Consider the following 140,984-nt stretch of genomic DNA (forward strand, 5'->3'; position numbering starts at 1 on the left):
ATATTCTTGAGTTCTCTTTCTGCTAGTTCATTATTACTGTATAGAAATGCAATTGAGTTTTGTAAGTCGATCCTACCTGGCAACTTTGCTGTAGTTTTTGATTATTTCTAAAAGATTTCTGGTGAATTCTTTAGGGTATCCTTGTAAGAATAAGAGAAGAAAACAGAGATACAGAAACACAGGGAGAATAGAGCTGTGTACAAATGGAGGCAGAGATTAGACTAATGCTGCCACAAACCCAGGAACTACTGAGACTACCAGCAGATTACAGAGGCAGGAAGGACTCTTTCATAGGTCCTTTGGAGTCAGTATTGCCCTACTAACATGTGGATTTCAGACTTCTGGCCACTAGAACTGTGTGAATACATATTTATTGATTTAAGCCGTACAGTTCATGCTAATTTTTTACAGTAGCCCTGGGAAACTAATACAACCATTATTTAGAAGTTATAAAGTAATTGTTCTATTTAACATAAGTACATGATAAGTCATTCTTTTCCCATCCAGAAAGAGTAGGTTTTCCTTTCTGTGGTTTCCATCGAACATGTTTTCAATTGAGAGGTCAGCTGAAGAGAATCTGTTTCTCTCATCATCTACAGTTGTGTCTCCTTGTAGACAGTGTAGACTCTACAATAGGTAGAGTTGAGAAAAATTATGAGTGAATTAAATTTCTAAAAATGGGACCTTATTATAGATGCTCTATAAGGATAAAAAACTTGAGTGAAACTTGTGGTCAATAACTCTCTACCTTATTGCTAAGTCATTGTTTTCTCATCCTAGCCATAGGAATATTTCAGAGATAGCTCCCAACTCTTACAGGGTACCTCAAACTCTTTGGTAAGAGAGAATAATAAAAAACTAAGTGTACATTCATTAATTTTTTTGTCTTGCACAGAAATTGACTGATTTTAGAACAAAAACATATCACAAGTCTCAACCTATATTTTTACTTTGAAAGCACTAAAATTTTATTTTGGGGGCTGGCCCAGTGGTGTAGTGATTAACTTTGCCTTCTCTGCTTTGACAGCTCAGAGTTCACACGTTCGGATCCCAGGCGCAGGCCTACACAATGCTCATCAACCATGCTGTGGCAGTTTCCCACATACAACATAGGGGAAGAGGGGCAGAGATGTTAGCTCAGGGCTACTCTTCCTCATGAAAAAAAATTATTATCTACTGTAAACATTGTATTATCTGAGCAGGTAAAAGGGCAAAGGTTAGTACAGCCTTGCAATTAACTGTACATTAAAATTCCCTCTGTATGTGTTCACACAGAACTAGGACTACTTCAGAGGGCTTCATGACCTGGAAAATTCACATGGGATAATTCAGTTGTCTAGTAATATATTTTCTCAGGAAAAATCAGGTTAAAATAAACTTCAAAGCCCCTTCAGATCAAGAGAAACTAAAGCTTAAATGTCAGGTTTAGAAGGAGAAAAAATTGTGTTTAAAATAAGTCATTACAAGATAGTATTAGTAATAAAAATTCAACTGAGTAAATTTAAAGATTAAATTGGCTTTATGAAATGATTCATAAATTGGGAATCTTCCCATCTAACAACAGAAATGAGCTCCATCAAGCTGCAGAAAAGAAAAAGTTTTCTTTTTCTGTGGAAAAAAGAATGGTTTATCTTAGACAAAGGTCATTCCCATTAATGACTCAGCCAATCCCAGACCCCAGTATGGCCTAAAAATAACTCAAAGATGTCCACTATGTCACAGCATACACCTGACTCAGACTAGGAAGCTTGCAAGAGGAGGTACGGCATGGCTTCTTCTTGAATCTTTCTTCACATATTTTTCCACTCCTACTGACCTACTTACTATGCTGCCTCTGGCTACTACAGGGTGGGTAGGAGAGGAGGAGAAGAAGGAAGGGAAAAAAAGCCTTTATTTATGTGGACTTGCAATCTGGTTTTGTAGCCGATGCACAAAAGCCAGATCTTTCTCTTGCTGGACGCTCTGTGGTCTTTTTCACAAATCCACCCTCCTTTGGGAACTTGATGCTTTTCACTTTCTGCTGTCAGGATGCAATCTCCTGGTGGCCCCCTGCCACTCTACTCCTGGCTGGCTCCTCTCACAGGCTCCTTCTGCCTGGATCCACTCTCCTAGAGAGGCAGTCTTCTGGAGAGGGGTCCCTTTTTAGTGCCTTGACTGTACCCATTAGAAATCCACACACATTGCCAAGCCAAAAGTTCAAACTTTAAGCCACTCACACAGCAAACTTCTCTTTCCTCTCTGCCTGCACAGAAAGTGCCAGCCTTCAGACTTTGGGCATATCCTAGCAAATGTCAGTCAGCAGTCTGGGTACCCTCCGAATTCTAGGCGTCCTTTGCCTGGATTTTCTATAGACTTTCACACGAAGTTCTACTCTGGTCTTATAGCTAAAGATAGATGATGTGTTCCTACCTCTGAATGAGCATTCAAAGGAGAGTTGGGAGTAGAGGTAAAATCTACCCACCACTCTCCAAAAAATGCTCACTGTTCAGATTCTCTGATCAACCCTCAGCCCTCCTCACATACTCAGTAAGTTAGTGACAGATAAATGCCTATATGACTTGCTGTTTTGTCATGCCTGCTGATTGTCATTGTCAGTCATAGGATTGCAACCTAAAAATATGAAATATCTCATTTGCTCTCATGTTACAGCAGATTAAGGGGTGAATCATGCTGTCAGCATTTTCTGAGAATATTGGAAAGAGAAAAACCTACCAATGCAGTGATAAATATTTGGCACTTCAAGAGGCACTTTTACTTAATTGCACAAGCAAAAACTCAATTCTACAAATAATATACTGGATCCTCCAACCCAGAACAGAATGGAATGGATCAAAAACATGGTTTAGTCATTCAGAAGAGCAGTATAGTGACACTCTGATGGACTTCTATAACAAAAGGACTTGCCACATTTGTTAAAACTGTCTAATGTATGTATTGGAGAACATGTGGAGAAAAGGGAACTTTCAAACACTGCTGGTGGGAATGCAAACTGGTGCAGTCACTATGGAAAATACTATAGAGATTTCTCAAAAAATTAAAAACTTGTGACTCAAATCATACAGTATTTGTCTTTCTCTGAAATATCATAGTATCCAGCTATTCCATTGCTAGGTATTTATCCAAAGAACATGAAATAAATAATTCAAAACAATGTATGCACCCCTATCTTCATCACAGCATTATTCACAATAGCCAAGAATAGAAGCAACCCAGTGCCCATCAGCAGATTAATGGATAAAGAATATGTGGTTTATGTATATATATATATTGTATACGTATATATAGCATACATATATAGTATACATATATATATGTATACATATTGTATACAATGGAACACTACTTAGCAATAAAAGAACACAAAATTGTGCCATTTTCAACAACATGGATTGACCTTCTGGGTATTTTGTTAAGTGAAATCAGTCAGACAGAGAAAGACTACTGTGTGATTTCAGTCACATGTGGAAGATACACAAACAAACACATACATAAGGAGAACAGATTATGGAGTACCAGAGGAAAAGGGGGTGGAGGAGGGTAAAAGGAGTAGAGAAGCATATATGTGTGGTGACAGATAAAAAGTAGACTATTGGGGAGGAGGGAAGTCAAGATGGTGGCGAAGGCAGACTCTGAACTCACCTCCTCCTCCCACGGACAGAGCCAATTTACAACTACAGGTGGAAAAATTACCCCTGAGACTGAACTGAAAACTGGATAAGAGGAACTCCTGCAACAAAGAACAATACTAATTGAGGTTAAAGATGCAGAAACTCCCTTCTGGAGAGAAAAACCTCAGCTTCACAAGCCGCAGTGCCTCACGGCTGCCCAGGAGCATTGCACAGGTACGCAGCCCTCCCTGGAGGCGCAGGGCCCTGAGCCGGGGAGCGCCCCCACTGGGGGCATATTGTGGACCCAGCACAATCAGGGCAAGTGGCATAATATCTGACTTTGTCTGCTACTAAAACATTGGGGAGTAGCCCCAGAAAAGCAGGTTCACAAAGAAATTAAAACTGGCTCTTAAAGAGCCCACGAGCAAACTCACCCATTTCAGAAAGCAACCTAAAATCACCAGAAAGAAAAGTACACAGTGCTTTGGTGAAAAGAGACTCACCTAATAGGCCCTCAGTGCATCTCAGTGAGGGGTGAGACCTCTCCAGGGACTGGGACAGTGGTGGTGGCCATTGTTGTGGCCTGGTGTGGGCGTGCTGACACAGACGCCATTGGAGTTCTCCCTGAGGCCTGCTAGCCCAGGTCTGCCCCACCCACTGGAGCGCCGATTTAATCCAGCTCAGCCAGGGCAGGCAGCTCACCCTAGAGACTGGCCCCACCCAACAACAAGCCCTCAGGCAACTCGTGGGCCTGCATAGATTGGTGACTGGATTCTTTGCTGCCTGGCAACTGAGCTGACTTCAGCAGAGCAGGGCATGCACAAGGAGCGGGTGGAGAGTGTGGATTGGTGATGGAGTGTGTGGGGCTCCCATGGTGGAGAGACTGGGTCTGCTTCGGGTGGTCGGGGCACACACACGGGGCAGGACTGTGTAGACTGTGTGTGTGGACCTGAGGGAGGTACGGCTTGTCAGCTGCAGACTTGTGCTTCTCAAAGACCCACATAAGGGGTTTGCCCCACCTTCCAAACCCTGAAGCAATTGGGTGCTCCTGTGCCTGAGGTCATCCCCACCCAGCTGCAATCCTCAGAGCGCTGACAAGAGACCTGAAGGCTGGAGGCTTACAACAATTGTAAGGCCCTGAGCCTAACAACCTGCCACACTGGGGGCCTACTCACTTAAAAGAAATACTACAACACAAATGTGGTATTAGAACTTGCAGACAACTGTGCTGGGGCTGCCCACACTTGATAAAGAGACTGAAGGGCTCACAACAACTACAAGCAGCTGAGCATTACAACAGCTGGCCAGGAGCATAACTCGGCCTCCCTGGGCGCCAACAGGGAGAACGAACTGGCCACAACAGAAGGACACATGTAGCCCACAGAGGGGTCACCCCTGGCACATTGAGAACTGAGGGAAGCACACTGCAGGCCTCCTAAGCCATCACTTACATAAGGTCACTTATCCAAGAGCAGGAGACGTAGCAGACCAACCTAATATGTAGACACAAGCACAGGGAAAGAGGCAAAATGAGGAGGCAAAGGAATACATTCCAAGTAAGGGAACAGGACAAAACCCCAGAAAAGGAACTAAGTGAAACAGAAATGAGCAACCTACCTGACAGAGTTCAAACAAAGAGTGTTAAGGATGCTCACTGATCTGGGGAGAAGAATAGAAGAACTCAGTGAGAATGTCAACAAAGAAATGGAAGATATAAAAAAGAAGCAATCAGAAATGAAGAATACGATACTGGAAATGAAAAATTCACTAGAGGGACTCCAAAGCAGAGTAGAGGATACAGAAGAACGGATCTGTGAGCTGGACAAAAGACTAGAAGAAATTACCCAAGCTGAACAGGTAAAAGAGAAAAGAATTAAAAAGAGTGAGGACAGTCTAAGGGACGTCTGGGACAACATCAAGTGCACTAACATCCGTGTTATAGGTGTCCCGGAAGGAGAAGAGCGAGACAAAGGGGCAGAGAATCTATTTCAAGAAATAATAGATGAAAACTTCCCTGACCTAAGGAAGGAAACAGACATCCAGGTACAGGAAGCACAGAGAGCCCCAAACAAGATAAACCCAAAGAGGCCCACACCAAAACACATCATAATCAAAATGTCTAGAATTAAAGATAAAGAGAGAATCCTAAAAGCCGCAAGAGAAGTCAAGTTACATACAAAGGAAACCCCATAAGGCTATCAGCTGACTTCTAGGCAGAAACCTTACAGGCTAGAAGAGAGTGGCACGATATATTTAAAGTGCTAAAAGGAAAAAACTTACAGCCAACAAATACTCTACCCAGCAAGGTTATCATTCAAAATGGAAGGAGAGATCAAAAATTTCCCAGACAAGCAAAAATTAAAGGAGTTTGTCAACAAGAAACCAGTGTCACAAAAAATGTTAAAGGGACTGATTTAAGGGGAAAAGAGAAGATCACAAATAGGAAAAATTATCTATTTCCATGATAAGAACGTAATGGATACAAATGCACAAAAAAGAGGTTAGATATGATATCAAAAACATAAAAGGAGGGAGGAGGGGACTTAAAGAGTAGAGCTTTCAGACAGAGGTCAAACTAAAGAGACCATCAATTCTGTATAGAAGAAGAAAGGAACAGAGAAGGACTACTAAAACATTGAGGAAAAAAAAGAAGTTAAAAAATGGCAGTAAGTACATATTTATCAATAGCTACTTTAAACATCAATGGACTAAATGCTCCAATTAAAAGGCATAGGGTGGCTGAATGGATAAAAAAACAAGACCCATATATATGCTGCATACCAGAGACACACTTCAGACCTAAAGACACTCTCAAACTGAAAGTGAAGGGATGGAAAAAGATACTCCACACAAATGGCAATGAAAAGAAAGCTGGGGTAACAGTACTCATATCAGACAAAATAGACTTTAAACAAAAACTGTAAAAAGAGATAAGGGCATTACATAATGATCAAGGGAACAATCAAACAAGAGGATATAACACTTGTAAATATCTACACACCTAATGTAGGTGCACCTAAATATATAAATCAATTATTAACAGACATAAAAACAGAAATTGACAGTAACACAATAGTAGTAGGGGACTTTAACACTCCACTTACACCAACGGATAGATCATCCAAACAGAAGATTAATAAGGAAACATTGGCCTTATGTGACACCCTAGAACAGATGGACCTAGTAGATATATACAGAGCATTCCATCCAAAAACTGAAGAATACACGTTGTTTTCAAATGCACATGGAACATTCTCCAGGATTGATAACATATTAGGCCACAAAACAAGTCTCCATAAATTTAAGAAGGTTGAAATAATACCAAGCATCTTTTCTGACCACAACAGTATGAAACTAGAAATCAACTATAGGAAGAAAATCAGAAAAGCCACAAATATGTGGAGATTAAACAAAATGCTACTGAACAATGACTGGGTCAATGAAGAAATCAAAGAAGAAATCAAAAAATACCTAAAGACAAATGAAAATGAAAATATGACAGCCAGAATTTTTGGGATACAGCAAAAGCGGATCTAAGAGGGAAGTTTATAGCAATACAGGCCTATCTCAACAAACAAGAAAAATCTCAAATAAACAATCTAACAATGCACCTAAAGGAACTGGAAAAAGAAGAACAAACAAAGCCCAAAATCAGTAGAAGAAGGGAAATCATAAAAATCAGAGCCGAAATAAATGAAATAGACGCCAAAAAACAATAGAAAAAATTAATAAAACCAAGAGCTGGTTCTCTGAAAAGATCAACAAAATTGACAAACCTTTAGCTAGCCTCACAAAGAATAAAAGAGAGAAGGCACAAATAAGTAAAATCAGAAATGAAAGAGGAGAAATTACAACAGACAATTCAGAAATACGAAAGATTTTATGAGAATACTATGAAAAGCTAGGCCAACCAATTCGACAATCTGGAAGTAATGGATATTCTTAGAATCATACAACCTTCCAAAACTGGATCACGAAGAAGTAGAGAATTTGAATAGAAAAATCACCAGTAAGGAGATCGAAACAATAATCAAAAGCCTCCCCAAAAATAAAAATCCAGGACCAGACAGCTTCCCTGGTGAATTCTACCAAACATTCAAAGACTTAATACCTTTCCTTCTCAAACTCTTCCAAAAAACTGAGGAGGGGGGGAAGCTTCGTATCTCATTCTACTAAGCCAACATTACCCTGATACAAAAGCCAGACAAGGACTACACAAAAAAGAAAACTACAGGCCAATATCACTGATGAATATCGATGCAAAAATCCTCAACAAAACACTAGCAAATCTCATACAATACGTCAAAACGATTATACACCATGATCAAGTGGGATTTATTCCAGGTATGCAGGGATGGTTTAACATTCTCAAATCAATCAACGTGATACACCACATTAATAAAATGAAGAATAAAAATCACATGGTCATCTCAATAGATGCAGAGAAAGCATTTGACAAGATACAGCATCCATTTACGATAAAAACTCTGAATAAAATGGGTATAGAAGGAAAGTACCTCAACATAATAAAGACCATATATGACAAACCCACAGCTAATATCATCCTCAATGGTGAAAAACTGAAAGCTATCCCTCTAAGAACACGAACCAGACAAGGATGCCCACTCTCACCACTCCTACCTAACATAGCACTGGAAGTCCTAGCCAGAGCAATCAGGCAAGAGAAAGAAATAAAAGGGATCCAAATTGGAAAGGAAGAAGTGAAACTGTCACTATTTGCAGATGACATGATTTTATATATAGAAAACCCTAAAGAATCCACCAGAAAACTTTTAGAAGTAATAAACAAATATGGTAAAGTTGCAGGATAAAAAATCAACATACAAAAATCAGTTGCATTTCTTTACACTAACAATGAAGTAGCAGAAAGCGAAATTAAGAATACCATCCCATTTATAATAGCAACAAAAAGAATAAAATACCTAGGAATAAACTTAACCATAGAGGTAAAAGATCTGTACACCGAAAACTATAAAACATTGCTGAAAGAAATTGAAAAAGACACAAAGAAATAGAAAGATATTCCGTGCTCTTGGATTGGAAAAATTAACATAGTTAAGATGTCCATACTTCCTAAAGCAATCTATAGATTCAATGCAATCCTTGTCAAAGTTCCAGCAACGTTTTTCACAGAAATAGAACAAAGAATCCTAAAATTTATATGGAACAACAAAAGACCCCGAATACCTAAAGGAATCCTAAGAAAAAAGAACAAAGCTGGAGGTATCACACTCCCTGATTTCAAAATATACTACAAAGCTATAGTAACCACAACAGCATGGTATTGGCACAAAAACAGACACACAGATCAATGGAATAGAATCAAAAGCCCAGAAATAAACCCACACATTTATGGACAGCTAATCTTTGACAAAGGAGTCAAGAACATACAATGGAGAAAAGAAACCTCTTCAACAAATTGTGTTGGGAAAACTGGACAGCCACATGCAACAAAATGAAAGTAGACCCTTATCTTACACCATACACAAAAATTAACTCCAAATAGATTAAAGAGTTGAATGTAAGACCTGAAACTATGAAACTTCTAGAAGAAAATATAGGAAGTACACTCTTCGACATCAGTGTTAGCAACATATTTTCAAGCACCATGTCTGACTGGGCAAGAGAAACAATACAAAAAATAAACAAATGGGACTACATCAAACTAAAAAGCTTCTGCACAGCAAAGCAAACCATCAACAAAATGAAAAGACAACCTAACAATTGGGAGAAGATATTTGCAAACCATACATCTGATAAGGGCTTAATCTCCAAAATATATAAAGAACTCATGCATCTCAACAACAAAAATACTACCAACCCAATTAAAAAATGGGCAAAAGACCTGAACAGACATTTCTCCAAAGAAGATATACAGATGGCCAACAGACACATGAAACATGTTCAAAATCATTAACTATCAGGGAAATGCAATTCAAAACTACAATGAGATCACCTCTCGCCCATCAGAATGGCTATAATTAACAAGACAGGAAACAATATGTGTTGGAGAGGATGTGGAGAGAAGGGAACTTTCATACACTGCTGGTGGGAGTGCAAACTGGTGCAGCCACTATTGAAAACAGTATGGAGATTCCTCAAAAAATCAAGGATAGAACTACTATATGATCCAGCTATTCCACTGCTGGGTATTTATCCAAAGAACTTGAAAACATCAATGCTTAAAGATACATGCACCCCAGTGTTCATTGCAGCATTATTCACAATAGCCAAGACTTGGAAGCAACCTAAGTGCCCATCAAGGGACGAATGGATAAAGAAGATATGGTATATATACACAATGGAATACTACTCAGCCATAAGAAACGATGAAATCCAGCCATTTGTGACAACATGGACGGACATTTCAGGTATTATGCAAAGCAAAATAAGTCAGAGGGAGAAGGTCAAATACCGTATGATTTCCTTCATTAAGTAGTAGATAATAACAACAATAAACAAAAACATAGAAACAGAGATTGGATTGGTGGTCAGCAGAGGGGAAGGGGGGAGGGGGGAGGGCGAAAGGGATAATTCGGCACATGTTTGTGGTGATGGGTTGTAACCAGTATTTGGGTGGTAAACATGATGTAATCTATGCAGAAATAGAAGTATAATGATGTACACCTGAAATTTATACAATGTTATAAACCAATGTTACTGCAATAAATAAAAAATTAAAAAAATAAATAAAAAATAAAAAAATAAAACAAAAAAAATGTAGACTATTGGTAGTGAACATGATGCAGTATATACAGAAACTGAAATATAATAATATACACCTGAAATTTACACAATGTTATAAGCCAACATGATCTCAATAAAAGATTTTTTTTAATTATCTCTTTATTATTATCCCTAATACAAGATAGCGCATCAGGAAAATACGGTCACGTGCCACACATGCTACATAACGACATTTCAGTCAACAACAGGCTGCATGTGAGACAGTGGTCCCATAAAACTAGTACCATGTAGCCTAGGTACGCAGTATGTTATACCATCTAGGTTTGTGTAAATATATTCTATGGTGTCCATACAATGACAAAATTGCCTAACAACACATTTCTCAGAACTAATCACTGTCGTTAATCAACGCACAACTTTAGTAAATGTTGTATAATTAGTTCTGAAATGGACGGAGTGAGGGAGGGAGGGAGGGCTGGGTGAATGGATGGATGGATGGCTGGATGGATGGATAACAAGAAAACCCTGAGTCAAACATCCTGAGTTCCTTAGTCAACTTTATGAAGAGTTCTTATCATGTCCTTAAAAAGAAGTGACTGGAAATAGTAACAGAACTCCACAGTACATTCTTTGGAGTTTTTGGTAAATATTTATTTATCTTAATATTAAAACAGATGTAGTTCTGTTTCCACAGCACAGTTTGATTTCTCAGCTAATTCTTCTGTTAACTTCGCAAAGTCTCAGGTTAAAGAATCCTTCTGGCTATCCAATAAATTGATATATGAATTGAACAATCCTATCTGGCAGTTGAAATCAAGATAGCTAGACCCAGACTGTGGGCAAAACCAAGTTAACAGCCCTTGTGTATTTCATCTCTACCAGTTCAATTCTGTTTGTTTTTCCTAGTACAGGGCCATCTCTGTCAGTATTTGTGCCTGGAGGTCATCACACCATCCACAGTGAGTGCTAAATCATTTATCAAGAAAAGAACACTAAGAACAAAAATAGTGGTTTCAAGTGAAACTTGATTGCTCTTAGCCTCAAGCAATGGTTTTTCATCTAATGATAAGGAATTTCTTTCTCTTTCTGTTGAGTGAAAATTTTATTTCCTCTTGCAACACATAGTATCATATTTATTGATCTACTGCAAAGTCAGGATGCTCTGAACTTCTCTTCATTTATCCATGTCTTTTGATTTTTAAGTGAGATATTAGGTGTAAGTCTCTTACTCATACCCTAAAATGATGAGCTCCCCACTCCTCCCACCCAAGCAGTAACTCAGTTAATAAAATTTAAAGTCTGTTACCTTATTAAGATACTGTCCTATTTTCAGGCTATGTCTGGTGTGTGTGTGGGGGGGTGGGTGGGTGTGTGTGTGTGTGTTTAGTTCTAAAAGGGCTCATGGTCTAAGGTAGGAAACAGAGTGATAAGCTAATAATTGCTTTTATCCAAATAACTTCTGTTAAAGGAAAATTTGCCCAGGCCTTTGGGAAAGTGACTGCTGCATGCCCTGAGCATGATAGTCTTTGAAAGTCATGTTTCCATCTTTATGAGTCAAAATAGAAGAATAAACAGTCACAGGGGAGACTCTACAATCTTTTGTTAACCAATCAGAACTTCATAGAAATCTTCCTGCTATAGTTGTCTCTCTGTGTAATAACCCACTCCAAATCTAGAGGCTTAAACCAATACTACTTATTTTTTCTCATGATTGTCTGACTGGCCTCCAGTGACTGGTCTCAATTGGATGGTTCTTCTGCTCCATTTGGCGTTTGCTGAAGTCACTCCCTCATCTGTATTCAGCTGGCAACAGGGTTGAACTGGAAGTTTCAGAAGGCTTCACTTACATTTGGTGCCTAACTGCTTTTCCACATGAACTCTTCACATGATTTTCTTGGACCCGTTCAGAGCACAACAAACTTCTTAAATGGCAACTGGCTTCCAAGAGGGAGGAAGCCAAAATAGCCATTCATCTAAGTCTTGGTCTCAGAAATCCTAGAAAGGTACTTCCTCTACATTCTACTGGTTAAAGCAAGTCATACAAGTAGTCCAGATCCTAGGGACGGAAGTTGGAAATAGACTCAACTCCTTGATGAACGTAGCAGCATGCACATACAGGGGAGGATAGGAGTTGATGGAGACCACATTTGAAAACTACCACTTTCTAATATGGAATAGATTCCTCTTTGCCTAAGTTTGACAAGCTACACCACTAACAATAATTTCAATACTATGTGACAGGTTATATATAGAGGTAAATCTTGTTATCATGTTGTCAGGAAGGAGAAAATAATCAGCACTATCTTTGGAAGGCTGCATTTGGAAATTCTTCACAAATATGGTAATCTTGAAGCCTTTGAGCTTTAGCAGAGGTATTTAGAGTACCTACTGAGCTTCTTTCTATAGTGAAAATTTTCAGAGAATAAGAGCTGAGATCTCTGTATTAGTCAGGGTAGGTTAACTATTGCAGCAAACAGCTCCCAAATCTCAGAAGAGTCACACTTGAAAGGTTTATTTCTCATACATATTACAGTTCAGTGTAGCTCAACAGGTAGACTCCACTCCACACAGTAATGCAAGGACACGGGTCCTTCATCTAATGGCTCTACCATAGCTGAGGGGCTTGAAATCTTTCACTAGAAGATCTGCATTAGGCTATCCCTCAAAGAAAGAAAGAGGGTTTGGAGAACTGCATGGATGAAGAGTATTTATGAGCCAGGCCTGGAAATGATGGATGCATTAGCCTTCTCCAAAGAAACAGAACTAATTACTTTGCCTTTCTCAACTAAGCTTAATCATTTCTAGCTTTTTATTAAAAGTGAGAGATGTGTTACTTTTCCTTTTTCCATATCAGCAATAAGTCTGTTTCACAATCTTGTCCTTCATGTGTTCACTGGAGTAGCACTTTCAATTTCCTTCAAGAATTTTTCCATTGCATTCACAGCTTGGCTAACTGTTTGGCATAAGAGGCCTAGTTTTTCGGCCTATGTTGGTTTTAGACATGTCTTCCCTACTAAGCTTAATCATTTCTAGCTCTTGATTAAAAGTGAGAAAGGTGTGACTCTTCCTTTCTCTTGAAAACTTAAAGGCAATTGTAGGGTGATTAATTGGCCTAATTTTAATATTGTTTTGTCTCACAAAATAGGAAGGCCCAAGGAAAGGGAAAAAGATGAGGAAATGGTCCGTCGTAGAGCAACCAGAACACACAGAACATTGGTTGATTAAGTTCACCATCTTATATGGGTGCGGTCATGGTGCCCCAAAACAATTACAATAGTAACATCAAAAATCACTGATCACACTAACAAATATAATAATAATGAAAAACTTTGAAATATTACAAGAATTACCAAAGTGTGACACAGAGAGATATAGTGAGCAAATGTTGTTGGAAAATGGTGCCAATAGAATTGCTCAATGCAGGTTGCCACAAACTTTCAATTTGTAGAAAAATACAATATCTGCAAAGTCAATAAAGTAAATCTCAATAAAATGAGATATGCCTATATTGTGAATTGTGCTACCATGACCACTGGCATATAAGTATCAAGTATCTGTTTGAGTCACTGTTTTCAATTCTACTGGATATTATATTAGTCAGAGAGCTCCAGAGAAACATTTACTTATTATAAGATATTTGTGAAAAATTGACTCATCTGATTATGGAGGCTGACAAATCCCAAGATCTGAAGCTCACTGGAGACCCAGAAGAGTCAATGAAATAGTTCCAGTATGAGTCCAAAGGCCCTAGAACTAGGATACATGTTCCTATCCAAAAGCTGGCAGTCTTGAGACCCAAGAAGAGCTGATATTCCAGTTCATGTCCAAAATCCAGAAAAGACCAATGTCCCAGATCAAGGAGTCAGACAGCAGGAGTTCCCTCTTACTTAGGCTTTTGTTCTATTCAGATCTTCAACTGATTGGATGAGGCCCAGCCACCTGGGAAGGACAATCTGCTTTACTCAGTCTATGGATTCAAACATTAATCTCATACAGAAACTCCTCACAGACACATTTAGAATAATGTTTGACCAAATGTCTGAATATTCTATGTCCCAGTCAAGTTGATACATGAAAATAACTATCATAGATACATACTCGTAGAATTGCTGAATCACAGGTTAATTCTATTTTTAAGTTTTAGGAAAAACTTCCACATGCTTTTCCACAATGCCTGAATGACTTTACATCCTCACCTGCAATGCACAACAGTTCTAATTCCTCCATATCCTCACCAATATTTGCTATTTTCTAGGGTTTGTAAAAATAATAGCCACCCTAATGGATGTAAACTGTATCTCATTATGTATTTTATTTGAATTTCCACGCTGAAAATTATTTTGAACACCTTTTCATGTGCTTTTGTCTATTTGTATATCTTCTTTGGAGAAAAGTATATTCATTTTTTGCTCATCTTTTTATTGTTGAGTTGTTGTTCTTTATACATTCTAGATATCAATCCCTTATCAGATATGACTTGCAATATTTTTTCTTCCTGGAGGTTGTCTTTTTTTTTTTTTTTTTCGTGAGGAGATCAGCCCTGTGCTAACATATGCCAATCCTTCTCTTTTTTTGCTGAGGAAGACTGGCTGGCCCTGGGCTAACGTCCACGCCCATCTTTCTCGACTTTTTTATATGATACGCTGCCACAGCATGGCTTGCCAAGCAGTGCATTGCTGCACACCCAGGATCCAAACCGGCTAACCCCGGGCCGCCACAGCGGAGCGCGTGCATTTAACTGCTTGCACCACCGGGCAGGCCCTGTCTTTTCTCTTTTTTGATAGTGTTCTTTAGTGCACAAAAGTTTCTAACTTTGTTGAAGTCCATTTATCTATTTTTCTTTTGTTGTTCATAATTATAGCATAATATCTAAGAGTTTACTGCTGACAGTAAGGTCATAAAAATTACCCCAATGTTTTCTTCTAAAAGTCCTATGGTATTAGCTCTTATATATTTCTTTGATCCACTCTGAGTTAGTTTTTGTATATGATGTGAAGTTGAAGTCTAACAATTTTCTTTGCATGTGGAAGTCCAGTTGTCTGAGTTAAGATGGTATTTTAGTAAAGTTTCTGAATGAGAAAAGAATAATTGTTAACAGTGGTTGATACTATGACAGAAAATAATTCTCTGGAGATTTGAATCAGGAGGAACTTTGTTTTAACTATGTTCATATTGCAAATTCCAGACAGTCAGCAAATGCAGCACATAGTTCATAATGACATTTGAAACTTCAAATATTGGCATTCTCTGTTCTTTTATTCTCTCCAAAACCTATTGCTTCTAATATTTGCCTTGAGAATTATGTAGTAAAAGACAAGATAAACTCATTGATCCCCATTTGCAAGATATTAGTTTCAAAACTAACCCATCTATAATTATAGTAAATAGAATTTACAAATCATACGTTGAGAAGAGTTTACTATCCAGAACATCTAGAGAAATTCTACAACTTAACAACAAAAAATAAATCACTCAATTAAAAAAATGGGCAAAGAACATGAATAGACATTTCTCCAAAGAAACACTGATGATGAATAAGCATATGAAATGATGCTCATCATCACAGCATATTACCATGAAATACAAATGAACACTACAATAAGATATCACCTAACACTCATTAGGATGGGTAATATAAAAAAAGAAAGATGTATTGGAGAGGATGTGAAGAAATTGGAACACTTCTGCACTATTGGTGGGAATGTAAAATGGTATAGCTGCTATAGAAAAGAGTTGATAGTTCCTCAAAATGTTAAACATAGAATTATCATATGATCCAGTAATTCCACCTCTAGGTATGTACCCCGAAGAATTGAAAGCCAGGTCTCAAAGAGGTATTGGTACACCAATGTCCATATCAGCATTATTTACAATAGACAAAAGGTGGAAACATCCCAAGTTGTTCATCTAGTGAGAGATAAATGGATAAACAAAATGTAGTGTATATATATATATACTGTATATATATATACACACAATAGAATATGAGTCAGGCATAAAAACGAATAAAATTCTGATATGTGCTATAACATCGATGGACCTTAAAAACTTTATGCTAACTGAAAAAATTCAGATACAAAATGACAAATATTGTATGACTCTACTCATACGCAGTACCTAGAAAAGGCCAATTTATATAGAGAAAGTAGGTTAGAAATAACCAAGGTATGGGGGAGAAAGGAATCAGGATTTATTGTTTAACTGGTACGGAGTTTATGTTAGGAATACTAAAAAGTTTTGAGTATAGATAACAGTGATAGTTACACAACTTTGTGAACCTATTTAATGCTACTGATTTGTATACTTTGAAACAGCTAAAACAATAAATACATTACATATATTTTATTCAATAAAAACACAAAAAAAGGAATAAATAGAATGATTTTTGGTGCCTATGTTTTTGCAGGGTATATATTCTAACAAGATTGGTGGGACTGGGAGAGGGGCAAAAATTGAAGAAGCTGAACTTCAAAATACCAAACTAAAACATTTCCTTCAGGTCCATGATTCTGGGATTTTCTTTCTCACACATTAATTTGCAAGGATAAACACTGCAGGTCCTATTTTTCTAAGCCTTGATCTATTATTTTTGAAAACCCATCTATCACCAGAAGTTGTCAGGGTGTTCTTACTGCCTTCAACATCATGTTTTTGGAAATGAGATATACAATTTATCAAGCCAAAAAAGAACTACTTGGGTATCTGCCATATGGTCAGACCACGGACTGGCAAACTATGGTCTGTCGGCCAAATCCAGCCCCTTACCTCTGTTTGTGTGGCCCGCAGACATTGCTAGAGCAGGCTGGCATTGTGAGTCAAGAGACCAGCCAGGGTATCACCCTACTCACCAATTCCCACTCTATACCTGGAATCTGACCAATAGCCACTGCTCAGGGCCTATACTTGTCACCACTTACACACTGAGGTCTCTGCTTTTTGCAACTGATGGGCAAAGAGCAGCCCAGGAGCCTCCAGCCAAGTTGAGATGGCTTGGCTCTTCAGGAGGAAAGAGGAGTGTGCTGGGACCTGGAGGTCACTGAGGCAGAGAGTGAAACTGATCAGGGCAGCATTCCTCTCCCCCTTCACCCTACTTCACTTCTCAACAATCCTATCCCACCCCTGTTCAATCTAGCACCAGGCTCCAACCCTAGGTACAGTCACTCGTGTAAGGTCAGGGTCTCTGCTCTGAGAAGCCACCAGCCAATGGGTGAAAGCAGCCCTCACAGCGGCTAATCCCAACTTGGATTTGTGATAGTTAATCCACAAAACTGATTCCTAAAAATAGACTAGCAAACATCATAATGTAAAAAGTAATTCAAAATTACTTATAAAAACCTTATAAAACTTATAAAACAAAAAAACTTGTAAAACCTGAATATATGAGTATGTTAGTTTCCTATGGCTATTGTAATGAATTGCCATCAATTTAGTGGCTTAAAACAACAGAAATTTATTATCTGTATTATCTGAAGTTCAGGAAATCTAAATAGCGTTTAGGCACTAAAACCAAGGTATTGGCCAAGCTATATTATTTCTGGAGGTTCTAGGAAAGAATCCATTCCTTGTCTCTTTCACCTTCTGGAAGCTGCCTAAATTCCTCGTCTCCTGGTCCTATATCATTCCAACTGCGCTTCCAACACACATCTACTACTACAGATTCTGATTCTCCTTCTTCCTTCTTATAAGAACACTTGTGACAACATTGTGTCCACCTGGATAATCTATGATAATTTCCCATCTCAAGATCCTTAACTTAATCACATCTCCGAAGTCCTTTTGGCCATGTAGGGTAACATATTCACAGGTTCCAGGGATTAAGACATGGTCATCTTGGACAGGGGTGGGGGTGCAATTGTTGTGTCTACCACAGTACAGAAATTCTGATGAAACACATATCTCACCCTAAAGTATTATAATGATGTTAGATCATAAGAAGAGAACTCTCCAGTTCTATCATTTTTAAGATAGTGATTCAAATCAATCATCTTATATATGAATTTACTAAAGAGATCTAATGAATATGGAGGTCAGGGTGCATGTACATCAGAGTCAAAGTCAAGGGCAGCCAAGAGAATATATGTGAAATCCAGACTGAGAGATCAGAATAAAGGAGTCAGCTCACCTCTGATAAAGCAAGGAGTAAAGAGATTTTCAAGGGCCATTTAGTTGAAAAGCAGAGACTGCCTGGCTCTCTGGACAGGATATGGGCATCCTAAAGATAGGCTGCTACACTGACCAATGACTAAAAAGAGCTGATAGATAAATACCCTAGACTCTTGTCCCTTTTTGGAGTGATATCTCACATTTTTGAGCATTCATGCAGGACCACGTTTGGTAGTAAACAAGTTCACATGGATAAATGGATTATTATCATCTATTATAGATGAGAAACTTGGAGACATTAATTTACTTGCTCAAGATTACACAGCTAGGAAGTAGCAGAGCCCATACTCCCAACCAGGTCCATTCTTTCCCAAAGTTTAAATGCTTCAATATTTTGTTTTCAGCTAGCTTTGTCTCTATAAAAATGATGGCTAAGTAGGATATAATCCTAGTTTAGGTAACAGCTAAGGCAGCTCTCTTGGCAAGATAATTCTCAATCTTGCCATCTCAGTCCCTTTGCCCCAAAGGGGTAAGACTAGAGTTAAACAAAGGAGTACACTAATACTAGTCAAGTGATGGATTTAAGCAAGCATATATTTTTATATTTGAGTTATTCCATCTGAAGAATGAAAATTCAAGGTGACTCTCTTTTGGCTAGCATAGAAGTACAATGGAAAGGAAATCTGCCATCTTGAGCACGGAAGGAGGTGGGATGGAGCTAGGTCCTTGAAGGCAGGGAGAGAGAAAAGGAAGATAAACAAGAGAGATTTGCCTTCTGGCCCAGAGCAACTAGAGGGAACACAAAAGAAATATTTGCACTGGCTTTTGTCTTACTGGTGAGCCTTAATGAAAAATGAGTTCTTCCAGGTACAAGATGGGGCTACATGAACATTTGTGGACATTCCAGGGTGTAACGGCAGATACCTGTCAACACAGCTCTGCACTGGCAGCTGCGATGTAGGGTCCAAGAGATTTGTTAATAATATGAAGTATGCATAGTATTTCTTCTTTTTATAAAATATAAATTAGTATATTTATTCCTGCAATGTCGTACCCCAACATTTTGCCTCCTTGAATCCCCAAGAAAGGAGTCAAGTTGCAAAGAGTATCCTGAGATTTGCCCACAAATGCAGTCTACCTGTGGGAGTGTCTGTGCCAGTGAATTTCAGCCATCTTGGATGTCATAGCTGAAAAAACTTCTGAACTACCTCTCCAAAGATTATAACGCTCTTTCTATCTACAACTATACTTTTATAGTTGTATACTTCAGATATGGCTAACAGATGCATCTTTTTGATATTTTTCTAGTAGTAAATAGAAACACTTAAAGTTACTACATTTAAAAGAGATAAAAAGTCTATTAACCAAATCCACAAATCATGAAATTTAATCTTATTTCTATTCTCTTTCAATATTGAACACCAAAAGAACTTTCCAGTCAGTGGGGCATTTTTTCCTTCGATGTGACTTGCCCAGCAAAGTCATGGCCATGGATTTCTTGAGTCTGCTAAATTTCCTTGCAGGTTCAGTTTTATCAAAGATACACCAGGCCATGTAGAGTCTTCAGATTCAACTTTCATGACACGGAGTGTTTTATGTGACGTCTTACACAACGGCGAACAGATCTCTTTTGCAGAAATGTTGTATGTCTTAAAAATACTCGGCCAGGATTATTTTTCTGATATGTTCTAAAAGATCACAGCTAAAGAAAAGGTTTTCAGCATTTCTGTGTTCTTCAAAAATACATAATAATTACCATCAGTCTCAAGATACTAGAACTGACACTGAAGAAAGATGATGGAGACATAGCTCCTTGATCCTGAGAAGCTCGTAGATTTGCCCAAGAAAGCCAATATAAGTTTTTTACCTTCAGAATTCCTCCTTTAGGAATCAATACTTCATATTATCTCTGAGCTGATGAAATAAAATAGAACCACAAGTTGCCACATGTGCTTTGGAACTTAAAATTAAGCTACTATGTAAAGCAAGGCCTGCTTTTGTTAACTCTTAGAGTCAAACTTGAATGTCACAGTGCAGATTTGAATCCATTATGAGCTCACACAGTGCCACTCATCCTGGAAGCAGCATGTGCTTTGCACTTAGTCTCTAGGTCGAGTAATTGCAAAAACAAAACCAAAATCAGATGATGTGGTTTCAGCCAACAATAGCCCCTTCTCAGAGGCTATAATCACTGTTTATACTTTCCCTTGTCAGTCTGCGGGAGTGCCCCTCTCTGCTTTTCTTCTCCAGTTGGCAGCTGGTGCTGTGAACTTTTGGTTGAAACAAACATTCTTTCCTGGGGCATAAATGTCTGTCCCTTCGCTCTAGGTGACCACTGCACAGCCTGGAATTAAGTATGTCTTGGTGCAGTTTTCAGATTGGGAATGGCAATGCGTTGGAGGGGGAAGCTCTGAAAGGGGTAAAAATACGGCTGGATTCTTTCACTCCTGTGCCACACTGAGGTGTCCCTTTCCCTTAATGATCCTTGACTGGCAATGCCTCTCTGTGTTTCATCTCAGGGAGAATTTGGAGCTCATATTACAATATGACTTCTGGGACTTTGAAGTCAGCTGCAGGGGCAGAAGCACTGTGGTGATTAGAGAGCCAGCCCTCTCTGGGGAGCGGGATGGTTGCACAGTTGAATAGGAAATGCAGTTAAAAAGGAGCTCCTGGGCTGAAATCCAAGCAAAGTGTGGTTTTGGCCCCAAGCAGAAGAGGGCTCATTTAATCATACAAGAATGTTCATCCCTACGAGGGACTTGATTCAGAAAAACCCAAAACTTCAAAAAACAGAACAAAATGAAACCACAAAAACCCTCTGACTTGCCAGCACAGCAAAGAAATGCAGAGATTCTAATAACTTCAGTGCTGCCCATGTGAAATTAACTTAGCTGAGTCTCAGGATTCTGGTGAGAACCTTTAACCTTTTTGCTTCCCTGGAATCTTCATATTTCCCCAACAGCCCATGGACTTTTACTTTTTCTCTTCACTTTGCATGTGAACTCCACCTTTCTTCCCAGAGCTGGCTGATTTTCCAGAGGCAAGGCCTGTTCCAGGTGTATGTGTATGTGTTTTCTTCTGTTTTAGGAAACTTACCTCCATCAAAACTTATGTCTTCTTTCCTATTACCTCAGGCCATTGGTTCTCAAACTTGAGCTGTATCCCAACACCTGGAAGGTTGTTAAAATGTAGAGGGATTGGCCCCATTCTGGAATTTCTGATTCACTAGTTTCAGGATAGGCAGAAACTTGTATTTATAACAAATTGCCAGGTGATTCTCATACTGCTGGTCCGGGAACTACACTTCGAGAACCACTGGCTTAAGCCAAGCAACTTACTATGAGCTCAAGTTGGTTGTAGTGTCATAGGAAATTGAAGTCACCAAGATGTGCTAAGTTTGACCTCCAGTCAGAACACCTCCCAGCTGTATTAACTTGGGCAAGTCCTTGTAACTCAGAGGTTTTAAGTCTTGACAGCATTAAGAGTCACTGGTAACCTATTGTAACGTTTATACCAGACCCCATGCAAGATTCACATTAAATCTGACTTGTTCATTGCCCTCTCAGGCTTTTAACTGCATCTTGTTGAAAGGAAACATCGAGGCCACAAAAGGTTTTCTCCTTGAGTTTACTAACTAGACTTATTTCTACATTAACACCATGCCAGAGAGATGTTAACACACCTCAAAGTGCTGTAGGGGCCAAGGTTTACAGTGTCTGAAAATAAAAAAGTTGCATACATTCTTGTGTTTCATGAACACTTGCTTGAAATTTCAACCTAATCAATAGTTCAGTATCCATGTACCTTTATGTTTTCTGATTTCCAGACCAATATAAAGCTACAGAGAAATGCAATTTTCTACCAAGCGATTTCTTTCCCAAAGATTCTCCATTAATTTGGAATCAGTGAAAAGTTTTTTTTTTCTTTTTTGACATCTCAAGTGATCTGGGTTTTTGTTTTGTTTTTGTTTTGTTGATGTAAGAGGAGTTGGCAAGAAATGCAATTGGTTGGCCAATTTGTATTTATGTTTGAGGGTCTTATATTTAAATTAAAGTGTACTATTCCCTTTAACAACACAAAATTAATTTCCAGTTAAAGCTGCTAAAAAAGCTTCACAATATAGGAAGATAATATCTCCCACTTGCATGGTCACTTTACATTCCAGGCACTTTACAGTGATTGTCTCCTTTAACTGTTGCAGCCATGTTGCTGGGTTTACAGCAATAAAAAGTGCACTCTACAGAGATAGGAAACCTAGGCTCATAGAGGTTTGATATTTTTTCAATATTTAAATTCCTATGAGATAACAGTTCTGTTCACTCTTAGAGTATCATTAGATCATGAAACTTTCCAAGCATGGCTTCAAATACTGCTGACACATCAATGGCTTTGTTTATGTCTCCAACTCTAATGAATCCTCTGAACTTTGGACTTTAATGTCCAACAGAAATCTGTAATGAAGCATTTCCAAAATAGAGCTCCTCACCTCATCTAGTCCATCTCAGCAAATGTTAACTTGGTTGTACACTTTTATATCCAGTCTATAAGCAAATCCTATGAGTTCTGGTTTGGAAATATATCCAGAATTCAAGAATTTCTCTCGTGCAAGCCCCCATCATTGCCCATCTATCTGCATTAGCCTCCTAGCCCTCCTGTCAGCTTCCAGTCTTGCTATACAATAGCCAAAACAGTTTTTATACAAGACAATTAATATCACTCCTCTAAATTCTAGGTCTTTACCTGGCCCCACAAAACCCTGAACTCTCCCCTCAAGGAAAATCAACTTCAAATCCTTATTTGTAAACACCACATTTCACCACCATACCTGTAGCCACTTACCCCTGACTGAGCCATCAGCTGTCCAGGCCCTTCTCCACCCTCAGAACATTTGCACTTACTGTCCCTTATGCTTCAAATACCCATATCCTCTGATTGGCTCCCTCCCCTAAACTGAGGGGCACCTCTTATGGCCCATATTAAATACCAATTCTTCCAGGTCAAGAATACATGGTCATTCTTTGAGCTATTTTTTCCTAAAATTTTCTGTAAGGTTAAAAGTTTTCAAATAAATAAATAAGCTTCTCCAATGCTATTTTCCATTGTGAAACGGCAAACTAGGAAACTCCAACCCCTCATTCCCCATCAGAGACACTGAGTTAACAACATTACACAGACCAGAATATCTTTGTAAGAATTCTAGAGGCTAGTTGAGTATCTACAGCACTTAAACCTAAGTAAACCAAGAAGAGATTCCAACAAAAGACAAAGAAAATTTCATAGAGTTTTGTGCACAAGTCCACACCTCTCTCCCTTTTCTACGTAGCATGGCACAACTAAAAGGAAACCGCCCATACTCCCAGGACTCCTTCCTTAGGTTATAATTAAAAAGTGGACCATGAATCCAACATTCTGGATTGCCTGGGAGCTTCCCAAAGAAAAGTTTCTGTTTTGCCTAACTCAAAACACTAATGAGACAAGTAGCATAGTTTGGAAGCCGCTATAATCAGAGGTGAACACTGAGGCACATTAGAGCTGCAGTTTCACAGGCAGATGCAAGAGGGAGCAAGGGATTACAAGCTTCTGAGAAGAGGCAAAGGCAAGCTGTTTAGATTTTTTGAGAAAGTTTAAACATACACATAAGCCTAGACAAGGCACATCCATAAAGGTTTGAGAGTTCCTAGAACTAGAAAGTTCCTAGCTGGGCTGATTGGTGAAGGTCTTCCTAGCATGAAACCAGTCCATGAAGTCTAGGAGAGGTCATTGGCTTTTAAAATGCCCATATCTCAACAAAAGATTACAAGGCTTACAAGAAACAGGGAAACATGATCCAATAAAGGAAAAAAAATAAAACTCCAGAAATCAACACTAAAAAAAACACAAATCTATAAGCTGCTTGACACAAAATTTTTTTAATTGTCATAAAGATGGTCAATTAGCTCATAGAGAACCACAGTTTTAAAAAATCAGTAAAATGATGCATAAGCAAAATGAGAATAACAAGAAAGAAATAGGAATTACAAAGAAGAAACAGAAATTCTGGAGCTAAAAAATATAATAACTGAATTGAAAAATTCACTGGTAGATTTGATAAGGCAGAAGAAAAAAATCAGCAAACTTGAATACAGTCATTTGAAATCATTGTCAGATGAGCAAAAAGAAAAAGAATGAAGAAAAGTGAATAGAGCCTAAGGAACTTATGGGACACCATCAATCAGATCCAAATACACTTATGGACATCCCAGAAAGAGAAGAAAGAGAGAAGGAGCAGAGACCTTAACTTGAGGAAATAATGACTAAACAACTCCCAAATCGGAGGGGAAAAAAGTGGACATACAAATCGAAGAAGAGCACAAACTCTTCTTAATGAAGTTGGATGAAGCCAAAGAGACCACCCCAAGACACAATATAATCAAACTGTCAAGTTCAAGATAAAAAGAGAATCTTTAAAACAACAAGAGACAACATGGATGGAAATTGAGGGTATTATGCAAAGTGAAATAAGTCAGAGGGAGAAGGTCATATACCATATGATTTCCTTCATTAAGTAGTAGATAACAACAACAATAAACAAACACATAGAGACAGAGATTGGATTGGTGGTTACTAGAGGGGAAGGAGGTAGGGAGGAGAGCGAAAGGGATAATTCGGCACATGTGTGTGGTGATGGATTGTAATTAGTATTTGGGTGGTGAACATAATGTAATCTATGCAGAAATAGAAGTATAATGATGCACACCTGAAATTTATAGAATGTTATAAACCAATGTTAGTGCAATAAACAAAAATAAATAAATAAATAAAACAAGAGAAAATCAATTCATCACATACAAGGAAGCTTCTATAAGATTATCAGAGGACTCTTCAGCAGAAACTTTGCAGGCCAAAAGACAGCAAGATGATATAGTCAAGGTGCTGAAAGAAAACAACTACAAACCCAAAATAGTAAATCTAGAAAAGAATCCTTCAAAACTGGCAAAAGTAAGTCCTTCCCTATCAATAGTTGATTACACATAAATAGGCTGAAAGTGAAAGATTGAAAAAATATATATATTGCAAATACAACAAAAGAGTGGGAATGCCTTATATTAATATCAGACAAAAAAGATGAGACAAAAAAGGACATTATCAATAACCAAGGACAGTATCAATAACCAAGAAGATATAACAATTATACATATTTAAGCACAAAACATCAGAATTCCTAAATATAACTTTGACAGAATTAAAACACAATACTGGTAGTAACTTCAATAATCTGCATTCAATACTGGACAGAATAACCAGGCAGAAGGCCAATAATGAAACAGAGGATATGAACAACACTCTAGACCAAATGTAGCTAACAAACATACAAAATATTCTATCCAACAACAGCAGTATATACATTTGTATCAAGTACATATGGAAATTCTCCAGGATAGAGCACATATTAGTCACAAAACAGTTCTTAACAAATAGAAAATGATTGAAATTATGCAAAATATCTTTTCTAATCACAACGGAAAAAAACTAGAAATCAATAGGAAAAGATAAACTGGAAAATGGACAAATAAGTGGACATTCTTAAACAACCAATAGATCAAAGAAGTCACCTAGAAAATTAGAAAATAACTTGACACAAATGAAATAAAATACAACATACCTAAACTTTATGGGATGCAGTGAAACAGCTGTATAAGATTTATAGCTGTAAAAATGTACATTAAAAAAGAAGAGAGATGTCATCAACAAGCTAACTTTACACATCAACGTACTATAAAAAGAAGGACAAACTAAACCCAAAGCTAAGAAAAGAAAGAAACTGATTAGAGCAGATATAAATGAAATAGAGACTAGAAAAACAATAGAAAAAAATCAATAAAACTGTGTTGGTTTTTTGAAGTGATCAACAAAATGGACAAAACCTACGAGAGATTAAGAGAAAAAGAGAAGATTCAAATATGCAAAATTAAAAATAAAAAAAACAAAGCAGGCCACAGAAATAAAAAGAATTATAAGAGAAAACTGCAAATAAGTGTACACCAACAAATTGCATTACCTAGGAACAACGAATAAATTACTGGGAACACGTAACCTACCAGGACTGAATCATGAAGAAAAAAAGTCTGAACAAATCAAACTAGTAAGGAGACTCATTCAGTAATCAAAAATGTCCCAAGAAAGAAAAGACAAAGACAAGATTGCTTCACTGAAGAATTCAACCAAACATTTAAAGAAGAATTAATTCAAGTCCTCCTCAAGGTCTTCCAAAAAGATAAAAATTGAAAAGGAAACACTAACTCCTTCTATAAGCCAGTATTACTCTGATCCTAAAGCCAGATAAAGATATAATAAGAAAAGAAAATTATAGACCAATGTCCCTCAAGAATATTGCACTGATAGACATTCAATGCAATCCCTATTAAAATCCCAATGTACACCTGAAATTTTTACAATGTCATAAACCAATGTTTCTGCAATAAACAAAAAATTAAAAAAATAAATTAAAAAAAAATCCCAATGACATACTTTGCAGAAATAGAAGTAATCATAAAATTCATATTGAATATCTAGGTGCTGCAAATAGTCAAAAGAATTTGCAAAAGAAGGACTAAGTTGGAGGGCTTCACACTTCCTAACTTCAAAACTTATTACAAAGCTACAGGAATCAGAACAGTGTGGTACTGGCATAAAGACAAACATAAAGAACAGTGGAAGAGAACACAGAGTACAGAAACGAACCTTCATACCTATGATCAAATCATCTTCAACAGGCTGTCAAGAACCTCTTAATGTGGAAAGGACAGTCTCTTCAACAAATGATTTTGAAAAATCTGAATATTTGCATGCAAAAGAATGTAGTTAAACCTTTATCTTATACCATAACAAGAATTAATTCAAAATAAATTAAAGACCTAAAATTTAAGATCCAAAACTACAAGACTCCTAATGGAAAACATAAGAGGAAAATTTTATGATTGGATATGGCAATGATTTCTTGGATATGATACAAAAAGCACAGGCAACAAAAACAAAAATAGACAAATGGCATTATATAAACCTAAAAACTTGTTCATCAAAGTACACAATCAATAGAGTGGAAAGTCAACCTACAGAATGAGAGAAAACTTTTGCAAGTCACATATATGATAAGGGGTTAATACCCACAATATATAAAAACCCCCTACAAGTAAACAACAACAAACAACCCTACTAAGAAATGTGCAAAGGATTTAAATAGATATTTCTCCAATGTGATATATAAATGATCAACAAGTATATGAAAATATGCTTAACATCACTAATCATCACAGAAATGCAAATCCAAACCACAGCCATTAGGATGGCTACTGTGAAAAAACAGAAAATAGCAAATGTTGGTGAGGATATGAAGAAACTGGAACCCTTGTGCACTACTGGTGGGATTATAAAATGAGGTAACTACTATAGAAAATAATATTACAGTTTCTCAAAATATTAAAAATAGAACTATAATATGGTAATTCATATCATATGGTAAGTAGCAATTCTTCTGGATATATATCCAAAAGAATTGAATGTAGTATTGACAGAGATATTTGCTCATGTTCATAACAGCATTATGCATAATAGGCAAGAGGTGGAGGAAACACAAATGTCCATCAATGGATGAATGCATACATAAAATATGGTACATACATACAATGGAATATTATTCAGCCTTTAAAAAGAATGAAGTCCTGTCGCATGCTACAACAAGGATGAACTTTTAGGACATTATTCTAGGCGAAATAAGCCACTCACAAAAAGACAACTTCTGTATTCTATTGATTCTATTGATATGAGGTTCTTAGAGTAACCAAATCATAGAAATAGAAAGTAGAATGATGGGGCAGAAAGTAGGGGCTGAGAAGAGAGGAAATGGAGAGTTGTTATTATATAGGTATAGTGTTTCAACTGAGTGAGACAAAAATGTTTGAGACCTGTGAATATACTTACAATATACAACAATGTGAAAATACCTAACATCATAGAACTCTACATTCAAAAATAATTACAATAACAAATTTTTATTTTTTTACCACAATATAGATATAGATATATAGACACATACATAGATACATACATAGATAGGATAAGGCATGACTCAAACCCTTGTAGTTTCCAAAGTAAGATCTAGAAAATTTTCTATTGAAATAATGAAGAAGGTTACATCATGCCCAAGCTGTCCTCCCCAGCCTCTGTACACAGGGCAGCCACACAAATGCCTCAGGGACAGTGGTCCTATTCCATTCTTGGAAATTTATCTCACTAGCCCGAATTTTTATTTGGCCATCACTTGCCAAGCTAAGAACAAGGGATTTTAAAGCTGATCAAAATGACATCACAGTATTGCATGACAGTATTAAAAATGGGCCATTTGCTTCAGCAATCACCAGAATCAGGTTTCAAAGCATTCCACCAGATATAAACATGTTATGAAATTGGTATCTCTTCCATTTATAACATGCTATTGAGGATTCTGTGCTTGTTTTGTTCACTTTTTATTATTATATTGAGGTCATAACAGTTTATAACATTGTAAAATTTCAGGTGTACGTTATTAGTTGTCAGTTGTCAGTCACCATATATATGTGCCCCTTTACCCCTTATGCCCACCAATCAACCCCCTTGCCCTTTGTTAACCACTAATCTGTTCTTTGTGTCCATGTGTTTGTTTCTATTCCACATAGCAGTGAAATCATGTGGTGTTCATCTCTTTCTGTCTGACTTATTGCACTTAACACCATACTCTCAAAGTCCATCCATGTTGTTGTAAATGGGACAATTTTGTCTTTTTTATGGCTGAGTAGTATTCCATTGTACATACGTACCACATCTTTATCCGTTCATCAGTCAATGGGGACGTGGGTTCCTTCCACATCTTGGCTATTGTGAATAATGCTGCAATGAACATACAGGAGCATAAGTCTCTTTGAATTGTTGATTTGAAGTTCTTTGGATAGATACCCAGTAGTGGGATAGCTGGATTATATAGTGTTTCTAATTTAAATTTTTTGAGAACTCTCCATAATGTTTTCCATAGTGGTGGTAGCAGTTTACCTTCCCACTTTCCATCAGCAGCATATGAGTGTTCTCTTTCCTTCACACCCTCTCCAACATTTTATTTTTTTGTCTTGGTAATTATAGCCATTCTAACAGTTGTAAGGTGATATCTCACTGTAGTTTTCATTTGCATTTCCCTACTGATTAGTGATGCTGAAAATCTTTTCATGTGCCTGTTGGCCATTTTTCTTCTTTGGAAAAATCTCTGTTCATATACTCTGCCCATTTTTTGATGGTGTTTCATTTTGTTATTGTTGAGTTTTGTGAGTTCTTTATATACTGTGGAAATTGATGGATATATGATCTGCAAATATTTTCTCTCATTGGTGGATTGTCTTTTGATTTTTTTCCTAGTTTCCTTTGTCTTACAGAAGCTCTTTAGTGATGTAGTCCCATTTGTTTATTTTTTCTTTTGTTCTCTTGCCTGTGTAGACATAATATTCAAAAAGATGCTTCTAGGACAGATGTCAAAGAGTATATTGCATGTATATTCTTCTAGGTGTTTTATGGTTTCAGTTCTTTCTGTTTCAGTTTCAGTTCTCATTCAAGTCTTAAACCATTTTGAGTTAATTTTTGTGAATAGCAAAAGATAATGGTCTACTTTAATTCTTTTGCATGTGACTGTCCAGTTTTCCCAACACCATGTATTGAAGAGACTTTCCTGTTTCCATTCTATATTCTTGGCTCCTTTGTCAAAGATTAGCTGTCCATAAAAGTGTGGGATTATTTCTGGGCTTTCAATTCTGTTCCACTGATGTGTGTGTTTCTTTTTGTACCAGTACCATTCTGTTTTGATTACTATAGGTTTGTACTATATTTTGAAGTCAAGATTGTTGACTGGCTTTGTTCTTCTTTCTCAGAATTGCTTTAGCTATTCAGAATCTTTTGTTGTACCATATAAATTTTAGGGTTCTTTGTTCTATTTCCATGAAAAATGTCATTGGGATTCTGATTGGGATTGCAATGATTCTGTAGATTGCTTTAGGTAATATGAACATTTTAACTTTGTTTATTTTTCCAGTACACGGGCATGGAATATCCTTCCAGTTCTTTACATCATAATTCATTTCATTCAATAATGTCTCATAGTTTTCAGTGTATGTGTCTTCCACCCCCTTGGTTGAATTTATTCCTAGATATTTTATTCTTTTTGTCATGACTGTAAATGGTATTGTATTCCTGAGTTCTCTTTCTATATGTTCATTAATAGAGTATACAAATGCAACTGATTTTTGTAAGCCGATTTTGTACCCTGCAACTTTGCTGTGGTTGTTGATTATTTCTAACAGTTTTCTGGTGGATTCTTTAGGGCTTTCTGTATAAAGAATCATGTCTTCTGCAAATAGCTAGGGTTTCACTTCTTCCTTGCAAATTATGATACCCTTTATTTCTTTTTCTCACCTAATTTCTCTGGCCTAAACCTCCAGTACTACGCTGAATAAGAGTGGAGAGAGTGGGCATCCATGTCTTGTTCCTGTACTCAGAGGTATGGCTTTCAGTTTTTCCCTGTTGACTATGATGTTGGCTGTATTTGTCATACATGGCCTTAATTATGTTGAGATACTTTCCTTTTATACCCATTTTATTGATAGTTTTATCATAAATGGATGTTGTATCTTGTCAAATGCTTTCTCTGCAACTATTGAGACAACCACCTGATTTTTATTCCTAATTTTGTTAATGTGGTGTATCACACTGAATGATTTGTGGATATTGAACCATCCATGTGTTCCTCGTATAAATCACACTTGATCTTGGTGTATGATCCTTTTAATGTTATTGCTATATTTTGTTTGCCAATATTTTGTTGAGGATTTTTGTATCTACGTGCATCAGCAATATTGGCCTATAATTTTCCTTCTTTGTGTCATCCTTGTCTGGCTTTGGTATCAGGATGATGATGGCCTCATTGATGAGTTAAGAAGTGTTCCGTCTTCTTTAATTTTTTGGAATAGTTTGAGAAGGATAGGTATTAAATCTTCTTTAATTCTTAGTAGAATTCTCCAGAGAAGCCATCTGGTCCTGGACTTTTATTTTTTGGGAGGTTTTTCATTACTGTTTCAATCTCTTTACTTGTGAATAGAGATCTATTCAGATTCTCTATCTCTTCTTGATTCAGTTCTGGGAGAATGCAGGTGTCTAAGAATATATTCATTTCTTCTTGTTGTCCAATTTGTTGCCATATCGTTTTTCATATTATTCTCTTATAATCCTTCATATCTCTCTGGTATCTGTTGTAATTTCTCCTCTTTCATTTTTGATACTATTTATTTGAGCTTCTCTCTTTGTTTCTTAGTGACTCTGGTTAAGGGTTTGTCAATTTTGTTTATCCTTTCAAAGAACCAACTCTTAGTTTCATTGATCCCCTCTACTGTTATTTTGGTTTCAATTTCATTTATTTCTGCTCAATTTTTTATTATCTGCCTCCTTCTGCTGACTTTGGGCTTTGTTTGTTAGGCGTAATTTAAGATTACTTGAGATTTTTCTTGTTTGTATAGTTGGGCTTGTATTGCTATGAATTTCCTTTGTAGGACCACTTTTACTGCATCTCAGATGAGTTGGTATGGTGTATTCTCACTTTAATTTGTCTCCAGATATTTTTTCATTTCTCCTTTAATTTCTTCATGGATCCATTTGTTACTCAGTTGCATATTTGTCACTTCTCAAGATTTTTTCTTGTACTTGATTTCTGGTTTCATAGCATTATGGTCAGGAAAGAGGCTTGATATGATTTCAATCTTCTTAAATTTATTGAGGCTTGTCTTGTTTCCCAATATACGGTCTATCTTTGAGAATGTTCCCTGTGCACTTGAGGAGAATGTGTATTCTGCTGTTTTGATGGAGTGTTCTACATTTATCTATTAAGTCTTTTGGTCTAGCCTTTCATTTAATTCCATTATTTCCTTATTGGCTTTCTGTCTTGATGAATTGTCCACTGATGTAAGTGGAGTGTTGAGATCCCCTACTATTATTATGTTGCTGTTAATTTCTCCATTTAGATCTGTTAATAGTTGCTTTAAGTACTTCAGTGCTCCTGTGTTAGGTGCATATATATTTATAAGTGTTATGTCCTGTTGGTGCAGTGCCCCTTTTATCATTATACACAGCCCCTCTTTGTCTCTCATTGCCTACTTGAAGTCTACTTTGTCTGGTATAAGTATGGCAACACCTGCTTTCTTTTGTTTGTCATTAACTTGGAGCATCCTCTCCCATCCCTTCACTCTGAGCCTGTGTTTGTCTTTAGAACTAAAATTTGTTTCCTGGAGGCAGCATATTGTTGGGTCTTACTATTTAATCCATCCAGTCTCTCTGTGTCTTTTGATTGGTGAATTCAATCCATTTACATTTAGAGTGATTATTGATATATGAGAGCTTAATACTGCCATTTTCTCTCTTGTTTTCCAGTTGTTCTGTATATCTCTTGTTACTCATCTCATCTCATGTATTTCTGACTGCCAGTTCAGTTTTGTGACTGTCTATAATGGTTTTCTCATTGTTCTCTTTATTTGTCATTTGCATCTCTGTTCTAATTTTTGGTTTAGTGGTTACTATTTTTTGTTTTGTATAATAGATCTCGTAGATGAGATAGTCCATTTTCTGACAGCTTATCTCCTTAGTCTAAGGAGATAAGTCCATCCCTTTCCTCTTCCAACTAAGTTATTATTGTCACAACTTATTCAATTTTCTATTGTGAGTCTGAGGTTAAAATGAAGTGATTATATTTCTTTTTGATGCTTTCCTTCAATTTGTCTTTAATGTTATAATTAACTTTTTGCTAATCTGTTCTGACAGGGAGCTGCAATTTTCTGATTTTGTCTACTTATTTCCTTGCTCAAGGTTTTGTAAACTGTTTCTTTTTTTGTCAGGTATGAGGGCCTTCTTGATCATTTCTTGTAGAGGGAGTCTTGTGGCAATGAACTCCCTCAGCTTTTGTTTATCTGGGAAAAGTTTTTATTTATACATGCTATCAGTAGGACAGTTTTGCTGGATAGAGTATTCTTGGCTGAAAGTTTTTATCTTTCAGTATTTTGAATATACCATTCCATTCTCTCCTAGCCTATGAGATTTATGCTGAGAAATCCACTGAAATCCTATTGGGGGTTCCTTCGTGGTTTATTTTCTTCTACCTTGCTGCCTTTAATATTTTTTCTTTGTTGTTGACTTCTCCCAGTTTCACTAATATATGCCTTGGAGAAGGTCTTTTTACATTGACGTAATTAGGAGTTCTATTAGCTTCATTTACTTATAAATCTATCTCCTGCCCCAGGTTTGGGAAATTCTCAGCTAGTATTTCTATGAACAAGCTCTCTGCTCCTTTCTTCCTGCCTTCTCCATCTGGACTACCTATAACCCTTATGATACCTAATATCTATAACCCTCAATTTCCTAATTGAGTCAGATATTTCTCCAAGAATTTTCATTTCTTTTTAGTCTTAGTTCTCTCTCCTTGTCCACCTGAAGCATTTCTATATTTCCATCCACTATATTACTAATTCTGTCCTCCATAACATCAGCTCTACATTTTAAGAATTTCAGATTTTTTTATCTCATTCATTGTGTTCTTCATTCATTATCTCATTCATTTCCAACATTTCTGCTTTTTTTTTTTTTTTAATAATTTTGATCCCTTTGGGAAGAATTCCCTCTGCTCATTAATTTTATTCCTGAAATCATTGAACTGTCTTTCTGAGTGATAACTATTTTGAATTCTCTGTCACTTAGATTCAAAATTTCTGTGACTTCAGGATTGGTTTCTTGATACTTGTCATTTTCCTTCTGGTCTGGAATGTTAATATATTTCTTCATGCTATTTCATAGGGTGAACCTTGTCCATCTCATAGTGGTAGTATCTAGTCACAAATTCCACCTGCAACCTCTGGAGGAGTTTTTTTTTTTTTTTTTTTTTTTGAGCTTGTTGTGACCTCTGTCTGTTGTGCCTATCTGCTGGAATTTGTACTGATAGGGCTTTCTGCATCTGGCCACCACTGCTTCACACACATAAGTGTAGGTGCTCTGGTGGTGATACCCTGCCCTTGACAATCTGTCCAGCTGATGTTCCAGGCAAGATGGAGGGGATGGGTGCCCTCTTTGCCACCCATGCTCTCCCTCTGCACTCACTGGCTGCCTACCTTTTATGGTCAGCTTTGTGAAGATGGCCCCACAGTGGCTTAGCCACCTCACTGTGGTACATTCCTGCAGGCTGAGGAGCAACTCTGGGAGGGAAGCATTACAGAAGAGGGCTACCTTTTCCCTTTTCTCCTCTCAGAGTCACGTGCCAACCACTGTGGAAGGTCCTGCACCCTAGATTGCTACAACTGGGTAGAAGTAGGAGATCCACTAACTTCCTTCCACTGCCTCCTGGGGAGTCTGGCACACCCGCCTTAGATTCAAAATTTCTGTGACTTCAGGATTGGTTTCTTGATACTTGTCGTTTGCTGCATGGCTGCAATGAATCTCTCAGACTTCTATTGTGTTGTGTGAATGTCCTCTGTAGGTTCATGAATGTTGTTTTCATTGTATCTCAGGGGGGATGGTCTAGGAGAACAGCTCACTCTGCCATGATGCTGAAATCACTCTGCTTGTCTTATTTTTACAAATAGAGTTCAACCATTTAACTTTGAATAAGGTTCCAACATTTATAAGTTTACACAGAGCGTCTTTAAAAAAAATCCACATTGCTATTTGGTTGTTCCAACACAAATGCAAATAAATCTCATAAAAGTTGCACGTAGGCTCATTCCTAGCACACCTTGGATAGCAAATAAACAGCCATTACTGTGCCTGTGAAGATGGAGTCTTGTAATGTTCCTCAAGTTAGATATATAGGCTTCCCCTTATGTAAATCATTTTGAAGGTTATAAGCTGAGTCTGATGAAACACTGCCCAAGTGAAACATACATAATTTTAGGCATAATATTCCAATTATGTAATTCAATACCTCTCTTCTTTAGGGTTCTCCTCTTTTACATCTCAGCATCTGATAAGGAATAGTGAACATAATTTGCATATGTTGATAATTTAAATTAAATAATTCTCACATAAGTGAAATAAATTGCTGAAAATTTTTGAGCTTCTGTAACTTATTAGGCCAAAATTATATCTATTTACATTTCTTCTCCTTTGTAAGTTCTTTTGGAAGTAATGAATAGGGAATTCTAATGTTGTCTGGTTGTAAGCAATAGTAAACATTGAATATTGAATGGTTTACTTTTAGTACATTTACTTTTCCTTAAAAGCCACATACATATGTGCTTTCCCAGGGGATGTGCTAAAAAGCGCTTAGAAGAAATTTGCATTTCATTTTTAATATATCCTTTATTGGTGTCCTTTAACACATTTCCTTAGTAATAAAGAAAGCAAGAAATAGGATTACATACCTCATTAGAGAACTTCTTTTTCACAATAAATTTAAATTTTTTACATTAATCCAGAAAAAAATCAGAGAAGTTATACAAATGTCTAAAACCTGGAAAAGTAAACACATTATTTTTAGAAATGTTTATTTCACCTCCACATCCCAGTTCTACTCATCTCGCCTTTCAGAGCCCCAGATAAAGTGGATGAAGTTCTACAACTGGATATAGCAAATACGTTCAGAATCCCTACCCAAGTACTTTTACAAGAAAGTATAATAAAGCTCAGCAGCATGTTCCCCAACACTCCCAACAGACATCTCTACGCTAAGCACTGGGGAGAAGGACACAACTCCCCTTGGTGACGTTGGCCCAGAGTAAACTGTCCCCTTATCCTTCCATGGCCTCAGCTGGAGGCGGAGGCAATTCTGTGGTTTCAGTAACCTCTGGCTGTATGCTCACTGTTTGTGTTCCCTTCTGAAGTTCCCTGTTGCAGCTAAAAGGGAGTTATATAAATCCAGCTTATGACTAATACTCTTTTGGGAGGCCCTACAGGAATAAGAGGGGAAACACATGAAGCAACCTTTAAGACTTTTTAGGATTTCAAGTCCAGAGAATCCAGCTTCACTTGCACATTTTCCATGGAAATTCCAATAACAACTAATATTAGGATCTGTTACTCAATATTTATGTGCTGGAAAAGAGACAACAAATTTCATTATAATTATAGGACCAAAGATTAAACTCGTTACTGTTGACAGGATATTTCCACATGGAAGTGGCAGTTTTACACTATTCTTGAGGGACCAATTAATTACAGAAACAAATTTTCCATAGTCTGTCAGCATGATCTGACTTTTTTTAACATATATTTTCTCCAATCAACTAGAAGTTTTATAGAAACACATTTGTAGCTAACTTTTTAGCCAAAATGAAAATTTTTATTGGGGCAAAGACTCCAGGAATTATGGATTCTGATTAGGAGTTCTATGCCAAATCTGGGAGAAGGAGTGGGGGGCTTTAAGATTATAAGAAGAATGTCCAGAGGAGTTCAGCAAGAGAGAGAGAGTAAAGAAGACGGGAAGGACAATGACACAATGATGGCATCCAACACAGCAGACAATATTCCCCTCCCAAGGACCAATCCCCTTTCCTTATTAAGAGAATCTAAATTTCATTCAGAGACTAATATGCGTAGCTAAAAATGTTCCTTCTCAGACTCATGTGCAGCTAGGTGGCACCATATGACCAAATTCTAGCCAATGGACGTAGCTTAGCATCTCTGGGAAAGCTTTGCTGTCCTGATATAGACATTGCTCCTCATTACTCACCTCTTCCTCCCTTCTTCCACTCAGAAAGTAGATATGATACCTGCAGGTTCAGTAACTATCTTGTGACGATAAGGCAATAAGACAAAGGACAAAGAGTAAAGATGGTGGGAAAAAAAAATATCAAAAGAGTATGGATCCTTGGTGACATTAGAGACAGTCCATAGTACCACCCCTAGGTTTCTTATTCACCTCTTCACTGTCTGTCGGGTTTTCTCTTACTCACAACCAAATGCAAACCTAACTGATACATCAAAATCCAATGATAAATAGAGAGGGACAAAAACTAAAAAATGAGCAAGTGGGATAATTTGTATTCACACTTTCCACAGTAGACCTAAAAAATAGCTAATTCCTTCCCAAAGAAAAGCCAGAAGTCCTGGCTAAAAGAACAAATGTATCATTAAATTCAATACAAAGATGCCCAATGGTCAAACTGGCTGTCTACAATTTAACTCTGTCCTTCTGTGCTTTGATTGGTAGTAAGGAAGTTCATGCTTTTACATTAAAGCTGGACATTTTGCATCCCACAAAGAAGAGGATGGAAGACATTTAGAATCAATTTGATATTTATCTTGCAATCCCTTTGGAGGAGTTCCCACTGAAAACTCAAATGATGCACCCTCTCTGCAGCTGTTTTTAATAAGATCTGAGAGGAATAACAGGTAGTAACACTGGGTAGCCTGTTTTTACTCTTGTATACACTATTTGGAAATTGAAGCACATTTACGACCAGCTAGCAACATATAGGATACAGCCCATGGAAAGTGCTGGACTGATCAATATTTAAGAATGCCCAGGCAACAGCAATAGATAAAAAGAAGCAAATGAAATGGGGATGCAAATCAACGATCAGGTGTGTATATCCTAAAAATAAGGATGAAAGCCTTTGTATGGGAGGAAATGCACTGCAGCACTAAATGCTCCAAGAGTCATCATGTAGTCCCATGACACTGGACTTATATAGAAAAGTGATTCTTCACATGCACCATAGAGGGTACTCCTGAAATTGGTTCAGAAACTCATAAATGGGCAAAATAATAGGCTGAAAACAGGAGCTAGAAATGGGATGGTCATGAGTATAAGCACTGGCATATTTGCAACTTTCCCTCTGTTCAAATTTAATTTCTTATTTGTTTTCAACAAAATAAATGCAAATGTGATTCAATAACATAGCAGCAAAACTTTAGGAACTAATATAAAGGGATATTTATACCCAGACACCCCTTTGCCGTTTGGACTCAAAGCTTCATGCCTGTTCCTAAATTGCAAATATCAACCTTGAGCTGGTGGGGGAAACTGTTCAGCATTTGTGTTCCATGTCCTTCTACAAACCACATTATTTACATTCATCCACATGTCCCCTTAGCAGTTAATATACTCATTAAGAAACACAGTTTAAACACATAAGAGGTTAAAGCTACAAAATGACTGTTCATTGATGTGTATTTAAATAAGGAAAGGCTCATCCTTTTTCGCCTCCTATCAAACAAAGCTTTGTTTCTGCTGTCCCCAGCACATGATTATTCCCTTGGATAATAGCATTTCATTTGTTTATTTCCTTTAAAGTGACCCAGCTTTGTGTTTTTTCAAAATAATTGCACCTTTGATTCTAATTAAACAGGATGGATTCAGGGTCCTGGTTTGCCATCTGAGCCATATGTGTCAGAACATCCTTTTTCATGATGATGCCAAGAGTTTCCTGGAAAAGAAACAAAATAAAGAAAAGAGGTCAGGTATCCCTGACCCATGCTTGTCCCTAAAACCCAGTGCCTTTTTATACCTGGGTACACAGAGACAACATTTCCCCGCCTCCACACCTGGTTGGGTGGGGCAACTGAGTGAGCTCTGGCCGGTAGTGTGTGAGTGGAGTTCACAGATGCCCCTCCCAGGTCACCAGCACGTTTCCTCACACTCTCTCCTCATCTGCCAGCCAGAGGCAGAGGAGCCAGTGAAGGACTCCATGGTCACAGAGGATTGACGCAGAGGCCACCAGATTCAAAGACCTGGGTCCTTGAATGACAATGTGGTGCAGAGCCCACACCTGCTGTCACACACACTGGATGTGACAGGAGAGAAATATCAATCTTTATTATATTGGACCACTTAAATTGCAAGGTTGTTTACTGCAGCAATAAGCATACAATGACTAATACACACTCTTAAATTTTAAGACTGGCCAATTACTTAATGAAGGAAATCATACGGTATTTGACCTTCTCCCTCTGACTTATTTCACTTTGCATTATACCCTCAATGTCCATCCATGTTGTCACAAATGGCTGGATTTCGTCGTTTCTTATGGCTGAGTAGTATTCCATTGTGTATATATACCACAGCTTCTTTATCCATTCGTCCCTTGATGGGCACTTAGGTTGCTTCCAAGTCTTGGCTATCGTGAATAAGGCTGCAATGAACACAGGGGTGCATGTACCTTTGCAAATTGGTGTTTTCAAGTTCTTTGGATAAATACCCAACAGTGGAATAGCTGGATCATATGGTAGATAATAACAACAATAAACAAACACATAGGGACAGAGATTGGATTGGTGGTTACCAGAGGGGAAGGGGGGAGGGAGGAGGGTGAAAGGGATAATTGGGTACATGTGTGTGGTGATGGGTTGTAATTAGTATTTTGGTGGTGAACATGATGTAGTCCATGCAGAAATAGAAGTACAATGATGTACACCTGAAATTTTTACAATGTTATAAACCAATGTTACTGCAATAAACAAAAAATTAAAAAAAAAAAAAAAAAAAAAAAAAAAAAACAGGCCAATTAGAAAAGAGTTTAAGAAAATCAATGTGAAAACTTGAGCAAGCCACAGACCTCCAAATATAAGTATTTTAAGTGTAAGGAAATTTAAACATAAGAAAAATTGGTTCTGTTTTTATTTCTATTTTACTGAAAGAGTGAGGTTGGACATTCACCACTGACATATGTGTACATTGCCTTTTCTTCCAATATTCTATGTCTTTCAACTTATAAAAACAAAGCCATTTAGAGTCACTTACATATGGCTATCTAGATTGTACATCGTACAAATTCAGGCAGCATACTTCACAAATACTACAATGTAAATAGTGTCCCTGCATTATGCAGTACACACTTGCACAATCATCCATGATAGCCTTGTTAGCAGGTGGATTTCCTGCTAAATCTGGCTGGATTTCCCAGATTCTTGTTCACCTTCACAAAGGCCTTTGTGAGCAAACACAAGCAAGAAAGTTTTAAGCAGGAGTTTATCAGCAAAGCAAAAGTACACTCCAAGAGAGGGAGCGGGCAGGCTCAAGGTGAGCGACTGTGCTGAGGTTTGGGTGGCTTGTGGATTACATAGGTCTGTTCATTTGTGAAGAGGGGGAAAAGAAGGGGTCTGAAGGGGTCCTACCCAATCGGCTTGTTGTCCCCTCGTCCACGTCGGGAGGGGGAGTTTTTCTCCTTGGATGGTCCTTGGTGGATTGTCATGGCTTCTATCCCCCACAACAGGGGTCAAAACCGCAATGTAAATTTATTATGATTTCAGTATAATGAGGGTGAAGTCATGGCGCAGCAGGTAGAAACTAGCTATGTGCATGTTGGGCTACAAAACAGCATGTTGTGGGTGTTGACAGGTGCCATCCAAGGAGGCTTCTTTTTTGGTTTGTTAGCTTTTATCCCTTCCCCTGCTCATGTCTGACTTACTACCTGCCTACAACAGCCTTTTTTTACTCTTTCTTTTATTAGTTAAATGACTACCTGCTTTACCAAATCATGTTCTCTGAAGTAAATGGAAAGTTTGAAGGAAAATGTGCCTAACTTCTTTGGCAATAAAAATTTTCAGAGCCAAATAAGTTTACAAAATACTGCCCACTACATTTCTTTTCACATGCAAATAAAAGAGAATGGAGAAGCAAATTGTAATACTGTATAGCTATTCAAATGACAAGTTTCTCTACATTTATATAAAATGATAATATAAGAAAAATCAGAAAATAAAGACATAAATACAGTAGCATTTATTTAATTAAAACCAAATTACTCAAACTCTTATTAAATATGAAGAGAGAAAACAAGTAGCAAAAGTCCTATATAGCGTTTAATAAACAGTACTGGGCGTATCCCTTTATCCATAATTTAAAACTTAGATCCCTTTCTTACTCCATATACTAAAACAATGTGTAGGTAGCTATACACAGATTACAAAGAAATAAAAACATCCCTTTCACAATGACCAAAAAAAATTGAATCTGACACAATTTAAGTGGCAGGTAAATTTGATTAGATTCTCTTTACCTAAAAAGTAGGCAAAGCAAATAATTTAAAAGTAAAAATTCCTTAGCACTTGTAGACAAGAGCAAAAAACACAGCTCTAAATACCTGTATATTTTACTGAATTTCTTCTATGCATGCATATTTAATTCCAGTAGAAAACTAGCCTAAAACAAATAAAACTATACAAGTCAATTACATCTGGATGCCCATTAGTGAAACTGTCAAAGCAGAATTCTGACTTCTTTTTAAAAACCTAGAGTAAATGATTTATTTCTTGCATTAGTTTCCTCATTTATCACACTAGAGGATATAGTAAATACTTCTCCATGCCACAGAAACATCCTTAGGAAAGAGGATAAGAGAAAAGGGACCTTGATCCACATGCCAAACAGAAAGAATAATGACAATCTGGATTACAAAATATTGAAAGAAAATTTCACAAAAAAAAAAACTGGGAGAAACTCTTGATAAATTGTAGGAAGCAGGATAGACTTAGGATATCAGCATTTGAATACCCCAATGTAATAATTAGGTCAATGCTTATTAATGGATAGTAATAATTATCAATGACAAAAATTATCAATGGATGCTAAAACCGCTAGGTAAATGGGTCCTGGAAAACAGAAAAGTCACACTGTCTCAAAGAATTACTCCATTATGTACAAAAAGAACAAGGTCTCTTTACACAAAAAGGCTCTCATCAAGTGAAGGAATCTATTATCAAGGAAGTCAGATAAGTTGATGTTATGACACCATCTACTCGTAACATTGCCAAAAACTACTTAAACTAAATTGAACCATGAGAAAGCAGTCAGACAAATTCAAAATGTGAGACGGTGGCCTGAACTTTTCACAAACACGCAACAAAAATCTATGTCATGAAAAACAAACCAAAAAAATGCAGGGAGATGTTCTAGACAAAAGACTAAAGAGGCAAAACAACCAAATGTCATGCATAAACCTTAACAGAATTCAGCATTAAATTTGAATATGTTCTGAATATTGGATGATATTTTGGGTTAATTTTATGTAATTAAGGCATGGTGGATATATTTTTAGAAGTACTATTCTTAGAAGATGTACACTGAAATATTTAGAGATAAATTATCCTGATATCTGAAATTTATGTATAAATAATCCAGAAAAAAAGAAAAAGAAAAATAAATGTGGAGAAATGTTAACAGGTGAATCCAGGTCAGGGTATATGAGGGTGTTCATGGACTCACTGTTTCAAACTTTATTATAAATTTAGAAAACATCAAATTAAAAAAATTTGCGATAGGGTAGATTCCTATATGGAGTGGACTGATGGGGGAGAAGGACAGAGGCAGGAATCGTTTTTCATACTTTTTAGGACTAATTAACTTTAACCACATTCATGTATTACTTTAAATAACTTTCTAAAATTAATCAAAACACAGTACTATTTAATGATGCTTCATAAAACAAGATGTTGTTATAGTAAAACTGCCAAATTTATTTTGCCCTTCAATTTTCTTTGCATTAAACATTCAAAATAAAACTATCATTTCCAATGCTTCCCTTTCTATGCCATGTAAAATTTTAAAATTTGCAACAAGACAAATACAACAGAATTAAATAAATCAAGCTTGTTCCAAAAGTGTTTGTTAAAATCTTGAAACAAGACACATAGAGAGAGAAAAAAACTATATTACTGTACTTCCTGGTGAGAAACTCTTGGTTCTCTCTGGGAAAAATCCTCTGTGAGAAAGAACATGGCTCTAGTCTTGCCACAAAGGAATATTGCTTAGCTCATTTGGCAGCTCCTAGAAACACTTTATTCCCTCCTGTCTTAGCTGCATGGGGACCAACCACCATAGCAAGACCCCACTGTATTCTTTCAACTAGAGGTGAAAATTTTCTCAAGGGTCTTATGACCAAAATCCTTGCCAAATCACTGGGCTTCTATAGTTGCAGAGGCTTCCTGGGGCCCCTGCCTGTTTAGAGTCACTGTTTTGTCTTGGCAGCTATAGATAGATGAGGAAAAGAGCAGCCCAAACTGCCAGAGCTGAGGCATGTCAGAGGTTTAGAGAACCAAATAAGGAAAAATGTTTCCTTCTGGGGTCATATAAATTTCATTCTAGCTATGATGATCCTAATTAATTTCAAGGGAACATTGATACAAGGAGAAGCAACTTTGTCAATGAGAGGGGCCACTATTTTAGGGCAACTGGGAGCCCCCAATGGGTCCCCCTCCTGTGCAGTAGCAGTTAAATGTGTCCCAACCTGGCTCTCTAAGACTCCCTCTATCCCTCCACACCCCAGGAAGGCTTTACTTAGGATTTTTCCACCTCAGAACTAGTAAAATTTGCAGCTCGAACATTCTTTGTTTTAAGGGGACTGTCCTGTGCATTACAGGATGTTTAGCAACATTTCAGGCCACTTCTCAATAGACGATAGAACCACTACCACCACCCACACCTGTGTCAACAAAAACTACATGTACATATTGCCAAAGGCCTGCTGTATATGAGAAACAGAGTTGCTCCAAGTTGAGAACCACTGCCAAGACTAAAAGTACTAAAATGTTTCCAAACCAGTTGGTTTACAGTCACTGAGACAGATATCCTAGAACGTCCTCTGCTATTTTGGAACCCCCACCCCTGCCCCAAGGGTCTCCCCAGAGTCCACAACTAATGTCTGACACCAAATTTTGAACACTTTCAGTATTATTCCCAGCAGGGAGCTTTCCAAAAAGACTGAGCCACTATAAGTGAAACATAGAAATCCCATTACCTAGCCCCACAGGTCTCAGTGTTTTATTGAACAGGTATTCTAAAATGCAGGAATTCCAGATACTAAAGACAGACAAACACACTAGAAGAAATCTACAGACTAATATATCTTATCAGCATGGATGTAAATATTCTCAATAAAATACTAGTAAACTGAAATCAGCAGCATATTAAAAGAATTATAGACCATGACAAAGTGGAATTTATTCCTAGAATGAAAGAATGCTTCAACATATAAAAATCAATCAATATAATACACCACATTAACAGAATGAAGAGGAACAAAAACACACTATCATCTCAATTAATGCATAAAACGTATTTGATGAAATTCAATACCCTTTCACAACAAAAATACTCAAAAGCCAGGATGAAAGGAAAATACCTCAACATAAAAAAGTCCTATAGGAAAAACCCACAGCAAACATCATATTATATGGGGAAAGACTCAAAGTTTTCCTCTAAGTTTAGAAGTAAGACAAAGGTGCCCACTTTTGCCGCTTTTATTCAACAATACAAGAAGTTCTATCCAGAGCAATTAGGCAAGAAAAAGAAATAAAAGACATCTACGTTGGAAAGGAACAAAATTATGTCTGTTCACAGATGATATAATCTTATATGTAGAAAACACTAAAGATACCAGAAAAGAATTGTTAGAGCAAACAAATGCATTGAGCATAATAGCAAGATACAAAGTCAACACATAAAAATCAGTTGCATTTCTCTACACTGGAAATGAACAATCTAAAATGAAAATTACAAAAACAATTTCATTCACATTAGCATCAAAAGGATAAAATACTAGAAACTAACTTAACCACAGAGGTGGAAGTCTTGCACAATAGTTATACAGTATGAACAAATGGAATTTATTCCTGAAACGCAAGAAATACTTTTTTCCAGTATGCAGACTAGAAAACATTACTAAAAGAAATTAAATAGGACATAAGTAAATATAAAGAGATCACATGTTTTGGATTGGAAGATTTAATATTCTTAAGATGTCAATACTACCAAAACAATCTACAGGTTCAAAGCAATCTCTATCAAAAATGCCAATGACATTTTTTTCCAGAAATAGAAAAACTCATCCTGAAATTCATATGGAATCTCAAGTGACCCAGAATAACCAAAACAATCTTGAAAAAGAACAATAAAGAGGGAAAACTCACACTCTCTGATTTCAAAACTTTCTACAAAGCTACAGAAATCAACACAGTTTAGTACTAGCATAAAGGCAGACTTATAAGCTAATGGAACGGAATAGAAAGTCCAGAAATAAACTCTCAGATGTATGGTCAAATAATATTCACAAGGGTGCCAAGATCATTCAATGAGGAAAGACAGACTTTTCCACAAGTGGTGCTAGGAAAACCAGATATATACATTCTAAAGAATGTAGGTGGATCTTCACCTCACTATATACAAAAATTCTAAAAATGAGTCAAATGCCTAAATGTAAGCCCTAAAACTATAAAAGTGGACTGAATGAAAGGAATTCACTATTTTGGAATTTTGTGAAGTGATCAGGTACTTAAAAACAATCAGGGAAGTACTTGATGAAGGAAGGAACTACTGATTCTTTGTAAGTAAGCAGTGTGTGAAAATCAGCTACCAGCCCTCATTCATTAATCCAACCTCATGTATGGGCATAACAGCCTACGTTCCTGGAGCAGGTGGCTGGAGCCAGGGGAAAAAATGAGAATGCTTTGTACTCCAAAAATGTGAGGATGTGCATTTTGGTTGGTCTGGCAGTGCCCTGAGGGACTTGTGCAGACCCTCGCCTTTGTGTTAGCCCTCTCTGCCATGGAGGTGTCCCTTGGTGGCATCAAACAGAAGATTTAAAGAGACAGGACATTTTCATTGTTCCCTTTTCAAAACCAGATATTTTAGAAAATCCTTGTCACGTCACTGGCTGACTGTGGAGATAACGGAACAGCAAACTTAGTGACCACACAAAATAAGAAATACACGCTGTAACAATAGTTTGAAAAAGTTACAAATGGATGATTTTAGTGTTCACAAGCAAAAATCAGTAATCCCTGAGAAGGAAAATCAGATCTCCAGAGACATCACATTAAAGTACACAGAATGTTCACAAAGAAAGGAATATATGGCCCACTCATAAGGAAAAAAATGTTTGACAGAAATAATCAGCATATAGGAAGCCCAAACCTTGTAATTACTAGTCAAAACTACTGAGTAAACTGTCTTAAATATGCTTAATAAACTAAAGCAACTAGACAAAAACTAAAGGAAATCAGAAAAATGATATAAGAACAAAATGACAATACGAATAAAAACAAAAACCTATAAAAAAGAAACCAAATAGGGGCCAGCCCCATGGCATAGCGGTTAAGTGTGTGCGCTCCACTGCTGGTGGCCTGGGTTCAGATCCCGGACACGCCCCAATGCATCGCTTGTCAGGCCATGCTGTGGCAGCATCCACAACATATAAAAAAAGTAGAAGAAGATGGGCACGGATGTCAGCCAAAGCCAGTCTTCATGAGCAAAAAAAAGAGGAAGATCGGCATGAATGTTAGCTCAGGGCTGATCTTCCTCACAAAAAAAAGATGGAACCAGATAGATATTTTGAAGCTGAAAAGTAGAATAACTGAAATAAAAAATCACTAGAAGAATTCAAGAGCAGGTTTAAGTAGTCAGAAGACAGAATCAATGAACTTAAAGATAAGGCTATTGAAATTACAAATCTGAACAGCAGAAATAAAAAGAATGGGAAGAAAATGAACAGAGTCTCAGAGATCTGTGAGATACCATTAAGTATACTGATATACACAGAGGGAAAAGAGATAGGAAGAAATAATGGCCAAAAACTTCCAAAATCTGATAAGAGACTTGAATATACACAACCAAAGAGCTAAAAAACTCCAAGCAGGATACACACAAAGAGATACATGTCAAAACACATCATAGTCAAATTATCCAAACTCAAGACAAAGACAGACTTTTGAAAGCAGCAACAGAGAAGTGTCTCATCATGTACAGACGTTGTCATAGATATTAATAGACGATTTCTCCTCAAAAACCATGAAGGCCAGAGGGCAATAAATATATTTAAATTTCTGAACCAGGAACTCTATATCCAGCAAAGCCAGTTTTGAAAAATGAAGGAGAAGTTAAAATAATTCCAGACAAATAAAATTGAGGGACTTCATTACCAGTAAATCTGCCCTACAAAAAAGTGCTAAAGAGAGTCCATCAGACTGAAACAAAAAAGATTCTAGAAGTAATTCAAAGCCACATGAAAATTAAAGGTCACTGGTATAGGTAACTACATAAATATAAACATCAACTTGTAGCTCTGATTTTTTCCCATTTGATTTAAAAAGCCAGTGCATTTAAAAATCATAAATTGTTAATGAGCACAAAACGTATAAAGATGTAATCTATGGCAACAACAATTTTAAGGAAGAAGAACAGAGATGTATAGGAGCAGAGTCTTTGTATACTATTGAATACATTGTTATTCATATGGGTTAAGAAGTTGATTGTAATCTTGAAGGTAACCATTAAGAAAATAAAAATATAGAAAAAAGAAGAGAGGATCAAAATGGTACATTAAAAAAATTCAACTAAATAAAAAAGAATGGAGGACTTGAGGAACATAAAAACATACAAAATATACAGAAAAAAAAATCACTAAATGGTAGAAGTAAATCCTTCCTTATCAGTAACTACTTTAAATGTAAATGAATTCAGCCCTCCAATTAAAAGACAGAGACTGTCAGATTGAAATTTATCCCCCTGAGGATTAGCCCTGAGCTAACATGAGTGTTGCCAATCTTCCTCTTTTTGCTTGAGGAAGATTGTCCCTAAGCTAACTTCTTTGCCCATCTCCCTCTGTTTACGTATGGTGCCTCCACAGCATGGCTGGATGAGTAGTGTGTAGGTCCACCCTTGGGATCTGAACCCATGAACGCAGGGTCGCCAAAGGGGAGCATGTGAACTTAACCACTACACCAGTAGGTCAGCCCCATGATTTTTTTGTGTGTGTGAGGAAGATCAGCCCTGAGCTAACATCTGATGCCAATCCTCCTCTTTTTTCTGAGGAAGACTAGCCCTGAGCTAACATCTGTGCCCATCTTCCTCTACTATATATAGGACGCAGCCACAGCATGGCTCAACAAGCAGGGCAACTGTAGGCACCCAGGGTCTGAACTGCAGAACCCCGGGCCGCTGCAGCAGAGCACAAGCTCTTAACCTTGTGCCACTGGGCCAGCCCCTCCACGATGTTTTCTAAGTATCCACCTATATGCTTTCTGCAAGAGATGCACTTCAGATACAAGACACTATGAAGTTGAAACTAAAAGAATGAAAAATGACTTTCCAGGTAAATAGCAATTAAATGGCTATAATATCGTCAGACAAAAATAGACGTTGGATACAAAAATATTACAAGAGAAAAAGAAGGATATAATATATTGATAAATGACTCAATCCAGCAAGAAGATAAACAATTGTTTTATAAACTTATATACAACCAACAACAGAGCCCCAAAATATATGAATCAAAACTGACAAAATTAAAGGGAGAAATATAGAGTTCTACGACAATAGACGGAGACTCAATACTTCACTTTTAACAATAAATAGAATAATCACACAGGAGATCAATAGGGAAATAAAAAAGTAGAACAACATTATATAAACCAATTAGAACTAACATTCGTGTACAGAACACACCATCCAACAGCAACAGATGATATATTCTTCTCAAGTGCACATGGAACATTTTCTGGAGAGACCATATGCTAGGCCATAAAACAAGTCTCACAAAACTGAAAAAAACTGAAAGCATACAAAGTATCTTTTCTAAATACGGTAGAATGACTAGAAATGAACAACCTAAGGAAAACTGAAAAATTAACAAATACATGAAATTTAATCTACCCACTCCTAAACTAGAAGTGGGTTAAAGAAGAAATCACAAGGGAAATTAGAAAATAGGTTTAGATGAACAAACAAAACAAAAAATATCAAAACTTATAGGGTAGAGCAAAAGTAGTGCTAAGAGGAAAAATTATAATTGTAAATGCTAACATTTAAGAAGAAGAATGACCTCAAATAAGAAATCTAACTGTACACCCTAAAGAACTAGAAAAATAACAGCAAATTAGATTCAAAGCTAGAGCAGAAAGGAAATAATGAAGATTGGAATGGAGATTTTAAAAGTAAAGAATAGAAGACAATATGGGCCGGCGCCGTGGCTTAGTGCTTAAGTACGCACGCCCTGCTGCTGGCAGCCCAGGGTTCGGATCCCGGGCGCGCACCAACGTATAGCTTCTCAGGCCATGCTGAGGCCACGTCCCGCATACAGCAACTAGAAGGATGTGCAGCTTTGACATACAACTATCTACTGGGGCTTTGGGGGAAAAATAAATAAATAAAATTATTTAAAAAAAAAGGATAGAAGACAATAGAGAAAAATCAATAAAACTAAGAGTTGGTTCTTCCAAAACCTCAACAGAAATTGACATAACTTAAGCATGACTAACAAGATAAAAGAGCAGATTTCAATTCCTAAAATGAGAAATGAAAGTGAGCATTACTACCAGTTTTACAAAAATAAATTTATAAGAGAATACTAGATGACTGCCAAAAAATTGGATAAATTGGATGAAATGGACAAATTCCTAGAAATCTACCAAAATTGACAAAAGAAAAAAAAATCTAAATAGGCCTATAACAAGTAAGCAGATTGAATCAGTAATCAAAAACCTCTAAAAAAATGGAAATCCAGGGCAGTATGGCTTAACTGGTCAATTCAACAAAACATTTAAAGATGAATTAACACTAACTTCTCTCAAACTCTTCCAAAAAATTACACCAAGAAGGAAGACTTCCTCACTCATTCTATGAGGCTAGAATTACTCTGAAATCAAAGGCAACAAAAACACTACAAGAAAACTAGAGGAATATATTTATGAATACAGATGCAAAATCGTCAACAAAATGCTAGCAAATTCAACAGCATATTAAAAGGATTATAAACTATGAAAAATGGGATTTATTCCTACAATGAAAAGATGGTTCAAGGTATGAAAATCATTCAATGTAAAAACACAACACTAATAGAATGAAGGGGGAAAACATATGACCATCTCAACTGATACAGAGAAAGCATTTGACAAAATCCAACACTTTTTAAGATAGGAACACTCAATAAAATAAAAATAAAAGGAAATTTCCTCAACCCAATAAAAGCCACATTTAAACCTGTATTAACATAATACTCATACTAAAGATAAAAGACTAAAAACTTGTAACCTAAGATCAGGAACAAAACAAGGATGCCTACTTTCACCTGTTCTATTCAACATAGAACTGAAAGTTCTAGACAGCAGTATAGGGAAAAAAATAAAATAAAAGGCATCTTAGTTGGAAAGGAAGAAGTAAAATTATTTATTTTCTGATGCACATGATCTTATACATAGAAACTCCTAAGACTCCATTGAATATATTAGAATTAATGAGGTAATTCAGCACAGCAAACACACAAAAATTCAGTTGAATATCTATACATTAGGCAAGAACAATCTGAACAGAAAACAATTCCATTTACAATAGAATCAAAAAGAACAAAAACTTTTGTGGGAGTGTGTGAGGAAGATCAGCCCTGAGCTAACATCCTCCCATCTTCCTCTATCTTATATGGGTCACTGCCTCAGCACCGCTTGCCAAGATAAGCCACAGACTGGGAGAAGATATTTGCAAGAGATTTATCTGATAAAGGACTGTTATCCAAGATATACAAGGAATGCCTTGAGCTCAACAGTAAGAAAACAAAAATCAGAAGGAAAAATGGGTCAAAGAACTTAGCAGACACCTCACCAAAGAAGGTATTATATGTGGTAAATAAGTACATGAAAAGATGCTACACATAATATATCATCATGCAAATGCAAATTATAACAAAAATGAGATACTGCTATGCACCTATTAGAATGGCCAAAATCAGGAACACTGACACCACCAAACGCTGGTGAGGATGTGGAGCAACAGGAACTCTCATTCACTGCTGGTGGGAATGCAAAATACCACAGCCATATTGAAATACAGTTTGGTGGTTTCTTACAAAATTTATTACAGTCTTTCCATATAATCTGGCAATTGTACTCCTTGGTCTTTACGCAAAGGAATTAAAAACTTATGTCCACACAAAAACCTGCACATGGATGTTTATAGCAACTTGATTCATAATTGACAAAACCTGGTAGCATTAAAGATGTCTTTCAGTAGGTGAACAGATAAATAAAGTGTAGTAAACCCAGACAATGGAATATTATTTAGCACTAAAAGGAAACTAACCATCAAGACTTGGAGAGACATGGAAGAACCTCAAATGCATATTATTAAGTGAAAAATATTAATCTGAAAAGGCTGCATACTGTATGATTCCAGCTCTATGATATTCAGGAAAAGGCAAGACTATGGAGACAGTAAAAAGCTCAGTGGTTACCAGAAGTCAGGGAGAAGAAAAGTGGAGAAGGATGAGTAGAGGGAGGATAGAGGATTTTTAGGGCTGTGAAAATACTCTGTGGGATACCATAACGGTGGACACACACATCATTACACATTTGTCCACGCCAGTAGAACATACAACATGAAGAGTGAGTTCTAATGTAAACTATGGACTTAGGTTCATGGATTGTAACAAAAGCATCACTGTGGTGGGGGATGTTGATATTGGAGTGGCTGTGCATCTATCAGGGCAACAGACATTTCAGATCTTGTACCTTACACTCAATTTTGTTGTGAACCTAAAACTGCTCTAAAAAATTAACTTTATTTTTAAAAAAAGAGAATAAAATATAATTCAGATTAGAGTAGCTGGATTCTTCCAAGAAGGCTGCGTCATCCAAGCTCCCTCACCTAGCAGGGCTTGGGGAAAGCTGACACCATCTCCTCTGCTCACTATTCCTTTCTAGATCCTCTACGGGGCAAATCCCACCCAAATTCACTTTTAGCCACTGAAGGCTTCCTAGACTCCAGTATTATGGGGACAATGACTTCTCTGGTTCCTGGTCTGGTTTCATGATTACCGTGGACCCCAGTCCCTGAGAAATCCTGCAGAAGATGCAGGTCAACAGAATGAGCAGGGGCTCTCGGCCCTGGGCAGGGAAGGCACGTGGCGATGGAATACATCAAACAAGCCAGCTGGCTTGAGACGTGCCTGCCCTGGCTGAAAGCCCGAGGAGATGAAAGGCCCTCAGACGAGGATCCCTGGCCAGCACTAACATATCAGCATCTGTTTGTTTAAAATATGTAGAGCGAGAGAGAGAGTGTGATTTTGTTTTCTCACAGAACATTCGGAGCCAATTTCCACATTGAGATTGTCACAGGAAAACCTCATGGGGTTCCATGAGGTGTGAGTGGGCGTTAATGGCAGAATTTCCTGCCAGAGGTGGTGATTCCAATGATAACTGACATTGGATTATTGTTTCAAAGGAAAAAAACTGCTATCCACTTGAAACAACTTGGCGATCACAGTGGTATTTATGTTGAGTGCTGGAAATTCAAGTACATAAATAGGCTTCAATGTTTTGCAAAGTGGAGTCCCCCAACCAGCAGCAGCACCTGGGAATTGGTTAGAAATATACATTCTCTGGCCCTTCCCAGACCTGAGGGCTCAGGAACTGGGTAGGGAACACCCTCCAGGTATAACCTGGAGGTTTAATCCTCTGGGGGATTCTGACACACACTGAAGTTTGAGAACCACCACATTCCTCTAAAAATCACCAGCAGAAATGACCTCTAGCCTCAACGACTTATTTGTTCTTTATTGATAACCTCTCCCCATGTGCAAGATACTCACTAGCTGCAGTTGGAGCTGAGGATGACACTTGTCCTGTCTGCTAGCAGCTCTCTGAGTCAATGTGCAAATGTCTCCCTTGCAAAGTCATATGTCCCTGCTACCAGGACAGCAGGAAGAAAGTCAAATGAATACAAGATTGTTCACTTGGCTATTCATGGACATCCAGTGCAAGGTTTCTCATGCTGGGCATTATTGACTTTGGGAACCAAGTAATTCCTTGTCATGGGGGGCTGTCCTATGCACTAAAGGATATTTAGCAGCATCCTTGGCCTCTACCTACTGTATGTCAGTAGTGCCACAGGTATGACAACCAAAAATGTCTCTAGACATTACTACAGGGGATAAAAACACCTTTGTTGAGAACTGCTAGGTTAAACCAAAGTGTGCTGGTTCTGGAAATGTAACCTATGTTAGACAGTTAAGCTTCTGGATTCTATAAAGGCCTAAACTATACGGAGTGCCAGTGTCCCCACAACCCATACCCCACCTCATAGCTTCCACCTATAAAAGAATAAAATACAGGCAAACACACCCAGGTTTCAGGCTACCCCGACTGAGCCAAATCCTTCCTCTACTCAAGCTCAGCACATACCTCTAAGCCAAAAGAATGACCCTCAGGTTGTTGCACCTCTCACACTGTTATAGTCTTTTGATTTGGTATGTATTCTTTGCATTGCTGGTTTCCTGTCTTGTGATAAAACAACGCAAAACTATCTTGCTGTGGCCAAGGCGATACCATGGAGTCATGACAACAGTGATAACATTTGTTTTGAAAATCTGAATTTGTCCCAACCAAATTAATATAATTAAGGGAAAATTTAAGCATAATATAAATTTAACATTTGCTTATGTATAATTTCTGAACACACAAAACTACACCCAACTAAATCCAGTGGCCCAAAAGTAACACACACATGTGCACACTCCTCATACATCCATAAGCTACTTCAGTTCATGTGTATGCCAGCAGTCACACATCTATTCAAAATAACTCACAGCTGCAACCCTTCTTGATGCCCACTTCTACAAGAGAAACTTCAAGGTAAAGGGACATTATTGTAGTATTTATGTATTTCTTAACCATTTAATGTGTGTAAAAAGATATTACCATTTTTATTAGATTCCCATCTCTTTTTTTTTAATGTGTCACTGATGAAGTTTTTGAGTGGTCTGTGCCTAGACCTGTTTTTATCATAAGCCCTGTAATTTCCATTGGTCATTTTTCCATAGTGCTGTGATTTTGAGGAACGCATTATGTCACATTATAGCCGAGGAGGCTGCAACTTCTCCCTGGGCCAGGTACCACTTGGATGGCAGAAAAGCAGCCCCAAGTGCTTCTCCTTTGGCTCATCCCCTTTTGACTCAACCTTCAGCCCTTGGGCCAGACAGCAGCCCCACCTGGAAGCATCTCCACCTTCCCAGGTTGCACTGGCTGCCCCTGCGCTCAGTTCCCAAAGGTCCCGGTCATTTCCTTCTCAATGCTCTCGCCACAGCTTCTGACACCCCCTACCAAGTACTGGTCCACCCCAGCCGACCACGAGTCCCCGAAGGACTGAGACTGTGTCTCGTTCATCTTGTTCTGCCAGAGTCTGGCCACAGTACACACCCCGTCAACACCTGTGCAGCCACTCACTCACTCCGTGTCACCAGGCACTGCCGCAGCCCCAGTTTCCGGAAGATGTCCACCACCGTCTCCATGGGGGTGTGGTGCATGACCATGAAAGGGCTGAGGTTTTGGACGCACCACAGCTTCAGGGGGTGTGGGCTGTTGGCCGGCAGCTCAGGGGTCTCCTCCGTGAAGTACATGATGGAATTGCTCAGGATGCCCTCCTGCCTCTGTCTGGCGTTCTCTAGGATGGGGGAGCAGGAACAATAAGCCACACAAAAATCTCTTGCTTACCAACTCCCACCACCCCATACCCTCAGGAACACACATCTTCCCTCCACCCGCATCCTAGCATCCCACAGAAAAGGGGTTCAGAGGGCAAACTCCACATTCCTAACGAGGGGATTCAGCCAAACATCTGTCAAACTGGCATCTCTCTCAAGCTAATGCTGTGCACAAGTTCCCCTGCTGTGACCCAATCGTTCATTGCCAGTCTTTAAACTGCCAGTCTATAACCAACTCTTCTCCTAGGGGACGATCCAGTGCTATAAAAGGTGGTCCTGACCAGGATGGCTCCTTTGGGGGAATGCACTGCTTCCCCCTGGACTGCAGGACACCCAGAGGCCCAGGGCCCTCCACTACTGCTTTCCTCACGGACTGACATTTGACATGGCAAGAAACTTCACATAGTTGCCCCATGACCTTAGTACATTGTTTTTTACTAATTAACTTATAATTTGCCCAAACGGCATTATGAATCCTGAAAGGAACAAGAAACCAATAGAACCATCCCAGGCTCACAGCCCAGAAATGCAGCTCAAATCCAAATACAACCCATGGAACCAAAGAAATAATCTAGAAAAAAGTACATTTCCCCCCACCTTGAATCGCCTCTCTTTTGTGAATTTCTCAAAGAAAGATATTAACATTGCTAAACAATTAGCCAATTTTTGTCTACAGAGAATATCATGTGATAGAGCTGAAGTAAAATATGCTAACAGGAACTCATTATAAATACAGCTTAATATAGTGCTATATGAAATAAATCCATCAGTCTCAATATATATCTCCAAGGCAATTTTCCTTCTGAAAAAATTTTAATCTTGTTTTAATTCACAGGAAATATTCAGAAAAATGAACAGCTAGGTTTGCCTTAAAATGGATCCTGGTTTCTGTAACATATTTTTTGGCTTCTCGAAGAGTACTATTCATCTATATCGTTCTTTCAAAAAAAAAATTCCAGATGCCTCCTCGAAGGCCACTCATTGCAATAGAGTACTTGAATGGAAAACTGGCAACTGGTGAATGGAAGAAAAACCAGCAAGAAAGCTCTTCATGTCTCTCTGCTAGGATGAACCATTTACTTCCAGTTTGGACAAGAAATTTTCATCATCATGAAAATGCCTGCAATAAACCAGAGCATGTTAGTTCACAGAAGTCAGCAATTGACTACTGTTATTCTGGTACTCCTAACATCTAGGATAGTACTGGCACAGAGCACAAGAAATATTTCCTGTATGAAATAACCAATTCCTCACCCAGGAGACAATCCAGTGCTTTGAGAGTATAGACTCTTAGGCCCCAAGGGACTCATGAGAGCCTGTGTTCAAAAAAAAACAAACAAAAAAAGACAGCCCAACATCTACATGTGTAAAAGACCTAAAAGGCAAGAAGAAAATGCATTAAATATTAACCAAGTAGTTAAACTGTTTTTAAAACTGTCTTTAACATAGGAGGTTTGTTATATATTCTACCAGAACTAGTATCAGTGACCACAACTCCTGAAAAATTATGCACATTTTATGAGTACCTGCTAAGGTTATTCAACTAGACGTTCCAGTCTCTAGCAGCAATATGATCATAATGCCATGTTCAGAGAGGGTAATTAAGACAGTGTTGGTAAAATGAATTTCACAAACTATGATAGCCCAGGAAATTTAAAAGACTGGAAATAATCACAAACCCAGTAAGCTATTACAATGGCTTTAGAGCAATGGTTTTCAACTGGGAGCAATTTTGCCCCCACCCTCAGGGATATTTTGCTTATCTGGAGACATTATTGATTGTTACCACTGGGAAGAGAGTGCTACTGACATCGGGTGGGTAGAGACCAGAGATGCTACGCAACATCACACAGTGCAGAGGGCAGCACACTCCTCACAATAGCCACATGGTAATAGTGCCATGACGGAGAAACTCTATTTTAGAGTAATTATGTTTTTAAGGATGTGATAGTCTATCCTCCCATTAATTTAAAATGCTTTCATAAAACACCTACATAATTAACCACGAAGGTTAACACTGCAAATTGGAAGAAATCACAGTAGTGGTCAGTGCACAAATGGCATTATAAAAAGGTAAAGACTATTTAGAAGAAAAAGAAGATTATTTTATGACAAGTTACAGTTCACTAAGACATAGAGAAGTCCATCTGCATATAGGCTTTCACATCCTCAGCAGAAAGAAGTAAATGACACCACTAGTCTCCATGGCCTATTACGTAATTACAACCTGCTCTGACACAAATTTATTTCCCAATAGCTCTTCCAACAGATCTGACACTTATCTTCCTGTTCAGTCCTGATGTAGATCTCTTTATGCAATTAAGCATCTTCCACTTGCTGAAAAATACACTAGTAGTGAAAAAATGTGAGTTTTTTTAACTCTTCTCTGTTAACTCTTACTTTCAATTCCTTTAATCATCTTTAAAGTTTCCCACTGAGTCCTCTCTGAATCTTTATTTTGAAAAAGTCTTGGATAAAGGTATTTACGAAGCTATTTTAAGCTATTTTTTAACATTGGGAAGCAGCTTTAGAAATTCAAAGGGAGAGCCTTAGAAATAGTTAACAAATGGCAGATATAAGCAGAGGGTTGTCTTGTGAAGATGTCTTCCCAGTAGAGCATTCCACAATCATAACCAGGCAAGTCTCACTGGAAAACATCATAAATACTTGGGAAGATAGGGTATATACCAAAAGTGCACACATCAGCCAGGGCCGCAGCCTACCATGAGATGCTGGGATGGTGTACAAATCACAGGAGCAGGGATGCTGAGTAGGATCGCGTTTGTATTTGCTGTGCATCACAGAGGGACTCTGCTGGTCCCTGTCTGTGCTCTACTGGGAGCAAGCCCTCTGAGGTTCACAGGTCCTCCTTGCCTGGGCCTCCAACGACTCACACCCAGGTTTCTGGCCCTTGCCGCCTTTTGGAATCATTTTACCTCCAACTCCCCTTCCCACACAGTCATCCCCAGGCTGATGGGGACCTGCAGCCAGCTGTCTTTGGGACACCCCTCAGCCTGCCCCTTGACCCAGCTGATTTCACTTAGCACAGAAGGAAGAGAAGCATGGAACTGACTTGACATCTACTTGTTAACTATCAGGGGCCTCCACCTGGTGGAATTAGATATAAATGTCATAAAGTGAAGCAAAAGCCTTGTGCAGGGACTGGGGAGGTATCTGCAGCAAAGAACTCACAATCTAAGCTGGTAAGCCTGCCTGATGGTCTGTCTCTGAGACGTGCTTGGTCCACGCCATTTCAAGCTCTCCCATCTCTTACTTCCCAGCTTCACCCAACAATTCCCAAAAAGTAGCAGTGGCAGCAATTGCCACCTACCAAGAGTGGGGCCCAGGCTGCTGCTGGCAAACATGGTGGTCATTCTCCAGCCAAAAAAGCCTCTCCCAAGACATTATTCCTCATAGTCTGACTTGGGGACAAGCAGCATCAGCATTTATGGGGAGCTTAGGAGAAATACAGACTCTTGGACACCACCCCAGACCTACTGAATCAGAAACTTAACCAGATTTTAACTTAGGTGACATGAATATACATTAAAGTGTGAGAGCTCCTGGCTTAACGCCCTCCAACCTTTGCACACTTTCTCTAATGTTTTTGAGAATTTGGGGGGTACAAAAGCTGCCATGCATCTCTAAGAAAAATGTTAGCTTCCCTCTCTTTACTTACTTATTGCAAGAATCAGTTCCCTCCTCTGGGAAAACCCAATGAGGTTTGGCCCAGGCCATTCCAGACCCAAGCTAGGAGTCCTGGAGATCACCATGGGGAAGCCGTTGTATTTGGTCTCCTTGATGAGCATCTCTACATCCTCGACGGTCATGCTGTCCTGGTGAGCATGGACACCGGTGGCTCTCCTTGCCGCTGAGGCATGACATTGGTGGTCAGCATGCGATGGGTGAACTCATCCTTCACATCCAGAAGTGGGTACACATTTAAGTGGATGTGGGCCTCATAGATGCCTTCCTTCCCAAAGGTTACAGCTGCCTCTATCAGGGCACAACATACTCCAGACCACCAGTTAATTCAAACATGATGACCAACAACAACACTGTCATCCTGGTAACTCCACCTGTCACCAAAGAGAGGAGTGAAATTCTGAAACTCAACTCCAGACACTCAAGAGGGCATGAATTGTAGAAACTGAGGAGCTGGCTATAAACTCTCCTGACACCTATTCTAAGGAGACAGTCCTACAGGTTGTCCATGCTTGGACTTCTGGAACACAGGTCAGGCTCTGTGAAACACAGCTGTGCATCAGGCATCCATAAGTCACATCTGACTGGGGGGCTCTTCTCCAGCAAGGGACAACTGGGCTGTATATTTACCCAGGACTACACGCGCTGCTTTTTAATGAGTGGATGCTATGTGGGCTATGTGAGGTTTCTGCCTCAGCAAGTATGACTGTCTACCAGCAGCCCATAAGATGGAAAAATTGTAGGGATTCTTAGGGTCTGTTGACAAGAGAGGGACTTGTCCTTGTGTCTCTTGGTATTCAGGGGAGAATCCATACCAACTCTTAATTTTCCAACAAGCTTAAATCAAGACTTCCCAATCTTAGCACTACTGATATTTCAGTTTGGATAATTCTCTTTTAGGAAGCATAGAACATGCCCTCTGCTTTGCTAGATGATTTGCAGTGTCCTTGATCCCAATCCACTAGATGCCAGTAGCACTTTCCGCTACCCTATCTGTGACAATCAAAAATGCAAACATTGCCAAATGCATGGGGGGGGGATAAAATGGGGGCAAAATCACCCCTAGGTGAAAACCACTGTTCTAGATGACACAGCTTCAAGATGGTAGACATTCCATCAGCCTGGATTCCTGAATGACTAGATGCTGAAGAACCTTCTGTTAACACACAATACATATTATATTCTACCTACATATATAGACACACACATATACATGCTATACCTAAGCAGGCTGCAGCTCCCACCATTACATAAAGTCCTGGGGTGACACAGTCTACTTCAGGCTTGCACCAGTTCCTGATGATGATCCAGTCATGGTGATGGTAAGCCAGTTGTTCCACGCCAATTCCCACAATCCTGCCTGCCATCGCTACCACAGCCATGCTGGGGATGAAGAGGCCTGATGGGATTTCCAGGGAACACAGAGGGAAAAGAAGCATGAAGAAAGGAGTTCAAGTTCCCACTTCTCCACCCACAGTACACATGGTCCCTTCTCGACAAGCTTGCATTTTGCTTCAGTCTTCAAAGGAGGTGCTGTGCCTCAAAACAGGCCAGGTGGGGGACAGCCTTCATGGCCTAATGGTTAAAGTTCAGTGCTCACCGCTTCAGAGGCCCGAGTTCAGTTCTCAGTCGCGGAACCACACCAGTCATCTGTCAGTGACCATACTGTGGCAGCAGCTCACATAGAAGAACTAGAAGGATTTACAACTGGAATATACAACTATGTACTGGGACTTTGGGAAGGAAATAAAAATGGAGAGAGGAAGGTTGCCAATAGATGTCAGCTCAGGACAAATCTTGCCCAGAAAAAAGAAATAGGTCATCTGGGACAAGGTGGGACAAGTGATTTCCTGTTCTTAGGCAGTCATATCTACTGTGACTTGGAGAGAATGCAATTTTACACTTTCATTTCCTTTCCTTCGAAAGCTGCCCTGGTTTGCCTGCTACAGACTAAAGAAAGATAAGCCCCATTGCAAATAACATTCAAAGTGAGCATCTGTCTCTTGAGATATTCACCAATTCTCTCTCCCCTTGTACATCATTCAAATTAGCTTTTAAAATTAAATCTCAAGCACAGCATGAAAATGGAACAGAAGGCCCTGTGACTGTTCACAGGTAAAATAAAGAAGCTGAAAGCATCAGGGCAGGTACCCTGCATCTTCCAAACAGCTTCTCATGAGCTTGCTGTGCCTTGAATCACGGTAGCCAAACATCTGTCAGAGAGAGCTGAGGCACTTCCCTCTTCCTAACAAGGTACAGTTTCCAAAAAGCAGTCTGGATATTTTCAAGCCAGGTTAGAGGCAGCGAAGAAATATACTAATGTGAACTAAAAGATGTTGGTAATAGTGTGTTTTATATTTTGCTGTATGGAAATACATTTTTATGTATCTAGTGATTAGACATGTGCTACAGAACACACCTGACTCTCCGTGTTCATGGAGATGTCACGTGACCGTGATCCTGAGGGGGAGCTGCAGTGATGCCCACCCCAGACTCTCATCAATCTGAGGATGGCAGTGGATCTTTAACCAAATTCCAGGAAAGTTTGGACCCTTGAGTGTGATTTCTAGAGTTTGGGACATCCCTGAGGAAATGTCTCCTATCTGAGCTGCCCCTTGTCCCACAGTCATTTAATCTCCTGTAACTTCAAAGTAGACTTCTGCCAGCAGGCACAGAAGATGCTGCTAGAGCCTTCCTCAGACACGACAACAAATCCCTCCACTAGGAGCTGATGAATCAGAGACAGTCAGCTGTTTTAATAAAGTCCTTGTTCTTAGGGTAAAAATTCAGGATTGTGTTTGGCCATTATACACCCAAGTGTAAACTCGTATTCACTGTTTCTTAGACTTTTTTAAGAGAAAAAAAAAATCATAGAAATACCACACAGAAAGTAATAGTAACAAATACAACGGGGGTTCTGGAAGGTTCTGCTTCTTGTCCTGGGTGCTGGTTACACAAGCGTGTGTGTTTTGTGAAAGTTCACCAAGCTGTACATGCCTCTATAGGAATGATGTACTCTGAGCCTTAGCTTCTTCACTTGTAAAATGGGATGAAAATCTCTATTTCATAGGCTTATTGTTTATCAAAAGCTTAGTTTCTTCTTGATTAAAAGAATGTCAAATGCTTGACACAAGAGAACACTGAATACAGGCCAGGTCTCCTTTTCCACCCATGGCAATTTTTTTTTGGTAAGTAGGGTGCCATCCCCAGAAGGACGTGGGTTGCCCCCACATCCTCCTTCCCCTCCACTTACCTTCATGCCAAAGGTAAATATGGTAATGACGATTTTGAAGATCAGCGCCAGGGCCAGCTGCCACATGGCGGTGTAAACCCCGAACCCGGCCGGCCGGTCCGGGATGTCGTCCACAGGCCGCGTCATGTTGGGGTCGTTGACGTAGTCACAGAGCTGGGAGGACTCGAGGGCCCCGCAGTCATTGAACAGCTCAGAAATGAGCTCGCTCGTGCTCCGGCGCGTGTAGGGATTGGGGTAGGCGATGATGGCGGTGATGGCGGTCACCACGATGACCTCCAGCACCGGGTACTTGCCCAGCTTGGTGGTTTTGCGCCTCCTGCACCAGGCGATGTTGCAGCGGATGAAGAGGGTTCCCCACAAGCCCCCAAAGACCCCAAGCAGGAAGAAGGGGAAGAGTTCGGCCATGTACCAGGGCGTGTGATATTCCACGTAAAAGAGAACAAGGTGGCTGTTCCCAAAGGGATTGATGGAGCGCAGCGTGAAGGCCGCCACCAGGGCCGCGAAAAAGGACCTCCACAAGGTCTTCAAGGGAAAGTAGTAACTGACCTGGGACGAACAAGTAGGAAATTAGCGACTGGCCAAAGAAACAGCTGCCCAGGACCCCACTGACCAGCAGCCACCCACGGATGCTTGGAGTGCAAGTCGCACCCAGACCAAAGATGGGCAGCACTCACCTCCTCAGTCTAGGCTTAGGTATGACAAAAATGCACCAACAAAGATACTTAAATGACTCTGGGTCTAAAGGTGCAGTGGAGACTAGTCAAGGTGTATTAGAACTATTTTTTTAAGAGAAATGAAAATATTTAATGATAATTCTGTTTACGGCACAGAGACCCTCCTAAAAGGAAATAAACCTCTGGATTTGATTTGACAGACAACAGAATAGATCAAGGGTTGGAAAATCCTGGCCCAGCAAATATATTTGTATGGCACATGAGTTAAGAATGGTTAAAAAGTGTATTTTCTGGCATGTGAAATATTCAAAAGAACAACAATATTTTGTGACGTGAAAATTATATAAAATTCAAACTTCAGCGTCCATGAGGAAAGTTAGGCAGCCATGCCTGTTCACGTGCGCGTTGTCTGTGGCGCCTTTCCCCGCTCAAGGTCGGAATAGAGTAGTTGTGACAGAGGCCATGAGACCCACAAAGCCTAAAATGTTTACTGTCTGGCCCTTTACAGAAAACGTCTGCCAACCCCTGGAATGGATCCACTGGGGTTGCCAAAAACAAAAATGCTTAATTAAATTGGTTATGAGAAAGAGAGAGAAGACTGTAAATCTTTAAAAAAAATATTACATTGGCAATTTGTAAAACAATACAGTCACACACCACATGTCAACAACAGATTGCATATACGGTAGTGGTCCTATAAGATTAGTACCATAAGCCTAGGTGTGTAGTAGGCTACACCATCCAGGTTTGTGTACGTGCATGTTATGATGTTCACACAACAATGAAATTGCCTAACAACACATTTCTCAGAATGCGTGTCCCTGTGGTAACATGATGCATAACTGTACTTGAAAACAGATATTTGTCAGCGAAAATTGTGACTCCTTAATGAGCTGCAGGGCTCTTGCTCAATACTCCAGTGGCTCTAATCCTCAAAGGCCTGGAGAGGGAGGCCCACTGCTGTGCTAACCATCCACATACTCCTCAGTCCTCCAAACCACGCATTCCCTCAGCTGCCCTTTCTCACCTCTTCTAGACTGAAGAGCACGCCCCCGATTGGAGCACCAAAGGCAACAGAGACTCCGGCAGCAGCTGCAGCCGAAAGCACCTGCAAGGCAGAGAGTCCTATGTAAGCCCCCGGGCCCTTCGTGATGACAAGCTTGTGCAGGTGAGACCGGAGTGGGGCTTCTGGAAGAGACCTGCACTGCAGATGGAAGCTCAGCGTGCTCACCTCACACCTCTTGCCCTCGTTCTTGCTGTACTTGGAGAAGAGGCTGCTGAAGAAGTTGCCACAGCAACAAGCCACGTGCACCAGCGGCTGTTCTTTCCCAAGGCTCAGGCCCAAGGACACTACCAGCACCAGAGTGACAGTCTTGATCAGCAGGGTCCACTTCCCCAAGTAGCCCCTGATGATAAAGCCGCTCAAAATGGTCTTTATCTGAAACAGAGGACGGAGAACGAGGGGGAGTGAGCTGCTTCAATGTCATGGCGAGGAAAATCACTAACGCCTTTGCACTGCATTCACTAAATTACAGTTATGTGCCTCATAACAACATTTTGGTCAACGATGGACTGCATCGACGACAGTGGTGCCATAAGATTAGTACCCTATAGCACATGTCTAGTAATCCCGAGATTAAGCAACACATGACTATATACTGAGAAAGGGCTACTTTAGGGGTTTTTTTGGCTATAATTTTATATTATGAAGTTTTGTATTATGTTACAAAATATTCATATATTTTATATTATATTAACAGAAACCTTTAAAAAAGACCAATATGTTGCAGATATTAGTTCATAGCATAATAAGACATCATAATAAGGACAGGATAAATAATAACCTAAATCCCATTTTATTTATGGTTTTCTCCTGTTCACATTACCATTTATTGTGTTGAGCAGAAACATTCCTTTTGATTTTAAATGTTAACTTTGACAATTGAACATTATCCATGAAAAAGAGTTGGACATCTGACTAGGTACACAACAGAGCAAATACAGTAAAATGTCAATTGAGACATTTCTCGATTTCTCAATGTCTTAATTTCCTCTTCAAAGAACAATTTTTCTGGCTATAGAATTTCTAGTTGATGGTTTCTTTTCTTTCAGCATTTTAACTATATCATCCCTCTGTCTTCTGGGTTCCATGGTTTTTGACCAGAATTCAGTTATTAAACATTTTTAGAATCACTTTTATATAGCTCACCTGTCTCTTGCAGCTTTCAAGATTAACCTTTTGTCTTTTTCTCTTGAAAAGTTGATTATAATATGTATCCAGGTGGATTTCTTTGAGTTTATACTGTTTGGACTTTGTTAAGTTTTTGGATATATAGATTTATGTCTTTCTTCAAATTCGGGAAGTTTTCAGTGATTATTTCTTCAAATATTCTGTCTTACGCTTTCTCTCTCTCCTTTCCCCCTGGAGATCCAATTATGCGTATGTGAGTATGCCTGATGAAGTCAAACAGCTCTCTTAGGCTCATTTTTTAAAACCCAGGTATCTTTCTGTTCCTCAGCCTGGGTGATTTCAATAGACATATTTTCAAGTTGTCTCATTCTTTCTTCTTCCAACAGCAAATATGCTGTTGAAATCTTCTAGAGAAATTTTCATTTCAGCTAATATGAAGTAAATAGGATAGCTGTAACAGTGTTAACACTTCATAATAAACTGAAACATCAAGTCAAGGTAAGCTCTAAAAGCATACCACTTCTTACACAGGTGATAATGGTTCTACTTTATAAAGCAAACAGAAGTAGAAAGAGGGACAACCTTATCTAAAAAATACAGAATTTTTTTCTCTAAAATTTCATTTTAAAAAATGTTTCCAAAATAATTTTCATTCTAAGTAATCATAATTTTTCAGAAGCAAATGATAGTGAGAATCAGCATGTTTTACAATATGCATCAGTGCATTGTATTCAGTTCGTTCTTATAGTGCACATCATACAACAGCTTACAGCAGATTGCCTTAGGTGATGATGAATTTGTCTTGAAAATAGGTCAGTTAGTCTCTTTGCTGAAATGGAGAAAGTTCAACATTTTAGTTGAAGTGAAGTAAGTTTATATGTTTAGTAAGGTTTTGACAAGGAGAAGATTATTTTTATTCATTAATTATGTTATTTTATACTCTCCCTCTTTCCAACAACTGGGGTAGTAATTCTTCCTTAATTTAAGAATTTAGAATTAAATTAAATTCTTAATAGATTTTTGAATTCTACTACAATAATAGTAGAAACTGCTACTGCTGAGTCCTAACAAACAAATTTAGTTACGAAACCTCCATTTTGACATAATATAGTTTAAAAGATTATTGTAAACTCTTCTATAAATGGAGGAATATGTATATTACATACTTACATGTAACTTAAAGAATATTAATAAAACGAGCACCCATCTACCCACAACCAAGCTTAAGAAACAGAAGAGTGGGTACCTTTGAAAGCATAGGTACCTTAGTTTCCTTCACCAATGGAACATTTCTCTTTCCCCCACTTCTTTGGACTAATATAAGTAGAATTACACATTACACATTCTTTTTTGACTTTTTTTTTTCACTTAATCCTTCTTTTTGGAGTTGCATCCATTATAATGTATTCCTTGTACTTTGTCATAAAAGAAATTTAATGTTTAACTAAGTATTTCATTCCTTTAATTTCAGCTGTCACGGATAAGGATGACCACACCAGAAGAAGAAAAAGTTCAGCCAGCCCCTCCAAAATCCAGCTCATATTCAAACTTCCCCCCCTCTATAACGATCAAAAGCTGAGTCATGCATTTGATTCTTTGGAGGGGAAGATGAAATTGCCCACCATGTTTTTTAGTGATGCTTTAAATTTTCTGTCATTCTCCATTGGCCATTTCTTTACTTTTGAAAGACTTGAGTCAAAAGACCCACTATTAGGCAGTGGGATCATAAACTGAGAAGCCAACAATGATCTGTTCTTTAGGCTTCAGATAGCAAATAAAATACAGTCAACTCAGCTATAAGGCCAGTTTGGAAAACACAAATTAGTTCTAATGTGATTGATACATTAGGGAACAGTTTGAGAATACAGCAAATTTTGCATCATCATCTTATGCTAAACACTAGGTGAACGTAGAAAATTGCACCTAGGTGAATCAAGCTGCATATTAATACACAAAACATATACATGCACGTCTCAAACATCTACCAGTTCACATATGTGTTAGGAGTCACATCCACCCACATCAACTTCCCCTCCAATTTTAGATAATTCTCTTTCTATTACTGCACAATAATACACAAGTTATAACCTGTCTGATACCCACTTCCACAGTAAATTTCAGGTGTTTTTCAATGTGAATCACCACACTTAATGTAGCATTCATGTATTTCTTTTTTAAACAGTTTTCTTGAGGTATAGTTGATATTTTAAAACTGCATAAATTTAATGAATACAATTTTATGAGTTTGGACATATGCATATATCTGTAATATTATCACCACAATCAAGCTAACAGACATATACAACACCTCCAAAAGTTTCCTTGTGTCCCCTCTTTGGGTTTTGTTCCGCTTTGTTTTATTTATTTATTTATTTATTTATTTATTTATTTATTTATTTATTTATTTTGTAGTAAGAATACTTAACATTAGATTTATCTTCAACAAATTTTTAAGTGCACAATATAGTATCGTAGGCTATATGCACTATGCTGTACAGCAGAAGTCCAGAACTTATTCATCTTATATAACTGAAACTTTATACCAATTGAACAACAACTCCAATTTTCCCCTGCCTCCAACCCCTGGCAACCATAATTCTACTCTCTGTTTCTATGAATTTGACTATTTTAGATTCTGCATATAAGTAAGATCTTGCAGTATTTGTCCTTCTGTGACTGGCTGATTTCACTTAACCTAATGCCCTCACGGTTCATCTATGTTGTCACAAGTAATAGGATTTCCCTCCTTTTTAAGGCTAAATAATACTCTCTTGTATGTGTATGTATTTCATATACATCTTCTGTATCCATTCACTCATTGACAGGAGATTAGGTTGTTTCCATACGTTGGCCATTTTGAAAAATGCTGTAATGAATATGGGAGTGCAGATATCTCACTGAGATCCTGTTTTCATTGCTTTTGGATATATATACCCAAGAGTGGGATTTCTGGATCATATTTGGTAATTCAACTTTTAATTTTTGAGGAATTTCTATACTATTTTCCATAATGGCTGCACCAACTTACATTCTCACCAACAGTGCACAAGTATTTCCTTTTCTCCATATCCTCACCAACACTTATCTTTTGTCTTCTTGATAGCCATTCTGACAGGTGTGAGGTGATATCTTACTGTGGTTTTGATTTACATTTCCCTGATGATTAGTGATGCTGAGCACCTTTTCATGTACCTGTTGGCCTTTTGTATGTCTTCTTGGGAAAAATGTCTATTCAGTTCCTTTGTCCATTTTTTAATAGGGTTATTTGATTTTGTTTTGTTTTGTTGTCTGATTTTGCGGGGGTGGGGGCTGGTTCTTGTTACTGAGTTGCAGAAATTCAAAATATAGGAGTTCCTTATATATTTGAATATTAACCCCTTTTCAGATAAATGGTTTGCAAATATGTTCTCCCATTCCACATGTTGTCTTTCACTCACTTGGCATTTTCTTTTGCTGTGCAGAGCTTTTTAATATGATGTAGACTCACTGGTTGTTTTGCTTTTGTTGCTTGTGCTTTTCTTAACCATTTAACATTTAAGTATAAAACTTTGCTACTCTTTTTATTTGGTTCTTACATGTTTTAGATGTATCACTGTCAAAGTTTTAAGTATTGTTTCTTTAGTTCCATTTTCCCAGTGACCCTGTGGTTTGTAACACACCATTTTGCATAACATGGTGATTTTTAAGAAAGAACATATTGCAGTGTATCAGAACTGACAGTATTTAAAAAGTAGGATGATGATTCAGCTTGCTTTTCAGGTTCCTGATGCAATAAATCAATATAAACCATCCAAAATTCAGCAGTGACATACTAGGACATTTTTTTTTTCTATCTTCACTGAAATATGACCATGTTGAGTTTTTCTTTTGACAATCTTTTAATTATTCCAGCTCTTTTTGTGGACTGCCTGGACCACTGCAGTTCTCTATGAAAAGAGATACTAGATGTTGTGAGACCTCTTATGATAAGTTATTGCAATTGGTTTTTGGTTAATTTGACTGCCCCACTGTAATGAGCTCCTTGTGGATGTGACCTATGTATTATTCAATCCTATAGATCCAGAAAATGGCACAAAGCAATGGGTGCTGAATGAATGACTGTTTAAAAAAAATTTTTTTAAAAACCTTCCATTACTCACATGATAAAACTACTCACCACCCTTGGAATAAAATAGTATTTACCAAATTCTAATAATATAAAACAACAATGTAAACCCAAGCTGTAAGTTTGAAGACTCAAAAGCCTTCAGAGCCAGACATGTACATAAGCAAAGAAGGTGGCCAGGCTAGTGCTGTGAACAACAGAAAGTAAATATTTGTCTACTAGGCAATTTTTGCACTATAAGGATGGGGTCCAGGGCTTTCACATTTTCCTATTTAGTAAAAAGCTGGAAATAGTTTTCACTAAATCCTTAGATGTTTATTTTTTGCCAGATAATTCAACGGCTTTTCAGAATATTGAGGTCAACCAGCACACCTACATCTGGAGACTGAATCTTGTCCTCCAAGCTCAGTTTTCAAGCTCTAAATTTGCCTGAGTCAAGAATTAACAAACTATGGCCTGTGACCCAAATTTAGCCAGCCATTTGTTTTTGTACAAACCATTGTTTTATAACCTGCTGCTAAACATTGTTTTTCTATGTTTAAATAGTTGGAAGGAAAACACAAGAAGTATATTTTCTGACATATGAAAATTGTGTGAAATATAATTTCAGAGCTCATAAATAAAGTTACGGAACATAGCCGTACTCACTAATTATATACTGCCCATGGCTATTTTCACACTACAATGGAACAGTTGAGTAGTTACAACACAGACCATATGTCCCACGAAAGCTAAAATATTTACTATTTGGCCCTTTACAAAAAATGCTTGTTGATTCCTGGTCTAGGTAAATATGCATCCCCATTCTCCTTTTACAGCTCCCTCATTTCTCTTGAGTTATCTGAAAGTTGGCCTCAAAACCGAGTGCTTACATCTTCTTTTCAAAAGCAGGTAAATAAAGTAAAGAAGGTAAATACAGATCAAGTTCTTTCACTTCAGCATTTCTATCAATAGAGTCCACATGCCTGAAATGTCAGAAAAAAGTATTGTATGAATCAAGGAAAGGCAATAAGTTTAGCTTTTTGGGGCATCATTTTTTTTCCTCCTCTTCATTTCTTTCTTCTTTCCCCTAGGGAAGAATCTTGGAGGTGAGAAGGTCTGAGTTTTCCAGTATCTTCCTTCTCTTTTTAGTCTTCTTTGCAAATGAAATTTCTCACATACATGAAGTGTACAGGAGGAATAAAAGAATCCCAATAGTATTTTACTTTTAGAGTCATCAGATTCATACTAATTTTTTATTTTTCTTTTCCTCCATGTGTCTAATGCTATATAACAAAATGAATGATATGTTGAGTCCAGTTTTGCAAGACTCTCCTGGTAATTCTTTGTGTGTTTCATCTTTGATCTTTTAGTTGAGGAACCTTGTTATACTCATCTTTGGTTTTCTGATGACAAATCTCCATTTTGACTTGGATATCTGTTTATTCCAGTCACAAGATTCACCATCAAAGACACTTATGCAAGTTTTCTTAGCTTTGTTCTTCCAATTGACCAAAATCCAGGCATGTTTTCTTTTATTGCTTAGAATGAATTTCTAACTCTAATGCTATACCATCTTCTGTCTTCTTAGGAAAATAATAATTCTATAATATCATTTGTTCAGTTGATTGTTCAGTATTATACTGATCCAGTTAACTATTTTTCAACAATATGATAGTTTGCCTAAATTTGTATAATTTTTGTGGTACCACATAAATCAGTTGGTTTTAGCTACATAACAAACAAATCCAAAACTTAGTAGCTTAAAACAGAAATGATTTATTTAGCTCATGATACTCTAAGTTAACAGTTTGGACCACAGTCAGCTGGCCAGCCTTTTCAGTTTGGGTCAGACTTGGCTACTTTTGCCTAGGCTTCTTCACACATCTGGAAACCATGAATGACATTGCTAGGATGACTGGGGTCTCTCTCCACAGGATCGGTTGTCCTCCAGGAGGTCATCCGAGGTATTCATAAGGTGATTTCAGGTTCCAAGGGCAGCAGGAGGGCAAGCCCCAATGCATGGATGCTTGTCAAGACCCATAGGCCAAAAGGTGTCACATGGGAGCCCAACATGAGTGTTAGGAGGCATTACCAAAGGGAGCAGGGAACAACAAGAGTCTATTGCCATAATCAATACATAACTACAACTTCAAACTCCATATCTCCACTGGTTATGTGTATTGCTAAAGCAAAAATTTAAAGAAGAAATGAATTGCACTGATGATAGAGATAACATAAGAACTTATAAAATTAATTCTGGTTAAATTCTTTACTGTCTGGGCCTCTCACAAATTAGCTCAATTATCATTATTTGACTCAGTAGATCCTTCTAGGTTTAACGTTGGATTTAGGCATTTGCCTTGATTGATAATGTCACTTCCCCCAAACTTTGGTTGTATAAAAGTGCTAAACACTGTAATAACTCTAAATCCACAGAAGTACATTCACAGTGCATGCACTGAATGTGGAAGTAGGTTTTTCAAAGATTGCTATTACCTTTACACTAAACATAGCAAGTGAGTTTAATCATCAGTAAACTTTCTCAGCAACGTATCTCCACTACTGCCCTTTTTTACATTACACCAAAGATGCACTTACAAAATATACAGTGTCACATTTCTATGTATGCTTAATGAACTCTGATTCTACAGACTTAAGAGTTATGCCTAATTTACAAAGTCAAAGATTAATCATTTGAGTAACAATAGAGTACAGTAGGTAAGAGTATAAATCCTGGAGCTCGACTGTTGGCTTCAACAACTGGCTTACAGATTTGGTAGTTTTAGGCACATTACTTAACCTCTCTGTGCTTCAGTTTCCTCAACTATCTAATGAAGAGTAACAGTACCTTCCTCACAGGCTCACTGTGAGGAGTAAATGAGTTAACAGACATCAAATGCTTGGACCTGTGCTTGGCACATAAGTGCTACATAAGTATTTGCTATTATTATTGGCACAAAAGAAATTCTGCCGCCACTCACCTCTGGTATACCAGAGCCGCCATCATATGGGGCAAATATGCGCACCAGAGAGATTGCCAAAAATGCAAACAGCAATGCCCACAAGATGTACATTAGGTAATTCAGAATGTAAACACTGGCACCCTAAACAACACACAAGACAAGAAAGAATACGTAAGCCATCACAGACCGGAGCAATGCAGCCACCCACCCCTCCACTGTGAGAGCGGATGCTTTGATGGGATGGGCTGCTTCTCTCCCTGTCCTGTGTCAACAAAAAGGCCAGGGCTGGTTTTACCAGCTGTTGCTATTGCTACAGTCAGTACACAAACCCAGCACCAGGTGTTTCTCCAGGAGCTGTTCACACATATACCTTCTACCAGGTGAAGTCTCAGCAGTTATGGAAACTGTGAATATTTGGTTTTAATCACCACTTGCACTAGACCTAATGAAAGGTGTGATGCAGAAAATTCTGCCTTTGAGACCCTGGAAGGTTTCTTTTGTCTTATCTGCAGTGGATCATCCTCTCCTAACTTTCATTAAGGCTATGTCTATGACATAGCAAGCAGTTGCACTGCCAATGAATAATGTGGGAACTGAATTTGAGAATTACTGCTACTCAAATGTGGTCCCCAGACCAGCAGCTGCAGCAGCATCACCTGGGCTGGTGCTAGAAATGCAGAGTCTCAGGCCCCACCCAGAGCTACTGCATCAGAGGCTTTGGAGGCAGCCCAGCAAAATCTGTTTCAGGTTTTTGGAAGCTCTCCGGAGGATTCCAATGTGAGCTAACATTTGAGATGCCTTTTTAGAGGGGAAAAACTTGATCATCTTTTAGAATAATTCACTGAGCCATTTATTCCAAATTATCTGCTGTGTGGAGAAGGCTTTCTGAACGAAACGCATAGTCTGGTGTCTTTGATGCTGAGGACCTGGTCTGCTGGGTGGAGAGCACGTTTCTCTAGGCCTCAGCTTTGTGCCACTCTCAGGATTACTCCAGTGAAGGGGCTAAGGAGAGGGGTCTGACCCTAAGTCAGGCCATGGACATGGTCACATGTGTGCTTATGAAATGCAAAACCACATTCCAGGGGACCTGCTCCGGCCCTTACAATCACATTTATTCACATCCTATGTGGTGAGAAATGAGACTGAGGAATTTATTTCACCCACTTAAAAATGTACTCTGTTGAGACTAAAAATAAACTCTTACTCTTGCTAACACTAATTCATTGAGTCAAAGTATAAATCTCAAAAATAGTTGAAGAGAGTGACGTCAGCATCATGGCAGAATGAGCTCTTCCCTTAGTTTCTCCCCTCTAAGATACAATGAAAAGGACGTTCATAAACCAACAGAGGACATGCACACAGCACAACAGATGTCTGAGATCCACACAGCCATACGTCTGAAGGTGAAGGTCCTGGAGCCCCCAGGGGTGCAGTAGAAGGAAGTAAGGAGATATCCTCTCCTCCTTGAGTGGTGACAATCTAGGGTACGTGACCTTGCAGCAGCTGGTGCACAACATTCTGAGAAGAAGAGGAAATAGGCAGCCCTCCACAGGAACACTTACACTTGCAGAGTTGCCCCCCAGCCTGTGGGAATGCTCCATACCAAGGCAGCTAAGCAGTCACTGGGGCACCCATCCCAAGCCAAGCAGCCCAAGCCAGCAGACAGTGAGTGCAGAGCCAGGGCACTCAGGATAGCACATGCAAAAGAAAGCACTCATCCCCCACTCCTACCTGGTGCACCAGCTCATCCAATCAGTCAGAACAGGGGATCCCCACCAGAACACCTGCACATACATAGGCAAAGCTGGAGAGGCCAGTGGGCAAATGCAGATGGGCACAGTCAGCACAGATTCCAATAGATAGGCATATCTGCCAGGGATTGCAGAGGGCCCAGAATACACAGCGCCAGTCCCCCCTAGTGGTCACAGGTGGAATCTGTGACCAGATACTACCACTATGCAATGGCACAAATCCACCCCATCAAATAGTATGAAGAGGTATGTTAATACTCCAGACCAGAAAGAAAATGACAAGTATCCATAAATCAATCCTGAAGTCACAGAAATTTACAATCTAAAGGACAGAGAATTCAAAGTAGCTATCATAAAGGAACTCAGCTAGTTACAAGAAAACTCAGAAAGAGAGTTCAACGATCTCAGGAATAAAATTAATGAAGACAGGGAATTCTTCACAAAAGAAATTGAAACTATAAAAAAACCACAAGTGTTGCAGATGAAGAACACAAGGAATGAAATAAAAATATTTGGAATCCTTAAAAAACAGAGCTCATATAATGGAGGACAGAATAAGTAATTTAGAGGACAGAAATATAGAAAGGCTGCAGATGGAGGGGATCAGAGAACTAAGACTAAAAAGAAATGAAGAAATTCTCCAAGAAATATCCAAATCAATTAGGAAATGCAATGTATGGATTATAAGAATTCTGGAGGGAGAAGAGAGGTGGAAAGAAGAGAGCTTCTTCAAAGAAATAATAGCTGAGAAATTCCTAAACCTGGAGAAGGAGCTGGAATTACATTTAAACAAAGTTAATAGAATTCCTAATTACATCTTTGTAAAAAGACCTTCTCCAAGGGATATATTTGTAAAACTGCAAAAGTCAACAACAAATAAAAAGTATTAAGGGCAGCAAGGCAGAAACAAATAACCTATAAGGGAACCTCTTTCAGGCTTTTAGTGGATTTCACAGCAAAAATCTTACAGGCTAGGAGATAGTGGAATGATATATCCAAAATTATGAAAGACAAAATATTACAGTCATGAATACTCTAACCAGTGAAAATGTCCTTCAGACATGATGGAGAAATAAAAACTTTGCCAGATAAACAAAAGCTGAGGGAGTTCATTGCCACAAGCCCCTGCTCCAAGAAATGAATAAAAATGCTCTCATACCTGGGGGAACAAAAGAGGGGGTTTACAAAGCCTTGAGCAAGGAGATAAATAGACAAAATCAGAAATGCAGAATTTTCTGCAGATGAGAAGAGGTTAGCAAACACTTGATTACAATATCAAAGACAAAGGGAAAGAAATCATCAAAAATAACTATAATCACCTCATTTTAATCACAAACTCAGAACACAAAATGGAATAAGTTGTGACAACAATATCTTGGTTGGGGAAGAGAAAAGGGATGGAAACTGCTTAGACTAAGGAAATAAGAGACTATCAAAAAAGAAACTATCTCACCTATGAGATCTTTTATACAAACCTTATGTTAACCACTAAACAAAAAATCAGAACAGAGACACAAATCATAAATAATGAGAAAACCAAGAGAGAGAAACAACAACCTGAACTGGATGCCAGAAATACACTGGACAAGAAACAAGGGAAACAGAGAAAAGCCAGAAAACAAGTGATAAAAAGGCAGTATTAAACCTTTATATATCAATAGTCACTCTAAATGTAAACAGACTGAATTCTCAAGTCAAAAGATACAGAGTGGCAGCCTGGATTAAAAAACAAGACCCAACAATATGCTGCCTCCAGGAAACACATCTCAGCTCTAAAGACAAACACAGGATCAGGGTGAAGGGATGGAAGACAATACTCTAAGCCAATGGCAAAGAGAATAAAGCAGATTTTGCCATGCTTATATCAGACAAAGTAGACTTCAAGGTAAAAAGAGCAATGAGAGACAAATAGGGGCCATATATAATGATAAAAGGAACACCCCACCAACAGGACATAACCCTTATAAATATATATGCACCTAACACAAAAGCACCAAAGTACATATAGCAAATATTATCAGACCAAAACAGCAAAATTAGCAGCAACATAATAAAAGTAGGGGACCGCAACATCCCACTTTCATCAATGGATAGATCATCCCAACAGAAGGTCAACAAGGAACTACCAGAATTTAACAAAAAATTAGACAAGATGGACTTAATATATGTATAGATAATACTCCATCAAAAATCAGTAGAATACACATTCTTCTGAAATGCACATGGGACATCCTCAAATATAGACCATATGTTGGGAAACAAGGCAAGCTTCAATACATTTAAGAAGACTGAAATCATATCAAGCATCATATCCAACCACAATGCTATGAAACTAGAAATCAACCAAAAGAAAAAAAGCTGGAGAATATGTGGAGACTAAGCAACGTGCTAATGAACAACCACTGGATCAATGAAGAAATTAAAGAAAATCAAAAAATACCTGGAGACAAATGAAAATGAAAATACACCATACCAACTCATATGGGATGCAGAAAAAGCAGTCCTAAGAAGGAAATTCAGAGCAATACAGCCAACCTTAACAAACAAGGAAATTTTCAAATAAGTAATCTTAAACTACACCTAACAGAGATAGAAAAAGAAGAACAAAGCCCACAGTCAGCAGAAGGAGGGAGATCATAAAAATTAGAGCAAAAATAAAGGAAATAGAAACAAAAGCACAGTAGAAAGCATCAATGAAATTAAGATCTTGTTCTTTGAGAAGACAACATTGACAAACCCTTAGCCACACTCACTAAGAAAAAAAGAAAGAAGTCTCAAATAAAGAAAATTAGAAATGAAAGCAGAGAAATTACAACGGGTACCACAGAAATACAAATGATTTTAAGAGAATGCTATGTAAAACTATACACCAACAAATTAGAAAATCTAGAAGAAATGGATAAATTCCTAGACTCACACAACCTCCCAAAACTGAATCAAGAAGAAATAGAGAATCTGAATAAACCAATCAAAAGTAAAGAGTTTGAAACAGTAATCAAAGATATCCCAAAAATAAAAGTTCAGGACGAGATGGCTTCTCTGGAGAATTCTACCAAACATTCCAAGAAGATTTCTTACCTATCCTTCTCAAACTAGTCCAAAAAACTGAAGAAAACAGAACACTTCCTAACTCGTGCTATGAGGTGAACATCACCCTGATACCAAAGCCAGACAAGGACAACACGAAGGAAAATTATAGGCCAATATCGCTGATGAACATAAATGCAAAAATTTATATGGAACAATGAAAAACCCCAAATATCTAAAGCAATCTTGAGAAAGAAGAACAAAGCTGGAAGTATCACAATCCCTGACTTCAAAATATGCTACAAAGCTATAGTAATCAAAGCAGCATGGTACTGGCACAAAAACAGACGCACAGAACAAAGGAACAGAGTTGAAAGCCCAGAAATAAAACCATTTGTCTATGGACAGCGAATCTTTGACAAAGGAACCAGGAACATATATGGAGAAAGGAAAATGTTTTCAATAAATGGTATTGGGGAAACTGGACAGCCACATGCAAAATAATGAAAGTAGATAATTATCTTTCACCATAAAAAAAACTTAACTCAAAATGGATTAAAGACTTGAATGTAAGACCTGAAACCCTGAAACTCCTAGAGGAAAATATAGGTAGTACACTCTGACATCGGCCTTAGAAACATCTTTTTGAATACCATGTCTACTCAAGCAAGGAAAACAAAAGAGAAAAATAAACAAATGGACTTAATCCAACTAAAGAGCTTCTGCAAGGCAAAGGAAATCAGGAACAAAATGAAAAGACAACCCACCAACTGGGAGAAAATATTTGCAAATCATATATCTCCAAAATATATAAAGCACACATACAACTCAACAACAAAAAGCAAACATTCTGATCAAAAAATGGGTAAAGGATATGAATAGACATTTTTCCAAAGAAGGTATATAGATGGCCAACAGGCATATGAAAGATGTTCAACATCACTAATCATTAAGGAAAAGCAAATCAAAAGTACAATGAGATATCATCTTACACATGCTTAGTATAATTAGCAAGACAAAAGATAATAAATGTTGGAGAGGATGTGGAGAAAAGAGAACACTCTTACACCGCTGGTGAGAGTGCAAACTGGTTTCCATAGCAGCAACTATGGGAAACAGTACGGAGATTTCTCAAAAAATTAAAAACAGAAATACCATATGACCCAGCTATCCTACTACAGAGTTTTTATCCAAAGAACTTGAAATAAACAATCCAAATAAACTTAAGTGCCCCTATGTTCACTGCAATATTATTCACAATAACCAAGACATGGAAGCAACTCAAGTGTCCATGAACTGAAGAATGGATAAAGAAGATGCAGTATATATATATTCACACATATATACACAATGGAAAATACTACACAGCCATAAAAAGTCAAAATCGTCCCATTTGCAACAAAATGGTTGGATCTTGAGGGTCTGATGTTAAGCAAAATAAGCCAGAAAAACAAAGAAAAACACCACATAATTTCACTCATATGTGAAAGGTAAACAGATAAAGAGAATGATTAGTGGTTACCAGAGAGGAAAGACTTGGAATGAGCACAAGGGGTAAAGGGTCACGTATATATCATGACTGACAAATAATAATGTACACCTGAAATTTCACAATGTTATAAACCATTGTGACCTCAGTAAAATTTTTTTTTAAAGTTAAAAAAAATAAAATAAAATAATAGTTGAAGAGATGGATTGCCATATTTCCCCAAAAAAACATATTACAAGTAGGAAAGAAGAAATAAAATGTGGTACCCAACCAAATTTGCCTACCTATTCCCATCAATCCTAGTACAGAATCTCTTTTCAGAAGTAATGGAGAGCACTGAGACTGTGTGAGACTTGATACAAATCCCTGTCTACTAAGAGTTGAAGAAATTAATTTTCAACTCCACCAAGAAAGACATTTAACAAAGTGGCAAATTGCATTCCAAGTGTCTTCAGCTGTGATAAATCATTCAGACAAAAAAAAGTGGGGGAGAGAGGAGATGCAGAAATAGATTGAATAAATCTTCCAAGAATAATTGTAAATTGAATAGTTCTTACATTACTCAGCATGCCAAGACAGGAATCTTGCCAACGTAGCTTCTCCTTAGTTGGATCTCTGATATTTTAGAGATTCCTAGTGATTTTAATAAAAACTAAATTCAGTTGGAAGTAAACTCTTTTCCTGAGCTAAGATTTTGATAAAGATCTGAAGCTCTAAGTGCCATGAGGGCAACATACAATCTGTGGTCCATAACTACATGCCCTGAGAAATTTGCATGATAGGAGGCCCAAAAAATAGTCTCTTAAATGTGCTTGCAAAATGGACTAAAAAATGATAACTGAAGCTATAACAAGATACCACTTTGCATCTGCTAGGATGACTATAGTCAAAAACAGATAACAACAAGTGTTCTTTAGAATGTGAAAAAAATGGAAACATCATAAATTGCTAATGGTGCATCCACTTTGGAAAACAGTCCAACAGTTCCTCAAAAGACTAAACATAGGGGCCAACCCAGTGTCATAGTGGTTAAGTTTGCATGCTACACTTTGGCAGCCTGGGGTTCACAAGTTCAGATCTGTGGATTCATAGGTCCAAGTAGCCCATGGACCTATGCACCACTTTTCAAGCCATGCTGTGGTGGCATCCCACATATAAAGTAGAGGAAGATCAGCACGGATGTTAGCTCAGGGCTAATCTTCCTCAGCAAAACAATAGAACCAAAGAGCCTAAACATAGAGTTACCGTATAATTGTGCTATTGTAGCCAGAAAAACCCAGGACGCTGTTGCCATAGCAGAATCAATGAACACAATGGTAAGGGATGGAAGAAAAGAAAAATGGTTTCATTTTGCCAGCAAAATGAGGCTGCATTGGGCTCACGCCACAAAATCCACACTCTTCCTGAGGCATTAGGAGCTCAGGTTTTTAAAGCAGAATCTGGAAGAGAAGTCAAGATAACAGCATAAGCAGACTCAGAACTCACCTCCTCCCACAGACACAGCCAATTTACAACTACTTGTGGAAAAATTACCTGTCAGAGAGAACTGAAAACTGGATAAGAGGAACTCCTGCAACAAAGAACAATCCTAATCGAGATGGAAGAGGCAGAATCTCACTTCTAGAGAGAAAAAATGCTGCCTTCACAAGCCGCAGTGCTTCATGGCCACCCAGGAGCAGCCCAAAGTTTCGCAGCCCTCCCTGGCGGAGCAGAGTCCTGAACCGGGGAGCACTCCTGCTGTAGGCATTTTGTGGATCTAGCACGAACGAGACATGTGGCATAATATCTGACTTTGCCTGCTACTAAAAAGCTGGAAAGTCCCCCCAGAAAAGCTGGTTCACAAAGACGTTAAAACCGGCTCTTAAAGGGTCCGTGCACAAACTCACCTGTTTCAGAAAGCAACCTAAAATCACCAGAAAGAATGGTGCACAGCCTTTGGTGAAAAGAGACTCACCTGATAGGCTCTGAGTGCATTGCAGTGAGAGATGAGAACTCTCCAGGGACTGGGACATTGGTGGCCGCCATTGTGGCCTGGTGTGGGATTGCTGACACAGACACCACAGGAGTTCTCCCTGGGGCCTGCCAGCCCAGGGTCTGCCCCACACACTAGAGCACCAATTTAATCCAGCTCAGCCGGGACAGGCAGCACACCCTAGGGACTAGCACCACCCAACAACAAGCCCTCAGGCAACTTGTGGGCCTGCATGGATTGGTTCCTGGATTCTCTGCAGCCTGGTGACTGAGCCCACTTCAGTGGGCCAGGGCATGCACAGGGAGCTGGTGGAGAGTGTGGAGCCATGGTGGAGTCTGTGGGCCTCCCGCCGTGGAGAGACTGGGTCCACTTCAGGAGGTCAGGGTGTGCACACGAGGCAGGACTGTGTTGACTGTGTGTGTGGACCTGTGGGTGGCAGGGCTTGTCAAATGCAGAAGACTTATACTTCTCAAAGACCCACATAGGGGGATTGCCCCACCTTCCAAGGCCTGAAACAATTGGGTGCTCACATGCTTGAGGCCAGCCCTACACAGCTGCAATCCTCAGAGAGCTGACAAGAGACCTAAAGGTTGGAGACTTATAACAATTGTAAACCCCTGAGCCTAACAACCTGCCACGTTGGGGGGTTACTCACTTAAAAGAAATACTGCAACACAAATGTGGCATTAGAACTAGCAGCCAACTGTGCTGGGGCTTCCTACACCCGATAAAGAGACAGAAGGATGCACAACAACTACAGGCAGCTGAGCATTACAACTGCTGGCCAGGGGCATAACTCAGCCTCACTGGGTGCCTACAGGGAAAGCAAACATGCCACAACAGAAGGACACACATAGCCAACATAGGGGTCACTCCTGGAACATTGAGAACCGAGGGAAGCACACTTCAGGCCTCCTAAGGCATCAACTATATAAGGTCACCTATCCAAGAGCAGGAGACGTAGCTGACCTACCTAATACACAGAAACAAGCACAGGGAAAGAGGCAAAATGAGAAGGCAAAGGAATACATTTCAAGTAAGGGAACAGGACAAAACCCTAGAAAAGGAACTAAGTGAAACAGAAATGAGCAACCTACCCAACAGAGAGTTCAAACAAAGAGTGTTAAGGATGCTCACTGATCTTGGGAGAAGAATGGATGAACTCAGTGAGAACATCAACAAAGAAATGGAAGATATAAAAAAGAACCAATCAGAAATGAAGAATACAATACTGGAAATGAAAAATTCACTAGAGGGACTCAAAAGCAGAGTAGAGGATACAGAAGAACAGACCTGCAAGCTGGACAAAAGACTAGAAGAAATTACCCAAGCTTAACAGGTAAAAGAAAAAAGAATTAAAAATACTGAGGACAGTCTAAGGGACCCTTGTAACAACAACAAGTACACTAACATCAGTATTATAGGTGTCCCAGAAGGAGAAGTGTGAGACAAAGGGCCACATCTATTTGGTGAAATAATAGATGAAAACTTCCCTAACCTAATGAAGGAAACAGACATCCAGGTACAGGAAGCACAGAGAGCCCCAAACAAGATAAACCCAAAGAGGCCCACACCATGACACATCATAATCAAAATGTCCAGAATTAAAGATAAAGAGAGAATCCTAAAAGCCACAAGAGAAAGACAAGTTACATACTAAGAAAACCCCATAATGCTATCAGCTGACTTCTCAGCAGAAACTTTACAGGCTAGAAGAGAGTGGCACGATATATTGAAAGTGCTAGAAGGAAAAAACTTACAGCCAAGATTACTCTACCTGGCAAGGTTATCATTCAAAATGGAAGGAGAGAGAAATAGTTTCCCAGACAAGCAAAAATTAAAGGAGTTTTTCACCAAGAAACCAGTGCTACAAGAAATGTGCAAAAAGACTGAATTAAATGGAAAAGAGAAGACAACAAATAGGAAAAATTATCTATTTCCATGATAAGAGGGTGATGGATACAACTGCACAAAAAAAGAGGTTAGATATGATATCAAAACCATAAAATGAGAGAGGAAGGGAGTTAAGGAGTAGAGCTTTCAGACAGAGGTCAAACTAAAGAGACCATCAATTGTGTATAGAAGAAGAAAGGAACAGAGAAGGACTACTAAAACACGGAGGGAAAAAAAGGTAAAAAATGGCAGTGAGTAGATACTTATCAATAGCTACTGTAAACGTCAATGGACTAAAAGCACAATTAAAAGGCATAAGGTGGCTGATTGGATAAAACAGCAAGACCCATATATATGCTGCATACAATAGACATACTACAGACCTAAAGACACTCACAAACTGAAAGTGAAAGGATGGAAAAAAATACTCCACGCAAATGCCAGTGAAAAGAAAGCTGGGGTAGCAGTACTCATATCAGACAAAATAGACTTTAAAACAAACACTTAAAAAATGACAAAGAAGGGCATTACATAACAATCAAGGGAACAATCCAACATGAGGATATAACACTTGTAAATATCTACGCACCCAATGTACGTGCACCTAAATATATAAAGCAATTATTAACAGACATAAAAAGAGAAATAGACAGTAACACAATAATAGTAGGGGACTTTAACACTCTACTTACACTCCACCAATGGATAGATCATCCAAACAGAAGATCAGTAAGGAAACATTGGCCTTAAATGACACACTAGAACAGATGGACCTAGTAGATATATACAGTGTATTCCATCCAAAAACCAAAGAATACACGTTCTTTTCAAATGCACATGGGACATTCTCCAGGGTTGATCACATATTCGGCCACAAAACAAGTCTCCATAAATTTAAGATTGAAATAATACCTAGTATCTTTTCTGACCACAATGGTATGAAACTAGGAATCAAGTATAGGAAGAAAATCAGAAAATCCACAAATATGTGGACATTAAACAAAATGATAATGAGCAATGATTGGGTCAATGAAGAAATCAAAGGAGAAATCAAAAAATACCAGGACACAAATGAAAATACGACATGCCAGAATTTATGGGATGCAGTACAAGCCGTTCGAAGAGGGAAGTTTATAGCAATACAGGCCTATCTCAACATTTCAAGCAAGGAAAATCTCAAATAAACAATCTAACAATGCACCTAAAGAAACTGGAAAAAGAAGAATAAACAAAGCCCAAAATCAGTAGAAGAAGGGAAATAATAAAAATCAGAGCAGAAATAAATGAAATGAAGACTAAAAAATCAATAGAAATATTAATAAAACCAAGAGCTTGTTCTTTGAAAAGGTAAACCAAATTGACAAACCTTTAGCTAGACTCACCAAGAAAAAAAGAGACAAGGCTCAAAGTAAAATCAGAAATGAAAGAGGAGAAATTACGTCAGACACCTCAGAAATACAATAGATTATAAGAGAATACTATGAAAAGCTATATGCTAATGAATTCGACAATCTGGAAGAAATGGATAAATTCTTAGAATCATAAAACCATCCAAAACTGGATCAAGAAGAAATAGAGAATTTGAATAGACCAATCACCAGTAAGGAGATTGAAACAGTAATAAAAAACCTCCCCAAAAATAAAACTCGAGGACCAGACAGCTTCCCTGGTGAATTCTACCAAACATTCAAAGAAGACTTAAGACCTTTCCTTCTCAAACTCTTCCAAAAAATTGAGGAGGGTGGAAGGTCCCTAACACATTCTACGAAGCCACATTACCCTGATACCAAAACCAGACAAAGACAACACAAAAAAAGAAACTTACAGGCCAATATCACCGATGAACATCAATGCAAAATCCTCAACAAAATACTAGCATATTGCATATGACAATACACTAAAAAGATTATACACCATGATCAAGTGGGATTTATTCTAGGTATGCAGGAATGGATTAACATTCGCAGATCAATCAACATAATACACCACATTAATAAAATGAACAATAAAAATCACATGACCAGATCAGCCTGGTGGTGCAAGCAGTTGAGGGCACACACTCCCCTGTGGTGGCCTGGGGTTCGCCAGTTCAGATCCCGGGTGCACACTGATGCACTACTTGGCAGGCCATGCTGTGGTAGCGTCCCATATAAAGTGGAGGAGGATGGTCATGGATGTTAGCCCAGGGCCAATCTTCCTCAGCAAAAAAAAAAGGGGGAGGATTGGCAGATGTTAGCACAGGACTGATCTGCTCACAAAAAACAAAAAAACAAAAAAAAATCACATAATCACATGATCATCTCAGTAGATGCAGAGAAAGCATTTGACAAGATAGAGCATTCCTTTATGATAAAATCTCTGAATAAAATGGGCATAGAAGGAAAGTACTTCAACATAATAAAGGCCATATATGACAAATCCACAGCTAATATCATCCTCAATGGTGAAAAACTGAAAGCTATCTCTCTATGAGCAAGAACAGGACAATGATGCCCACTCTCACCACTCCTGTTTAACATAGTACTGGAAGTCCTAGCCAGAGCAATCAGGCAAGGAAAAGAAATAAAATGAATCCAAATTGGAAAGGAAGAAGTGAAACTGTCACTATATGCAGATGACATGATTTTATATACAGAAAACCCTAAAGAATCCACCAAAAAACTATTAGAAGTAATAAACCAATACAGTAAAGTTGCATGATACAAAATCAACATACAAAAATTAGTTGCATTTCTATACACTAACAACAAAGTAGCAGAAAGAGAAATTAAGAATACAATCCCATTTACAATTGCAACAAAATAATAAAATACCTAGGAATAAACTTAACGAAAGAAGTGAAAGATCTGTACACTGGTAACTATAAAACATTCCTGAAAGAAATTGAAGAAGACACAAAGAAATGGAAAGATATTCTGTGTTCTTGGATTGGAAGAATTAACATAGTTAAGATGTCCATACTTCCTAAAGAAATCTATAGATTCAATGCAATCCCTATCAAAGATCCAACAACACTTTTCACAGAAATAGAACAAAGAATCCTAAAATTTACATGGAACAACAAAAGACCCTGAATAGGTAAATGAATCCTGAGAAAAAAGAACAAAGCTGGAGGTATCACACTCCCTGATTTCAAAACATACTACAAAGCTATAGTAACCAAAACAGCATGGTACTGGCACAAAAACAGACACACAGATCAATGGAATAGAATCGAAAGCCCAGAAATAAACCCACACATCTATGGACAGCTAGGCTTCCACAAAGGAGCCAAGAACATACAATGGAGAAAAGAAAGTCTCTTCAACAAATGGTATTGGGAAAACTGGACAGGCACATGCAAAAAAATGAAAGTAGACCATTATCTTACACCACGCACAAAAATTAACTCCAAATTGGTTAAAGACTTGAATGTAAGACCTGAACCTATGAATCCTCTACAAGAAAACATAGGCAGTAAGCTCTTCGACATTGGTCTTAGCAACATGTTTTCAAGCACCATGTCTGACTGGCTAAGAGAAACAATAGAAAAACTAAACAGGACAACATCAACTGAAAAGCTTTTGCACAGCAAAGGAAACCACCAACAAAATGAAAAGATAACCTAATAATTGGGAGAAGGTATTTGCAAACCATACATCTGATAAGGTGTTAATCTCCAAAATATATAAAGAACTGATGCAGCTTAACAAAAAAAACTACCAACTCAATTAAAAAATGGGCAAAAGACCTGAACAGACATTTCTCCAAGGAAGATATACAGACGGCCAACAGACACATGACAGGATGTTCAACATCCTGTTACATATCAGTGAAATGTAAATCAAAACTACAATGAGATATCACCTCACGCCCGTCAGAATGGCTATGATTAACAAGGCAGGAGACAACAAGTGTTGGAGGGGATGTGGAGAGAAGGGAACTCTCATACACTGCTGGTGGGAGTGCAAATTGGTGCAGCCACTATGGAAAACAGTACGGAGATTCCTCAAAAAGTGAAGGATAGAACTACCATATGATCCAGCTATTCCACTGCTGGGTATTTATCCAAAGAACTTGAAAACACCAATGCGTAAAGATACATGCACCCCTATGTTCATTGCAGCATTATTCACAATAGCCAAGACTTGGAAGCAACCTAAGTGCCCATCAAGGGACAAATGGATAAAGAAGATATGGTATATATACACAATGGAATACTACTCAACCATAAGAAACGATGAAATCCAGCCATTTGTGACAACATGGATGGACATTTCGGGTATTATACAAAGTGAAATAGGTCAGAGGGAGAAGGTCAAATACCGTATGATTTCCTTCATTAAGTAGTAGATAATAACAACAATAAACAAACACATAGAGACAGAGATTGGATTGGTGGTTACCAGAGGGGAAAGGGGGAGGGAGGAGGGCGAAAGGGATAATTCAGCACATGTGTGTGGTTATGGGTTGTAATTAGTATTTGGGTGGTGAAAAAGATGTAATCTATGCAGAAATAGAAGTATAATGATGTACACCTGAAATTTATACCATTTTGTAAACCAATGTTACTGCAATGAACAAAAATTTTTTTAAAATAAAATAAAATAAATAAACAAAAAAAATAGAGCAGACTATCTAAAAGTCAAATTAGTGAGTTCAAAGACAAATATAGAACTGATTCAGGTGAAGGAAGACAAAGAACCAAGACTTTTAAAAAATGAAGAAATCTCTTGAGAAATATCTTACTCAATTATGAAAAGTAACATAGGGATAATACGTCTCACAGAAGAAGAGAGGGAGAAAGAAGCAGAGAGCTTATTCAAAGAAATAATAGCTGAGAACTTCTCAAACCTGGGGAAGGAGCTAGACTTACAGACAAATTTGGGTAATAGAGCTCCTAATTTCCTCAATGCCAAAACACCTTCCCCAAGGCATATGATATTAAAACTGTCAAAAGTCAATGACAAAGAAAGAATATTAAGGATAGCATAGAGAAGAAAATAACCTACAAAATAACTCCCAACAGGATTTCAGCTGATTTCTCAGCAGAAAGCCTACAGGCTAGGAGAGAGTGGAATAACATATTCAAAATACTGAAGGACAAAAACTATCAGGAAGGAATACTCTGTCCAGTGAAATTATCCTTCAGATGGAGGATAGTGAAGAAATAAATTCTTTCCTAGATAAACAAAAGCTGAAGGATTTCATCGTCACTAGACTTGCCTTACAAGAAATATTGAAGAGAGCCTTCCTAGCTGAAATAAAAAGGCAAAGATACACAAAGCTTTGAGCAAGAAGTTAAACAGACAAAATTAGAAATTTGCAGCTCTTTTAATTAGTAAATACTTATAACATAAACACAAAACAAAAAATCAGAGCAAAGTTACAAATCATAAATAAATGTCACAGAAAATCAGCAAACTGAAATGACAGACAGAAATACAAGAAAAAAGAAACAATGGAAATATAAAAGCAACCAAAAACAAAAGATAAAATAGCAGCGTCAAGCCCTCATACATCAAAAATCACTCTAAGTGTAAATGGAGTGAATTCACAAATCCAGACATAGAGAACTGAATGGATTAAAAACAAGACCCAACAATATGCTGCCTCCAGGAAACACATCTCAGCTCTAAAGACAAACACAGAATCAGAGTGAAGGGATGGAAAATGATACTACAAGAAAATGGCAACCAAAAGCCAGTGTAGCCACAGTTTTATCAAACAAAACAGACTTCAAGACAAAAAGAGAAAACAAGAGACAAAGATGGGTATTCTGTAACGATGAAAAGGACATTCCAGGAGCCAGCCCCATGGCCTAGTGATTAAGTTCAGCATGCTCTGCTTTGGTGGCCCAGGTTTGGTTCCCAGGCACAGTCCAACACCACTCACCAGCGGCAATGCTGTGGCAGTGACTGAAATAAAAAAAGGAGGAAGATTGCCACCTATATCAGCTCAGGGCAAATCTTCCTCAAGCAGAAAGAGGAAGATTGGCAACAGATGTTAGCTCAGGGAGAATCTTCCTCAGCAAAAAAAAGCACATTCCGCCAAGAAGACATAACACTTAATAATATATATGCACCTAACAAAGGAGCACCAAAGTAAGTCAAGCAACAATTAACAGACCTAAAGGGAGAAAGTGACACCAACATAATAATAGTAGGGGACCTTACCCCACATAAATCAATGGATAGATCATCCAGACAGAAAGTCAACAAGGAAATAGTGGCTTTGAAGGAAAAAACTACACCAAATAGACTTTATATATATATATAACATTCCATCCAAAACAGTGGAATACACTTTTCAAATGCACAAGGAACACTCTGAAAGACAAACCATACATTGGGAAACAAGGCAACCCTTAATATATTCAAGAAGATTGAAATCATATCAAGCATCTTTTCTGACCAGAATGCTATGAAACTAGAAATCAACTACAATAAAAAAGTTGGAAAAGTCACAAATACATGGAGACTAAAAAACATACTACTAAACAACAATTGGATCAATGAAAAAATCAAAGTAGAAATCACCTGGAGACAGATGAAAATGAAAACACAACATACCAAAACTTACGATATAGAACTAACAGGGAATTTTATAGGAATACAGGCCTACCTGTATCAGTATATAAGAAAAATAAGAAAACAACTCAAATAAAAAATCTTATACTACCTACAAGAACTAAATAAATGAAAACAAACAAAGCTCAAAGTCAGTAGAAGGAGGGAAATAATAAAAATCAGAGCAGAAGTAAATGAAATAGAGACTGAAGAAAACAGTAGAAAGGATCAATGAAACTAAGAAGTGATTCTTTGAGAAGATAAACAAAATTGATGAACCTTAGTCAGACACACTAATACAAAAATAGAGAAGACTCAAATCAATAAAATCATAACTGAAAGAGAAGAAATTACACCACCACAGAAATGGTTACAAAGGATTTTAAGGGAATACTGTGAAAAGCTATATGCCAACAAATTGCATAACTAGAAGAAATGGATAAATTCTTAGAATCATACAACGTCCCAAAACTGAATCAAGAAGAAATTGAAAATTTGAATAACAAATCACAAGTAAATAAACTAAAATAGTAATCAAACACCTCCCAAAATGCAAAAGTCCAGACCAGACCACCTCTCTCGTGAATTCTAACAAATATTCAAGGATGATCTAATACCTATCCTTCTCAAACTATTCTGAAATATTGAAGCAGACTGGATGCTACCTAACTCATTTTATGAGGTCAAAATTACCCTGATACCAAAACCAGACAAGGACAACACAAAAAGGAAAATTACACGTCAATATCTCTGATGAACATAGATGCAAAAAATATTCAACAAAATATTGGCAAACTAAATACAGCAATACATTAAAAGGATCATACACCATAATCAAGTGGGATTTATTCCAGGGATGCAGGGATGGTTAAAAATCTGCAAATCAGTCAATGTGATACATAATATTAATAAAATGAAGAATAAAAAAGATGTGATCATCTCAATAGATGCAGAGAAAGCATTTGACAAGGTCCAACATACATTTATGATAAAAACTCTCAATAAAATGGATAGAGAAGGAAAACACCTCAACATAATAAAAGCCATATATGAATAACCCACAGCCAATATCATATTCAACGGCAAAAAACTGAAAGCTATTCCTATAAGAACAGGAACAAGATAAGCATACCCAATCTAGCCACTCTTATTCAACATTGTACTGGAAGTTTTAGCCAGACCATTTAGGCAAAAAAAAAGAAACAAAAGGGATCCAAATTGGAAAGATGGAAGTAAAACTCTCACTATTTGCAGATGGCATGATTCTATATATAGATAATCCTAAAGAATCCACAAGAAAACTATCTGAAATAATCAACAACTACAGCAAAGTTGCAGGGTACAAAAATGCAATGTACAAAAGTAAGTTGCATTTCTATACATTAATATGAACTAGCAGAAAGCAAAACCAAGAATATAATCCATTTACAATCACAAGAAAAGAATAAAATACCTAATAATAAATTTAACTGAAGAAGTGAAAGACTTATACACTGAAAACTATAAGACATTATTGAAAGAAATCAAAGACATAAAGAAATAGAAAAATGCTCATGGATTGGAAGAATTAACATGGTTAAAATGTCCATGTTACCTAAAGCAATCTACAGATTCAATGCAATCCCAATCAGAATCCTAGTGATTTTATTCATGAAATAGAACAAAGGATCCTAAAATTTATGTGGAACAAGAGAAGACCCTGAAAAGCCAAAGCAATCCTGAGAAAAAAGAACAAAGCTGGAGGCATCACAATCCATGATACTATAAAGCTACAGTAATCAAAAGAGCATGTTACTGGCACAAAAATAAACACACAGATCAAGGAACAGAATTGAAAGCCCAGCAATAAAACCACACATCTATGGACAGCTAACCTTCAACAAAGAAGCCAAGCAGATACAATGGAGAAAGGAAAGACTCTTCAATAAATGGTCTTGGGAAAACTGGACAGCCACATGCAAAAGAATGAAAATAGACTATTATATTATACTATACATAAATTAACTCAAAATGGATTAAAGACTTGAATGTAAGAACTGAAACGATAAAAATCCTAGAAGAAAATATAGGCAGCACACTCTTTGACATCAGTCTTAGCAGTATTTTTTGAATACCATGTTCACTCAGGCAAGGGAAACAAAAGAAAAAATAAAGGAATGGGATTACATCAGAGGAAAACACTTCTATAACCCAAAAGAAACCAGGAACAAAATGAAAAGACAACCTACCCACTGGGAGAAAATATTTGTAAATCATATATCTGACAAGTGGTTAATTTCCAAAATATATAAAGAACACACACAACTCAACAACAACAAAATGAACAGTCCAAGCAAAAAGTGAGCAAAGGATATGAACAGACATTTTTCCAAAGAAGATATACAGATGGCCAACAGACACATGAAAAGATGTTCATATCATTAATTATTAGATGCAAATCAAAACTACAAGATGTCATCTTACACCCATCAGAATGGCAATTGTTAAAAAGACAAAAATAACAAGTGTTGGAGAGTATGTGGAGAAACTTGATGGTGGGAATGCAAACTTGTACAGCCACTGTAGAAAGCTGTATAGAGATTTCTCAGAAAATTAAGGACAGAAATATCATATGATTCAGTTATTCCACTACTGGGTATTTATCCAAAACATGAAATCAATAATTCAAAGATAGATATGCACCCCTATGTTCATTACAGCATTATTCGCAATAGCCAAGATGTGGAAGTACCTCAACTGCCCATCAACAATGAATGGAGAAAGAAGATGTGGTATATATATACACAGTGGAATACTATTCAGCCATAAAAAAGACTAAACTGTGCCATTTATGAAAACACTGATGGACCTTGGGGGTATTATGTAAAGTGAAATAAGCCAGACAGAGAAAGACAAATCCTGCATGACTTCACTCATATTTGGAAGATAAAGAAACAAACATAGATAAGGAAAATAGATTGGTGGTTACCAGAGGGTAAGGGGTCCGGAGGTAGGCAAATGGGGTAAAGGGACACATATGCATGGTGTCGGATAAAAACTAGACTATTGGGAGTCAGCCCTGATGGCCTAGTTATTAAAGTTTGGTGCTGTCACTGCTTCAGCAGCCTGGGTTCACTTCCAGGTCATGGAACCACACCACCCATCTGTCAGTTGCCATGCTGTCGCAGCAGCTCACACAGAAGAACTAGAAAGACTTACAACTACGATATACAACCTCGTAATAGGGCTCTGAGGAGTAAAAAAAAGAGGAAGATTGGCAACAAACATTAGTTCATGGCAAATCTTTCCCTGCAGATAAAAAAGAAAAAAAAAAAACTGGACTATTGGTGTTCCATATGATGTAGCCTATAAGAAACTGATATATAATCATGTAAACCTGAAATATACACCTGTTATATGTGTATATAACATGTGACCTCAATAACATAATTTTTTTTTAAAAAGTTCACGCAAGGAATATTTATTGAGCATCTATTTACTATGTGCTAGTCACTATTCCATGCCCTGGGGTTATGGCTATGAACAAAGCAGACTCAGGTCACTGCCTTCATGGAATTGCCCCTTATCGAGGAGAAAGACATTAGATAAAATAAGTAAACAAATCAGGTGCTCTATTAGAAACCCGTAGGTCCAGCCCCAGTGGCCTAGTGGTTAGGTTCAGCACACTCTGGTTTGGTGGCCCAGGCTCAGTTCCCGAGTATAGATCTACACTGCTATGTTAGCAGCCATGCTGCACTGGCGGCATCCCACATACTAAAAAATAGAGGAAGACTGGCACAGATGTCAGCTCAGGGTGAATCTTCCTCAGGAAAAAAAAAAATGACACAGCTGCTGTGGAAAGCAGTCTGGCAGTTCCTCAAAAGATTAAGTATGAAGTTACACTATGACAGCAATTTCACTCCTAGCTATATACCCAAGAAAAATGAAATAGACATCCACGGAGACTTACGCATCAATGTTTATCTCAACATTATTTATAATAGCCAAAAAGTAGAAACATGTTACAGCATGCATAAACATGTTACAGTATGCTAAATGAAAGAAGCCAGACACAAAAGTTACATACTATACAATTCCATATAGGTCCAGAAGAGGTAACTCAGTAGAGACAGAAAGTAAATTAGTGGTTGCTTACAGCAGAGGAGGATGAGGGTGTTGGTGAATAAAGGACATGCCTAAAGAATACAGAGTTTCTCTTAGGGATGATGAAATGAACTTTAATGTGGTAAAAGTTGCACATCTCTGTGAATATACTAAACCACTGAATTGTACATTTAAAGTGTGAATTGTGTGTGTAATGGTGATTGTATGGTATGTGAATTATATCTCAATAAAGCTGATACAAATTAGTTGATGTGTGAGAGAGACAGAGACAGAAATCAAGCAAATGAGTATTTGAGAAGGATAAAACTGGAAAGGAAGGGATATTTATCAGAGAGATGGTGAGGGAACCCCTCAAGTGGAAGATGGAATTTGAATAAAGACCTAAACAAGGTGGATGAGGGCCCTACAGATATCCAGAGGCAGGATCCATGATCATCCCCAAATTCCATCACTATTCATTCATTGGCAATCACGTTATCCTGTACACAATCTTTTTGTCTGACTCTTCTGACCGTGCCAGGGTTCTCAGCTTCTTTCTCTAGAACAATAGTGACATCCAGTGGTAGCTCTTTATAAACATACTGTGGAGGAGATGCTGTTTGGTCCTCTCCAGCTAGGGAGTCAGAGTATAATCTCCAGGGTGCCACTGAGGGGATGAGAGGCCAGGAAATAGGACCCCTGAGTCCTCTCCACTATTAGACCAGCTGGGAAATAGGAAATTGAGACTGGTTTTCCCCACTCTCAATGTGCATCCAAGTCAAAAGAACATTTTGATCATCTTCATTTTCAATATTATCCCATTCTTCCTACTGTATCTATTTGCAGATATGTACATGGATCTCCTTTTCGTACCTCCAGTGGCTCTCACACTTGACAACACACTAGAATCACCCAAGGAGAGAGAAGGCTTTTAAAATCCACATTATCTTCAGCCATTGAGCCTAGGCAGCCATATGTTTTTAATTCCCAGAAGGTTCTACCTACAAGTGCAAGAACTGACAGAAATCTGGGTGATAACTGGTGTTATTGTGTTAAAATGCAGATTCATTGAAAGAAAGCACAACCAAGTTCTTAGAAGCAACAAATCTAGGCTGTGCTATTTACTCCAGCAAGACGCCAGAGTATCTATTCCAGACTTCTTCGTCATCCTATTTATTTCTCCTTTCCAAGACCAAAAAATAATAATATACTGTAAGATTTTACAAATCTATTCTAAATTAGCACATAACACTTCACAGCAACTCCCATGATGTTCACCTTCAAACATCTTCATAGTCAAGCAAAACTGGTGCTAAAACACTGTGTATATTTGAAATCAAAATCCCCTCCTCCTATTATTGCCACTATATCCTGGATCTGCTACTTGGAGAAGATAGATAGAACTGAAGAAATGTACAGACAACTGCCATGGCTGATGGGAAGGGACTCCTCAGCCAAGCATTTCTCTTGGCTTTTCATGATATTCAATTTGCAACCAGATGACTGTATTAGGGGTCATGTCTCAGGCCTATCTTATTGATGATAGGTTTTATATTAAATATATGGTCACGTACTTTGCTCTTATATATTACAAGTAATAAACCTGTTTAAAGAGAAACACTCTATATTCTGAATATCATCCCAAACAATTGATGCTTTAGCATTTCGTTATCTCCAACTTTGCCAAAGGAGTACTGCATACCCTTTCATATACCTACCAGCAGGCCAATGAGCAGCATCACCACGCATCCTGACCAGGCATCCAGCAAACTCTTGATGAACTCTCATATGGACTGGTTGCTTTTCCTGATTATCTAAAAACAAAGAAGATACTTTAGTTGATCTGGAAAGATTTTCCAACTCACACTTCCTTCCCTGAAACTGTTTCTTTAGGAAATATGGAGGTTAAGAAAAATTAATGAAATAAAAAAGCTCAATTTCCTACTAACCATATTCTTTCAGTTACCTACAAAATGATAAAATAGAGTTTCTAGTTCATAGAGCTATAAATATACCATAATAGTTTCCAAAGAATTAGAGTACAAAAAAAGTACTTAATTAAACATACATATTAAATGGGAATTAGTCTAATTATTTAAAAGGTATTCTAAACAGAGGCATCAATTCAGTGTCATTATTTTGAATATGTTCTTTTCATAAAAAACCTGTTTAACTAAAACTTCATTTCTTTCTTTTGTTTTCAAAGTTAAATTTTAATAGCAAGAACTTTTAACTAGCTACCATGGATTACATTTACAAAGACAAAAGTACATATATATGCACGTTGTAACAACACCTCTCTGCAATTAACACAATCCTAAATTTCTCTGAGCTTGAAATTTCCCCAAAAAACTTTAGAGTAGGGGTGGGCAAACTGTCTCATAAAGGAAAAAATAAGAAATATTTTTGGTTCTGCAAGTCAGATAGTCTCTGTTACAACAACTCATCTCCGCCATTGTAGCACAAACGAAGCCATACAAAATATGTACATAATGTGTACAGAAAAAGCATGGAGGTGTTCCAATAAAACTACTTACAAAAACAGATGCCAAGCTGGATTTGACACAAGAGCCATAGTTTGTTGACTCTTGCTCTAGAGTGAAAGCTGCCCTGTCTCCTACTTTCCTCCATGTTACAGCCAAGAGGCTGGATCATCTTCTTGACACTGCCTTGTTTCCTACACATCTCTCTTCCTACTTTTCCTGCCAACTTATGTGAAATGATGTGACAGTTGCACTCTCGATGTCACTCCTCATCCTACTCTGAATCTGCTCTCCCTGAGGTCACTGACTTCAGAGCTCCTTGCACCGCCTAAATGTCATGTTCTTTCATGCCTCTGTGACTTAAAAAAGGGCCACCCCTGATTTTAGAATCTTTTCTCCTGTATCTGCCTGAGACCGAGTCTGCATGTTAGCATGCAAGATTCCATGTTCTAACTTTTCCTAACATCTGGGTCTTATTCTCACAATGCACTTTGAAAAAGGACTTAGAACTGCATGTAGGCAAGCTAATCAGTAACCAGTAGAAAGATAATTTGTTAGCAGAAAATTATGTCCTCTGCCCGAAACTGTTCCCTCTATCCCAGATAAGGAAGTAACTGATATTTTCTTAGATTTGTCAGGAATGTTGCATTCAGCAGATTCAAACCTTTTTGTCTGCAGAGAGGTGCCCAACAGCCTGCAGTCATCCAACTCCTGATGTTCCTGAGCCCCCAACAAAGCCCTGTTTGCCTTGTACATGTTGTTTTCAAATCAGTTCCCCTTTAAGATGATTTTTTTAGTATGGTAGTCCACCATCTTCTGATTAGCTAGCTCATTGCTTAATAAAGTTCTTCCTCTACCACTGCCTTGCCTCCTGACTGATTGGCTTTTGTCTTGTGGCAAGCAGATTGAGGCCTTGCTTAAGATTTCCTTAAGGTACAGAGAGCAGAGAAGGAACAAAAAGGATCTGTTTTGCAGGATGTCAGAGAGGATGACGTAATGTTAATGCAAACCCATAACCCACCCCCATTCCACCAGTGCCAGTCCTTGCAGCTGCCCCCTCAGTGCCACCCTCCAGAGGTGCCCTCAGTAACCAAGGTAGGCACTCTGCCTTCCTATGAGAGACAGGCTGAAATGGACCCAGGATCAGTGGGCTAGGTTTTACCCTCCCACACTAGACAGGGAACCCAATTTGGTCAGGGGGCTCCCCCCAGAGCAGAACAATTCCCATTACAGCAATATCCTATAGGAGTTAATGCTCAAGGACAGCCTGCCAGATTCATATGGATGCATAACTCGTTCTCTACCTCTGATTTATTTGACTGGAAAAATAATAATACACCTTATTAAGAGGATCCTTGTGGATGACAGAATTGTTCTCTTCCATCTTTGCCACCTATCACCCATCATGAGCAGACATCCGTGTTTTAATGAACACACTTCTAACAGGAGATGAGAAAAGAATGGTAATAGACAAAGCCAGAGAGGAAGCTCACTGGCTACATCTAGCAGACCCTGTCAGTACCCTTGAGGCTAATGAAACTATCTCAATAGCTAAACCAGCTTGGAACCCCAACAATGATGGAGGGAGAGTTTGATTGGAATATTACAAGTGATACACCTTAACAGGTCTAAGAACTATGCTCTCCAAACAAAAAAATATAAATCAAATTCAGGGAATCCAATAAAAATTTTATGAAGACACTTCTGAATTCCTAGAAAGAATTTACTTAGGCCTAGAGGTGCTAAATGGATACAGATCCAGAGGTTCCTGATAACCTTAAGATGGTTAACATGACTTTTATAAGACAAAGTGCCCCAGATGTTAGAAAGAAACTACAAATACTGGGTGGGGCTTTAGGAATGAATCCCTCCCACCCCATAGACATTGCTTTTAAGTTTTACAACAGAAAATGCCAAATGAAACAGGAGGATGAGAAAAGAAATTCTGCCTTCCTGACTGCCCCTCTAGGCAAACAAAAAAGAGATTGTCAGAAGGACAAATAAGTCAGCAGAAAGGAAGCAAGCACCCCTTGGGGAAGAATCAATGCATCTACTGGAAAGAGGAAGGGTATTGGCCTAAAACAGAAAAAGGAAATGCAGATGAGACAAAGAAGGGAACCTCCCAAATGGTGGAAAGTGATGAATGTTCTGATGAAGACAGAAGGGGCCCACGGGCTTCTTTGGATTTAACACACCCCATTCAAATCTCCCCACAAGAGCCTTGGGTACAACTGACAGTGGGGAACAAACTAGAGTTTTTAGTTAATGCCAGGCCACCTATTCTCTTAAATGTCAAATTAACAAAGAAAATGTCAAGGCCAACCTCAGTTACTAGAGTCTCTGGTGAAATTAAAGATCATTCATTCCTGTAGCCATTGGAATGTCAGGTGGGGGACCTGACTCTGAAAGACTGTTTCCTATACATACCAGAATGCCCCATTCCACTTCTGGGTTGAGACCTTTTCTGTAAGTTAAATGCACAGTTAACCTTCGTTCCAGGACAGCTTGATATACGAGTTCTTCCAGAACAGTCCCTAAATCTGCAGATGGCCTTGCTGTGGACCTTAGATTCAAAACCAGAATGATTACCACCTGAAATCTATGAGAAGGTAAGGCCCGATATAGGGATGAATGGGACCCTGGGGAAAGCAAAGAATGCCCTACCATTATGAATACCCTTAAAAGAGAGGATTCAAAACCTCTCAGAGACAAAAGAATTCGGTCTTTGATTAATGTGCAAAAGCTTCAAAAAAATAAAATGATCACAAAAACAGCTCTAAAAAGAAGGACCTCCCCCCACAACCCCCTCCATGACATAGCAGTTAAGTGCACGCACTCCAATGCAGTGGTCCAGGGCTCACAAGTTCATATCCTGGGTGCACACCGACACACTGCTTGTCAAACCACACTGTGGCAGTGTCCCATATAAGGTAGAGGAAGATGGGCATGGATGTTAGCCCAGGGCCAATCTTCCTCATCAAAAGGAGGAGGTTTGGCAACAGATGTTAGTTCAGGCCTAATCTTCCTCTCATACACACACACACACATACACACACACACACACAAAACAGCTGTAAAATAATCCTTACAGCAAAGGAAAAGAAATCTTTAATAAAATTCTTTAGCCATCTGAGCAGATCCATCTGCCAGGGAGCAATCTGGATCCAACTGTTTTTCTGAGTTTTGAGCCTGAAATCTGGCTAAAATTTGAAAGACCTCTGCGCGTGCGTATCTGTATGTTAAGTCTCTCTATACGTCTGTCTGCCTCTAGATGATATAATTTCTAATGGATCTCTATTTAATCAGCTTGAAGTCAGTGTTTATAGAAATTATTTCTAAATGTAATAGAAACTAGCCCTTTCAAGTTAACATGATATAAAATGATCTTTGGTAAATGAAAGCTTGCTTTAGTTTGTTGGTTTGATTAAAATAAACATATTTTTAGAGTTATCAACATTGTATATGGTGCAAACATGTTATCTCTGTTACAAAATTTGTCAGCAAAAAATAACTTAGAACACTAGCTGATTTTGTCTGACGTCTCATGAGGGTTTTCTAGGCAATCTAAATATAATTATTAGGAGCAAGTAAACTAAATAGATGTGAAAAGGATGAAATTATAGAGAGAGGACCACAAAAGTGCTGGAAAAGATGGTTAAAAATTTGAAGGGACTGCGGAGAGAGAAGGATGAGTAGGCAGTACACAGAGAATTTTTAGGGCAGTGAGATTGTCCTATAATTGTGGATAAATGTGTCAAAACCCATATACTGTATGACACCAAGAGTGAACCCTAACATAAACTATGATGATTATAGTGATAATGATTCACCAATGTAGGTTCGTCAATTGTAACAAATGTAACACTCTGGTGGGGATGGTGATAATGGAGGAGGCTGTGCATGTGTAGGGGGACAGGGAGTAGGTGAGAAAATTCTGTGCCTTCCACTCAATTTTTCTATGAACCAAAAAATGCCCTAAAAACTAAAGTCTTTAAGAAAAAAAACTACACTTACTGTTGAGTACCTAGAGAAGTATCACACGGCATATGGTAGGAGGAACCAAAGACATGAAAAGGAGTAAAATTAGAAAGCAAAGATGTCATTCTTACTTCTATAAAAACAGGATGGTAAGAGCCTCTTATATATGTCAAAGAAAATCTCTGATAAGAAAAATAAGATGACAGACTGTTGACCCACGATGTGGCAATCTTGTCAGAAAAACTGACCCAGCAGAGAGAATGGAGACCAACATTTTATTAAAAAGGAGTTCATATTACTTAAAAGGGAGTTCATATTACCTGAAATTTAACTAAATCTCTCACAAAGCAAATACTCCAGGCAATAATGGTTGGTACAAAAATTCACTCCAGAGAACAATTACATAACAAAAATTCACACAAGATAAAAATTGCATCTCTAAACTTTGATGAAGCATGTCATGATCATAACATGAGACACCCAACTGGTAGAGGAAAATAAACATAATCTGATTTGCAGAGCCTCAGGAGCTTCCATGGGGATCCAGAAGGAGGTAGTGTCATCACCTCCAAGGTTGGGGTTAAGAAAGACATGAGGGCCAAGAGGAGTGTAAGAAGAGGGCATCCAGGTCAGAAAAGTGGAAAGAAATCTCTCTGGGATTTATTTGAAAGTGGGTGGATCAGGACTAGAATCCAGCCAGACACAGGAGCAACAAAGAATGAAATTTAAGGGCTTGTTTAATTAATAAACTTAACCTCTGTAAGTTCAATATGGTACGAGGAACAACCCCAAATAGTTTTATTTGTACCTTACAGGGAAGCTCTTGCTCTTCTCATCTGTTTTTATTTCTTCTGTCCAATAAGAGCATTTCTGCTGGCAGAAGACACCTCTGTCATTGTTCCTAGGAAGAACGGCATCCAAGAGCATAGATCTGAGATTCATACTTTTTAGCAGGTGGCTCTGCAAACTGTGGCCTATGGGCCAACCCAGTCCACTGCCTGATTTTGTAAAGTCTTATTGGATCACAGCCATCCCACTTACGTATTGTGTACAACTGCTTAAATTCCCCAATCAAAAGACACAGGATAACTGAATGAATTTTTAAAAAACAAGATTTAATGATTTACCGCCTGCAACACTATCGACCAAATAGACCTAATTGACATATACAGAACATTCTATGTGACAACATCAGAATACACATTTTCTGGGCCAGCCCCTTGGCTTAGCAGTTAAGTGCGCGTGCTCCGCTACTGGCAGCCCAGGTTCAGATCCCGGGTGTGCACTGATGCACTGCATCTCTGGCCATGCTGAGGCTGAGTTCCACATACAGCAACTAGAAGGATGTGCAACTATGACATACAACCTTCTACTGGGGTTTGGGGATAAAAAGGGAGGAGGACTGGCAATAGATGTTAGCTCAGAGCCAGTCTTCCTCAGCAAAAAGAGGAGGAGTAGCACAGATATTAGCTCATGGCTGATCTTCCTCACAAAAAAAAAAAAGAATACACATTTTCTCAAGCACACATAAAACATTTTCCAGTATAGACCATATGTTAGCCTACAAAACAACTCTTAGCACATTAAAGATGATTGAATTCATATCAAGTACTTCCCTAAATACAATGGTATGAAATTAGAAATCAATGTTAGGAGGAAAACTGAAAAACGCAGCAATACATGAATATTAAATGACTCTTTCCTGAACAATCAATGTATCAAAAAAGAAATTGAAGGGAAAATTAAAAAGTATCTTGAACAAAAGACTCCAAATATCCAAAGCAATCCTGAGGAAAAAGTACAAAGTGGGAGACATCATACTTCCTGATTTCAAGATATCCTATAAAGCCATAGTAATCAAACACTATGATACTGGCATATAAATAGAAAAATAGATCAATGGAACAGAATCGTAATCCTGGAAGTAAACCAAAGTATATAGAGTCAACTAACATTTGAGAAGAGAGCCAAGAATACTCAATGAAGAAAAGACAGTCTTTTCAATAAATGATGCTGGGGAAATTGTATATTCACATATAAAAGGGTAAAACTAGACCCCTATCTTACACTAGTCACAAAAACTAACTCAAAATGGATTAAACACTTGAACATAAGACCTGAAGTCATGAAACTGCTAGAAGAAAACAGAAAAAAAACTCCTTGACATGGGTCTTGGCAATGATTTTTTGGATATAACACCTGTATACAACAAAACCAAAAATAAATAAGTGGGACTATATCAAACTAAAAAGCTTTGGAACAGCAAAAGAAACAATCAGAAAAGTGAAAGACAATCCATGGAATGGAAATAAATGTTTGCAAACCATATATTTGAAAAGAGGTTCATATTCAAAATATTTAAAGAACTCATACAACTCAATAGCAAAAAAAAAAAAAAATCCAATTAGAAAATGAACAAAAAATCTGAACACACATTTCTCTAAAAAAGATATACAAAAGGCCAAAGGTACATAAAATGATGCCCACATCACTAGTCATTAGGAATATGTGAATCAAAACCACAATAAGATGTTACCTCATGCCTGTTAGAATGGCCGTTATCATAAAGACAAGAGATAACAAATGCTGGTGGGGATGTAGAGAAATGGGAAGGCTTGTGCACTGCCGGTGGGATTGTAAACTGGTATTTCCACTATGGAAAACAGTATGGAGGATTCTCAAAAAATTAAAAATAGAACTACTATATGATCCAGCAATTCCATTGCTAGGATTACATACAAATAAAATACTAAATAGAAAACATTTCTGCACGCCCCTGCTCATAGCAACACTATTTACAATAGCCAAGACATGGAAACAAACTAAGTGTCCATTGACAGATCAATGGATAAAGAAGTTATGGTACACAAATATACAATGAAATGTTATTCAGCCATAAAAAATGAGGAAATACTGCCATTTATGATAAAATGGATGGAGTTTGAGGGCATTATACCAAGTGAAATAAGTCAGACAGAGAAAAACAAATACTATATGATCTCACTTATATTTGGAGAAAAAAAACACAAAGAACAAGAGATCAAATTTGTGATTAACAGAGTGGGACGTTGGGGGTAATGGGATAAATATGGTCAAAAGTACAAACTTCCGCTTATAAGATAGGTAGGTAGTAGGCATGTAATATACAGCATGATGGCTATAGCTAACACTGCAGTATCATATACACAGAAGTTTTTTAAAGTGTAAATCCTAAGTGTTGTCATCACAAGGAAAACAATGTATTTTTCTCTTTTTTTTTTTTTTTGTTTTCTTGTATCCATATGAGATGATGGATGCTAACTAAACTTACTGTGGTAGTCATTCCACAATATATGTCAAACCATTACACTGTTCACTTTAAATTTAAACAGTGATGTATGTCAATTACAGTCATGTGCTGTATAATGTTTCGGTCAACAATGGACCACATACACAATGGTGGTCCCATTAGATTAGTATCATATAGCCCAGGTTGCATTAGGCTATACCATCTAGGTTTTTGTAAGAACACTCTACAAGCTTCACACAATGACAAAATCACCTAACAGTACATTTTTCATATCATATCTGAATCGTTAAGCAACATATGATGGTATACATCAATAAAACTGAAAAGCAAAAATTAAAATTATAAAATATGAAGTTTACTAATTAATAGAAAGTTGTTATATGTCTATTCATTTTACTTTTCCATAAGATGATAAATAGATGAATAATGCAATTCTCAATAAGAGAAGATATATTTTTAAAAAATTAATAAATAAATAATTTGTTAAAGTATCTTGAGATAAATGAAAATGGAAAAACAACGTACCAAAACTCAGGGGAAGCAGCAAAAACATATCTAAGAGGAAAATTAATAGCAACAAATGCAAAATTAAGAAACAAGAAGGGTCTCAAATAAATACGTAACTCTATGCCTCAAAGAACTAGAAAAAGAAGAATAAACTAGCCCAAGTTTAGCCAAAGGAAGGAAATAAAAATTAGAACATAAAAAATGAAATAGAGAACAAGAAAGCAACATAAAAATTTAACAAAACTAATCGTTGGCTCTTTGAAAAGAGACGTAAAATTCACAAAACTTTAGCTAAACTAACAAGGAATAAAGAGTGAGGACTCCGACCAACAAAAGTATAAATGAAAGAGAAGACATTACATTGATACCACAGAAATACAAAGGATCATAAGAAAATGCTATGAATAACCGTACACCAACAAACTGGAAAACCTAGAGGAAATGGAAAAATTCCTAGAAATATACAACCTACTGATAAAGTTAATTCATATATTGGAACCCACAAAATGGAAGTCATCTCAATGGCCCAGCCCACATCACAAATCTAAAGCTGTCAGCCTACACTTATGGGAAAGAACTCACTGTCAAGGAAACCAATACCAATCACAATCCTCTAACTTAGTTTTAGCTAGCTTCCCCTATGCTAGAAAATAGAACTTCCTAGCCAGTTATGCCCTGTTTCCACATTACTTTTTCTAACTCTATAAAACTCACTTTTTCCCAAAACTCCTCAGGAAGAGTGTTCCACTGCTTGTGATGCACTGTACTCTGAATCCACATGTTGTTTTCCCCTGATTAAAAGATATCAAACTCATTAATAAATTGTTTTAGTTTTATCATTTGACACTACCAAGACTGAGTTAGGAAAAAATAGAAAATCTGAACAGATCAATTATTACTAAGGAGATGGAATCAGTAATCAAAAACCTTCCAAGGAAGAGAAGTCCAGGGTAATATGACTTCACTGATGAATTTTACCAAACATTTAAAGAAGAATAAAGACTAATCCTTCTCAACCTCTTCCAAAAAATCAAAAGGAGGAAACACTCCCAAACACCTTTTACAAGGCCAGCATTACCCTGGTGTCAAAGACAGATAAGAAAACTCCAGGCCAATATCCCTGATAGAGACGGATGCAAAAATTCTCAATAAAATAATAGGAAACCAAATTCAGCAGCACATTAAAAAGATCATTCACCGTCGTCAAATGGGATTTATCTCTTGGATGCAAGGGTGGTTTAACATAGGCAAATCAATCAATGTGATATACAAATAGAATGAAAGAAAAAGCTTGATCGTCTCTAGATGCAGAAACAGCATTTGACAAAATGTAACGTTCATTCATTATGAAAACTCTTAATGAATTAGGTACAGAACAAACATTCTTCAATATAATAAAAACCATATATGACAAGCCCACAAATAACATCATACTCAATGGTGAAAGGTTAAAAGATTTTCCTCTAAGATCAAAAACAAGACAAAGTTTCCCACTTTTATTCAACAGAATACTTGAAGTCCTAGCCAGAACACTCAGGCAAGAAAAAGAAATAACAGTCACCGAAATTGGAAAGGAAGAAGTAAAATCATCCAATTTGCATATGACATGATTATATATATTAGAAAATCCTAAAGACTGCATCCAAAAATTGTTGGATCTCATCAATGAATTGAGTAAATTTTCAGAATACAAAATTGACATACAAAAATCAGGAGCATCTCTAAACACTAACAAGGAATCATCTGAAAAAAATAAAGAAAATAATCCCATTGTCAACAGCATCAAAAACAATAAAATTCTTGGGAATAAAGTTAACCAAGAAGGTGAAAGACCTCCACACAAAAGACTACAAGGCACTGATAAACAAAATCAAAGAAGAAAAAAATAAATGAAGAGGCATCCCATGTTTATGAATTGGAAGAATTAATATAGTTAAAATGTTCATACCACCCAAAGCTATTTATAGGTTCAGTGCAATCCCTATTGAGATTCCAATGGCATTCTTTTTTTTTACAGAGGTAGAAAAAAACAATACTAAAATTTATTTGGAACCACAAAAGACACCAAATAGTCAAAGCAATCCAGAGAAAGAAAAACACGTTGGGAAGCTACACACTTCCTGATTTCAAAACCTATACTATTAAGCTATAGTAACCAAAACAGTATGGTACTGGTATAAAAACTGACACATAGACCAATGAACAGAATTCAGAGCCCAACAATACACCCAGATATATATGATCAATTAATGTATGACAAAGGTGCTAAGAATATACTATGGGTAAAGGACAGTCTATTCAAGAAATGGTGCTGGGAAAAAAATATTCACATGTAAAAGAATGAAACTAGACCCCTATCTTACAGAACTCACAAAAATTAACTCAAAATGGATTAAAACCTTAAACATAAGACCTAAAATCCTGAAACTCCTAGAAAAAAGCAAATAAAGAAAGCTTCTTGACATGGTTTTTGGAAATTATTCTTTGTAAATGATACTTAAAGCACAAGCAACAAAATAAAAAATAAACAAGTAAATAATATATTGAGATAAAATGCTTCTGCAGAGCAAAATAAACTATCAATAAAATGAAAGGAAAATCTATGGGATGAGGGAAAAATTGCAAATCACATATTTGATGAGAGGTTAATATCCAAAAAATGTGAGGAACTCATACAACTCGATAGCAAAAAAATTAAAATAATCCATTTTTAAAAATGGGCAGAGGATCTGAATAGACATTTTTTCCAAAGAAGAAGATATACAAATATTCAACAGGTGTAAGAAAAGGTGGTCAATGTCACTAATCATTAGGGAAATGAAAATCAAAACCACAATAAGATACATTATGCCTGTAAGAATGGCTTTCAGGAAAAAGAAGAGAGATGAAAATGCTGGTGAGAATGAGGAGAAAAGAGACCCTTTGTGTCCTGTTGGTAGGAAGATAAATTGTTGCAGCCACTATGGAAAACAGTATGAAGGTTCTCCAAAAAAGTAAAAACAGAACACCATATGATCCAGCAATCCCACTTCTTGGACTATATCCAAAGGAAACAAAAACACTATGTTGAAGAGATTATCTACACCCCCATGTTCATAGCAGCATTATTTACAACAGCCAAGACACAGAAACAACTTAAGCATCCCTCAACAAATGAATGGAAAAACAAGTTGTGGTATGTATACAATGGAATATTATTCAGCCATAAGAAAGAAGGAAATCCTGCATTTGTGACAACAGGGATTGGCATTATGCTAAGTGAAATAAGTCAGAGAAAGATGAATACTATATGATTTTTACTTATTTATAATACTCACCTATATATGGAATCTAAGGGAAAAAAAACAAAGTCACAGAAAAAGAGATCAGATTTGTGGTTACCAGAGATAGGGGTTGGTGGTTGGGAGAATTGGATGAATGTAGTAAAAACGTACAAACTCCTAGTTATAAGATAAATAAGTTGGGGATGTAATGTATAATATGATGCCTAATGTTACTGCTGCTGTAGGGTATATTTGAAAATATTTAAGACAGTAGATCCTAAGAGATCTCATCATAAGAAAACAAAACTCCTTTTCATCCATATTAGATGATGTATGTTAACTAAACTTATTGTGGTAATCATTTCACAATATATGGAAGTCTAGACATTATGCAGTCCACTTTAAAATTATACAGTGCTGTATGTCAATTATATCACAGTAAAACTGGAAAAACAGTAAAAATATATTTAAAAGATCTCAATTACATTGTAGCAAAAAGTATCTTCCTATCTCACTGTGACCCTCTGCAGTAATCTCTGTTCCTAGCAGGTATCATTTTTCAATAAAGATTTTTCAGTGAATTTAAATGGATGCATATTTCCGAACCATTGTGGCAGCAAAGATAATGTCCTACTTAAGGAGCTTCTCTAGTTTCTATCTATTCATCCACCAAAAACATTTAGTTCCCAATTTTATCATAATATGGTAATTACAGTCAAAATAATAGTGAAAACAAAAAACGTAAAGCAATATGAGCATATGAGACGGTCTGGATCAAAGAACACAAGGAAAAGGGATTTGTCACTTTGGATCCTACACAGTCCAGGAGTTCCCAGGTCTTCCCATCAGGAGCCACCAAGATCACCTTCTGGAGTACCCCCAGGTAAAGACAAGACACCAAACAGCTTTCTGAGGAATCTAGTCCACATTTTATGTTGAGTTAATGTCAGTCTTCAAGGGAGATCAACTCCCTACATAAGGGTTTAAGGAGCTCCATGGAATCCTTCTCCCCAAAAAACTGGTGATGATTATTTTAAAATAACCATTTAAATCTCTGAAAATATTCCTAAAGGCATAGACCAAATGAAGAAACATCAATTCAAGAAAATCTATTAAAATTCTGTAAAAACAGTGAAGGTCTGTGGTATTTGAATCAAGACTGCCACCCCAGTTCTCTCTCCCAGCTCAGTGAGATGTAAACTCCGCTCATACTGGTGCAACCAACAATACAGGCCACCTTCTTGCCTAGCTCCCAGTAGGAGGGCTATTATCTCAGGGGGGACTGGACTTCATTATTTCTCATCCTGTCCCTAGATAACTGTTGCTGAGTCTGACTTTTGGTGAATGGTGGGTGAGCAGAGGTACATTGCTTCTCTGTCCAGGAGTAGTGAGAAGGAGGCTGGTGCACTGAAAATACTGGTCCCCTGATCACAGTTATCCCATCTTATAAGAGGTGGCTCTATACCAGAAGAGGTAAACCTGGAGTATATGAGGGTATTGCCTCTCTTCAGTGAACTCTCTGCTACTAAAGCAAGGGTATTATTGAAAGAGAATTGTTTCATTGTCCCCACAAGGAACTCCAGAGCTGTGGTTCAGAAATTTTGCCTGAGGGAGAGAAGCAGGGCATAAAACCAATAGTTTTTATCTCTTCCCAGATTAACTGATTTCATTTGTAAAAGGGAGTAAAGAAGTTCCAGTTTAAAATAATTCTCAAAAATAGTGGAGATTATTTAAAAAGGCAGTTGTATGTCAGCTAGCTTGCTGAGTAGATGGCGTTGGAAAATATATAAAACATTGACCTTGGGAACTATGCCTTCAAAGGATCCTGAGTTTGATTGAATTCCTCTCAAGAGCAACTTATGCTACAGGCCATTGCTGAAAACAATAATTGATTAATGAGCCAGCAATCAATAGCATTTAACAGCTGGTTGTGACAAGAGAAAAACAATTAAATCAAAATCAATGCCATCCAAGGATGATTGTCACATACTCAAAGGTATACTCCTGGAGGGGGAACAGTAGAGACTTCACACAACAAGGGAATATAGACTTTACTGAAGTAACCCAGCAAGTCACTAAAGAAATAGTCAAGTGAATAACAAGCTATGAAGGGGATGGGAGGAGGAATAATATCCAGAGTTACTATAATATAGTATTTAAAATATATAGTATAATTTCAAACAAAAATTTTGAGAAATGCAAAGAAACAAAAAGTGTTACTCAACACCAGACAAGAGGAAGGAAAAAGAAATTTGCCTGTGACAGTGACCAAATCTCAGGTTTAACAGATAAATATTTCCAAGCATTGGTGCCACCAACTTAGCTGAGATAAACGTAGTCAAAAGTTAGAATAAAGGAAGCCATCTTATAGAAGGAAGCCACTTTGGAACTATAAATGACCCTAACTTACCAGACCCCTCCTCCAGCCTTATTCTCACAGTGCTCTTTAGAGAAACATTTAGAACTGCACATAGGCAAGTCAATAAATAGCCAATCAGTAATTGGTAGAAAGAATGACTGGGTAGCAGAAAATTTAGGCAAGTCAATAAATAGCCAATCAGTAATTGGTAGAAAGAATGACTGGTTAGCAGAAAATTTAAGACTTGTCTAAACCATTCCTTCTCTCTATCTGATAAGAAAATAGCTAATGTTTTCTTAGAATCCAGGAACATCATATTTAGCAGATCCAAAACTTTTGCTTATGGAGAGGTGGCCAAGAGTCTGTGGTCATCCAACACCAGGACTACTGAGTCCCCTCCTCTTTCCCTGCTTCTTTACTTACATTCCTATGTAAATGTCAGTTTGTTTAAACTTTAGCTTCATATATTATACACATTACATACAAATTGTTAGAGCCCAGGTGGCCTCATGCTAACATTTTGGCTAGGAATGGGTCCTTTGAAGTTTTGTTACAGGGAAACTGATGTCCAAAGGATATCAAGAAGCTGAAGCTTCCCAGACCCCAACTCCTGGGCTTTGTGGTGCTTGAATACACCATCCATCACAGTGGCAGACAACCAATGACACCCATCTGCTGATTGCCTTATCTCACCATACCCCTCCTGGCAAGTAGCCTCATGAGGCCAAACACTGGCCGGTGGGAAGGCATCAACCTGCAAGGCATGTGATCCCCCTCTCCTACCTAAAACCTCAAATAAAAACCCCTACCTTTTGTCCTTTAATGAGGTGGATTTGAGTTTTAGCTCTCATCTCCTTATATGCTTGCCTTTCAATAATAATAGTAATACCACCTTCCTTGCCATAAGCCTGGCATTCCAGTTTTATTTGGCCCCTTTGTGTGGCAGGCAAAAGAATCTCTGTTTGTGTCTGGTAACAAAAGTAGCCTTTGTAAACACATTGAAACAATGAAAGGAAGTCATGTTTAAGTAAGGAAAGCATGATGACAATGCTGCATTAAATAGAAAGTATCAATAAAGAGATAGAAATTATTTTTTTAAAGAACCACATAGAAATTCTGGAGTTTAAAAGTGAAAAACTGAAACAAAAAATTTATGAAAGGAGCTCAGAGTAGATCTGAAGTAGCCAAATAAATACAGTTAAGCAATCAAAAGAACAGAGAGAAAGAAAGAAGAAAGATGAACAGAACCCCAGAAATATGTGAGACACCATTAAGCCTATCAACATACACATAATGAGAATTTTAGAAGCAAAAGAGAAAGCAGAAAAAGATTGAAAAAATTATGGTTACATGATAGTCACTGAAATACTGCATTAGAGATTCTAACCCCACTTTTGTCACCATTTACTTTTGTTTCTCACCTGCCCTTAACAATTTTTAGTGTTTATTCTTTCGTCCATCTCAATTTTTCTTTTCTTTTCACTTTAGGCCTTGTCTTTTCACAACCTTCCTTAACAATATTTCTGGTTTCAGTCCACAGTTCCTCTGATTCCTGGTCAGTTAAGTTTTACAATGCAAATTTGTTTTTATTTGGACTTTAAATTCATCAGGAATGTTGTTTGCATTATATTTTGGCACTAAAATTCTTTTAGTGTCCTTCTTCAGCTTTACTCAGATATTTGATACGAACAACTTGTGATCAGTACCACAGTCTGCTCTTAGTCTTGTTTTGGCATAGAGAATACAGTTTCTCCATCTCCGGCCTCCAATTACATAATCAACTTGATTTCTATATTGGCCAACTGGTGATGTCCACCTATATGGTCATCTGTTCTGTTGCTTGAAGCATGTATTTGTGGTGGACAGATTGTTAGCTTTGCAGAAGTCCATGAGCAAATCTCCAGCTTCATTTCTGACCCCTACTCCAAATTTTCCAATGACATTTGATTCTGCTTTCTCTTCTACTTTTGCACTCAGTCACCTATAATTATCAGCATGTTTTGTTTTTGTATAATCTATTTCTTCTTAGATACTTTTGTAAAAACTTTCAATTTCTTCCACTTCAGCATCTGTAACTGAAGCACAGACTTGAATGATAGTTACTTTAATAGGTTTTCCCAGAGGTCTGATTGATATTATTTGATCAGACCTTGCACTACAGCCCAAACTGCTTGTGCTATATCCTGCCTGCCTCAGTATTAGAGCCACTCTGTTTCTTCTGAGTTTGTCAGTTGCAGAATAGAAAAGTTTGTATTTGTCTGGTTGAAAGTGTCCCATTCAAGTGGTGATGGCACCTACTGCAGCCCCACATGTGCACAAACATCCCCAGGGAGGAAGCAGGACCATGGCAGTGGTGCCACTCCATAACAGTCAGTGGAGCACTGGCAGAGGCAGCAGCTTGACCCATACAACTGTGAGCATACAGGGCAGAAGCATCCAGCCCCTAGTAAAGGCATCCACAACACCAAATCCATCAGCACTGGTGGCTGCCTACAAGTCCCCAGGTTCCTGGGCCACACCACAGCCACACCTATGAACCCAGCATCCTTGGCAGTGGTGTGGCCAGCATCCCAAGGCAACTGGGGAACAGCAACACAGGTGGTGCACAGAACAACAGCAGCTGAGCCTGCAGAGAGCCAATGGGGTAATAAAAGACCCAGGAAACCAGACCCAAAGTAAACAAAGCCATACCCAGATAAGATAAAGTGATTACTACCACAAATGCACCAGCAAAGGATCAATTCATCAAACACCATGAAGAACTACAGTAATACTGCAGAATAGAAAGAAAATGACAACTCTCCATAAACCAAATCTGAACTCACATAAATTTACAATCTAACTGACAGAGAATTAAAAATAGCAGTCATAAAGAAATTCAACAAGTTACAAGAAAATTCAGACAGTTCAATAAGCTTAGGAATAAAATTAATGAACAGAAGAAATACTTCACCAAAGAGAATGAAACTCTAAAAAAAACAAAAAAACAAAAAGAAACAGAAACTCTGGAGATGGAGAACACAATCAATGAGATAAAACATAATGTAGAAGAATAAAAAAATAAAGCAGACCTTATGGAGGAGAAAATTAGTCAAATAGAAGACAAAAATATAGAAATGATTCAAGTAGAAGATGAGAGAGAATAAGATTGTTTTTTAAGGGAATAAATTCTTTGAGAAATATCTAACTCAATTAGTAAAACTACCATAAGGATTATAGATATTCCAGAAGGAGAAGCAAGCTAGAAAGGAGCAAAAAGCTTATTAAAAGGAATAATAACTGAGAACTTCCCAAACCTGCGGGAGGAACAGGGAATGCAAGTACATGAAGCTAATAGAACTCCTAATTACATCAATCCAAAAGGATGTTCTCCAAGGCATGTAGTATTAAAACTTTCCAAAGTCAATGATGGGGCCAGCCCTGTGGCATAGCAGTTAAGTACGTGCACTCCACAGCTGGCAGCCTGGGTTCAGATCCCAGGCACACACTGATGCACTGCTTGTCATGCCATGCTGTGGCAGTGTTCCACATAAAGTGGAGGAAGATAGGCACAGATGTTAGCTCAAGGCCAGTCTTCCTCAGCAAAAAGAGGAGGATTGGCATGGATATTAGCTCAGGGCTGATCTTCCTCACAAAAAAAAGTCAATGACAAAGAAGAAATATCAAGGGCAGCAAAACAGAAGAAAATAATCTACAAAGGAACCGCCATCAGGCTCAGTGGATTTCTCAGCAGAAATCTTACAAGCTAGGAGACAGTAGAATGATATATTCTAAATGTTTAAGGACAAAAACTTTCAACCAACAATACTCTACACAACTAAATTGTCCTTCAGATAAGATGGATAAATAAAAGCATTCCCAGATAAACAAAAGTTGAGGGAGTTCTTCACCATTAGACCTGTCTTACAAGAAATGTTGAAAGGAACTCTCCTGCCTGAGACAAAGGCAAAGGTTTACAAAGCTTTGAGCAATGAGATAGATAGACAGAAAAAAATCAGAAAATTGCAGCTCTCTATCAAAACAAGTTAGCAAACAACTAAAATATAAAAGATAAAGGGAAAGAAAACATCAAAAGTAACAATAACCACTTTGATTTTGTCACAAACTCACTATACAAAAAAGAATAATTTGTGACCAAAAAAACAAAGAGGGGAAAGAGGGAAGGGATGGAACTTACATAAGCTAGTGGTGATAAAAGGCTATCAAAAAATGGACTATCTCATCTATGAGATATTTTATACAAACCTGACAGTAACCACAAACCAAAAATCAGAGCAGAGTCACAAAAGAGAAAACCATCACAGAAAACCACCAAACAGAAACGGCGGCACAGATACAAGGAAAAGAAACAATGGAAATATGGTACAGCCAGAAAATAAAATATAAAATGGCAGTATTAAGCCCTCATATATTAATAATCACTTTAAATGTAAATAGACTGAACTTACCAATCAAAAGAGGTAGGATGGCTGGATGGATTAAAGAACAACACTGAACAATATGCTGCCTCCAGGAAACACATCTCAGCTCTAAAGACAAACATCAGCTCAGAGTGAAGGGATTCCAACTAAATGGAAAACAGAAGAAGTGGGTATGCTGTACTTATATCATACAGAGTAGACTTCAACATGAAAAAAGAAGAGACAAAGATGCACAGTATTCAATGATAAAAGGGACATTCCACCAAGAAGATATAATACTTATTAATATATATGCACATAACACAAGAGCACCAAAGTATATAAAGCAACAATTAACAGAACTAAGGGGAGAAATTGACACCAACACAATAATAATAGGGGACCTCAACACTCCACTTACATCAATGGATAGATCACCCAGACAAAAAGTCAACAAGGAAATAGTAACCTTAATTGAAACACTAGACTAGATGGACTTAATACATATATATATAGAACATTCCATTCAAAAAAAGTAGAATACACATTCTTCTCAAGTGCACATGGAACATTCTCAAAGATAGACCATATGTTGGGAAACAAAACAAGTCTCAGTAAATTTAAGAGGTCTGAAATTATATCAAGCATCATTTCCAACCACAATGCTGTGAAATTAGAAATTAACTGCAAGAAAAAAGCTGGGATGTTACAAATATGTGGAGACTAAACAACATGCTATTGAACAATTGGATCAATGAAGACTCAAAGGAGAAATCATAAAATAACTGGAGAAAAATGAAAATGAAAACATAACATACCAAAATTTATGAGATGAAGCAAAAGTGGTACTAGGAGGGAAATTTATAGGAATTCAGGTCTACCTCAACAAACAGGAAAAATCTCTTAATAATCTTAAACTACAACTAACAGAACTAGAAAAAGAAAAACAAACAAAGCCCAAAATCAGCAGAAGGAGGGAAATACCAAAAATTGGAGTAGAAATAAATGAAATGGAGACCAAAAAAACAGTAGTAAGGATCAACGAAACTAAGAGCTTGTGCTTTGAGAGGATAAACAAAATTGACAAACCCTTAGCCAGACTCATTAAGGAAAACAGAGAGAAGTCTCAAATAAATAAAATCAAAAATGAAAGAGGAGGAACTATAACAGATACCACAGAAATACAAAGGATTATAAGAAAATACTACAAAAGGCTATGCCAACAAACTGGATAACCTAGAAGAAATGGATAAATTCATGGAATCGTACAACATCCCAAAATTGAATGAAGAAGAAACAGAGAATCCAAATAGACAAATCAAAAGTAAAGAAATTGAAACAATAATCAAAAAACCTCCCCCCCAAAAAAAGTCCAGGACCAGATGGCTTCTCTGACGAATTTTGCCAATCTTTCAAAGAAGATTTCATACCTATCCTTCTCAAATTATCCAAAATACTGAAAAGGATGGGATGATTCCTAACTCAATCTACAAGGCCAACATTACCCTGATACCAAAACCAGATGACAACACAAAAATGGAAAATTACAGGCCAATATTGCTGATGAACATTGATGTAAAACTCCTCAACAAAATGTTAGCAAATTGACTACAGCAATACATTAAAAGCATCATATACTATGATCAAGTGGGATTTATTCCAGGGATGCAGGGATCGTGCAACATCCACAAATCAATGTGATTAACAAAATGAGGAATAAAAATCACATGATCATCTCAATAGAAGCAGAGAAAGCATTTAACAAGAACCAACATCCATTCATGATAAATAAAAAAAAAAAAACTCTCCATAAAATGGGTACAGGAGGAAAGTACCAGAACCTAATAAAGGCTATATATAAGAAGCCAGTAACCAACATCATACCTAACAGTGAAAAACTGAAAAAACAGGAACAAAACAAGAGTGCCACTCTTACCACTCCTAGTCAACATAGTACTGGAAATTTTACCCAGAGCAATTATGCAAGAAAAACAGATAAAAGTGATCCAAATTGTAAAGGAAAAAGTAAAAATCTCACTACTGGGGATGACATGATTCTATATATAGAAGACCCAAAAGAATCCACCAGAAAACTCTTAGAAGTAATTAATGAAAACTGTAAGTTGCAGCATACAAAAATCAATATACAAAAATCCCTTGCATTTTTCTATACACTAATAATGAACTAGCAGCAAGAGAAGTCAAGAATACAATCCCATTTACAGTTACAACACAAAGAATGAAAATATCTAGGAATAAATTTAACCAAGGAGATGAAGTAAAGTAGAAGACACATGGGAAGAAATTGAAGAAGACATAATGAAATGGAAAGATATTCCATACTCATGGATTGGAAGAATTAACAGTTAAAATGTCCATCTTACCTAAAGCAATCTACAGATTCAATGCAATCCCAATCAGAATCATAATGACATTCTTTATGAAATAGAACAAAAGATCCCAAAATTTATATGGAACAAAAAAAGACCTTGAATATCCAAAGCAATCCTGAGAAAAAAGCACAAAGCTGACTTCAAAATATACTATAAAGTTATAGTAATCAAAACAGCATGGTACTGGTACAAAAACAGATACACAGACCAATGGAACAGATTTGAAAGCCCAGAAATAAAACCACACATCCATGGACAGGTAATCTTCAACAAAGGATCCAAGAACATGCAATGGAGAAAGGAAAGCCTGAATAAAAGATGTTGGGAAATCTGGATAGCCACATGCAAAAGAATGAAAGTGGGCCAGTATCTTGCACCATACATAAAAATTAACTCAAAATGGATTAAAGACTTGAATGTAAGACCTGAAACCATAACACTCCTGGAAGAAACTACAGGCAGTACACTCTGACATCAGTCTTAGCAGTATCTTTTTGAATACCATGTCTACCCAGGCAAGGGAAATAAAAGAAAAAATAAACAAATGGGACTACATCAGACTAAAAAGCTTCTGCACGGCAAAGGAAATGACCAACAAAACAAAAAGACAACTGGAAGATAATATCTGCAAATCATGCATCCAACATGGGGTTAATTTCCAAGATATATAAAGAAGTTGCACAACTCAACAACAAAAAAGCAAACAACACCATCAAAAAATGGGCAGAGCATATGAACAGACATTTCTCCAAAAAAGATATACAGATGGCCAACAGGCACATGAAAAGATCTTCAACGTCACTAGTTATTAGGGAAATGCAAATCAAAACTACAGAGAAATATCACTTCACACACATGAGAATGGCTATAATTAACAAGACAAGAAATAACAAATGCTGGAGAGGATGTGGGGAAGAGGAAACTCTCATACATTGCTGGCCGGAATGCAAACTGGTGCAGCCACTGTGGAAAACAGTATGGAGAATTCTCAAAAAATTAAAAATAGAAATACTATATGATCCAGCTATCTCAATACTGGGTATTTATCCAAAGTACGTGAAATCAACACTACAAAGAGGTTTATGCATCCCTATGTTCATCGCAGAATTATTCACAATAGCCAAGAGATGGAAGCAACTTAAGTGCTCACCAACTGATGAATGGATAAAGACGATGTGGTATATACGTACAATGGAATACTACTCAGCCATAAAAAGAGACAAAATCATTCCATTTGCAACAAAATGAGTGGACCCTGAGGGTTATATGCTAAGTGAAATAAGCCAGACTGAGAAAGACAAACACCATATGATTTCACTCATATGTAGAAAATAAACACAAGGATAAGGAGAATAGATTAGTGGTTACCAGAGGGGAAGAAGGTGGGGGGAGGGCAAAAGAGATAAATAGGCACATATGTATAGTGACAGAAAAAAACTAGACTATTGTTGAACACATTGCAGTCTATACAGAAACTGAAATATGGAGATGTACATCTGAAATGTACACAGTGTTATAAGCCAATATAACCTCAATAAAATAATTTTTTTTTAAAAGTTCAAAGCTCAACCAAAGAATGGAAGGTTCTGGTCCAAGAGGACTTACCATCAGAAGCCAGAGCCGTCAGGAGAGGGCAATAGAGCACAAAATACTCTTTGCAGGCAACTTGCTAGTGTCCAGACAGTGATGCCACATTGGGGGTCACTTGCTCTGGATCCTACATCTCCGACATCATATAATGTCAACAAATAGGAGACACTTACAATAAGAGACATGTGAAAAATAATCTGACAGGAATATAAAATAACTAGATTTATTTGATAATTAATAAAATTCTGGAAACTCTGTCATTCCCCAGGAAGTGGCCCATATGCTTAAGGCTAATTTTGTCACTGAACTTGCTCTTCAACATCTCTGACACTATGATTGAAGGAGTTTACTTTCATTTTGTCAACAAATAAGAGGTATAAACTGTAGAAAAAGCAAATGTTTATGTGGGGTCTCAAGAACTGTAATTCCAGAGACACAGATTTGAGTGGAAACTCAAATGTGCTCCAAGGAAAATGTAGGAGAATGGCTTATAGGGGCAAAAAGAGATAAATTACCATAGCTTGGTTTGCAAGATTTGTGATTGGTTCTGGCAACAACTGTTACTTCTTGGCGATAGGTGAGTGGTTGCTAAGGCCATCTCTAAGGCAGAAAGTTCTTATCTACAGAAGTAAGCATATTTCTTGAAAGAAGGTCAAGATGGTAACAGTGAAGCACAGTTCAAAAGTTACATTCCATCTGGGTAGAGACATGGTGCGCCCATTTCTTTTGTGGCCTCCCAGTTCCATTTTAGAGGCTTTGACATATGTTACTCCATTGTGTTATTGTCTTCCATAGCAACATTCCCAGGAAAATGACAGAATGGCCTCTATAGATTTGGCCATAGTGAGTATCTAACTGTTCCAGATTAGAATTGGAATCCTTGATTTCAATGTACAATCTTTTATTATTATATCCTCTATGATTTCACATGACCAGAGTAAGGGACACAGATCTCATTCTCAGACATTTTACCTGGACTAAGTCCCTAATTCTCCTCTTAAAGGAGTACCTTAGGAGAGAGAATTCTGGGAAGAAGGTAGAGGGGGAAACACACAGGAATCTGTCCCCCAACCTAGACAAGAAATGCACTGGCAGAATCTGTCTGATGTAATGGTTTTGGAGCTCTGGTCCTTTGAAGGCTTGAAACTTCCAGAGAAAGACTTGGATAGTAATTGCAGTTAATTTTGGTCAATTTCAGCTGTTATCACAGTAGCAGATAAATAGGCAGCTGTGCCCTGGTCCTGGAGCAACTTGTAGGTACCTTGTGGGAGCCAGAGTGGGCAAAAAGAGCCCTGTTCTCCAAAAATTACTGATTGCTACTTCTGATCACAGATACGCAAAGTTATTGCACCTCCTTGTTACCCCGCCTTGCCCTTCCCTCAGAAACCACACTAAAGTCTGTGGCTTAAACTTTTCCTTGCTCCTGTCTTCTGACCACCCCAGTATCTGTATCATGTGGCCCCGCATGGCATGGTGTGTCTCCTGTCTCTAGGACCTGTGAGTATAATAACCTTTTTTTTTCCCTGAGCCTCTCCTGTGTTTCTTCTTGTGGCCGCAGCTCACTGATCATCTCAAAAGAATATAAAACAGTTTTACTACAAAAAAAATAACTAAGCACAAAAGAAAACAGTAAAGCAGGAAATAAGGGACCAAAAAGCTACTGGGCATATATAGAAAATAAATGGCAAAATGACAGACATAAGTCCCTCCTTATCAGTAATTACTTCAAATGTAAGTGAGTTAAACTCTCCAATCAAAATACAGAGACTGGATAAAGGAAGGAATTTCTGATACATCCTAAAACACGAATACACCTTGAGGATTATGCCAAGTGAAATAAGCCAGCAACTGAAACTTATATGAAGGACTTAACTTCCACTTATTTGAGGGACCTAGAGAAGTCAAAATCAGTGAGACACAAAGTAGAACATTTGCCGCCAGATACTGAGGGGAGAAGTAACAGAGAGTTATTTAATAGGTATAGAGTTTCAGTTTTATAAGATGAAAAGAGTTATGAGGATGGCTGGTAGTGAAGGTTGCACAACGAGGTGGCACATAATGTCATTGAACTGTACACTTAAAAATTGCCAAGATGATAAATTTTATGCTATGTGTATTACACTACAATAAAATAAAGGAGTGCCTCAGATAATAGTTTGCTTGGTTTCCTACAGGATATTGGTTATAAACTTATCTCTTATTTTCAGAGTTTCCAGGGGATGTCCCTTACTTCCACTTGCTTTTTGAGTATCTTTCAGGCATCACAGTCAGGCCCACTAATTACTAATGGATAGAGCTCTAAGTCAGAGCCCTCAAGTTCATTAGTCTCTCCCTTTACCTGTGCTTGGCCCTGCACAGGCTAGGAAATTTCCTTATTCTCATGCATGTGACTGCCAAGTTGGATAAAGGAAATCTCACAGAGATGAAGGATTTAGGATATTGTGCTGTTGTATACGCTGAAAGAGTAACAGCTTACGTGTTGTCTTGTTAAACTGCATTGATGCAAAACAAAAACTTTTTATTTAAAAGTGAAATAGAGAAAGGTTTGTTTCTCCACACACTCCTCCACCCCTAAAGCCATGGGTGGCAGGGATGTTAGACTAATGTGCACACAACACTTTTACTGTCCGCATCTTGAATTGAGAGATAGAAGCCAGAGAAAAATACCTAATCCCTGGCTCCTTGGTAAATCCTGCCAGTATGATTGAAGTGTGTGCCAGTAGCATGTCATCTAGGCCAAATATCCATTGGTGCCTATTTTATGGAAGTATCCCAGCTGGAAGAGGAAGGGTACATGCCAGAATTGTAAAAGCGGTGGAACCTGAGTAGTGTTGGTCTCAAAACAATCTGCATTGATGCTAGTAATGCCCTGAGAATTGTCTGCCGCAAGGTTTTGCTTTTCTGAAGTACTTACTGGTCTTCACAAAGATGACCTTGCTCATTTGCCCAGGGCAATTGCAGGGGAAACCTGTATTAGTTTCCAATGACTTAAAATCACACAAACTTTTTATCCTACAATTCTGTAGGTTAGAAGTACCAAATAAGTCTCACTGGGGTAAAATCAAGGTGTTAGCATGGATACATTGCTTCCAGAGGCTCTAGGGGAAAATCTGTTTTCTTGCCCTTTTCAGCCTCTAGAGGTTGGCTACACTCCTAGCTCATCTTGAAAGCCAGTGTTGAGGAGTCAAGTCTTTCTCATAGCAAATCACTGTGACACTGACTCTTTTGACTCCTCTTTCCACTTGTAAGGACTCTTGTGATTACACTAGATCTAGATGCATCCAGGATAATCTCCCCATTTCGACGGCTGCTGATTCACAACCTTAATTCCATCTGTAACCTTAATTCCCATTTGTCGTATAAGGTAACGAATAGTGAAGATTTACCCAGGCAGACACTGGACTTTGCCCTCAGCTACTGGGAAATAATCTGTAGGCCCTTAAAGTGTCCTGCCTGATATGAGAGCCTTTGTTTGTCTGGGGGCTTTGGCCACTTGAGAGTGTACCAATGTGATTTATGATGAGGGTTTGGGGCCATGTGGTATTAATTCTGGTCTTGAGAAGTGGCTGGATACTAAATGTCAACCACACAAGCATTACATCATCAATGCCAATAAAAACTCTGATACTAAAGGCTCAGGTGAGCTTCCCATGTTGACAACAAACAGTGTATACATGCATCCTGAAGACAACAAAAGCTTTGGATTAGGCACCCTCCAAGTCTCTGCCCTATGTTTTTTCCTTTGGCCAATACCAGTCTGTATCCTTTCCCTGTAATAAAATATGATTATGAGTATAGCAGTTTTCAGTGAGTTCTACCAGTTCTTCTAGCTAATTATCAAACTTGAGTGTGGATTTGGGAACCCCCTAAACTTGCAGTTGGTGTCAGCAGTGTTGGTGGTTTTGGGGATTCTGTCTTCCAAGTTAGTAGTCTGATTAACTTCCTGTAGGTAATGTATTCACCTACAGGAATTAGTATATGAACATTTTTGAGGACCATTATTCTACCAAACCAGCAAGACTCCACTATGTTAGATTCAGGACTCTGATGCTTTCTCTTGGGCAGGGGAAGATGGGGCCAGGAGAGAATGGAAGAAGATTTACCCTGGCAGGGTCCAATAGGAAGGTAATTGTTGTCTTATGCTCTTGATCCAAAGCTTGATCCAATCTGATTTCGGCAGGTCATTATCAAAAAACAAGTTGTTGAAGTAAAGAGGAAGGGAATCCACTCATTACCTCATATCACAGAACCATATAAGAAGCAAATAATTCTGGAGGGCTGAATATAAATAATGCTTGCCTTACAAATATCCTAGTATTTTCTAAATGTGTGTAGATGTTGTTTTGATGAACAAAACACAAATTCATTGGGAGCATTTCAGACTGGATTTTTAAATTATTATTTTCCCTTAAATCTCCCAAAAGCTATAATCACTATTCCACAGAGGTCCCTAAATGTTTTTAATCAAAATTTAGCACCTTTAATCAGACAATATGTTGAGGTATTACATGATAATTTGTCTGTGCTATTATATCAAGCCTCAATTTTTCTATCAGTAAAATGGGAAATGATAGCACTAGTAATAGTATTTACTGAGTATATTACTGAGAGCATTGTAAGGCTTAAGTGAAGATCAGGAAAGAGTAAGTAGTGCCTTGCAGTGCCTTATTGAGGACATCAAGGAAAAATGTGTGTCCCTATATATACTTGTCAATGTATTCTCCCATATTTTGAACCAAGTAAAAAAAAGGTAATAAAATTTTGCAATCAAGAAATATAACTATATAAAGTCTTATATTGCACAATTTATTTGCAAGTCATTGTCAACCCATGTAAACTCACTTTGCAGGAATGTGACAGTTGGGGAAACTAGGTCTGACTGGAGACAACTGTTTCTGTTGCACAATGTCCCAGGATCATCAGGTGAAGAAATGATTTTATGTTGTTCACCATGGATTTTACTGCATTAATTTTGATTTTTAGAAAAAATGTATTAATTATTTTGATTCTTATGTGAATCTTAGCCCTGATTATCTGGTAAAGTATTCTATAAATGGTAAGTCTTACAAAACGTAGTGGTGAGGATCCTATTTCATCTGCTTTATTCTCTGAACTCCTTCACACTTGAATATATTTTTATGAGTAAATGAATGATTTCACCCCATACCAGCTTGGTACAATATACATGGCTCATGTCATAAAATATTTTGGGAATAAGTGAATTATGTGGAATGTAACAGTGCACAATCATCCTTTTGCAAGCATTCTGATTTGTGTTCTTAGATTACAATGGACACCTAAAAGCTTCAGACTTGGACCATATTATCCTGACAGCTATCCAAAGTAGTGGCCTTGACTGAGATCACAAGCAATATCTTTAGAAAAACCTGTGTTTTTCTAGTGGAGATGTTGAGGATGTTGTCCATTTTAGGAAGCTCTAGAGAAGATACTTCATGTAACATTAAGCGTTAAGGAAAACTTTGCTTCCCTGCAGAAATTATTCTACTGACCTTATTCTGAGATGCACAGAGAAAGAGGGATGTGTTTGCATTCAGACTGATCTGAATTTAGATTATATTGGCACTTACCAGTTGAGGAAACTCAGACAGGTTGTCTGATCTCTAGGAGCATTAGTTTCTTCATCTGCAAAGTGGGGATAATAAGTGCTGACTGCAGAGCATTGTCAGAATGTTTAAATGACATTATTTATGAAAACTGCTCAGTACACAGTAACCATGCAGTATATGGTACTAATTGTTACTGCCTCCAATACTGACTTCATATCTGGGAAATGAGGCTATACCTACATGATAAGGATGGAACTAGGAGCTGGATATAATGCATGGAGAATGCTTTGCTCAAGGTCTTGAAGCACATAGAAAGAGGATGGCATGGGGTGGTGAGAGACTGGGGGATGCAACCAAGGGCCAAGCCAACAACACTCAACCCTGTTTCCAGCTCTGCAGACCCACCTTCACTCAACTGACAACAGTGACTCTACCTCAGGCTACCATTTTCCCTAAACCTTCCCAACCAGCGAAAACTGTGCAGACCAAACCTTTGTATGCTAAGGACATCACCTTCTTTCCAAAAGTCAGATCCTGGGTGAGAAAAATCTGTTTTCTAGGCACTTTGGTTGGAAATATGGGTTTTCTAATGTTGCACTCTTCCAATACAGTAGCCACTAGCTACAAGTGGCTATTTACATTTAAACTAATTTAAAGTAAATAAAATTTAATACCCAGTTCCTCAGACACATTAGCCATATGCCAAGTGTTCAACAGACAGTGTAGCTAGTGGCTACAGTGTTTTAGAGCAGCTATAGAACAGTTCCATCATTACATAAAGTTCTATTAGAAAGCACTGTAGAGCATTTCTTTTAAACTAACTGTATTGCAGTAAAACAATCTGCATTATTACTTATAGGAGTATGCCTATATTTTCAGGGCAGAAAAAATAATTTAGCCCATATATCCATTGGGGGGAATAACAGAAAATTATGAATTTCAGAGGCTGTTTGCCTCTGGCCAAATGTTGCAGTCAAAATGCTTCTAAATGGCAAAAAAATATAGAGCTTCTGCCTTTGAACTTCACCAGAGGCCTACAAAACTTGTCCCAAAATGAGAGTGGAGTACCTGATCCTTTGTTCCAAAGCTATAATTGAGAAGCATGACAGGAGTGCATACACACTGCAATTAAAAAAACAAACATGTCTTTCAAAGATGAACACTTTGACTCATTGATTCACTTGGTTCATATTTATTGAGTAGCCAGTGTGTACACACAATGCTAGACCTGAGGATCAGTAATTTAGAGTGACCCTTTGCCTGTGCTTACAGTCCATAGGGAAGTGATCCATGAAAAGAAACTTTGCAATTGAGTTTTGGCAGTACTGTAATGAGAGAAGTGCTAGTGATATGTAAACATACATATATTTTGGCAGAAGGCCTAAATTTATTAAAGGACAGCTATCACTTGTGGTGTTCTTCAGAAAGTGACACTTAAGCCCCTCAAGGGATGAGCAGAAGTTAGTACAAGCTGGGGAGATGTAGAACAGAAGACCAGGTGAGATCGGGTATGCCCAAAGACAGCCAGGAAAAGAATATTTTATGTTATGAAGACAGTCGGATTAGGGCATAGAAGTGAAACAATTTAATGCTAACAGCTTAGGAAGTAAGATTAGCATTCATGTTTTAATGAAAGAAACTAGAAAATAATCAGATTGCACTGAATGCAATGGGAAACATTGTATAAAAGTGTTGTTTCACTTATAAATTAATGCATGCATATATTGGATCGAGATATAAAAATTATTTCTTAACTGTGGCTTATGAGACAAAAAGTCTGAAAAACACTTGAACATAAATTCACTCATTTATTCAGCAGTCACTTGGGCACTAGTAAATACCAGGCACTCTTCTGGGCTCTGAGGATCCAAAAGAGAACAAAACAAAACAAAAATCCCCTGTCCTCCTTCAGGTTATCCTGTATGAAGAGGGAAAAGAAAAGTAAAGAAGGCACTTGCACAATACGTAGAAGGTGGTCAATGCTACAGGGAAACAAAAGAACAGGGAAAAGGGGAGCTGAAGAGATGGGATAGGGTATATTCAAAATAGGATGATTAACAGAAGCCTCACTAGGAACAAAGAATTCAGCATTCACTAGAAGGAAGCATGAAAATGAGCCTGCTGATATCCATAGGATGAGAATTTCAGGGAGCGAGAAAGGCCAGTGAAAGAGGATAGACTCATTTAAGAAATAGTGAGGGAATTGATTTTAGAGTGGCTAAAGTAGGGAATAGGGGAAAGGTGGGGTCAGGGAAGCTCCAGGGTCTCCATGCAGAATCTCAAATAGATGACTCTGAAAGAGATGGGAGTCAGTGGCACATTTCTAGAAAAGGCAAGACATAAAATTGTATGGGAGGCTGCAGAAGTTGCAGGAGCTAAGTCAGAGAAGACCCCTTCCCCAAGCACAGTGCAGAACAGATAGGTGACTTGACTCAAGGGTGTGGCTGGTAAAGCACTCAATGGCGAGGGGGGTACACAACTATAAGTGAGAGACCAGCATTGGGACATCACAGCAGACATAGAGTAAAATAACTACAGTGGGGTAGACAGAAGCAAACAGCTTTGATTTTCAAAGAAAACTTAATTAAACCTAGTAATTAATTTCATGTGATGACTGAGGGGGAGAAAGATGTTAGGAACTGCTCCTAGGTTTTGTCCTTAGCAGCTAGATAATTGGGGTAGCATCAAACACAAGAGGAAATCCTAGAGAAAAAGCAGCCTATGTAGGAAGATTGTGTGAGGAGTGTGAAGTACCATGGAGGTGACTAATAGGCAATGGCTATTGGGGTTTAGGAGAGTGGTCTTTAGGGACCATTTGGAGAGTCACCAGTATAAGCAAGATTAATAACTAAAGCCATGCATGTAGCTAAGGCTGCCCAGAAGAAGCACAGAAAGAAGAGCAGATGGTGTGGTGCTGACAATATGTGCCGACAATGATAGTGTATATTTAGGAAACACATAGAGAAAAAGAGTATGAAAGGAAATAGAAGGAGCAGCCAGATGGTTTGAGGTAACTTACGACAGGACAATTGCGAACAGGAGAGAGTGTCTCCAGAGAAGAGCTTGGGCAACAATGTCAATGCCGAGAGAGAAGTAAGGAATAAAAAGTGTCCCTGGATTTAACTACATGGAAGCCATTGGAGATGGAGATGAGACCAGCATCAGTGCAGTGCAGGCAGGGATGAGTTACAGTAGCCTAGAAATTAGAACACAGAAGCCATGCATGCAGTCAGATCTTTCCAGAAGTTAGGATAATGGGAGAGACTAGAGCCTGTTAACATGCTTACAGAATCCTAATATTGTTAATTTACCAATATTACAGCAATATACAGATTCAGTGCAATCACTATCAAAATCTCACTGTTTTTTGCAGTAATAGAAAAAGCCATCCTCAAATTCATATGGAATTTCAAGGGACCCCCCCCAAATAGCCAACACATTTTGGAAAAGAAGGACAAAAGTAGAAGAACTCACACTTCCTGATTCCAAAACTTACTACAAAGCTACTGTAATCAAAACTATGTGATACTGGCATAAGGACAAACATATGGACAAATGGAATAGAATAGATAGCCCATGTTATGAACCTTCACATATATGGATAATTAGTTTTCCACAACGCTGCCAAGACCATTCCGTGGTGGCAAGGACAGTCTGTTCAACAAATAGTGTTGGTAAAACTGAGTATCCATGTGCAAAAGAGTGAGTTGGACCCTTACCTTACATCATATAAAACAAGTAACTCAAAATTGATCAAGACCTAAACGTAAGAGCTAAGATTATAAAACTCTTTGGAGAAAACATAAGAGAAAGCTTCAGAACACTGTATTTGCCAATGTTTTCTTGGATATGACCTAAGAAAGCACAGGCAACAAAAGAAAAAAATAGATACTCTGGAGTTAAAGTGTTGTACATCAAATGATACTAACAGAGTGAAAAGGCCCCACACACAATGACAGAAAATATTTGCAAATCATATATATCTCATAAGGAATTAATATCCAGAATATATAAACAACTCCTATAACTCAAAAACAAAAAATACAAATAAGCCAAATAATAATTAGGCAAAGAACATGAATAGACATTTCTCCAAAGAATATATGTAAATGTCTATACACACATGAAAAGATGCTCAACCTCACAGATCATTAGAAAGATCCAAATCAACACCACACAGAGAAATTAATTCATATCACTTAGGATGGCTATTACCAAAAACATAAAATAGCATCAGATGGTGAGGACATGGAGAAATTGCAACACTTGAGCACTGTTGGCAGGAATGTAAAATATTGCAGTTAATGAAGTATGGCAGTTCCTCAGAAAATTAAACATAGAATTAACAGCAATTCTACTCATGATACATATTCAAAGGAACTAAAACAGGATCTAGAAGAGCTATTTGTATACCCATGTTCACAGCAACATTATTCACAATGGGAAAAAGACAGAAACAACTCAAATGTCCATCAATGGATACACACACACATAATGGACTATTATTCAGCTTAAAAAAAGGAAGGAAATTCTGACACATGCTACAATATGAGTGAACCCTAAGACACTATGCTAATTGAAATAATCAAGACATGAAAAGAAAAAGATTGTATGAGTTACCTAGAGTACTCAAATTCATAAAGACAGAAAGTGGAATGGTGATTATTACCAGGAGTAAGGTGGAGGAGAAAATGGAGATTTATGTTGAATGGGTACAGAGTTTCAGTTTGGGGTGATGAAAAAGTTCTGGAGATGAATAGTCATCATGGTTGTACAACATTGTGAATGTACTTAGTACTTCCTGAATTTAATACTGTTTCAAATGATACATTTTTATGTGTATTTTACCACGAGAACAGCAAAAAATTTTAATGCTGCTGATAGGAAGCCAGACGAGAGAGGAGAAGATAGTTAAAGCCAGAAGGCTTGTGTCTGAACCACATATTACAAGAAATCCTGAATAAACAGATCTTCAATAAAATACTACATTATCTTCAGGTTTGAGCTAAAGCACTACAGTGAGAGGGAATCAGAGAGGTGGGATAAAAGGTAGGAGTGAGGGTTGAGTACTAGATGCAGAAGGGAGAAGGAGTATGAGAGTCATTCAATAACCAGGGACACTAGACAGATAATAGATAGAATAGAAAGGCACTGCCTAGGTATTCCTATAAATCAGAATGTAAATTAGTCATTTCAAATTTGTCCTCAAAAAATTAACAGAAAGTTACAATATAACTCAGCAATTTCATTTCTACATATATACGCAAAAGATCTGAAAACACACATCCACACAAAAACATGTATACAAATGTTGACAGCAGTATTATTCATAACAGACAAAAAGAGGAAACAACCTAAATGCCCAGCAACTGATGAATGATTAGAAAAATGTTGGTTTATCCATAGAATGGAATATTACTTGGCCATAAAAAGGAATGGAGTACTGATAAATACTACAACATGGAAGAACCTTGAAAACATTACACTAAGTGAAAGAAGCCAGACACAAAAGGCCATATATTGTATGATCTCACTTATATAAAATATCTGGCATAGACACACCCATAAAAGAGAAAGTAATTGGTGGTCACCTGCAGGTGAGGGAATAACTACCATGACTATAGGAAGCCTTATTGGGGTGAAGAAATTGTTCTGTAATTACATAGTGGTGATGGCTATATAACTTTGTGAATATACTAATAACCACTGAACTGTACTTTTAAAGGGTGAATATTATAGTATATGAAATATATCTCATTTTGTAAAATTGATGAGAAAAAAGAGAATAGGAAATAACAACCATACAGACAATGAAAACACGACAAGAAGTCATGCTGACAAAATAGATAAAAAGTGTCATCTAAAGACTTCAGAATAAAAAAATTTTCAGAAGCTGACAGATGAGCAAACAACATAGATTAGAATTAGAAAAACTAAAAAAAGAAGTGGTAGAACAAGGAAATAATTAGACACACAAGAAATAAAATATTTTGGAAATGAGGACTAAACTAGAAACAACATAAAAGTGAATAAATACAATAAGTACAAATAAAAGCAATAAAGTTGACAGACAGTAAAAACTAACTAAAGGAAAATTTTCTCAATTAAAGAATGAAATGATACTCAAAAGGCCCACTCTAAACTGAAAAAGAATGGCCAACACCAAGGCATTCTGTTAATGGTTTTGGCTTTAAAGAAAGAGAAAAATATTCTAGACTTTCAGGGGTAAAGAGAATCTCTTGTCAGCAGTGCTTTAGGCCAGAAGACAATGGAGTATTACATTTAAGATACTAAAAGGAAGAAAACATGAGTTAAGGATTTTGTGTCCAGCCAAACAAATTTTTAAGTATAAAAGCTGCAGACAGAATGTTATAAACATGCAGGAACTCAAAGAATACTTTTCCCACAGGCTCTTTCTGGAGAATCTACCCAAGAACAAGATTTTCAGAATGCCAATAGAGATGACAAGAAAAAGAATGATGGTGACATCATAATATACAATGCCTGTAGAACTACAGTAATACCTTATTTTATATATATATACATATAAAATATATGTACATATTCTTCGATATAAAACAATCACATAAAGAAGATAAAAGTACATACACACTATGTGTGTAGATATATAAAATACTTGCATAACTAAGAAAAAATGACAATACAGTGTGTAGAGTTCACAGCTCTTAAAATGTGACTACACCACAGTTATCAGAACATGGGGAGAGACTTGGGAAGTATTATGAAAAAGAGAATAAGCAAGTTGATGCACTTACTAGCATTAACTTCTAGTTACATACAAATAAACTATATTTATAGGGCCAGCTCCATGGTGTAGCACTGAAGTTCGGCACATTTTGCTTTGGCAGCCCTCGTTTGCAGGTTTGGATCCCAGGCATGGACCTACATCATTCATTAGCCATGCTGTGGGGGTGACCCACATACAAAGTAGAGGAAGACTGGCACAGACATTAGCTCAGTGCGAATCTTTCTCAAGGAAAAAACAAAACAAAACAAAGATTGGCAACAGACATTGTTTCAGGGCTAAACTTACTCAGCAAAAAAACCAATATATATATACATATATATTTATAACACTTCTGGTTATTATTAAAGGTCTAGATATTAACTAGAAGTAACAGCATATTACTTCAAATTCAACACAGAAAAAGGGAGAGAAAAGAAGCTACTTGCTCATTGTAGCAAATGAATGGACATTAAATAAATAAAATAAGGGACAGAAAGAAGTATATAAAAATATTAATATAAGGTAACCATAAAAATAAAATGCACATATAAATAACACACACAAAACAGATGGATACAGTAATTATTATATGTCTACAAATTTGAATACATTTACAAATGAGAGAAATAAGGCCACATATATCAATAATATTCATAAATGCAATAGGTCAATTAACTACTAAAGCATTTTTAAAATATCTAACAAAACAAAAATGTAAAACTAATCTGTGTACAGCCAGCCCTTGTGGTCTAGTGGTTAACATGCAGCACTCTCACCTCCATGGTTTGGGTCATTTTCCAGTCAGGGAACCATACCACCCATCTGTCAGTTGTCATACGGTGGTAGCTGCATATTGCCATGATGGTGAAAACTACGCTACCAATATTTCAAATACCAGGAGGGTCACCAATGGTGGACAGGTTTCAGTGGAGCTTACAGACTAAGACAGACTAGGAAGAAGGACCTGGCCATCCACTTCCAAAAAAACCTGACCATGAAAACCCCATGAACAGTGCTGGAGCATTGTCTGATATGGCACTGGAAGGTAAGACGAGGGTGTAAAAAGATCAGGCGGTGTTCCACTCTGTTGTACACAGGATCACTAGGAGTTGGCATCTACACAAGAGCACTAACAAAAAAATCTGTGTATAAAGAGACATTCATAGCTAAAACCAAAAAAAAAAAAAAAAAAAGAAAAGAAATTTACCAAAATATGCCAGGAAAATGCAAATAAAATGTAAGTAACTATCACATTCTTCACACTGGACAAGGTAAAATTCAGACCAAAAAGCATTAAGAGAGGCAAATTTTCAAGACTACAATGCACAATGAACATTTAGGAATTAACATATTTGCACCTAAGAACACAGCAACAATTTTCCAAGTAGAAACTACTATGGATGCAGGAAAAAATAGAAACACTCCTAATACTCATCTGTCAATCCATCTACAACAGAACAATGAAAAATATCTAAGAAAAATCTAAAAAACCCAGACAACAGTAAAGTAAACAGTAAAGTATATTTACTGATCAACAGTAAAGTATATTTTAGGCATATAAACATATGTAAATAATATATATGTAAATCATATGAACACTATAGAGAATATACCTGTTTATTGGAGCACTCACAGAAAATGACTATCATTTAGGCCATAAACAAAACAAATTTAAAATAAGACATGTTAATAAGAATGAAAGTATGAGAAAAGACAAAGAGCAATTACAGAATTTTTAGCAATAATGATAATTAAAAATCACCAGTTGACAGAAGAAAATGACCAGCACCAATTTGGTTTAACAGTATAAATTGCCAAACAAAAAGAAATATGCAACTCAAACAACTATAAAAAAGGACATCAGAGTAAACCACAAGAAAAAAGAAAAAGGGTTAATGAAAATAAAAGCAGTGTTTCATAAGCCATAAAATAGAAAGGGTACAATAAATAAAACCAAAAGCTGGTAAACTTTAAAATAAAAAAAGCACAGTAGCTAAATAGATAAAACAATACCTAATTTAACAAAAAGAAGGAAAAGAGAGAAAGCACAAACACACAAAGTTAAAATAAGGAGAAAAGAATCAAGAAAATAAAATTACAAAAGACATTAACCTGCACAGCTCTTTCCAAATAATTTTTAAAACATAAAAATTTTAAGAAATAGATAATTCTAAAACAAATAACTTACTGAAAATAAACATCAGGATACAAGTATAAAAAGATCAATTTCCATAGAAGAAATAGAGAAAGCACTTTAAAGAGCTCTCTGGTGAATAAAAAAGTAGGTTCAGATTGCTTTACAAAAGAATTTTCCTAATGAAACACGGAAACCAAGAAAGCTAAAAACTTTCATATTTGTTTTATAGAGCATAACACTGATCCCCAACCTGGTAAAGACTGCATCAAAGAAAAAATGGTAACTAGAAAATTAGCAAATTGAATTCAAACCACATAAAAAATAGACAGCATGCCCAAATAATTTATTTGGAGAAAGCTAAAGTAGTTTCTCTGTTAGAAAACCCACTAATATAATTAACCATCTGTTTTAGAGATTAGGAGATAAATCATATGATCATCCCAAAACATGCAGAATTTGAAAATATCCAAAACTTTTTCATTTTTTAAACTTAACAAAACAGGAATTGATAGATGGCTTCCTTAACATCATAAACATGGGTGTGTGTGCATGATTCACTCCTAAAGCCATCAGTTGATTTCATGTAGAAACACAAGCTTTTTCACTAAAGTCAGAAAATGATAAAATAGCTTTGTATGTATGTGATGTATATGTATATTTTATCTTTATTTTCTATCTTTTCGTGTACATGTAAGACACATTACATAAGTAAATAGATGCATATTTTAAATGCATAATGATAGAAAATAAAATAGGAGTAAGTTTACCAAGAAATATCCAAAATAAGTATGAGTAAAAGTGTAAAACATTCCAGAAAGACAAGAAATTTCCCTTGAATAGAAAGACATAACATGTTCTTGGTTAAGAGGATTCAATATCATAAGGACATCAGTTCTCCTAAAAGAAGCTGATATCATATATAAATGAACGAAGATTTTTGTCATATACAAAAGTTAACCAAAATGGACAAAAGTCTTAAATATAAAAGGTAAAACCAGAAAACCCACAAAAGAAAATAAAGGATTAAATCTTCATGACCTTGATTTCCATGGTTTCTTAGATACAACATCAAAAGCACAAGCAAGAAAGGAAAAAAACAGATAAATGAAACTTTGTCAAGATAAAAAACTTTTGTGCCTCAGAGGCCAGTAGCATGAGTGAAAGACAACACATCAAATGAAAATATTTGTAAATCATACATCTGATAAGTGGCTAGTAATCAGAATATATAAATGAAACACATATATACAATTGCTAGCTTAATCACACAGAAAAAATACTTCAAATAACTTTTAAAATACAGTAATATGAGTACATATTCCTACTGGCATTTACCTTGAACACTAAAATAACTGTGAGAAAAATTTCAAACAGTTTTCAATAATTATTTAATTGGTGATAGTGTTAGTATTATCACGTAACAATTGCATATGTATGTAATAAAAGATCAGGGAAATTAGTAATTATGTAATATTTAAATTCTATCACTCCTTTTTTAGACTTTAAAAGAGAAAATACTTGTGAAATCAGTGAAAATGGCAGAGTAGATAACTCCAGAACACTTCCCCCACCAGATATACTTTAAAACACTGGCAAAAACCACTCAGAGTCCACTTTACTGAAATTCCAGAAGAGCCAAAGGTTTACAGCAGCCAAGCAAACTCTTGATCAGTATGGTATGAAGTTGTATTAGTTAGAGTTCTCTAGAGAAGAAGAACCAATAGAATGTATATCTTTTACTATTTATTATTTGGAATTGGCTCACTTGATTATAGACCCTAAGTCTCAAGATCTGCAGTCTGCAAGCTGGAGGCCCAGGGGAACAAATGGTGTTAAGTCCCAGTGCAAAAGCCAGCTGGCTCATGACCCAGAAAGAGCAAATATTTCAGTTGAAGTTGGAAGGTTGGAAGAGAGTAATGTTCCAGCTCAAGTGGTCTGGCAGGCGGAGTTCCCTTGTATTTGCAGAAAGGCCAACCTATTTGTAGACTTCAACAGACTGAGGCTCACTCACACTGGAAGGGCAATCTGCTTTACTGAGCCCACCAACTCAAAGGCTAATCACCTCCAGAAATGCCCTAAGACAAACCCAGAATATTGTTTGCCCAAATGTGTGGGCACCCTATTGCCCAGGGTAATTGATACATAAAATTAACCATCACAAATCCATACACTGGTGGAGAGAACTCAAGATGGTGGCGTAAGCAGACTCTGAACTCACCTCCTCCCATGGACACAGCCAATTTACAACTACTCGTGGAAAAATTATCCCTGAGATAGAACTGAAAACTGGATAAGAGGAACTCCTGCAATAAAGGACGATCCTAATTGAGGTGGAAGTGGCAGAAATTCACTTCTGGAGAGAAAAAACACCACCTTCACAAGCCCCCAGCATCATGGCTGCCCGGGAGCAGCCCAAAGGTACACAGCTTCCCTGGAAGCGCAGGGCCATGAGCCAGGGAGCGCCCCTGCTGTGGGCATTTTGTGGACCCAGCACAATCGAGACAACTGGCATAATATCTGACTTTGCCTGGTACTAACATATTGGGGAGTAGCCCCAGAAAAGCTGGTTCACAAAGAAATTAAAACCAGCTCTTAAGTGTCCCATGCACAAATGCACCCATTTCAGAAAGCAACCTAAAATCACCAGAAAGAAAGGTGCACAGTGATTGGGTGAAAAGAGAATCACTGATAGGCGCTGAGTGTATCTCGGTGAGAGGCGAGACCTCTCCAGGGACTGGGACATTGGGGGCAGCAATTGTTTTGGCCTGGTGTGGGTGTACTGACACAGATGTCATTGGTGCTCTCCCTTGGGCCTGCTAGCCCAGGTCTGCCCCACCCACTAGAGCACCAATTTAAACCAGCTTAGCCAGGGCAGGCAGCCCACCCTAGAGACTGGCCGCACCCAACAACAAGCCCTCAGGCCACTTGTGGGCCTGCATAGATTGGTGACTGGATTCTCTGCAGCCTGGTAACTGAGCCCACGTCAGTGGGGCAGGGCATGCACAAGGAGCGTGTGGAGAGTGTGGGGCAGTGGAGGAGTGTGTGGGGTTCCCGCTGTGGAGAGACTGGGTCCACTTCAGGAGGTCGAGGTTTGCACACGGGGCAGTATGTGTTGGCTGTGTGTGTGGACCTGTGGGTGGCAGGGCTTGTCAGCTGCAGAAGCTTCTCAAAGCTTATGATTCTCAAAGACCCACATAGGGGGTTTTCCCAAACTTCCAAAGCCTGAAACAACTGGGTGCTCCTGTGCCAGAGGCCAGCCCCACCCAGCTGCAACCCTCAGAGAGCTGACAAGAGACCTAAAGGCTGGAGGCTTACAACGATTGAAGGCCCTGGGCCTAACAAAGTGCCACACTGGGGGCCTACTCACGTAAAAGAAATACTGCAACACAAATGTGGTATTAGAACTTGTAGCCAACTGTGCTAGGGCTCCCCACATCTGATAAAGAGACTGAAGGGCCCACAACAACTACAAACAGCTGAGCATTACAACAGCTGGCCAGGAAAATAGCTCGGCCTCCCTGGGCACCTACAGGGAGAGCAAACAGACCACAACAGAAGGACACACGTAGCCCACATAGGGGTCACCCCTGGAACACTGAGAACTGAGGAAAGCACATTGCAGGCCTCCTAAGGCATCACTTATATAAGGTCACCTATTCAAGAGCAGGAGACATAGCTGACCTACCTAATATGTAGACACAAGCACAGGGAAAGAGGCAAAATGAGGAGGCAAAGGAATATATTCCAAGTAAGGGAGCAGGACAAAACCCCAGAAAAGGAACTAAGTCAAACAGAAATGAGCAATCTACATGACAAAGAATTCAAACAAAGAGTGTTAAGGATGCTCACTAAACTGGGGAGAAGAATAGATGAACTCAGTGAGAATGTCAACAAAGAAATGCAAGACATAAAAAAGAACCAATGAAGAATATAATACAGGAATTCACTAGAGGGAATCAAAAGCAGAGTAGAGGATACAGAAGAACGGATCTGCAAGCTGGACGAAAGACTAGAAGAAATTACCCAAGCTGAACAGGTAAAAGAGAAAAGAATTAAAAAGAGTGAGGACAGTCCAAGGGACCTCTGGGATAACATCAAGTGCACTAACATCCGTGTTATAGGTGTCCTGGAAGGAGAAGAGTGAGACAAAGGGGCAGAGAATCTATTTCAAGAAATAATAGATGAAAACTTCCCTAACCTAAAGAAGGAAACAGACATCCATGTACAGGAAGCACCGAGAGCCCCAAACAAGATAAACCCAACGAGGCCCACACCACAACACATCGTAATCAAAATGTCCAGAATTAAAGATAAAGAGAGAATCCTAAAAGCCTCAAGCGAAAGACAAGTTAAATACAAAGGAAACCGCATAAAGCTATAAGCTGACTTCTCAGCAGAAACCTTACAGGCTAGAAGAGAGTGGCACGATATAATTTAAAGTGCTATAAGGAAAAAACTTACAGCCAAGAACACTCTACCCAGCAAGGTTATCATTCAAAATGGAAGGAGAGATCAAACATTTACCAGACAAGCAAAAAAAAAACATTACCAGAGTTTGTCACCAAGAAACCAGTACTACAAGAAATGTTAAAGGGACTGATTTAAGGGGAAAAGAGAAGACTGCAAATAGGAAAAATTATCTATTTCCAGGATAAGAGGGTAATGGACACAAATGCACAAAAAGAGGTTAGATATGACATCTGAAACATAAAAGGAGGGAGGAGGGGAGTAAAAGAGTAGAGCTTTCAGACAGAGAGACCATCAATTCTGTATAGAAGGAGAAAGGAACAGAAGAGGACTACGAAAACACTGAGGAAAAGAAGTTAAAAAATGGCAGTAAGTACATACTTATCAATAGCTACTTTAAACGTCAATGGACTAAATGCCCCAATTAAAAGGCATAGGGTGGCTGACTGGATAAAAAAACAAGACCCATATATATGCTGCATACAAGAGACACACTTCAGACATAAAGACACTCACAAACAGAAAGTGAAGGGATGGAAAAAGATACTCCACACAAATGCCAATGAAAAGAAAGCTGGTGTAGCAGTACTCATATCAGACAAAATAGACTTTAAAGCAAAAATTGTAAAAAGAGACAAAGAAGGGCATTACATAATGATGAAGGGAACAATCCAACAAGATGACATAACACTTGTAATTATCTACGCACCCAATGTACAAGCACCTAAATATATGAAGCAATTATTAACAGAAATAAAAAGAGAAATAGTAACACAATAATAGGAGGGGACATTAACACTCCACTTACACCAATGAATAGATCATCCAAACAAAAGATCAATAAGGAAACATTGGCCTTAAATGACGCACTATAACAGATGGACCTAGTAGACACATACAGAGCATTCCATCAAAAACCTAAGAATACACGTTCTTTTCAAATGCACATGGAACATTCTCCAGGATTGATAACATATTAGCCCACAAAACAAGTCTCCATAAATTTAAGAAGACTGAAATAATACCAAGCATCTTTTCTGACCACAACGGTATGAAACTAGAAATCAACTATAGGAAGAAAATCAGAAAAGACACAAATACGTGGAGATTAAACAAAATGCTACTGAACAAGGACTGGGTCAATGAAGAAATCAAAGAAGAAATCAAAAAATACCAGGAGACAAATGAAAATGAAAATACGACATGCCAGAATTTATGGGATGCAGTACAAGCGGTTCTAAGAGGGAAGTTTATAGCGATACAGGCCTATCTCAACAAACAAGAAAAATCTCAAATAAACAATCTAACAATGCACCTAATGGAACTGGAAAAAGAAGAACAAACAAAGCCCAAAATCAGTAGAAGAAGGGAAATAATAAAAATCAGAGCAGAAATAAATGAAATAGAGACTAAAAAAAAATAGGAAAAGTTAATAAAAACAAGAGTTGGTTCTGTGAAAAGATCAAAAATTTCACAAACCTTTAGCTAGACTCACCAAGAAAAAAAGAGAGAAGGCACTAACAAATAAAATCAGAAATGAAAGAGGAGAAATTACAACAGACACCTCAGAAATATAAAAGATTATAAGAGAATACTTGAAAAGCTATATGCCAACCAATTCGACAATATGGAAAAATGGATAAATTCTTAGAATCATAGAACCTTCCAAAACTGGATCAAGAAGAAGTAGAGAATTTGAATAGAACAATCACCAGTAAGGAGATCAAAACAGTAATCACAAACCTCCCCAAAAATAAAAGTCCAGGACCAGACGTGCACAAGGAGCGTGTGGAGCGTGTGGAGAGTGTGGGGCAGTGGAGGAGTGTGTGGGGTTCCCGCTGTGGAGAGACTGGGTCCACTTCAGGAGGTCGAGGTTTGCACACGGGGCAGTATGTGTTGGCTGTGTGTGTGGACCTGGACTATGAAAAGAAGTAAAAAAGACAACCCAATAAGTGTCTAGTATCCCATATATATAAAGAAATCCTATAATTCAACAATAAAAATGGGCAAAGGACTTTTATATTTTGACTTATAACAAATATATATTTTGGTGTGTTCAAGATTCTTCCTGACACATAGCTCCTAAAACCTTTGAAATTTACTAAGCAATAAGAAGTATAGGGGTATGTTTCATTCTAATATGTAGCTTTTGTTGCTGTTTTCTCATATAGCTCCAAAGAAATCAAGGTGAAAGCAGTGCCTTTTGTTATTTATGACAAGCTCCTTTCAACCACTCGAGTTTATGTCAATGAGACTTTTGGAAAGCCCTAAATAACCACAACACAGCGATGAAATATGTACACATAAAATGTATGTGGGATTTGCTTCAAAATATGAGAGGGAGAAGTAGATGGAAGTGCAAGTGAAAGAAAATTGACCATGACTGATCCACAATGAATTTCGGTGAGAGGGCCACTGGGATTCATTTCACTATTCTATTTTTATACAGTCAAATGTATAATTTATACAATATACATATATATTTTTATAAATTTAAAAGTCTGCATAACAGAAAAAATTTTTTATACCTTTCCAGTCTGTTCTTAAGAAGGGTAGTTTAGTTTTAAAAAAGCTTTCAATATATACAACACAATTAGAGAAAGTGGTGACAAAAACAAAAAGAGAATACTGATTATAACTTATTGCCACATCAAAAGAATACTTATTTAAGCAGTTGTCAACCAAAGTTTGACAATTCAGTGATTAGAGGAAGTGAAAAACAAATTCTCTTTTACTTGTAGCACTATTTTTAAAGAAGCTTGGGGACAGAATTCTGATACTTTCTTGAAGAGGGATATCAACATGAGCAATTGACCCTCCAACCACTTTGACTAGACTTGCTGATAAAACAGAGTAGTTTTCTTCATCAGCAAGCACAGCATACAAACAAATTACAAGACAAATAATTTATGATGCTTCCTTGAAGGCAGGGATTTGTTCATTCCAGTGCCTAGAATAGTGCTTGGTATGTAGTAGGTGCTTTATTAATAAAGTTAGGAATACATGAAAAAATATATAGGGGCTGGTCCAGTGGTGTAGCAGTTAAGTTCTTGTGCTCTGCTTTGACAGCCTGGGGATCATGACTTCGGCTCCTGGATGCAGACATACACCGCTCATCAAGTCATGCTGTGGCGGCATCTAACATACAAAATAGAGGCAGACTGCCACAGATGTTAGTTCGGAGACAATCTTCCTCACTAAAAAAAAAAACAAGTATGTATATATATATATGTATGTATGTATATATACGTATACATATACATATATATGTATACATGAATGTATACATGTGAATGAGTTCTAAATTTTAATTGAAATATAGTATTTTATGCTACTTAAGAAAAGAGAAATAAAACTTAAGGGTACAAAAAAATAAACATAACGTAATAGGATTTTACTTTTCTGATAGTGTAGGATATGCTCTTGACAGTGTTAATTGGTCAGAAGCTGCCAAATCAAGTCCTCCTCTGTGCTCCACTACAGCCTCTGTCATTGACCATATGTGTTTAACAGTGTAGACAACGAACACTCAAGGAAGGGCCCTAGATGGGCAGCACACAACTTGTCTCCAATTGTCTTCATTTTAATTCCTTTATGTGATCTGTCCAGCTGCAAAAGCAATTACATGCAGGACAGAGCAGGAAGAAGTAAAACAAAAAGCTGGAAACACAAGAGACACAGAAGTGGGCATCTGTTTTTTGTTTGGCAAAGGCGGGTTTAAAAACAATAACAACAACAAAAACCAATTCTCCAGCAGGGAAACATTTCCAAATAGAAATTTGTATGAAACAGGCATGGGAGGAGGTGAGAGGTGGTGCGGCAAGCAGTAAAATTAATTCTAAAACACTTGTTTGGGAGATTTCTATAGTTTCTACAGCTGCACAGAAGCACATAGGCAACGCATCCCATAGGTAAGCCTCCCTGCATCACGCGAGCCACGCACCTGAAACATAAATAACTTGTATCTGCATGCCGTAGAGTCCAGGGGCAGACAGTTCGTTGTTGGATTTTAAAGTTTGAACAGCTAGGTGTTGGTAGAAAAGGCCTTATCACCTTCACCTCCTCAGCCACGCAGTTTGCTTGGTTAGTACATCTGATAGGGAATGCTTTCTGAGTGAGTCTCTACCTCCACTGTGGATACACATACTCAAAAACTACAAGGAAAAAAAAGCAAAAACAGAAAGACTAGAGGCACAAATACATAGCAACAGACAACAACTGTGAAAAGCATAAAGTTTTCAGTCTTAGCACTGCTGACAAACTCCATTGTCCATAACAGTGTCAATAAAATGCTTTTACAAAAATTCGTTTTTAATTCAATTTAAAAGAAAAGCAGGTTACACGATGGTAGAGGTTACAGATTAATATGAAATGATTAAGAGACATTTCCAAGAGAAAAGAGGGGGCACAAAGATGTAGCAAGAGTTATATTTTCTTTTACATTTTGTGTGACTCACATTTTCTAGTCATCCAAAGCATCATGAAAGAGAGTGTATTTTATATATAATAGAAGTATATATTAGGCAAAATATTTATATCATTTGGTATTTTAAAAGAATATTGGCATACTTTTATTAAATAAAAATTTCTTTCCTAATGAACTAGTTCTAACATTTCTTGAGAAATATTGGGTAGACTGCACTGGATGCGGGGAGTTATTTAAATCAAATACTCTCCTGTAAGTGACTCGCTGGGTAATTCTAGTTACCCATATATGCTTCCTTCTACAAACAAGCACCTTCTAACTTTACCATGTCTATGTCATAACCGCCATATCCATCAGCGGGTTCACTGGTTCACTGAAAATGCGCGTTCCTAGTCCTCTTCTCACTTTCCTTCAGGACAGAGTAGTGGAGCAGGAGTTCCACCACCACCCTCCCTGTGGGTCATGATCAGATGGCGCAGACTCAAAAGCGGGGCTGCCCGAGGTCTGGTGAAGGAGGGCAGTGTGGGCAGCCACCGTACACAAGCTGGCAAAAGCCCATGACATGGGGGGCTCTGTGGCTTGCTTCAGACTCATGGTGAGCACAGAAAGACATGTGATAAGAAATGAGAAGACACAGAAATGAGAAGCTATCAGTGCACGGTCCACACAGGAGACGGGGCTCAGTGCCGCACATACAGCCTGTGAACTACGATTGAAGCACCGCAGATGTATCTCAACAGAACACACAAAGAACACCCAAGTGTACAATATACATGATGAACACACATATGCGAAACTGACACGAGTGACGAACGTAGCACATAGTGTTTGCATTTCGGGTGT

The 140,984-nt window shown here is 37.7% G+C and overlaps 1 protein-coding gene across 1 annotated transcript; it reads right to left on the reverse strand.

Moving 5' to 3' along the window:
• Nucleotides 1-38,776: 38,776 nt before the first annotated feature.
• Nucleotides 38,777-97,684, reverse strand: LOC147911646 (H(+)/Cl(-) exchange transporter 4-like). The gene is given in 12 exon segments (XM_087427835.1): nt 38,777-38,866; nt 53,491-53,495; nt 54,646-54,858; nt 58,578-58,739; nt 58,742-58,900; nt 58,903-58,977; nt 59,826-60,014; nt 61,859-62,402; nt 63,558-63,638; nt 63,762-63,968; nt 71,790-71,912; nt 97,445-97,684. Coding segments are annotated over 12 exon segments (2,088 nt in total).
• Between the last annotated feature and the right edge of the window lie 43,300 nt (nt 97,685-140,984).

The sequence above is a fragment of the Ceratotherium simum genome, chromosome Y (genome assembly GCF_057802395.1).
Source record: "Ceratotherium simum simum isolate JZ-2026a chromosome Y, ASM5780239v1, whole genome shotgun sequence".
Classification (NCBI taxonomy): domain Eukaryota; kingdom Metazoa; phylum Chordata; class Mammalia; order Perissodactyla; family Rhinocerotidae; genus Ceratotherium; species Ceratotherium simum.